The sequence below is a fragment of the Corylus avellana genome, chromosome 8 (genome assembly GCF_965113065.1).
Source record: "Corylus avellana chromosome 8, dhCorAvel1.hap1.2, whole genome shotgun sequence".
Lineage (NCBI taxonomy): Eukaryota > Viridiplantae > Streptophyta > Magnoliopsida > Fagales > Betulaceae > Corylus > Corylus avellana.
In genome coordinates, this window is record NC_142497.1 from 5,451,874 (window position 1) to 5,593,738 (window position 141,865).

Below are 141,865 nucleotides of genomic sequence, written 5' to 3' on the forward strand. Positions count from 1 at the left end.
CACTTGAGTTTATGATCACATCAAACCCTAGAAAACATTAGCAACAACCAAAAAAATAAAATAGGATGTGGAAATGAGTATTCAGTGTCGTGAAAATTAACGTTACTTGGAATATACAATAGTGGTGATTTTGTGGTTTCGAGAAAATCTTCGAAGTGGTTAGGTGTACGTTAGGCATAGGTTCAAATCTTGCAATGTAAATCTTCATGCCTATAAACTACCATGAGTCACAGTGATGTCTTAATGGACTTGTGATTTGAGGGAGTGCCTAATCACTTTGGTTGCAACGATTAAAAAATCTTATAAATACATGTTAACACATTTTTCGGTTCTCAGGGGCCTTTACCGATTGCTACTAATTGAATCTCGCAAAAGAGATAAAAATAAGACAAAGAGTTTGTTAGAGCGAGCCAGTAAGAGATAGCCTAAGTTAGTTATCACCTAGAGATGAATAATGACAAAATATATTGTTTTGATGTTAAATTGCCAAAAAAGATCGACTTTGTGTCAAATAGATTATGGTGCTTGCTTCCTTTGATTTAAGGAGTTGATAGAACGTTAATCATGTTCAAAGTACTACAGCTTGTCAAATCGTTGTGTTCATACTTTAATACTGCAAAATAGGAATTGTAGTTCATTAATAGCATACCTGCTCAAGGTCTAATCAATTAATGGCAAGATCTCAAAAAGAATGCTGACTTGACAAGTTGGATAGCGCGATCAGAATGAACAACTAGATTTGCTCTCAGTTTAATGACAAGTTGACAACTGTGAGCTAGTTGTTGTATTCCCGACTAAGGATTAGGATTTGGAGATAGCGATCATAGGCAGTTGTTCTCGATTGCTAGTGGGCCGGTATGGGCCAAACTTTCTAATTGGAATCTAGGCTTATGAGTGGACGCTCAGTTCCCAACAATACCCATGGTCAGTGAAGGAAGGGGGTGGCTGATATAGGTAAAAATAATAATTTTTAAGGGTATTTTTTTTTTTTTTTTTTTTTTTCATACCGGCTATAGCAAAACAATTTATTAGCCTTTGGCCCCTGCCCATATTAAATCATACCTCTGTCCCTGCCTATGGTTGATTACACCTTATACTCTACCTTGGGATAAAATATATCATCACGTCCAAACAATCGGAAATAAATTGAGAAACTTATTACTAAAGAAGCAAAGTTTTCTTTTAAATTGAGTCAGAACAATTTTTTTTTTCAATTAAATATTTATTTATTTTGCATGTCTGCTCAAGGGGGAGGAGAATTCGAACTAATAACCTTTGCTTCATGAGGTATGGTTCTTAGCCGATTAAGCTACCCTTTAGATACAATTAAGTATATTAAATTGACATATGGTGCTTACTACTAAATAATTAAATTTATTTGATAAGTTTTATTGCTTAATTTTTTCACAATATAGCACCACGTGACACTCATAATTTGTAAATGGGCTGTAACAAAAATTGTGGGCGTCAATATTCAGTCATGGCATGGCATGTTGTGTAAAATACGTTCCAAACAATTTTATTTTTTTTCCTAAAGGTCTGTCAGTTTCCTCACTCGGTACTCTCCGCAGACATTTGCGCTGGTACGCTCGTTCTCTCTCTCTCTGCGCCATGGGGTCTTCATATGAGTTGTTCTGATCCGCAGTCGTATTGAAAATATCAAGAAACCACTTCGTTTCCGACCACATGGGATCAAGATTTTGTGGCTTTATATACTTTAATCGTAATGGAACACTAAAAAATGGGTCTAAGCTATGCCGTTTATCTGTTCGATGAAATGCTCCAATAATCTCTGTGTTTGTTTGTCTATAAAAAAAAAAAAAAAAGAAGTGTGTTTGTGTGTTTCTCTTTGCTTTAATATAGATTTGGTCCTGTGTATAAAATGGGCAACCTTTTTATCTGTTACTTGTTTCAAAATTATTTAGCTAACTTATTAAAATCCTTACTGTGTAGTTGTTGCTTTTTAAAGTTCATTCCTTCCTCTGGTATTTTCTTGAAGTTTCTTATTCTGTGTTTTGTGTCTGATGGTTTCCAGGTTCCATTGCCCCACTTGTAATTTAATTGATCATTGGGTTTTGGTAGTGGAAGGGTGACAAGGCAGCAATCATGGATGGTAAGGGAAACCTAACACTTACTTACCTGATAGTTTTCTCATGTGTTCTTCAGTGAATTAAGTATTGATGTACAGCTAACCACTTCCAAGATACTTTTTGTTTTAATTTTAATTTTTTAATTTTATTTTATTTATTTATTTATTTTTATGGATATTTTGCTCGACAATGGTTTTGGGATTTTATGGAGTTAGAAACTTATTTTCACGAGAAGTGTAGGGAAATAAAAATATATTTTTTAGTACTGGAGTTCCCTAAACTTTCTGTTGCCGTTGTCAAGTTATATTTACATGACGTGTAACAGAATCTGCAAGTTTATTGGAAATCTGTGGACATGCAATCTGTTTGTTCCTTTATCTAATGTGTGAGATTTTAAGTACATTTACCCAATTGATAACTGAAGAAACAGATATATGTGAATGTGTTATAATATAATTCCTGATGTCAGGTCAACTTCTATTTATATAGCATGCGGAGTTTTGGTTTTTTCAAGAATTGTAGTATAAGCTTCTATATTTATAAAATGTCAGCATTATGAGACGTTCAAAGCAGCTGGCTTCAAACCAAAGCCGTACCATTCATGAATATATAACTTGCTAAGTCTTTTTGTAATGCCAGTGCCATATTGGGTTATTAGGAAATTTATAGCCAATGGTGTTAATTTAGCAAATACTTAGTTCTTTTCCACCTCATATCCAATAATATTTGCCTAAAAGTCTTGGCTTTAGGCAATGCTTTGAGGTTTACTCCTCAATCTATTGAGATCTAAATGCCTTGCCTGATTTCTTTTGCATATTAAGAATACCGGTGAGAATGACACAGCTTGTTCATCCTAAAGGAAAAATTGCTTTTGAGCATATAACTAAGTTACTCATGAATTTGTTGTGGTGTTTGTGAGCTTCAGTTGATTCACAACCAACTATGGAGGAGACTATTCTGGTTGGTGACGATCTGATGATGGGGCCACCATCACCTCTCATTCCACCAGAAATTGCCTCTCATGTGCTTGAAGGAGTTGATTTATGTGATGGGATTCTGAGGAATCTATTTTTGTGTAAGTTTTTCATTTTTATTTATTTGGTTGGATTTACTCTTGCTTTGGTAAAACCTATTTTCTGTCATGGTTTTTTATCTTTTATAATTCTAGGACAGAATACCAATCAATAATAATTTTCTACACTGTGATGCAGGCTTGCAAATCAATGACATTGAGCCTTTCTGTCAAGATGAGATTGCTTTGTATCGACAATGCACTGAAAGAAGGGTGAGAATATTGTTATTCTGCTTCTCTTATTTTCCGAGTTCAATGTTTATTGTGTTGATGAATTTTTGGACCTGTAACTCAGTATTCCACAGAACTCTAAACTTTATCAACTATTTAATGTTTGTTGTTTGCAGGATAAGAAAATAAGACAACGACTTCAAGATAGTGAGCGCAAATTGGGTTTATCAATGCCTTTAGATGAAGCAAGGGAGAGAGCTGCTCAACTTGAATCAGAAGTTACATCACTAGATAGGTATTTTTCTAGATGATGGGCTGTTTTTCTTCAAGTGATTATTATCTCGCAAGGTCTTCTTTTTTATTTATTTATTATTATTATTTTTTTTGTTTCTTGTTAATAATGATGTGCAAAGCAAGTAATACTGATTCCAGCAATGGGCAATAGAGATTGGTCCATGCTTGTGTCTCCACCTATGCTAAACTTAGATAACCATCAACCTTTCTGGCATTGAATTTATCTTCATATCTTTCCCATTAATGTAGAGTTCCTTAGCATAGTGTAACCTAAATTAGAAATGAAACTCCATGTCTGCTAAGTATAATGTAGATGCGTGCAAAAGGAAATTTTCAACTATTCATAATAAGGTAGAATAAAATGCAAAGGGCATCTTCAATCCTTGGGCACACCGTTGATATCATACTAGAGTGTAGTCTCTATATACCTCAAACTACAAGAGTTCACCAGTATCAGCTTTTGTGCGCATATTAATAGGGTTATAGCCAGTGATATGGAGTAGTTTAATCACTTACTGCTATTACAGCTACTCCTATGATCATGCTTTAAAAGTCTTCTTCGAAATATACTTCCCCCCCCCCCAAAAAAAAAAAAAAAAAAAATCTAATCACATGTATGAGGGTTTGAGCACCCAAATCCTCGTACCACATATTATTTTGATATAAGCATGATTAGAACTTCTGAGGATTAATATGATTGTGACCAAAAGTTTTACACTGACTGTCAACCCAAAGTATTTACCTTTCTCCAAGCTTTTGACTGGCTTGGTGGAATGATAATGCCCTAAAAGCAACAAGTGGAGTCCCTTGCCAATCTTATTTACCTACCTAAGTTCTGTTCTTCTAATTACATTACCCACCCAGAAACGCCTTTTGGTCAGCCAATGGTATTACTATTCCCTGCATTCTATTGGAATCATATTCCTATACACTTTGCTTTTCATTTCTGGTCATATGCTTCTTGCAGTTATCTTTGAAAGTCATTCTTAGATGCCATTGCTCCTGCGTTTGTAGGCGCTTGATTCTTGCTAGTGGACTCGAAGGCATGGAAGGATTTCGCCAGAGATGGAGCTTGCATGGTCGCCTTACAGATACCAAGTAATTTTTTATCATGCACATCCTTATGTTTTCATAGAGCATGCATGAAAGGCATCTTTTAGCTCTTAATTCTTCTAGGAGATTCGCCATTAATGATTTTAGTGATAGGTCACTTGTTTGATTTCTCCTTACAAATTAAGAGGCGTTTGAGAAATAAGGTATCAAGACTTTTGTTCAAAGGTGGGCTAAAGACAAGGAGAATTGTATGAGATGGGTTAGCCATGGTGCAATGGAAACCAATGGTTGCTCTGATGATGAGTATGAGTAAAGAGATAAAAGGATACTTAAAATAACATAGTGGACTTTGTGAAGAAGGACGTGATAAATGGCAAGTTGATGATTATATGGCTGTAGATGGGATGGAAAGACACATGTAGTTTGCCTCAATTAGTTGATAAATGATTCGCAGGAAAATCCAAGCCCAATTAGTTAGGTTAAGGCTTGTTTGTTTTTAGTTGACTAGTATAGGTTAGGAGTTGATGAATTCGCTTAGGATTTGGCTTATACATCAAATACATTTTTCACCAGAGATCTCTTGTTAAAAAGTAAATGAACAAGATTGCAAAATTGGAGGATAAGGCAACTTATTTTTTTACTAGAAGCAATCTTGTCCATTCATGTTTTAACTGAAAATCTCCGGTGAAAAATTCAATGAATGTAAGCCAAATCCTTTCGCTTAGAGGTGAGAAGTGGTGAAGTACAATGAAAATTCGCGGCAATAGCTTTCTATTTTGTATTAAATCAAGGTTCAAATTTAGGACTTCTGCTATGATACAATGTCAAATTACCAATTATCTCAAAAACTTAAGATGATAAAAAGTGGTGAATTTGATCATTTAGTTAAGAGAAATTATTCATTTCAATATTTTTCCTATCTCATCTTACAAATCAACCATTAGATTTGTAGGCTTATGTGGACTCCACACAAATTCAGTGGTAAACCCTACAAATCTAATGGTTGATTTATTGAATTTGTAGGATGATATGGAAAGAATATGAGAAAAATATTGACATGAATAATTTCTCTTTAGTTAATATTTTAACATTTTGTTCAAGTGATTTCTATAGATTAGTGTAGTGTACCAGATAAATAAATGGTCTGAACACTACACATTCAACTGCTATTCATGCATAGCAATGAGTAGGTCAAGGATTATTTCTCTTGCATTTCTTCTTGAGTTGCAAAAAGGAAATATTTTGCAAAAAAATATTTATCCTGATTGTTTTTCCTATTCTTGATGCACCAGCTGTTTAGTTTTATGTATTTCTGAACTTTTATCTTCATATTGGCTGCAATCATATAGCTGTACTGGATTAAGTGCAGGAGAAGGTTGGAGTCCTTGAAACAGGGAATGGAGAATAGAAAAAAGGATGAGCCTGTTGGAGGTTCGACTGCCAAAAGATGGTCTTTTTGGTGAAGTGTTCAAGAGGCTTTTCTTCGGTATGATTATTGGACATGCTCAGCACAGCCTGGAACAGAAACATACACCAAGCTCTTAGTAAGCTGACTGTGTTCAGAGTTGGAGTTTATTATGTCATAATTAGCCATCTAGGACATTCGAGTTGGACGTGTTTTGGTGCTAAATAATGCATGAATATCGTGAAGTTCTGTTTTATTACTGCAAGTCTGTGAAAGGGTATTGCCTTCAAAAAGCAACAGGTATATATGAATAGCCAGTGTAAATTAGCATATCTTTATGAAGAAAATGGAGATTTCCTTTGTTTCTCTATGTTGAAATTTTCTCACCGAGGTAACGAGAAGCACATTGCCTCTCATTAGCAACCTGTGGATGAACATCAATCTTGTTCCGTTGAATGACAAGACTTAAACATAATAACAGTTATAAAAAAATATTTTCGAGTAAGAATAATTATAAGGCTATTTTTTTCTCTATTAGAACCAGTGCATGGGCTCTACTGAATTTGAACTCTTCAATATTCAGTTATTCACAAGCTGCAACTTCATAGTCAAGGATTGTACACCATGTACACATATTTCATTGATGAATGAATCATTTCAAAGTCATGTACAGCTTTCTGATATCTTACACGATTACACCAAAACACTATACAATTAAATTAACCAGGATCTCCTCTAGCCATCCCTCTCTCCCTCTTCCTCTGGAAACCCAGAAGGAAAAAGTGGGGTTAAACCTAATATTATAATTTTAATCTCTGCCATTTCAGTTATCTTTTGTCACGAATCTAAACGAGCATATAGAAAAGCAAAGGAGAACAGTTATCGAAGTTCTAAAATCCATGAGGTACACTCTTGGAGAAGTTGAAATTTCTGATGAATAGCAATGTTCAAGAAAACCTGCATCTTACTCCGGAACTCACTCAAATCTTCTTTGCACCTAAATGAGCCAGCGCATGCACATTGCTCGGCTAAATGTGCAGCTTTCACCTGTTGGCACCGAAGGCACACCAGATCCTGCAAGTGGTAGAGACGTTCTCTCTGTCGTACGATTTGAAGAAGAGCATTCTGCATGATCTCACCATCATAAGGCTGGCCACATTGTGGCACAGCACAGCGCCACTCCTGAGCCAGTAAAGCTGAGTCACGGCATAAGTCCAGGTCTCTGCAGTCGTTGCAGTAGCTATCCAGAAAAATGATAAATAGTAAGTGAATCGTTTGAACCTCGAAAAGGTTAAATATGATAATTGGATCCGAGGGATTAAAAGAGAATGAAAAGAAAAGAACAAAAAAAGTTTTTAACTGAGTACATTTTGAGTGTACTAAAAAAGATTTTTTGGAACCTTCTAAGAAAACCTCTTACCTGCAAATGACATTTGGTAAGATGAAGGATGGGCAAGGATCATGAAACTCAGCCTCTGGAGCAAACTCTCTCACATGTACATATTTTAACAGATTCTTTCTCATGACCTGTAGAATAGGGGCACAAGAACAAACTATTACTTCACTGACCAAGCAGACCCATATAGGACATTTCTACCAGTTCCACTTTTCAGAAAGAGTTGATCCTCTGAAGATGAAAGTACAGAAGAGTTCAGTTGCAAATGAAATAAAGTTAAGAAGATATTCCGGCAAAATCTGAAGCTTGCATGAGAAAAGAAAATTCCAATAGTTTCAACATCATATGCATGTGTATTGATATATGATTACTGTTTTGTTGTTTGTATATACCAACTAATCAGAAGAGGTTACCGGAATCAGATTCCTCAATTTTTAACATCTAGAGCAGTCTCTCATTCAATTGTCAACTCGCCAGCGAGCATGCAAATTGTTTTTAAAATAATTATTATATGAGGCAGTATGAGGAATTGCATTGACTACATGACAAATGCCTACGTTAGAATTATTTAGTTTCACGACTAGTGGCTGTGACCATTAGTTCATCTGTCTGACATTTTAATTTTTTTTTTTTTTTTAATAAGAAAGGAAATGACATTTTAATTTATATAGATACTTCACGGCAATCCCATCATGAAATAGGCTGTCCATGACCAAACTGATGAAAATATATCAAATTTTACCATTAGAGCTTTTAAGTGATGCAATAGTTGTCAAAATTCCTCGTTGAGTACAACCTTGTCAAAACCAGAATTCCAGACAAGATATTGGGGTCAAATATATAAGACAATTAAAACAGTTTTGATAAAATAAAATAAAAAATTATAAAATCTCCAAATGAGCTAAGTACTAGAAAAAACAAATTCAGTCAAGGATCCAAGGAAAAACCAAATAAGCAGGCATACATGAAAATAAATATGAAAAAAAAAATTAGGTACGGCTTAATACTTTTTCTATAAAGCAATAACTTCTAGAAATTGGAGAGCACTCCAACAGGAAAAATACCAAGATTTAAAAGGGTAAAAGAAATAGAGAACAGATAAACCCACAAATCACTAGATGAACCATCTAATTACTAGGTTTCTTTGCAAATATGAAGATGTCAAGCATACTGCAGAAATGTTCCGTTGCATCAGACTTAGCATGATGCTTTGAGTCGGAAAATGGTTTACAGAATATGGTGCCAAATGAACAAGTATTACCAGAACATCATGTTGAACATTTTGGTCTAGGGCCAGAACAGCACAGACATGCTTAATGAACTCGAGCGCAGCATCCCCTTTGTGGATTTTATCAGTGACTTGTGGGAGCCCGGAAGATATATGCTGGTCATTTTCAGTTCTGTTCATCCCCTTCATATGAAGAATGGTATCGCGAACAATACCCAGAAGTTTGTCTGTGAAGTAAGAGCTGATCTATAGAATGTCAATAAGAAAACAAAAAACAAATTAGTATTTACGCACAATGAGGAATCAAAAAGTCATACAACCTTAGGCTATTAACATTGTCATTCATACCTGCCCTTTAAGATATTCTGTCATATGTGATTCGAAACTCTCAGCAGCTGTAACAGTTACCGATGGGGTGCATGAGTTGCCATCTGGCAAAGAGGTTCTTATTGCAGCTTGCTTTTGTGCATAGCTCCAGGGAATATACATAAACTGAGAGACAATAAAAACAAAATGGTCCTGCAGGAAGCACAGAAGATGATTTAACCACTCAGCATCTGGAAGATGAATCCCCTAAAAGTATAAATTTGTATGATAGTGACATTTAACTAATAGAACTGAAGCATTAGTTTATTAATCTACTAGTTTGGCTTTCATTGGACCGCAAAAACATTACTGAGAAACTTGCCTGAATTTTCTTGGGTAAGTATTCAGCAATATTCCAGCTCGACACAATATCCACTTCAGATTCCTCGTGTATGATATCATCAGCTTTGGCCGGAATTCCACCATAATTATACTATTAAACATTAAAGCAACATGGGTTAATAGGAATAGAGTTCTCTAATGAACATTTATGAACACAAATGATCTTAATAGCCAAAGCACCATAACATCTCCATATATATATATATATATATTTTGAAACTTAAACTATTTTATATATATTTTAAAACTTAAAACTATTTTTTAAAAAATAAAAATAAAACCAGGATGTGAAAATTAAAACTATTTTTTATTTTTATTTTTATTTTTTTGAATTTATTGGAGTATTTTTGTCTTATTGAAAGAAATTTAAAAGACATTTTTGTCCTTTTTTTTGGCCTTAGGGGAACATTATCAATGTTTTGATAGTCTAGGGAGGGCATTGTCGCATTTGAAAGTTTGGGAGAGACATTGTCAATTGAGTGGTGGTTTGAGAGGGGTATATGGACTTTTTCCTTTTTATTAAAATGTTTACACCAACATAAGGATCTTCATATTTAAGTCTAGAAACAGTACTGACCCATCCCCAAACAGATACGGACATCAACACATGACTGTAAATGCTTGTATTTAACTCAGGCTCATGCAACCTTAAGCCTAGCCAATTCTACCAATTTCAAGCCAAGGTAAACAATCCGTCAGTAGTAGCTTTACCAATTTCTGTATCAGTGCCTCAAATGCCTCCTAACATGACTACTTTATGCAAATTATTGATGGTGTTACAAAATTATGAATGTCAAAATATAATGTGAAATCTCCAGTGACATGGACACTTACAGAAGATATTAGAAATACTGAGGTCTAATACTTTAAACTTAGCAAATAAAAAGCCATAAAGATCCTATGTAGTGCAAGCTATGTTACAAGGAAGAGGCAAGTGACCAAACCTGATCCATGAAAAGCAGGGAATGCCAGAAGTTCTGTGGCTCAAGCTCAATCCACTCGAAAAGGTCTCTACAAATCAGCAAAGACAGAATTACAGGATGGAAGACAAGAAATAAAATAAATCTACTTGAAAATTCTTGGTTGACACCAACCTGGTTTGTATTGTTTTAAGCAAGCTATCACAGTAAGCTTTGGCAGCAGAGAGATCAAATTTGCCTGTGTCTATAATAACCTTCGAGAAGTTTGCAAAAACAATTGTGGCACCCAATTTCCGAAACTCTGCCAACAATAGTGCAAACACCTTTACCATCACCTGCAGATATTAAGTACAATCAAAAGAATTCATATATCAGTTGACCAGGCCTGCTTTCAGATATAAATTCTCATATTAAATGAATCACCGCATCCTAAAAGGCACAACAATTATGAGAAGGTTACTTGTCTATGAAATCATTTTTCTTTCTTCTTTTTTTCTCTTTTTCTTCATAAGTAGAAAAGAATTTAAGTCGTTATCAAAATTTCCCATTACTTTCTATAAGAGGAATACAAGACAGTTTGATAAGAGAAGGAAGAAAATTAAGACACAAGAATGAATTAGAGCAACTTCTAGCTCTATTTGCACCCTAGACATGATCCAATAAGTATTTACCTTGTGAAGTATGCGGTGAAGAGCTGGGTCATGAAGTTTTGATTGTGGACTGAAATATAAAAGGGAAATCAGTAAAAATTTGTGCCAAAAACAAGAAGTATGCAAATCAAAATTAAAATTCTGCAACCTGCAGAGCCATCGATATAGATGTTGCAATATTGCATCAGCGTATACATTTCCAAATGTGACTGCATCAGCAAGGCACCTTTGGATCAATTGTTTCAGAACACGGAATGCAGGTGCACATGAGGTATCCTCGTCAATGCCACCCTGTTCATTTAGAACATGTGCTCCAGAATTCATCTCCTGGTCATATCCAAACAAAGCACCACCTTCCATTTCATTCACTTGGTTGCTTTTCAAAAGACCATTTACAGCTAGGTGATGAATCTTTAGCTCCACAGTTATTTTTCTATATGCGCCAGGATATGTAAGGACCGGTTGATGGACTTCATCAGCAAAACAGGTATCTTCTTCATTAATGCCTCCCAGATCGGGAACACCATCATCAGATATCCAAAGTAACTGTTGCTGCTCACGTAATGCTCTTGAAAAGAAGATATCTGCTGTAAAAATGAGCCAGTCAAGTTCAAAATTCCCTACTGGTACATGGGCATATCTTGAGAGAGAGATTCTCTCATTCAACCACAGGGAGGATGCTGCACACCGTTGCATTCCAATTTTTGCAGCCACTTGTTGCCACCCAAGAACCTGATAGTGACTATCACGAGCATTGGAAGGAATGTTCACACATGGGAAATCATCTAGAGCTCGTATGCCTAACTTCATTGATTGAGCATTTGGGCATTCAATAACAGCAATTGTAGGCCCATGATGTTCATGTTTGTGCTCATTTATTGCTCTTTGCAAAATCTTTTCAGCATCCTTGACATAGCCAACATAATCCACCTTGACAATGACACCATTACTGGGAGGAGGTGGTTCAACAGAAACAGCTTGGCAAGCTTCACGGAATTGTTTCTCAAGAAATGATGGTGATAAATCTTTATTTTGATAAGGATTAACCACCAAAACAGATATTGTTCTTGATGCAGGAAAATACCCAATATAGATAGCTCGGCCTTCAGAGATGCTGTGATACAAGTAAAAGAAAGAGATAGATTGTTCCAGATAAGAACATTCTGTTGTAGTTTTCATGTGAAGTTCACTCAGACTCCAGCCATCCTGAACATTTCGTTTCTTAGCTGTTTTGTCCACCTTACATACACAACCAATCTGGAGTATAGCATTAAACTCCAATGGCACCTTTGTCTCATATATCCCCTGATAAAAGGATTGCATTTTAATCAACCCACTTAAGTAGATATTTCAAATGGAAACTGAAATTGGTAGCATATGAGCAACTCCAGCCCCACTTACAAATGAGTTCTGAACTTTTCTATTTTAACCCTTAGAAGTGGAACTTCTTAGAAACTTTATTTCAAGTTACAGGCGCACACACACGTAGTATTTATATACATTCATTACACACACACGCACGCGTGCACACAAACCCACTCATATACACACAAATACACGTCTATATCAAGAGTCACAATTACAATAAGTCAAGCTATATCTATTACATTATGAAGAGAATCCCTTTTTATCTTTTTATGTACTTTACATGTTCTCATTACAAAGAAAATAATACTATAAAAAATAATAAGAATGAAGTTATACGAGTCAAGCCAAGTTTATACAAATTCAGCTTGTTTAATAATGAGCCTAATCTTGTGTTCAAAGGTCGACTCATTTATTAAATGAATTGAGACCGAGTCGAGTCTATTCAAGCTGAGTCTATTCGTGAGCGGCTTTGTTCGTTTACAGCCCTAGTTTCAACCAATAAGTTCACTAGAGGTTCTAATTTCTGTATTCACATTTCATAACTAAGATGGATATTCACAGGATCCTTAGAAACTAGCATTGTGGGGGACAAGAGTAATAAGTCATATAAAATTACATAACATACAGTAACCAAAACTCACTCACAAGTTTAGCACAGTTAGGAAATCTTTTGTAGAAGTTTATCCTTTTTTTGATAAGTAAAGATATATTATCAAGGCGCAAAGGGGCGCAACCCTAGTACACAGGGAGTATACAAGAGAGCGACTAAGAGGAAGAAAAAGAAGAAGAGAACATAGAAAGGAAATCAGGGAAGCTTATCACTAAGGGCGCTAGCCATCCAGCGGTCCAAGTGAAAAGGGTATACAAGAAAAAGTGTAGAAGATCCTCAATATTTCTAGACGAATCCTCGAAACATCTAGCATTTCTCTCGATCCAGATGCACCACATAAGGCACAGAGGAACCATCTTCCACACAACAGCGCTACGGGACTTGCCACCCGCCCACCAGGAAGCATACAAACCCCTGACACTCCCAGGCATCACCCAACACAAACCAAACCGAGAGAATACAGCATTCCACAAGGTACTCGCAACCCCACAATGAAGAAAGAGATGGTCAACTGACTCCCCATCCGATTCGCACATGCAACAACGGTTAATCACAATAATACCTCTCTTCCGAACATTATCCAGGGTTAGAATCTTCCCAAGCGCGGCCGTCCACGCAAAAAAAGCCACTCTCGAAGGAGCCTTGGTACGCCATATGCTCTTCCAAGGGAAAGGGGAATGATCTTTGGAAGCAAGGATTCTGAAATAAGATCTGACCTCAAATTTTCCTTTTCTAGAATCGTTCCACCACATCCTATCCTCCCCTACCCCTCGCATCAAGTGCGAATACAAGAGAGAATAAAAAGAGGCCAAGACCTCCACTTCCCAATCATGAACCCTGCGAATAAAGGAAATATTCCATTGCACAGAGCCATTTAAACACTCCCTATTATCCGCAATAGACGCATCCTTATTGGTGGCAATATTGAAAAGTCCAGGAAAAGCATCCTTGAGAGACCTGTCACCACACCAGATATCCTCCCAAAACCTGATATTGGACCCAGACCCAGGAACCAATCTAATCTGGCAATGAAACGACCTCCACCCCTTGCTAATGTTCTTCCATAACCCCACCCCGTGCGAACCACTAGGCTCCCTGGATCGCCAACCACCCCAAACCTCACCATACTTTGCCACTAGAATCTTCCTCCACCAAGCCTCTTTCTCATGAGCAAATCTCCACAACCATTTTCCCAACAACGCCTTGTTCATCAGACGCAAATTCCGGATCCCTAAGCCTCCCTCTGAGATCGGAGAACAAACCTTGTTCCAACTAATTAGATGGAACTTAAACTCATCATTAATCCCACCCCATAAGAAATCCCGTTGAATTTTCTCCATACGTTTCGCCACAGATGCAGGGATAGGAAATAGAGACAAAAAATATGTGGGAAGATTGGATAAGGTGCTCTTGATGAGAGTAACCCTCCCCCCTTTAGACAGATATAGCCGTTTCCATGGGGCCAGCCTTCTAGCATACTTCTCCAACATGTCCTCCCAACTGGCCTTAACCATAAACGGGGCCCCCAACGGGAGACCCAAATACTTCAAAGGCATAGAAGCTGAGCCGCAACCAAGGATGCCTGCCAAAGTGCCTGTATTGTTCATACTACCAACAGGGACCAACACAGATTTAGCCAGATTCACCTTTAACCCTGAAACAGCTTCAAAACAAACAAGTAATGCACCAATGTTTCTAACTTGATTAGGGTCTGCGCCACAAAAAACCAAAGTGTCATCTGCAAAAAGAAGGTGAGAAACAATAACCCGATCCGACTCTCTTCTTCCCACAGAAAAACCCGAGATGAGACCCCTGCTTATCGAGGCATTGATCATCCTGCTAAACGCCTCCATGACTAGAACAAACAAGAAAGGAGAAAGAGGGTCTCCTTGCCTTACGCCCCGTGAGCTATCAAAGAAACCGGAAGAGGAGCCATTGATCAAAATCGAGAAGCGCACAGTCGAAATGCAATGTTCAACCCACGAACACCATTTCTCTCCAAAACCGCATCTTCTTAATACATAAAGAAGAAACTTCCAATTCATATGATCATAAGCCTTCTCCATATCCAACTTGCACACCAAGCCAGGTTCCCCTGATCTGATTCGGCTGTCCAAGCATTCATTGGCAATAAGAACTGAGTCCAAAATTTGCCTACCTTTAACAAAGGCATTCTGCGGCTTAGAGATGACCCTATCCATCACTTCCTTCAATCTGTTGGCTAAGACCTTTGCAACAATCTTGTATGTCCCTCCCACAAGACTAATCGGACGAAAATCCCTAATATCGGAAGCTCCATTGGTCTTCGGAATAAGGGAGATAAACGTAGCATTGAGACTTTTTTCAAATTTACCTCGCTCATGGAACTCTGCAAAAACCGCCATAATGTCCTCCTTAATCACCCCCCAGCAATCCTGGAAAAACGCCATAGAAAAGCCATCCGGGCCCGGCGCCTTGTCCCTATCCATACCTTTCACCGCCTCCCACACCTCCCTTTCCTCAAAAGGAGCTTCCAACCTAGAGGCCTCTCCAACATTCAACATATCAAAGTCAAGATCATCTAGCCTCGGTCTCCAGCTGAGACTCTCAGAGAAAAGGGACTCATAAAAGTTGGTAATGTGATTGCTAATGACCCCTTGATCTGAAGTTGTGGAGCCCCCCACAGACAGAGACTCAATAGCATTATGTCGTCTGTTTGCATTAGCAATCTGGTGGAAAAATTTCGTACATTTATCACCCTCTTTCAACCAACGAATTCTAGATTTTTGCCTCCAACTAATCTCCTCCTGTAAGAGAAAAGCCTCCAAATCTCTGGCTAACAACCTCTTCCTCTCATTTTCATCCGCCGATAACCCGCTCTCTTCCTCCACCCTATCAAGAGCCTTTATATCTTCCATGCACGCCTTAATGCGCCCTCCCACATTGCCAAATTCCTGGTCATTCCAACTCTTAATGTCCCCCTTAAGAGCTTGCAACTTCTTAGCCAGAATAAAACTCGGAGTGCCATGGAAAATGTAAGACTCCCACCAGCTCCTTACTTTGTCCACAAAACCCTCCACTTTAAGCCACATATTCTCAAACTTGAAGGGTCTCTTACCTCCCAAGAAGCAACTACAATCAAGAATAATGGGTGCGTGGTCCGAACATACCCGAAGCAATCTCTTTTGACGCATACTTGGGTAACGAGCTTCCCATTCCGGAGAGACTAGGAAGCGATCTAGCCTTGACCAGGAGTGGTTATTGGACCAAGTAGATACCCCCCCGACTAACGGGAAATCCATAAGACCTTGCTCTGAAATGAAATCTGCAAAATCTCTCATTGCGGATCGAGAATATACCCCCCCTGACCTTTCACTAGGAAACAGAGTAGCATTGAAATCCCCACCTATACACCAAGGCAAATCCCACCAACTCATAAGACCCACCAACTCCTCCCAAAGGAGACACCTGATGTTGTCTTTGTTGGGACCATAAACCCCCGCAAAGGCCCACATGAACCCATCATCAACGTTTCTGAAAGAGCATGCCGCCACAAATCTGCCCAAAGCAACCTCAACCTTCGTAACTACTCTTCTATCCCACATCACCAAGATGCCGCCCGAAGCCCCTCTAGAAGGAACATGACACCATTCTACATAAGGACACCCCCACAAACTCCTCACAAAATTGTTGGTGACGAAATCCACCTTCGTTTCTTGAAAACACACTATGTCCACCTTCCAATTTCTAAGAAGATTTCTGACCCTCATCCTTTTATCCCTTACATTCAAACCCCTCACATTCCAAGAAAGGATCTTCGGCTTCATTAAAAAGTCCGAACAGCCCTCCCCTTTTTACTATCCCTCAAGGAGCTTCCACTGTGCACCTCATAATTAACGGAGGAGAGAAGGTTATTGAGCTCTCTCTTACCTTTTTTTCCCGTATGTGCTTCCATGGCCTTTCCCGCATCTCCCACATCTCCCACCTCCTCATCAATGAACTCATTATCAGCCATAATACACCCAAAAGTCTCAGCCAATTTCCCAGCTTCTCCATCACAAGAGACACCCACGAGCTTGCTAAAATGAGTAACAAACTCCACTGTAAGAGGCTCCTGATCTTCAACTGACACCAAGGCTAAGGAATCAGGAGCAAACGACTCACCCTGCGAACTATAATCCCTAACTCCTGACCTGACTTCACCCAAAGAGCATAAACTATCTTCACAGACACTGACCATAGCCCCCTGCCTCCTCAAAAGATCATCCGAACCTGGCAAATCCCACTTCTCCAGACCCGGTGGGATCTCCCCCTGCCAATCTAACTGCAACTGTCCAGCACTAAGCCCCTCCCCCATGTTGCCCATCTTGACACTCATCAAATGGCCTGAGCCTCCTCCCTCCCCCTTGTCGAAATTCCCCCCTGCCTTCAGAACTTCTGGCTGCCCCATCATCACTGACTTCTTCAATATCGCAGAAGCACCGGCAGCAGACCCAGAGAATGTCGATAGGATGGAACAGGTCGGAAACTCCCTATGGGCATCTGCCGGAAGAATCGCCAGCTCCTTACCCACTATCGCACGAGCACCGGCAGCGGACCCAGAGGGTGTCGACAGGACAGAACAGATATCCTTTCGAACACCTGCCGGAAAAGTCACCGGCTCCTTACCCGATATCGCGCGATCACCGGCAGCAGGCCCATATGGAAACGACAGGACAGAGCTGGTCGGAAACTCACTTCGAACTCCTACCGGAAGAATCGCCGGCTCCTTACCCAAAATACCCGGGGCTGGGTCGCACACCCGCGTCGACGCCGAGACTTGAGCAACATGGCCGGTCATGGAGGTGAACACCGTAGCCGCAGTCTCCTTCTTCGACCCCTCCACTAGCGGCAGAACCTTCAACGGCGCCTCTGCCGGCGACACAGATAGGATCGGCACCCCTGGTACCTTCATCGGCGCCTCTGCCGGCGACACAGAAAGGACCGGCGCCCCTTGAACCTTCATCGGCGCCCCTGCCGGCGACACAGAAAGGACCGGCGCCCCTGGAACCTTCATCGGCGCCTCTGCCGTCGACACAGAAGGGACCGGCACCCCTGAACTCGTGAAATTCGAGAAAGGACGAAGTCCTTTGTTGGGCTCAAACGCACCCAAGTCCCCCTCCTTACCCGCAACCTTCCTTCTATAATAGCTCAGGGCTTTGTTGGGTCCAGCTCCCACAACAACGGCCTTCTCCTTCAACTGGCCAGTCGGAGGATTGGGATGGGCCTTGGCCTGAATTAACATCTGACCACTCGACTGGACTTGGGCCGCCTGGGTTTTAGGCCCAGATAATCCAAACCCACAACTACAAGAGCAGCGTGCGTCACAACCTTCAAGACAGATCCTGATTTCCTCCTGAATCTTCAACAGTGATCTCTTCAGCTTTTCCTTCTCCCCTGCACACACGCAACCCTGCCCAGACGATCCTGAAGTATGGTCTTCGCAGATTTGCTCCTCGTAACTTGCAGGTTTCTTCTGCTGTACCCCACAGCTCGCACGACTGTTCACCTTGTACCATGTCGCCGGACCCTTCGCCGGAACAGCCTCCTGAACTTCATGACCAGCTTTAACATGGCAGTCATCATGCAAGGATTTCCCAAACGAATTACTGGTCCCAGCTCCTAACAGCCATTTAGGAACTCTAGCAACCGGCTCAGCAAAGGACCCAAACGGCTCCTCTACCTGTTTCGATGACGAGAGCAATACCTCTGAAAAGCTTCTTCTTTGTTTCCCTGTCGCTGCCCTCCTTGCGTCCCCAACAAAAGGTTGAACAAAATCAATGGCAATGCACAGTTCCGACTGAAACTGATCCCAACCCTTCCTATGCCTGCCCTCTGGCACCATGACTCTTCCTCTCCTATCTCTACCATCATACTCCTCTAAAACCAGAAAACTCCCATGCCTATTGAAGCATTTCTGGGCTATGGTACGTGGGAAACTACGACTAGATTCATCCCTAAAGACCCTTGAATCCTCCACCATCTTCAGCTCAGTGAAGATGTTCGCTAGCCAAACCGCATCTCTCCATTCCAGCCGTATCCAATGCGTCTTACCCCTGCATCTCTCTTGTAGCTTCAGCACCGTATCTCCATCCTTTACCATCATCATAAATTCCTTAGACTCCACCGTCCAGGCCCTTGACAACCCCATTGGAACTCAGAACTCAACTTAACATGATCATAAGCCCTTTCAATATCCAATTTGCATAGCACCCTTGGATTCCCAAATCTGATACTGCTATCAAGGCATTCATTAGCAATGATAATGGAGTCTAGAATTTGCCTTACCCTATGAATGCATTCTGAAAGTTTGAAATAATCTTCTCCAAAAAATATTTCAACCTGTTGGCAAGAACTTTGGCAACAATTATATAAACTCCACCCATTAGAAGTTTATCCTATTATGCCTTCCCGAGGTTTCTAAAAATAAAAGCAAAAGAAATTGCATATGATGCCTCTATCACACCTTAAAGAGTTCTTAAGGTCATCTTAAACACAACTAGGCGGAACTTGCTGGACTTCTTGGTGCCTGATTACAGATTGCAACTTGCATAATGGATAATAAAGTCATAAGTGGTACTCATAAGTCTAAAATTTGAGGAAACTTCACTTACACCCCTCAAAGTATAAGCGGTTTTGTAATCATAACCTTGAAGTTTAAAAATTTGCAATGTCGGTATCCCATGTTTCAATCCCTTTTAATTTCACCCATTTTTTGTTAAAATGTCCAAAATGCCCCTTGTTTTTTTTAAAAATGAAACAAGAAAAAGATTTAAAATTCTGGTGACCCACAGCTGGCCGTGGGTCAATACAAGCACTTTTTTTTTCTTTTTTTTTTTTTTTTTGAATTTTCATTTCTTTTTTTTTTTTTTTCTCTTAAAAAATGGGGCATTTTGGGCATTTTAACAAAAAATGTGAAATTGAAAAGAGCTAAAACATAACACCGACATTGAAAATTTTTAAACTTTGAGGTGATGTCAACATAAGTTGTACCTTGTTTTTTCTTTTGCTAGCTCAAGGACAGTGTTAAGTGCTAATAAATTTGAAGTCGCAGCAATACATTATATGTTGAAACAGTAATGTTAGTTTGCCATCTGCAAACAAAACACCCCACATTGCTGTTAATGCACAATCAGAAAACATTAAACCACAAACCATATAGGAGATTTCCTAACATATGTCCATTGATTTGTAGCCAACATGATAATGCAAGTACAATTACCATGAAACAGAAGTTTTAGAAACTTGTGACATTTACAATAGATGACGACTAGTAATATAACAAATCATGCACAGGGTACACAAACAAGAACTATAAGTGATTATTTTATTTTATTTTATTTCATTTCTGAAATGATAAGTATACACGGATTAGGGTATGCTGACCTCAACTTCAGGGTCTGCAAGGAGGGCTGCAAGCTTTTTGCTATATTTTCTAAATTGATCTTCGTTGATGATAACCTATTAAAATTCATCAAAGAGGAAGAAAATTAAACCACAAATACTATGCAAATGAAAAAAAAAAAAAAAAGGTAAAAGGACCATCGTTATAACTTTAAAAGCCATAACACCAGACATACCTCGTACAAGTTATAGCTATGCCTTCCATGAGGAAGAATCTTGTTTACACGCCTTCCCAGAAATTCTTCTGTTACAGGTGCTTTTGAGTTGAGGTAAAATACTCTAGAAACAGTCATAGGAATCTTAAGCATGATTCCTTCTACAGCAACCCAGGCAAAAAATTGGCCATTCTCTGAACTTGGAACTAGCTGTATAATCTGAATGAGAGAAAGATGAGCTTAAGCTTTCAAATACTAATCATTTCATCCAAGTTTCAAGTGTTCAAAATGAACTTAAATCACATTACCTGCCAGTGGCAGCGTGTTAGGGCTACTTCAGGCCTCCTAAAGTATGAACTGACACCAGATCTGCCCTGAGTATCTTTCTGATTTATCCCACTACCCAGCAGTTCAGAAACACCATTACCACAGAGTGGAGTCCGTGAATTGCTCAATCTGTCAAGGTCACAGACATTTAACTAAGTAGTAGATATTAACGCCTTCGGGTAAAATATATCTAAGCTTACATAAGGAGACACCCACATCGCAGAAGGTCGAATAAAGATTAAGGGCCAGTAATGTTTTTCCTATGAAATTTGGATGGTTATAATCACATACAATCTAAGCCACAAATCAGTCATTTGGAAGGCCACCAAAAAGTGGAGAATAGATAAGTTTGACCTTTCAGTTAAATTATTATATGCCAAACGCAAATGGAAATTCTATTTCATTTCATAAATAATTTTATCTAAAACTCTGGTTACTTGAACGCTGTTTATTTGATCTATTGTAAGGAAGAAAACTCAAAATAGAAGATAATCTACTATGCAAATCTCTAAATCTGTATGAACAACATTTTGTACCATATCTCAACCTGTATGGAAATTTTCCAAGACATCAAAATGAGCTTTTATGTGTAGGTAACAAAGAACGTACCTTTGCCTCTTCCTCCTCTCCAAATTATCTTTCCACTTTCTTTTCTTCAGTTCAAGCCATCCCCGATAATCAACATTTCTGTCCATATTTTCAGAAGAGCGAGCATTTTCTTGCAACGGTAGAGACTCTTGAAGCACATTTTCACTATGATCAGTTTGTTGTTGCAGGGAGCCTACTTGGCCGTTTGTCTTGGCCGAATGTTGTCCATTATTAACTTCGTAGGTACGAACAATAGGTCTAGGTCCATTTATAGAACTGCTGCTTTTGTTTCGGAAGTCTTCCAAATCTTCGACAATTTTTTCATTCATCAAACTATTGGTTTCAACAGCATCAATATTCTTTTTTAACAAACCATTCCTGTTCAATGAGCTGAACATATCAACTAATTTGCGTTGTCGAAACTTGTCCTCCTTCTCACGAACCTTTTTATGCAGCCAATCAGGATGGACTACCCTGGGAACAGGATTCACAACCTGAAGAATTGAAATCATCAAACAGAAGGCACACAAAAGAGAAAGGGAGGTAGATAACTTTGATGAATAACAAAGAACCAACAAAACCTTTTGCATTGCTGCAGGAATGGTAATAATTTTCTGAATTGATGAACTAAGCCTCTGCTTGTAATAAGACCAGTCAATAATGGATCGAATGCCAACATCTGATGAAATCTTGCACCATTTCCGGACATAAAACTTCATTATCTCTGCAAGTTTGAAGACGTGCCTGCTTTCTTTAGTAAATAAACAGCAAGAAATGAAATTCAAGAAAACCATGGCAGAACTTTACCAGCATCAGTTTCAAATATTGCAACAGGAACAGCACGCTCACTTACAGGTGTTCCCTACTCACATAACAGAAAAACAATCTTCCAATTAAAATAAACCCACAAAATAAAAGAAAGAAGAAAAAAAGGAGACTTGAAAAATTAAAAATAATTTTATTTTTTGATAAATATGCTGTGTATTAGAATACCAGTAACTGAAATAGCAAAGCGAGATGAAATAAGCACATCAGTAATCCATATCACTGAGAGAATCTACGAGAAGTAACAACATCATCTAATGAGTAGTCCTTCCAAACTTTTTAGGAAATAAGTAATGTATAAAACAAATGGTGTAAGCTAAAGAAAACAACAGATGAGAAAAAATAGTTTATGTTTATGACATAACTATTATAAGACACATGGAATCTCTCCTTAAGAAGTCATAACGAAAAAGAAAGAAAACCTTGAGAGAAAGAACATGTAGCAGAATGGACAATAACTATCAGGTTCAAATTTGTGATATTGGAATCTTGAGGGCATCTTTTTCCTACTTACCAAGAATCTTCCTATGTATCTGCTATCTAATACATCCTCACCTGGTATGGGAAATTAAAGCGACTTTGTTTCTGATGTATCCAGACTTGTATAAGCATGAGAAGCTTAAGAAATTGGCATGTGCAGCATTTAACAAAGCTAACTAACCTAACTCTCACAGGGCAAACTTAAAAGAAGAAGATGATTATGATGATAGCTGAAAGTTTCCATCAAATTAAGTTAAAGTACACTTCAGTGAGAACCAATAGACCATACAAGAGAATGAGATAAAGGATGTATTATCGAGTGATTGATTTACTAGCTTCGATGAAGTAAACTTTTTACATGATGCGTAGAATATGATAGCTCAAGTGAGTGTACCAGTGAAGTTGCAAAATAGCAACTAAAATCAAGCTCAGAATTCCAAATAATTTTTGTTGTGGTCAGAAGCATGAAAGACAATGAGTCAAAAAAGTTGTTGAAAACACTCAGGCAAAGAGAAGTTTGTGGCCCAAATAGTGATGTTTCTGATGTGACAAGGGCAGAAAAGCAATTATGATGGGATAAATCATGTTGGCGTTGCTTCCACAGTTGCTGATGATTCATGAGGCCCTGAAGAGTACAAAATTGCTCTTTCATTATTCCACTTGGAACGATTTTCACAGAAAATCCCATCTCAGTAGTGCAAAATAGATCAGCTACCCATATTGGGTGAAAGTCAACACAAGGCACAGAATGCCAGATCGACTATCATGATACCCTTCTAGAGCTGGTATAACATAGCCCCTGGTATTTTACCTAAACACTCCAGAAAGAAGGAACTGACAAATAACCTTCCCTCATTGTTTTACTGCCAGTGAGGACTGTACATTTATGCACTATCAGGCAACATAATCAATTTTGGGGACAATATAGACACTGTATTGCTATTATATTGACTTCACTACAGCAATAAATTCTGGAAGACTTTATTTGCAATGATACTCATCTAAACAAAACTCTAAATCCAACCAGATAATGTCCGCTACTATAACCTTTTCCCAAGGATATAAACTATTTTTTTAAAACTTTTATTATGTATGGATGCATACTACCCATACTGAAACCTATTCCTGATTGTTCACTTGATTTTGCAGACAATGACCCTATGATATCAGAAGATAAGAAAGTTCATAGGCTAAGTACACACCACATAAAAGGATCCATAATGCATCCATTTCCAGTGCTAAAATCAAGAACATACTTTAGGTTCACATGCAACGACATACTGGCAGCGGAGTCCCTTATCTTTAACCATTGTATCACCAAGAAAATCAGCAAGGCGTCTTGCTGTGGTCACTGCACATGACTTTTGTTCACCATAGTCAACTAAGGACTTGCTCATAGTGCTTGATTCTGATATGTAATCAAGCAGCTCACTGTCCACAACATCCTTTCCTTGATTCTGAGAGAAGAAACAAAAGAAAATAAAGGAAAAAAAAAAACTGAGCAATCCCTGACTGAAACCTGAAATAATCATACAACTTTGAACATCCTCAATTATCAATAAAATAAAAGGAGAGAAAAAAAGGGTTCTACAAGTAACCCCAGAGCTATACTTTAAACGCAGCAACATGTGATACTAAAAAACAATACATCAAATTGTTTGCGTACATCAAGAAGATCAAGCCAGCGGTTTGCGACAGAAGCTACAGCTGAATAGCATTCCTCTAGGGTGGATCCATGGAGAAACTTATCGAAGAGCTCAGCCTGCAAATAAGAAAGTATTTTACATATAGAAGAAGACAATCTGGAAAAAGTTATGTCAAATGGATCTAGAGTGACTACTAAAATGAACATAGAATTGGTTCTTTTTTCTTTTCAGTCTGTAGAAAAAGTTGGCTGCATACAGCATCAACAAAGGTCTCTCATGATAAACCACAGTGAAGGAGAAACAAGCCCCACTCTATAGCAGGTAACAAGTGGGGGCATATTAAAATAAGAGATTACCTGGAAAACTTTGATGAGCTTCAGCTCACCTCTACGCTTGATCTCAAAACCTTTAAGCTCAGCAAGGGTTCCATCATCATTAAAAACAGCATAACGCTTCTTAATTAGGATTCCTTCTTCCTTAGACGCAGGAAGAATCATTGCCTACATGGAAAATTAAGCAGATGACTAACACAAATATAATGAAGAACAAATTCATAGTTAAAATCCATATTCAACATTACCTTGTATGGTCCATCCACTTCAAATTCAATTGAGCATTCACTATGAGTTTTATATATTTTGTTGATAGGATCTGATAGTGTCTGTAAAACAGAGTCATTAGAACTTCAGGAAATGCTGTAGTTAACACAGGCAACCATAGTTATACACAATATATTAAGCATAAACAGAATGGCACAAAATACACCAGGAAGTAAACAATCAAGAAAAAGGTTCCAAGCTGACCTGGTATTGATCATTTGTATTGTTTCTAGCCACATCAACATTAAGCATAACACACGGATATGAGATTGTCAGCTTCTTCTTCAAGTCTCTGAAATATACATTTCCCATAAGGCAGTCAGTGTCTTTAGATATTCAACAACCATAGTCTCAAAAATCAGAATGAAAACTTGTATAATGCCGATAAATTTGGCAACAAGTGGCACAAATAAAATGAATTCAATGTAATTGATGAGGATTTTGACGCCTGCTGTATTTAATAAGTGCAATAACTATGTAAACCATGAAGGGCCAGACCATACTTGGTTTTGAAAGTAAAGTTCTCCGGAAAAGATCCAGGGAGCACACACCAGATACCATCTGTATCTAATTCTAGTGGCTTTCCGATTTTTTCAACCAACAAGCGAGCATTCTGAATTATTTTTGCTCCTGTATATGTCACTACTCCAGCCATTTCCATGGAGTACCATCTTGCACCCCTGGAAGAAAAACATGTAATAGCATCACTTGAAAGATAACACAAACATGGATGCCACTGTAACAGCAGACTGCACGTAATAAAAATTTATAACCAAATGGAAGTCACAAACTCACTTGCGCATGACATATCCATAGAACGAATTAAGTATGCACTTATGAGCAAGTTGTAACGAATCATAAAGCACTACCAAATCCTGCAATAATTATATGAGACTTGTCACTCATCATCACATATTGACTACGTTCCAATCATCCAATAAGCTTAAGCATAATAGCTGTACTTGTGCTTCCTGGATTTTTATAGAATTTCCACTAGCCTTGGCTTCTGACAACTTCCCTTTCCAAACCTTGTTAAGCCCTTTGTATTCATACCTTCTGTCCCGAAAGCTGAACAGGATCAAAAGAAAATATGACCAAGTGGAGAAAAAAAAAAGTCAGGAGTAGAGATGCATACAAAAGATTTATCTTATCTATCAATCTCACATTTATAGAATGCAGCCCTAGTAACAATTCATTTCCAAGGACTTTGTTAGCATTATCCACGCTTGCAGAACAAAGGACTGTCATTCTTGAATATTTAGCATGCATAAGTTATAACATAAAAAAATATTTAACTGCTCACCTACAAACAGTGTCAACATAAAATGGGTTTTCCCGCATGCAGATCCCTGCTTCTCGGAGTTCAGTAACTGGCTTGTCAAGTACCCGTTTATAAGCCTGCAAAAGACAGCAAACTTTAGTCTCTTAGGTATTACTTAAGCAAACATGTCTACTAAGACGTTGAGAAATATACCTTCTGACAGTATTTCTTTAGACGCTCTTTTAGCCTTGACTGTTGGTCTGTCTTTGGTAGGTCAAGAAAAGATTTTGACAACTGACCTTCGGCACGATCAACAAACTCTGACTCAATTTGCTTCTTCAAATGGTAATAGTCACTGAAGTTATTCAAGGTGATGTCCAAACACAATCATCAGTTAGTCTTTAACCGATACATCCATAGAAATATAGGAAGGCTAAAAGAAGAAATAAACACCTTTTCTTTGCCATGAATGTCTCTCCACGCCAAACCCATTCAAGCTTTCGTAGACAAGTTTTGCCTGGACGGTTGAAATCACATGCAGTGCAGACCTCATCTGTAACTATTGATGGTGGCTGAAATAAAACAAGAAGAAACCTGAGTATATATTGATAGCAATGCTATGTCTTCAAGGAGAGGGGGACACGATAACAACAATTGAAGATGCTAATGGACAAAAACAAAAATATACTTTTTTTCATAAACTACGAATATATCAGCTAAGATTGGACAGGAAGAAACTGTAATACAATAATCAGGAGATAACTTTTTGACAAAGAAACAAGATAGTTATAATCAGCCACATTCCTACTGCAACGCAAAGTGATTTGACTGAAATCTAGGAAAAGAAACAGAGCCATTTCCTTTCTAAGGATAGGAAAGTCATTTTATAATGTAAAGTAAAGTGAGCCTGCAATGTCCATAATTGTTGGCAAGGATATCCAGTGAAAAGCATTAGAAGTGGTTGGGATCTGTTTCATGGTCAAAACAATATCCGTTTTGAGCTCACTCTTAATTTGATTAAGTCATTATTCTTGAAATTTGTGTACAATTAGACGACTATTACAGACAGAATCCATTTCAATTTCTTTTTGAGAATTCCTTGAGCTTTTGAACTTAAAATGCAATATTTTAGGAGATTTTCTTGTACTTTTCCTGTTTATTTGAGCTTTCTCCTTTGATTTATTAATTTATTCTGTACTTCATCAAAAAATTTGCAGTGTGGAAATTCTTATGTCATGATGTCATATACCTCATATCAAAGTGAAACACATTGCACACTTGCAATATATTTTATAAGCAGATGGCAAAAGCAAACCAAAAATACACACAAAAAAAAAATAAATAAATAAAAAGACTGCCATCCACAAAAAGTTTAAAGCATTTATAATAGCATACCTGAAGCCTGTTTGTTAAAATAATGTTTGGATACATTGCAGCTACATCAAGATGATAAATAAGGGGGCATTCTTCACGAATAGGTTCATCTCGCAATCTGACAAGCTGCAGAGGGAGGGAATTATCCAAAAACAATTCTTCAAGCATATCTCTTTATTGATTATATGTTAACATCACTTAGGTGAAAAAATATGTGGTAAAGAATAATGTTAAGAAAATATTACAGGAATAGCATGAAGAAATAGGATTTCTAAATTGCACAATAATACATTATTTAAAAGAAATCTGATGAACGTATTTTGGACATGGGGGTAACCCCTATAACCAGAACATATATGCTTGAAATAGCATGACACAGCACCTTTTCCATTATAGCATTCTTCACTTCATCATAATTGGACACTGATTCCAAGTCCAGCTTACCCTCTACTCTTATAGCATATTGCAAATCCCGGTCAAGGTTGTTGATCAGTTGCTGTAATTCAAAATACTCCAGCGTGAATCAAGTACATTCGCAAAGCTTAAATAATAAACTAAATAAGAATTAGGAAATCTTAATTGAGTAGCATTTGATTAGGCACATTAAGAACTATTTCTTTTTTCTTTTAAAAAAAAAAAAAAAAAAGAGTAACAAATTCGGTAAAGCAGCTTCCAGGAAATCTTAAAAAAGGAATGAATCAATCTTGAAGGAAGTTGTTACATTGAAATATCTAGGAAGAAAAAGTATAGCATTACGAGACAAGTGATATCACAAGTTAACAATATTCAACCGGTGTGAACCACACAAAGAATTTTACAGAACATATAGTATGTTTGTACCCATACATCATCATTTGGACCATACACACCCACAAAAGCCCATTCAAAACTATCACTAACACTTCTAAAAGAGCATGCAACCATAACATTCCCCACACAATCCTCGATCTTCTCCCCCACCCGCCTGTCCCACATTAACAATATCCCTCCAGAAGCCCCTCTCGACCCCAAGTATGACCAATCCACATGTTGACAACCCCATAAACTACACACCACATCCTTAGAAATAGACTCCAATTTAGTCTCTTGTAAACAGTATCTGCCTTCCATTCTTTAATAAGATCTCTAATCCTATACCTTTCATCCCTCTCACATTCCATGATACAATTTTATGTTTCACTAGACATACCATGATATAATTTTGTGTGACACTTTTGTCCAAAAAACTGTGTATGATACCTTTACTTCAAATGAGCAGAGAGGTTTATACAGTTTTTTGGACAAAAGAGTCGCACAAAATAGAATAAATTCGCTAGATAGTGAACTATGAATTTTATACAAAGCAAAACAAACAAAAAAGTATGAGTGTCTAGCCAGATGAGATGCTTGTATTAACAGGGATAGTTTACCAGTTTTTATCAATTTTTAGTAAAGACTAGTTTCAATGAAACCGTAATGGCAGACAATGTAGAAATAAAGGATGAGCACTAAATCAAAACGGAAGCATAAGTCATTTTAAAACTACTTAAACTGAATGTCCGCTCAATAACAGCAGTACATGAAATAGAACAAGAAATGCTATACCTCATAGGCAGATGGATCAAGGTTGAAACTAGTAGGAATATCAGATCTAAAAACTCCACTTTCAAGGCATTCCACATGGCCACCTATATATGTCTCACTCTCAAGAAGGTGACTATTGTAAAACTTCTCTGGGTCAGATTGGTGTTTGTTAGGGCAGATAACATTAGCCTTGTATGCCTGTAAAGGTAGCAAAACTACAAGTGAAACTGGGAGAAACTTAATAGCTTAATGGTGGAATAATTTGCCTTACAAAGAAGTTTAAAAGCTTCAGAATGCATGTGCACAAGAACCCACCTGAACCATAAGAAGCATTTCACAAAGGGTCCCACTACCTTTGCGTAAAACCTCATCTGGCGACATGGGTATAATAGTAGCAAGAGAGAAAATGAAGGGATGAACATAGGTCATGTACAAGTAGTAAGTTGCAACAGCATCAGAAACAGAATAGGAGGCCATCATCTGTGATAACATTTCAACAACAGAAAGTAAAAGTATTAGTAATGTTCTCAAGAAGGTAATGTACAAACAAAAAAGGAAAAGAAAGAAAAAGAGGCAAAAATCAAACAGAAGTTTCAACTGAAAATTCTACTAACAGGTAATAACAGGAGATGATGCACAACAAGGGAAAAATATTTTGACAGTGCTGACTGCCAAGAAAAAGAAGTACCATTCCTAGGCACATCAAACCTGAGACCATGACATTAGCACTTGGGTTACAGGTGTCGGATGTGTTGGGAACCAGCAACTTCCATATATATAATATGTCTTTCCATATATGTGTGTGTAGTTAAGAAAGAGCAGATGTGAGCTTTCTTGCATTTGCTGGCTTATAAATCACCATATAGACAGACCTGTCCGGTGCCTCAACCCAAAGTGCAAGAAAGGTATTTAGTAACACGTCAGTGAGGTAGCCCAAACAATAACACCCACTTCAATTCTCGGTGGAAATTATCAGTATCAAACTGGCTAAGATTGGCTTATGCGCCCCCCCCCTCCCCCCCCCCCCCCAAAGAAAAAGAAATCCCAAACAAGGGAAAAAAAATGCAGCAATCATTAAACACGTCTCCAGGACTTCGTATAGTGATCCTTTTATCCTTCGTACACCATGTCAAATCAACAGTGCTACAACAGAAACACTATTTCCAGTCACTCCACCTGAGGTTTTTCTTTCGCAAAGCGAACCATGTCCTCAGGATTCACCTCCAGGGGATCATAACCCAACTTTGCTTTAGTAACAGCCTGACATAAGATCAAGAAAATGCAAACAAATTAGCTTTCTTATCATAGAACAATACATATTAGGAAAGGAAAGAACAAATTTACTTGACACTAAAAATATTGAAACAAGTAATAGATATTCTGTCATAATGACAAGAAGTAATTGATTTGTTCCCACAAGATGAATAGCACCCAGTGATCTAGGATAGGATATGAGAAAACTGTCAGGTATGCAGCTTCAGAAAAAATATGGCATGAAGTTCTTGAGTGCCTCATTTCTATAAAAATGTAATCCTGGTCCTTTAAAGAGACAAAACCCACCAAGAAGAAAGCTCGGTAAATAGTCCTCTCTATTAGCTAAATATGATATTCTTGTGGCAGTATACTGTTTCTTTTTTCAGTTTTGATCAACAGCAATAATCATAGCCAAGACCCCTTCCCAGCCCCACCCTTGTAGAAGCCATTAACAGTGTTGTGACAGCTTTGGCAATTTTACTGAGGTTACCCTACCGTGTATCTAAACATAAAAGCATCCATTCAAAAAATTTGTCCATCATCAATTCTTGTAAACTGAAATTTAATCTTTTAACTAATCCAACATATTGTACCTTTAGGCCTTGGCTTCCTTGAGGGAGATAACTATCACGTTTGACCCAAGCAAAACAATCTAGATGGCAAGCAAATTTAGCACGGCATTCCCCCTGATTCTTGTCACATTGAAATCCTACCTCCTGCAAGCCCAAAAAAGAAAAACAAAAGTCCAGAGGGGAAAAAAAACAATTATTTTTTTTTTGATAAGTAAAAAAAAAAAAAAACAATTATTTTTCATATGTAGCATATGCTTAAACCAAGAACTCCCATTGAGAACTGAAATGAGAATACCTCCTAGATCACATGTATATCAGAACAAGATTAACCTGACTTTCTAGAATAATAGTGTCAAACACATCGAGCCAATGATAGTATCAAGGTCCAAAGAAACATTTAAAAGAATTGAAATGTGTAACTTTCCTCAATTATTTATAATGTAATTTTTCATATGCTGAATTCAAAAAGACAAAACATGAAATTTTCAAGTATAATGCATGCCATCGGAGATACCAACAGAAGGCCAAAAACATACATGTGTAATAGGCGCCGTTGAATGGTGATAAAGCTAAAGATCAGAAAACTAAATATTGTGTAAAGCCACAGTTGAACTCAATAGTGTGCACAGCATTCGTAAAGCTTCAGTAGAATCTAGACAGTTCATGTGACACATGTTACAGGCAAAAACATAGACTCAGCAATTTGGAGTCCAGTTCAAGCCTTTAGCGGTAGAATGAATTCGTAAGTCTTTTACCAGAAGCAGCAAGCATTAGCCAATGGTAGATCAATGATTAGCTATAATAATAGCATTTACAACCATTGATCAAGTTAATAACCTACGAATAAACGAATTTTATAGAGTAACATAGAGAAAGGAAAACTTATGCCTGCAGCTAATGATATTTACATCTTTTCCTTCTCAGTGACTAAAAAGAAGCTCAAATTATTTTCTGATAATGTCATAATTCAACCAACAGAAATAAAAATAAAATAAAATAAAAACGTACTTCACTCATTTTCAACCCATGATAGGCTGCTCTGCTTTCCAAGAATGGCCAGTCAAAAAAATCACCATTGTATGTGACATAAATACCAGGCTTCACCTCTCGCATATGGGCAAACCAATGTCTAAGAAGCTCTACCTGCAAGAATGACCAGATAAATTAACAAAAATTATCTTTGCAAATATGCATGTCTATACGGACAAAGCATGCACACAGACACACAAACACACCATATCCACATGCATGCATGCCTACATACATAAATACATGCATAGATACACAGATATGTGTGTATACAAATACAGGTAAGTGTGTGTGTGGGTGTGCGCGCATATCATTACCTCATTTTCCACATTTGTCACTTTAAAAAATCCTTCAAATTCTGGTTTTGGAGTGTACTCCAAGTCCTCTATATCATCTCCAACACACTGAAGATAAACACAAATGGTGGATATTTATTAATAATTGCCGATGAAGAAACTGAGCCTATCAACAATTACAATGACATCACAACTAGGGGATCAATGGATAGCAGGCAATGACAATAATGAGACTTATGTAGCTGCATAAAAAATGAAAATCATTAAGCCTAATCAATTATCGCAGAAGGAAATCAAGTCTTATAGTACATAAGCTGTACAAATAATTTTTTTTATATATAAGTAATGTCATTATCATTAATTAAGGGCAAAGGGGCGCAACCCTAGTACACATGAAGTATATAAGAGAACCCCTAATATGGAAAAAAAATGAATATAAAATAAATAAATAAGAAGAAGAAGAAGAAGACAGACTCAAAATCTGCAAAACTAGAAACAAGCAACCTATGATAGGCAGATATCTAAGTATAGAATGTGTTGAACATAATCTTCCGGAACTCTGTTACCAAAGTCTCTACACCTTCAAAGCTCCAAACATTCCTCTCTCGCCAAATACACCACATTAAACACAATGGAGCCAACCTCCATACTTCCACAATTATACCACACCCAACATGTCCTTCCCAACTGACCAATAAATCAATCACCCGTATAGGCATAACCCACTGTAGACCAAACAAATTAACAATGGACTCCATAAACCCCTTATTACTTTACAATGAATCAATATGTGATCAATGGACTCCCCACTCTTCTTGCACATGCAACACCACTCAACCACCACAATATTCCTCTTTCTCAAATTATCGAGTGTCAATATTTCCCCTAATGTTGTTGTCAACACAAAAAACAGCACCCGCGAAGGAGCCTTGACTCTCTATATACTCTTCCAAGAAAAAGAGCATCCATTCTGGCTAGTTAACAGTTAATAAAATGACTTCACTTCAAACTTGCTCCCTTTGTACAAATAATAAAAGGAGTAATTCATTCCCAAAAAGAACTCACAACAACCACATACTAGCCGTAATCTTATCTATTATCAATTTGGTTATGCAAATACAAAGGTTCCATAGTGTTTTTGATAAGTATGGAACACAAAAGGAAGTGTTAGAAATATCTAAAATATTTAATGTCATTACTAAGATAGTAAATCATAGATGCTCTCAGGAGACAATCTACGATACTTGTTAACAAACTGAAATGTTAATTTTTCAACACAAAAGGAAGCGATCTGGCTATCATTGACTAGAAACAGCCATACAAGAGCCTTACACAGAATGCTTCGTATACCATCACCTGACCAAATATCAGTAGTAAAACCAGAAAAGAACTTTCTAAGAGTTGAAGTCTACGTAGTTGTAATAACTCTTCTGAATGCATCCCCCACCCACGCCCATCAGCTCTTAAAGATGCATTTATGAGAGACTTTAGCTTTTACCAATATTTTCCAAAACTCAGAATCAAAACCCATATTTTTTATTTATTTTTTGATAAGTAGAATCAAAACCCATATTATACTCTACATTTCAGGCTGATAAATCGCAGTTATCTGAGAACAGAGAACAAGATTAAGTTGAAGCATATAAACCAAAAAATGCATCAAATGCAACTAACTTGTTAAAAAGTTATTATCTTTAAATACTTAAAAATAAATAAATAAATAAATAAAAGTTGTTAAAAAGTTGTGCAACTCTTATGCTACATATGTCACAGACAAAAGGAATCACAAAATATTGTTCTAGAGCGAGTGAAGAAATTACTGAAGAAGCATTAAGCTTAAGCTTGTCATGTGTACCTCCCTGTTAATAATCAAGTACCCTTGCCCATCAACCATGTATGAGATCATCATTATTAAATCGTATTCAGCATCAGGAAATTTCAAAGGAAGCTTTGTGGTCTCAATATCAAATGCACAAACATGCACTTCAGCACGTTGCAAAAGATCTGTCCTCTTCTCAAGCATAAGACCAGTACTGGATACACTAACGTCATACCACTGCCCACTTCGTATATCTAAGTCACATGAAATTCTAAGCATCTCAGAAAGAGAAGGTAAATAAAACATAGATTCTTAATTAATATCAAGCTTTAGTAAATTCAAAACCAATAGAAAGAAATAAGAATCACCCTTGTCAATGGCAAAGCGAACATGGTAGGGAACATCGTACTCGCGGAGATCAACTATACAGTCTATAAAATCTTGAGGTCTTTGCTCTCTGCAAATCAAGCATCAAAGTAGTTTTAGATTAGGAAAGAGATAATACTTGTGATGAGAAGCAAAAGGTCAGCTATAAATGAGAACTGCAGAAAGAAAAACAGTAACCTTTCCACTAAAAGAGAAACTAATATGATTGCATGGAATAATGGCTGGCCCAATGCAAATGGAACCTGAATCTGGAGAATAAAGCCTTACCTTTTTCCTGTTATTATGGATTCATATGCTTCTGCAGCATCAAATTTTGCCTGGTTTCTTTCAACAACATGCAATAGGTCGCTCTTCACATTCATTAATTGTTGAACAGTTTCAAAAGATAGCTTTAAATAAGATTTGCGCAAGCCAGACAAATGGTTTTTCTGTCCAGGAGCATACAAAGATATCAGAATGCATTTGTGGGGAGAAATACATACAAAAAATTTCCACAAGAACAAGTAATGACAACAATATGCTAGGCATGTGATATTTAATCACCAATCATAACAAGACACTATACTAAACAAAGCAGGTCAAAGATACAGATTATAAAAATATCTCCAACAATATAAAATGTCTCCAACAATATATTTAAGCATGGTACAATCTAAACACTTCAGAAATATGATTATCAGAAATATGGTTGTAGAATCGACAACCATACACCCTATGGTGAGAATCCCATACAAGGAAAGATACCAAAATAGAAAGAATACCTGTGCCTTAAGCAATCGCCTCAGTTGCACAACATAAATTTATGAATAGTACAAAGCTGAATGTAGCAACATCCACATTGTGGTTTCTTGACTCCAAAAGTGGCTGGATTAATGTAAACTGCACAGTTTTGCAGTCTAACTAAAACAAAGGGCAGCAACACACCAGTGTATGACAACCGGCTTATTGTGTAAGAACACTACTAGATCCACACCATGCTAATGTCAAGGGACATGTGGCATGGTAAGAGCCCCTTTAGGAAGACATCTCTCTCTTTTTTTTTTTCTTTTTTTTAAAAGGTAATTTCAACCAATTCTACAATAAGAACCTGACTAACAGTCATCATGTGACAGTTCCCCATTCAACATTTAAAGCATCTCAATAGTATTGTCATGAGAGGCACAGTGAAAATCTTTATAAAGAAGGATAACACACAAGGTGATCAATGTAATTTGGTGGGGGCTAGGGGTTTTTCTTCATAAAGAAGGATAACATACAAGGGGATCAACTTTCCTAGTCAAAGTCTAGATTTTTTGCCAACACTCTAGTTTTGCCAAATGAATTTGATGCATATTTCATTGAAGAACAAGAATCATGAGAATTGCAAGATAGCGACCAATTTGTAATTTTTCTTGTTGCCATTTGTAGGCATATGATAGAAATAGCTACTCTGTGCCTGTTAACAACCATCACCATATAATCTTAATTTTCATTGTAAACAAGCCCGATATTGCCACATAGATATTCAATAGTTTTCAAGTTTTCACACTGCATGTGTGATGTTAATGTTGCATATAATTTATGCTGATACATAACTAGGCATATTTCATTATTGCAAGACTTTCTCTCACAATGGTTAATCCAACAAGAACACAGCCAATTTCCTCTTCCCTTAGTCTTAAATGCCGCCAATATCCTTCCCCTTGGTGCTCTCCCCAATTTCCCCATATTGTTAGCTAATTGCATTTACCCGGCAGACTAACCAGATATACCCATTTCCTCAAGTTCTCCTAACTCAAAATGTATAATTTTGAATGAAGCTCTATTTTTTGGCGCCATGACTACACATGCTCCTTATATATAGTTTTGTTCCACAACATTTTTTTTTATATATAATTAATCCAAATATCATTAAAAGCGTAAGGCACCCCATGTGCACAGGAAGTATACAAGAGAAGCCACCTCTAATAAACTAAAGGAAACCAAATAATAAAATTTTTCTCTTAGAGAATTCAAGTAAAAAGGTTTGATGGCTACAGAAACTATATCCAGAAAACTATATACCATTACAAATTTTAAACCCCCACGCCCCTTCAAATAGAAGAAATTAAAACATCAAAGTATTCATTGACAACAAGTCAAACACAATATAAAATTCAATATTAAAATTCATAAATTTTCCAAGCAATACTTCTTTAGAAAATTTTATGCAATCCATGCGATGACACAATCAAGCATTTTGTTCAATTTCATGCAGTAGGTCAACAAGTAATCAAAAGAAATCATGGAATATTACATGCTTTTGGTCCCACTCTGATGTCTAATCCATCATCCTTCCCTAACTTCAAACTTCTGTGGGTTTATTTTCCTCCCCAAGCAACTAATTCTGAAAGGCTTAGCATGACATATGCAGTTCCAAAACTAATTTAACTCATTTCACTTGCATGATGATTATGTTTAAGAATGAAACTAGCTCTAGCTTTGCCCAAAGATGACTGGAGCTCCTAATGGAATCTCTGGATCTCTCTCACCCCCAATTCAAAACTTCTTTGGCAGATGCCAAAATTTGTTGGATAAGCACTTAAAAATGGGTAGAAACTAGATAAGGTATACAGTAAGAATAGAAAGAATACAGTAGAAGTGTAGGAGTTTTCTAGATTGTTAAGGAAACAAGAAATTATTAGGCTAGTGATGCGTAATTGCTTACAAGGTCAAGGTCTTCTTTCTCCATGATTTCAACATCAGCAATTTGCCTTTCATAGCGTCGTCTCAAATATGCTTCAACCTCTACTTCCATTTTTCCCTATAATGTTACAATCATCAATGCAAATGCCATCATAGCAACTACTGAATGATATTAAATCTTCAACAATAATACACATACCTTTGTGGCTGCATAGAAATAAGGTCGGAATTTGTATTTTGATTTGAAAGCAGAACCATCCTACAATCAAGTAAAAACAGTTATATAATCAACCAAGTCAACTAATTATCATTGCAAGAAAACAAGTATCAACTAAGTGGGGTAAGCAACCACAAACCCCTCCCAAAAAGATATATATCTTCGTTTAAAAACTTTACCTGTGAAACAAAATAAAGATCAACACAGCTATAGACTTGCCGGGTGTCTGGATCCTCCCAAGATGACTGCAAAAATACAATAAAGCATCTATAATTGTCTCGCTAAGAAAACTTAGGCATATGAAACAAAATTGAACTTTGTGAATCTCACATTGCAAGACATTATTTCGCGATCAAGTGAGCCCTCAAAATGAACATCTAATTCCAATATAAACTGTAATGGTAGAAGCTAGCGTACGTATTACAAAATTCATTTTCTTACTAAATACAGTATTTATAGGTTAAGTTTATAAAAACATAATTTAGACTTCGTTTCGTGATTAGAGACCTGGGAAAATCAACAATTTCCTCACTTTAAAATAAAGGTCGCTGCAGGTGCTAGAGGAAGTAACTGTAAAAATTGTATAATTCTAAAAACATGCCAAAAGAAAATTCAAATTTTCCATTTCAGCTCTTTTTCTTTCCGCTTCTCATGAAACAAACCGACCATAAAGATGAAAGTAGCTAAAAATATAAACCGAATTAAAACAGATATACATAATTATGCAAACAAAAATAGAAAAACAGAGATACATGGATTTGGGGGAAACGGAAATGCAAATGGGATGAAATCGATTATTGTAAACTTGACTTACGGGCGCGAAAGTGAGCAACCATCCAAGCCGTTTGTCGCCTTCGGAGAAAAGATCGAAGCCCAGCTTCGACTCTAGCTCCTCCTCAGCGTTGCGTATTAGCTTCTGCTTCTTTGAGCTCCGCAGGTCTCGGCGGTCGCGCCATCTACCTTCGCCGCTCATTGCTCGCTACGTCACAGAAGATCCCTCCGAGGGCTGAGAGAGAGAGAGAGAGAGAGAGAGAGAGAGAGCCAATGAGGGAGGGTTTCGAAGCCCTTCTGAAGTTGTGATCCGGAAGGGAGAGGCCGAGGGACTGAGGAGGACTGACAAAGAGCATTTTCCCGCGCTTGTGTTAGGCCACGAGTGGGATCTAATGACATAAATGCCCCTCTCTTCATGGAGAAATTCCGGTTTCACTTGGCTTTTTAGGGTAAACACAAAGATATTAAAAAAATAATAATAATCATTTTTATCCTCCTTGCAAAGCCAAAAACAAAAAATTAAAAATTAAAAAAAAAGGCCAAAAATTTGAACGGACACGATCCTATCATGACAATTAGCTCGAAACCCTAACTAAATATATTCCTCTCCCCTACCACCTTTCACCCTTTCCTTTCATCCAAAGCCGTAGCGCAGCCCCGCAACCTCTCCATACGAATCTCCACCTCAAGTACTCTCTCTCTCTCTCTGTCTCTCTCTCTCTCTCTGTAATACTGATTGGCTGGGATTTCTCTTGCGTGATTGGGCAGAATGAAGGTAGTCGCTGCGTACTTGTTGGCCGTGTTGGGAGGCAACACCTGCCCTTCCGCCGAAGATATTAAGGAGATTCTCGCATCAGGTACCCATTTTAGGTTTACGAGGGATTTTTCGGTTATGTAGACTATCAAAAAATTAGGTGGTTGTTATTTGATTTCGGTTTGATTGAGGACTATTATGATTTTGCTTACAAATCATTTGTTTCCTATAGTTGTACAGACGCAATTCTGATAGAAATGGCATAAGAGGTTCATATATGTACTTGTATGTATGTTTGTATGCGTGTATCTTGATGGTTATGTATTTCGATTATGTGATGGTTATCTGAGTTAATGATTCTTGTTACGCTGACTTTATCTAATCCATATTACGGGGTATGGGTGTATGGGTGTTTTTATATTTGATTCTAGTTTTTGTTTTCCTTTGGGTCGTATTTCTTGGTACTATCATTTGGATGCTCCGAGTCTCATGCAAGTCTGTGGCTTTTCTATTGGAGTTCATCTAGTTCAAATGTATGTTTTTTTTTTTTATCTGAGTTCGAGATAATCTTATATTCATTTGATCGCTATTACATTGATTGTGGTTGTAAGCAATTTTTAGTATATGCTCTCTGTCTTATGCTGTATATTGAAAGATTTAAAAAAAAGCTACATGATTTCGGATTGGTACTTTTCTGAAATACTATTTGGATGATAATAATCTTTATAGTCATGCTAAAAGAAATAGATTTATGGTTGCAGTTGGGGCTGAAGCTGATGACGCAAGGATTGAGTTGCTCTTGTCTGAAGTCGAGGGAAAAGATGTCACGGAGTTGATTGCAGCTGGGAGGGAGAAGTTGGCATCGGTACCTGGTGGTGGTGGCGGTGTTGCTATTGCTGCACCTGTTGCCGGTGCTGGTGCACCTGCAGCTGCTGCAGAGCCAAAGAAAGAGGAGAAAGTTGAAGAGAAAGAGGAGTCTGATGATGTAATGTTTTTGCTTATAAGAACCTAGATTGATTATTTTCTCTATTGCTAGTGTCAAATCACATTGTTATGTCCTTTCCATTCTCCCTTTTCTTTCATTTTAGTCTTTGCAATTTAGACAGGTTTGTTTGTGTTGCTAACTTACAAATTTCTTTTGCTGCAGGATATGGGTTTCAGCCTCTTTGACTAAGAGATTTGGCCTGCTGGTTTGTTTGTATAGTCTATAGAGGCTCTCCTATTTTCAGCTAGTGCTTTTAGTAAATGTTACAAGATTTTGAATCTGAAGTTGGATGTGGTTTTAGATGTTGATGGGTTATGAATCTTTTGTTTGGATAAGAGAGAGATGTCAGACATTTAAGTTATAATTGTTAAAGTCTTGATTTCTACAAGACAAATTTAGTTATGATTATTAAATTTTGGATATCACTCATCTATGGTTATATTGATTTCAATATCTTGCCATCGTTCAACTTCCATAGAAGTTATTATAGTTATACATTCTGCCACAACACGCCCACTGTTTTGAATTGAGTTTTTACTCATCTCATTGAATCGGTTGTCACATGTGTCTGGTTTCAATCTCGAATATGCAACTTTTTAATTAGAAGTGCTTTGTGGATGTGCATGTAGTTGGTTGGTTTTTGAGAAATCAATGGACTCGAGTTCATATGACTTTGGGTGTGGATTATTGAGTTCATGTCTTTGGATATAATAGTTCTCATATGCTTTCCAATTAGGGGTGCCTCTGCATAGTCTGCAACAAAACATGGAAAGACAGTTTTTTGTCAGCATGTTTTAGCTAGTGTTGGGCTGTGTATCATGTATGGTTTATTTTATCATTACAAATATAGGAATGCCATATACCATACTACTATCCTTACCCTAGCTAATGCGGTTGTGATGTGATATATAGCATTGCTCTTGTTTATTTGAAGTTGACATGTTGATGTCTTTCCTTTTTGTATGGGTCTTATAATCTAAGTAATCATCTTTAGTAGGACGGTAGATTAGGCTCCTCATCACATTGGAGGATTTCATTCGAATTCACAATGATGCTCTCTATATGATACTAGTGTACTGATGCCTATAATTGAAAGCCTTATATGTTAGTGGAATTGGACAACCAATGATATAACCAATGAAATAAGAGTTATATACTCAACTCTTATTTCATTTTTATTTCACTGGGCTGTCCATTTGCTTTTAGATCAATTTTTATTAAAAATTAAAATTAAAAATTGAAAAAAAAAAAAAAAAAAAAAAAATTCATGGGTGCGGTTACATCATCCCAGTAAGATAAGGAGTCAAGTTGAGAAATGTATTTTTTTTATGTTTCATTCATCCTTAACGAAAAAAATAAAAAATAAAATAAAATAAAATAATGATAAATGGAGCATGACAACCCAACGAAGATTTAGGTGAGAATTAAGCAAACAAAGTGTACTAGGAAAATATTGTTGTCCTTTCGGTTAATTATATTTTGACCTTTTAAAATTCTCATTTCACTTTTACAATATTAGGATTCTTAAGTTTCTTTATTTTGTGCACCATATATTATATATATATAGGAAGGATTGTTAATATTGTATTGCCTTCTCCCAAATGAAGGGTTACTAATATTGTATTGCCTTCTCCGTTTCTAATATATGAAAGTTTACATGTATTTTAATGAAACATCCTTCCTAAAATGTTAAAAATGAGAGTTCAGTTTTTTTTTTAAGGAAAAAATAAATCAGTTTTTTTTAACTCTTTTGAAATTATAAAAAAAAAAAAAAAAAAAAAAAAAAAAAAAAGTACAATTTATATAATTTGCCGATTGATTGTTAAATTTTTAAAAAGTACAAGAGCAAGGGCCCAACTGGGTTCTCAAACTAATGACCTCATAATCTTCAATGAAATACTCTGCCACTAAGCTATGGACCCCTTGAGAATTAAAAATAATAAAGTGAAAATATAATAGAAAATAAGTGCTGTCCTTTTGCTCAAATTATATTTTGACTTTTATATATATATATATTTATATATTCAAAGTGAAAATTACATGAAAATAAAGAACAAAGGAGATAGTGCTATCCCAAGAGATGTTGTGAATGGATTAAATAAATAACTCAACCTATCAAAGTAATTGAGACCGCCAAAAAAGGCAATTAGTATAAACAAAATTCCGTAAACTGAACAATTTATGAAACAACAATGGACAGGAATAGCATGTCCATCTCGAGACTTTTCAACCCTACTTGTATCCCCAATAAAGGGAACACAGACACTCGAAATACCCTTCAACGAAACTCTTACTCGATAACAAACACGACCAACAATAGTCAGTTTGAGGGAGGCAACACTACCCAAAAAAATATAAAAAGAGGCGATATCACCACTGACATAGATTAAAACATACACATCAAGGGAGACAAAAAGTCACAAAGGACAACAAAAGCAACAAAATATAGGGAAAACATAAAAACAACACAAAAAAAAAAAAAAAAACATCAACTTCAACAAAGGGTGAGGCAGAGGATGGTCGAGATGCACGGGGAGGCATTTGGTAGCATCCCCTATGTCACATGATAGCGCGTGAAATACATGTGCAGCAGTGCATGGTGGCGAAAACGCCGAAAAGGGGAAGGGAAAATACCACACAAGGCAGAGAGGAAGAGGAGAGTAGGGAAAAAGCAAAGCCCATCCCTCCTTCCCCAAAAAGCATCGCACAACGCAGTGGGAAAACTTCAAAGGTGGTGGTGGTTTTTAAAAAATATTCAGAGCTTCTCTCATAAAGATAATCTTTTCTGCAATTTTGAAATTCTTTTTACTTTTTTCTATATTTTGACTGCTTAAATTCTAATGTTTATTTTATTTTACAATATTGAAGGATTTTTAAGTTTCTTTTATTTTGTGCCAAAAAAAAAAAAAAAAACAGAAGTTTGTGAATTGAAGCATAGTTATTCTTATTGATAATTACATAGACCTTTATTAATTACAGAGAATAAAATATAAATGTTGTATTAGCTTCTTCTTTCCAAATATATGAAAGTTTAAATGTATTTTAATGAAATATTATTCCTCAACTGTTAAAATGAGAGTATATATATATATATATTCTTTAAGAAAACTTATATCTAGATATATTGTGAGATGAAAAAGGTAATATATTATGTGAGGTTTTATAAAAAAAAAAAACTAATATGCTAATTTTTGCTTAACAAAAATAAGGATCCAGCTTCCGTCCAGTTAACTAATTAACAGAACATCTCCTGTATCTCGATCGATAGTCAAGATTCAATCGATCAAGATTTATGCACGCAAAACAAACGGCCTTTGTTTTCCAAAAGCGTGCAAAATTAAATCACAATCCACCATAAACGCACTCGCATCGAACAACCAATCAACTCCAACAGTCGACACGAGTCCAACATTGGGTGATCAACTGATGCTCCCAATTAACGGTATTGCACGTTGTGACCATCATTCATACATGGTTGCATTGATTACTGCAAACCATTAATTATAAGATAATTAACACTTAAAACAAACATAAACCATAGGGTCAAGCCCATAAGTTCAAAACACACATAAACCATAGGGTGAAGCCCATAAGTTAAAACACACATAAACCATAGGGTCAAGCCCATAAGCCCACTGAAATACTCTCAGATGGACGCCTTGTTCACTCATTGTGAACTTATTTTACTTAACACCTTAACAGAACATAAAACAGATACTCTTCCATCTTCAGTAGATGCTTCCTGATGGAATGCATTGCACCATGCTACCCTCATTTGTGAGGATTGTCCTCTCCATCTGTAAAAGAGTAGGAATAGCAAAATCACCCAAGAAAATTAAGCGTTTACTATTGAAGTTTGTGGGGAAATCTAGAATACAGATAGTAAAAACACCGATTCTAAACCAAATCGTCGAAAATGTATCGTTTTTAATCTGTGTTTTCAAATCGTAGGCAATGATGCGTATTTTTAAAACCACACGATTTTAAAGGCTAAATTAGGTTTTTACCAAATAATTGACTACGTTTTCAAAAATTGCACGTTTTGAAATCGCAAACCCAAACAGACTCGTATATATGAGATATTAACTTGACATGTATACATTATGTACTAAACCCAATAGATCAAAGTTCAAAATAAGTATACCTGAGAAATCACATTGAGCTTCTCGCGCAGTGTGCTGAATTCACGTTTGACCTTCTCCAAGGCTTGGAGGCACCTAAAAGCATGAGAGTTGCCTTAAAAGAGGATTGCAAACAAAGGAAATTCCTAGCCAGATTGATTAAGATGAATGAAAGCACTTTCTATGTGTAGTGCAACAATGATTTTTATAATTTAGTTAAGTTCAAAAGAACTAAAGAAGAGCCGGTTCTTTATAACACGATGGCAAATGACTGAAGATTAAGAGTCGATTCCTTATAACATGAGGGCAAAATTGTGATTCATTTTTTGTTTGGACAAATTTAATTACTCTCATACTATAAGAAACCGACTCTTCTCCAATTCTTTTGAAATGGAGAGGATGCTAGTTCAAGGGCAAGCATAAAATGCTCTCATAATCTTATTTAGTGCACACAAAGGTGTACTCACTGATTGAATAAACCTAGGAATCCAGCAACCAAGTACAAGGCATTAAATCATCAAAACTACACTCACACACACACACACACACACACACACACACACACATATATATATATATATATATATATATAACTATTTTCATATGATGAGGTTAAAAATTGATGGCAATGAAAGAATGTGAGTTTCTTACTCCTCCTTCTTGTTGTCCTGGGTAGCTTGTCGAAGCTCACGACAGGCAATGGCCATGCGAGAACCACCAAGGCTTTAATGATAATCCCAAGACAAGTATATAAGAATTAGATTCAATCAATTTAAATTAACTACTTAATTGGCCAGTAATATAAATGGGATAAAAAGAGTGATTAAGTAATATTTGCAATTATATATATGTAATGCATCATGATTAATGATGATAATCTACATTAATAATTATTTAGTGGAACTTGTAAGTCGTAACTAGCTACTAATTAACAATTCTTGTCTTAGCATATATATCCAATTTGTCAGAAAGTCCACATAACCTCCTCAAACTACCACTCAATTGACAATGTCCCCCCCAAACTTTCAATTGTGACAATGTTCCCCACCAAACTACAAAAAATTGTCAATGTTTCCCCCAATGACGAAATTACCCTTAAAAAAAAAAAAAAAAAAACTTTTAGAAAAAACCTAAAACTAACAAAAAAAAAAAAAGGGCCAATTTTTTTTTACATCAATTTTATAAGAAAAAAATTAAAAAAATTTCGATTTTTTTTTTATATAAAAATTGAATTTTTTTTTAATTTATTTTTGTTTTATAATTTTATTTAAATAAAAATTTACGTTTAAAAAAAATAAAATTTTCGTTTAATAAAATGAAATTTTTTGTTTTTTAAAACTAAATAAAAAAATAGTTTTTTTTTTTTAGATAAAAATTTCCATTTTAAAAAAATTAAAATTAAAATTTTTGTTTAAAATTTTTTTTTTAATATTATTTTTAAATTAAATTTTTTTGTTTTTAAAAATTTTTTTTTTTTTTTTTTGAATTTATAGGGGTATTTTTGTCTTATTGCGAAATCTATAAGGACATTTTTGTCTTATTGCTAGTCTTAGGGGGGACATTGACAATGTTTTGGTAGTTTGGAGGAGACATTATCATAATTGAAAGTTTGGAGGGGACATTGTCAATTGGGTGGTAGTTTGAGGGGGTTATATGGACTTTACCCTTAATTTTACTTCCAAGTTGTAATTTATTCTATCATAAATGATTTACTTTAGGAAGAGAGAGAGAGAAACTATATTGAACGTTTTATTGTTTTGGGAAAATTATAATTAAACTTCCTGAAGTATAACTACATCTTCATTTATGCTTCAAAACTTTAAAAGGTAAGATTTATTTTTTTTGACATGTCCGCACAAGAGTGTGGTGGAGGATTCAAACTAGTGACATCTGCTTCATAAGGCGTGGTCTCAGCTGATTGATCTATCTCTTGGGGACAAAAGGTAAGATTTTGATGACAAGATGAAGGCCAAAACAATGTTGGTTAAGGTGGTAAGAGGTGACACAATTTGTTATGATTCAAAAAGATAAGAAAGACCAAGATCCACTAAAGTTTTTTAGGGTATTTTACATGTTTATTTTCAAATTAAATGGATTGGGGTTATTAAATGTATACTTAATTTCCTTTTTGTTTTTTCTAAGTAAGTAGCATAAGAAGCCACTTAAAACAAGCTATGTTAATTGATGTGAAATGGGTGTAATGAATAACCTTATTCTTACTTATTTTGGATATATATCAAATGCCAGGCTATCGTATATCGGTATATGCATGCTGAATCGAAAAACCGTCAAAGATGATTAATTATTCCCTCTTTTTGGAGATGAGCTAGGTATGTATTTTAAATTAGAAAAAGGTTAATTAACCCATGATTGGATCCCAATGTTTGGGGGATGTAATATATATGCTAGATTAGAAAAAGCTTCGTTAACGGTCGGGGATCACTACATGCATTTCAAATAAATGTCGGTTTAATAGACTGAATTAGAAAAATATTTTTCGATCCGGTTTGGAAAACTATGTCCAATACTTAATTAATGATCTCTAGCATCTTAATTAATGTTTGTGGAAATTTCCATATGGAGTTGATCTGCTAGATAATTGCTTCCAAACAAGAGACAATTGATAAAACTAGTCATCAGGAAAATAATCAAGAAGATCACCTCGAGCTACCTCCCCTTAGCTGGTGAACTAAACCAATCGTCTTGACATAGTCCACAACGGGCTCATCCCTAGATTTTAGATCAAATAAACCGAATTTCTTTAGATATATAAAATAAAAAAGGGCATGAAAAATTAGGAGACTAGGAAAAGAAAAATTTACAGAAATTTGGTGACTTCTGCTATGACATTTTCAGCATCACGGCAGAAGATGGAGACGATTTCCAAAACGAAGTAAGGATTGTATTCATTTTGCAAGCCCTTCACATGTTCGAAATGCTCGTCCAATATACCCTGCAAGTGATCACATGCATGCATGCACGGTGATCATCAAATACTCTCTAATATTAATTAACAAGATAATTAGCGGATTTAATTAATTAGCTTAATATATATATATATATAGCTTCTTCTTTTGTCTTGCATGTGTTTTAGGCTCTAATTAAGCTACCAAAGAGATCAATAATCAACCAAATTAAGGAAATTTAACTGGTCAATTTCCAAGTTAATTATATAGTGAATTAATCAAAACAAATCCCACAATCTAATATATATATCCTACAAATTAATTAGAAGCTTCAAAGAAAAAAGAAAACATCAAAAATTAATGGAGGCATGCATGTAAAGAAAGCATGATCACCTGGTCATGCATGGCCTTGATGAAGTTGTTGAGCTGTGCTCTGAGATCAGTCCCCGCCATTTTCTTGCTCTGAGAGAGAGAGAAAAAATGGAAAAAGGTAGCAAAGGAAAAGAGAGAAGTTATCTCTTAATTGTGAGTTGAAAGCCTTCAGTCTCCATGTTATTATATAGAAATAAATCGAACACTTGTCGGAGTGAGAGAAAGGGAAATTAAGAGGATAATGTTGAATCAGGTCTCAGGTGGCAGTGTTAACGTTGTCATCTTCATCGTTGTCATGTTTCCAAACTGGCGGTTTCGTCCTGCTTTGGCAGCTAGAGCTGCACTTCCCATACGTGGAAATACTGCAGTTACGAAGACAGCTCTGAGGGAGAATATTCTGTTCAAATATGATGCCATAATTCATTTCTTGGAGGCTCGTGTATTTACAATGAAATAAATACCACATATTCAAATAATTAATTACTACAAACTCATTTAAAATAATAATAATAATAATATAAAGACTCTTTGATAATGCCTTTTAGAACGGTTTTTTTGTTTTTTGTTTTTATTATGATGTGATGTAAAGGTGAAAATAGTTTTAAATACTTTGTAAGTGATTGTTTTTTTGTTGAGTTGTTTGTTAATACTTTTGTTTTTTACTGAAAAACAAAAATAAGTCCTAAAAAGCATTAGCATCAATTGATATGTATTCTATATATGTAGAACGTCGGGATAATTAATTATATAATAGCTCTAAATGGACTCCGTCGAGAGAGTAAAGAGAAAATGATCGATATAAGTTATTCAATAATGTTTAAAGAAATGAAACACTTTAATATGATGTTTAGCTGCCAAGGATCAGATCCGCTCTAATTGGGAGCCTCCTATTTTCCTTTTATTTTTAAATGGGAGCATGCCACGTATAAAAAAAAAAAAAAAATCCAATAGCTAAAAAAAGGATGTAAATACGGTTGGCGGCGCCCATAAGTGGATAACCACCCGACCGTTACCTTAAGGTACCGTAAACTTTATTCTGCTGTGTTTATATTTCTAACAAATGACACGTAACTCATCTCTTAAATTGGAAGCCATAAGCACTCTAAAAATGTTACAACATTAAACATCTTTGACTAAGTTAAAGCAAGCTAACATTGTCTATATATACTTGTTTTCTCATACGATCCCATTAAGATAGTTTGTTAAAAGTACATCAGTACAAGAATTTAGGCTTTTAATGACAGCAAAAAGTCGCCACTAATAACTTTTAGTGACTACTGGTCGTTGCTAATAGATCATCGTAGTTGCTTTGTCGAGAACCTTAGATGTCGTCACAGATGGTGCAAAGACCCACCAACGTGTCATTGTTAATGTTACATTATCATCAATGGCTAAGTCACTAAGGGATCGTCACTGATAATTACCTATCACTGATGACACACTATGTAGTTATCACTGACGACACATTAAAAAACAAAAAACAGCCCTAAAATGCATTAAAAAAGGAGCCTGTAGAAACCGTTGCGTGTAGTATCAATTGGTGTATTCTATATTTGTAATACATTGGGATAATTATATAATAGCTCTAAATGGACTTCGTGAAGAGTAAAGACAAAATGATATAAGTTATTCAATTATGTTTAAAGAAAGAAAACACTTTAATACGATGTCTAAGCTGCTGATGATTGGCTCAGCTCTACTTGGGAGCCTCATGTTTTCCTTACATTTTTAAATAGGAGCATGCCACGTATAAAGAAAAAAAAAATAATAAATAATCCAATAGCTTAAAAAGGATGTAATTATGGTTGGTAGCGCCCATCAATGGGCAACCACCTAGCCGTTACCTTAAAGTACCGTAAATTTTATTCTGCTGTGTTTATATTTCTAACAAATGGCACGTAAGTTGTTCCTAAGAGATAGTTCAATCGGCTAGAGACCACGCCTCATGAAACATAGGTTACTAGTTCGAATCTCTCCTCCCCCCTCTTGTGTAGACATGTCCAAAAAAAAAATGACACATAAGTCGTCTCTTGAATTGGAAGCCATAAGCATTCGAAAAATGTTACAACATTAAATATCTTTGACTTAGTTAAAGCAAGCTAACATTGTCTATATATACTTGTTTTCACAAATACATCAATCATGTTAAGATAGATTGTTAAAAGTGTATAAGTACAAGAATTTTTAGTTTTTGGTGATGATGAAAAGTTATCGCTAATAACTTTTAGTGACCACGTGTCGTTGCTAATAGATCGTCACAGTTGCTTCGTCGAGAACCTTAGATGTCGTCACAGATAGCACAAAGACCTACCAACGTGTCATTGTTGATGTTACATTATCATCAATGGCTAAGTCACTAAGGGATCGTCACTGATAATTACTTATCATTGACGACACACTATATAGTTATCACTAACGACACACTAAAAAACAAAAAACAGCCCTAAAAGGCATTAACAAAGGAGCCCGTAGAAACCATTGGTGTATAGTATCAATTGGTGTATTCTATATTTATAATACATTGGGATAATTATATAATGGCTCTAAATGGACTCCGTGAAAGAGTAAAGAGAAAATGATATAAGTTATTCAATTATGTTTAAAGAAAGGAAACACTTTAATATGATGTCTAAGCTGCTGAGGATTGGCTCCGCTCTATTTGGGAGCCTCCTGTTTTCCTTACATTTTTAAATGGGAGCATGCAACGTATAAAGAAAAAAAAAATCCAATAGCTTAAAATGGATGTAATTATGGTCGGCAACGCCCATCAATGGGCAACCACCTAGCCGTTACCTTAAGGTACCGTAAATTTTGTTCCGCTGTGTTTATATTTCTAACAAATGATACATAAGCCGTCTCTTAAATTGGAAGCCATAAGCATCCTAAAAATGTTACAACATTAAATGTATTTGACTTAGTTAAAGCAACCTAACATTGTTTATATATACTTGTTTTCTCAAATACGAGCTTGTTAAGATAGTTTGTTAAAAGTGTATCAGTACAAGAATTTAAGTTTTTGGTGATGACGAAAAGTCATTGCTAATAACTTTTAGTGACCACATGTCGTTGCTAATAGATTGTTACAGTTGCTTCATCGAGAAAGGTTACCAATGACGACTTTAGTGTCATCACCGATAATCTTAGATGACTAAATATCGTTGCTAATAACTCATTATCAGTAATGACAATTTATTATTACCAACAACTTTATGTTGTCACTGATAATGAGCTATCAACGACGACCATGGGTCGTCGTTAATAGAGACACTATATGCATCACCTCTCATCCTCCCAATCTTAGTGGTGTAGTCCCCACAACTCAAAAACTAATTCTCATACACCAAATGTTGCCGATACCTCTCTACATAAGATAGCCTGATAGGGGAATTGGGAGGGTAATGTATATAATAGCATTACTCTCGTTAATAACTTTTGTACTTTTTTTTTTTAATATAAATTTTGGATTTTTTAATTAGTAGAAACTGTTGCAATAAGAACCATAGCTCGACACTATTCGATCTTGGCAACATCCATCATACTATATCATATCAAACAAGTTAAAAACAAATTCATAAAAATAAATAAGAAACACAAATACACATTGACGCAAATTACACATCTAGACCGCGTAATCCTAGTGCGGCTTGTCGGTGTAGAATCTCTTGTCAAACAAACTATAAATAAGCTTCTATCAACTTACCAAATCTATAAATAAGGCATGTTTGGTTAAAAGTTAGGCGGGCTCTGAGTCATCTACCCCTCTCACCACCCTTTGGCTCCACTGATTGTGGTAAGAATGAAACAAAAACCAAAACACATATACCCCATATATATAATTTACTGCTCTTTCCACATCCAATTTGCAATTGTCCACATTAATTTTGAAACCATTTCACATGGGAGCAAGACCCTCTAATTAGTCTGTATTTTTGTTTTGTTTTATTTTGTTTTGTTTTTTTCTTTTTTGTTTTTGTTTTTGTTTTTTCTTTTTTTTTCACTTTTTAAGGGAACAAAAATACTCCTACAATATAATTAACCGAATCCTCTCCGGTTCATTCCTAGTCTTGCTTCTTTCCATCGGTCTCTCCTTTCTTTCGTTTTTAAAGTTCGTGTTTATTGCAAGGAGAGAGAGAGAGAGTTGATGAATCCTCATAGTTTAAAAAAAAAGAAGGAACAATTGTTGCTTTGCAACGTTTATACGATTTAACGTCCAAAGATAAAATTACTCAACTAATAACACGTACAATAATCAAATGAGTAAATGATATGCAGATATCAAAAATGAAGTCTTTATCGCATACAAAACTTCCCTCACGATTTCAGAAAGGATTAAGACGAACATTGCAGCCACAAAAACTATTGGTACCCCACATCTAATGAGAACTAGGTTGATGAAAACGTTTTCAGCTATGACTACAAATCAACAGTGTTAATCTTCTTATACTCCTTTCATATTCAAGCACATACCTGGCAAAGCAACAAAATCTACGGTTACCCATAAATGCAATTGCAGGTGATTGCTAACATATTATCCAGTCCCCCATAGACTAGAAAATCTGGGCAGTAGGATCCCTTCCTTTTTTTTTTTGGGTGCATAAATATTTCTAAAATAGCAGCGAATTTTCCTTGCAAAATACATTGGGGAGGTCTTCCTCCTTGAGGACATTGACATCATCAATGGACAATCTTCTCATTATTCATTCAATCCTCCTCCAGTTTTAGCTCCGACCTTCCTGTATTTTATCTTTCTTCTTTATTTTAATTAATGTTGTTCCCCAATGAACATAGAACCTCAAATATAATCCCAAGTGAACAGTGGGTCACTGCCTTAATAAGATAGACAAAGCCTTTACCTGACATTAATCTTTTGCGGCAAAGGTTCACCAGTTACTCGGAAAGGACCACAGACCATATCCTGATAGATCAACCCTTTGAAGGGAAATCTTTAAGATTTGGGAACAGTCACATTTAGAATTTTCACATCTTGATATGGCTTGTCACCCTTATCTGTCTTCACTTTCTCTATAGCCTGTCAACAATATGAAACGGTGTCAACAAATGCACACATAATACATAACAATAGATCATGTATATGCATACATGTGAGGTGTCCTTATGCCTGTCATGTGGTATTATTCAAAGAAAGGATGATTGACCCAGAGAACTTTCACAAAGAATTTTGGACAATTCCCAAATCAAACCGCACAGAATCACTCTACAGTTTTGTTTTGGTATGGAAAGTTATCCAATAAATGGTCCAAAGTTAAGAAATGTAGGCAGCAAGAGGAACCAATATCATGCCATGTATAACATATAACAATCATGTTTTGTGCAAAAAACAAAAAGAAAACAAAAAAAAGTTTTGTGCATCATGGAAAATTTATTTTGTGCCTTTGTGTTTCTGTACATGAATGAGTTAGAAGATACACTACACTATAACAATAATGGCCACACACAGGAACTCAACTATACCTGTACAACATCCATTCCCTTCATAACTCTAGCAAAAACTGTATGCTTGTTGTCCAGCCAAGGAGTAGCCACTGTGGTGATAAAGAACTGAGATCCATTAGTGTTTGGCCCCGCATTTGCCATTGACACTGTGAAAGGCCTGTCATGTCGTAAACTGCAAAAATGCAAATGATTCATCTTAGGTAACTTCTATTTAACACACAAATAACTAACTAAATAACAGTGTTCATTTGCAGAAGCAAAAGGAGGTGCAGCTTGTAATGCAGTTCTGATCAAAGAAACCAAGGATTGCATGTTAAGGTTCCAGTTGCATCCTTAACTATTGCCACTCATACAGTATAGTCGCAAAACCAATTTTATCTCCTAAAACATCTATGCCTTGTTTCACAACGCATTTTGGGATGTTTTTCTTTTTAGGAAAAAAGTGAAAGCATTAACAAACAACTCCAAATATAAAACGCTCACAAAATACTCAAAACTACTCACCTTTGTGTCACACTTTTTCAACCAATAAGCAAAAAGTACCCTCTAAAAAGTTATATCAAACAAAACCCTAAACTCTTTGACAGTCCATGGAACATGTTTGCATATGTTGCTACACATTGAGTGGAGCTTTCAACCACACCCCCACGGCAGTGACCCACCGAAAAGAATAAAGGCCTAAAGGAGGGCAAAGCAAGGTCTTTTCTCTAAATAAAATTTTAACAATGTTAATAAATGAAATCTCTGCAAAACATGAGTTGGGGATGGCAAATGTTGCCATTGTAACAATCCAGAGAAAGTATCAATTACATCTGTGCTATCGCTCCCAGATGACAAGTCAAGTTGCAATTGAAACTTCCTAGAATTGCTAATAAAACAAGTTGACCTAATAAAGAAGCAATGCAGAACTTAACACTCATGAGCATCTTTATAGCCCACTCACATGATGAGGGCAATTCATCTTCCTAATGTGGGACTAACTTTATGGGGTATCACAATCATCCCCACTCAAATCCCTAACACCCTTGTCGGGATCCATGTCATATAGTGCCTCATCGCCACATTTGTAATGACCCATAAAAAAAGCTAGCCACATCTGTATTACCACTCCAAAAGAAATAGTCAAATTCCAATTGGACCTCCCTAGAATCGTATATAATGTCTTATCTCACCTAATAAGGAAATACTGTGAGACTTAACACCCATAAGCATCTTTATAATCCACTGACTTAATGCAGGCAATTCATCTTCCGAATATGAAACTAACTTTCTAGAGTGTCACAACCACAGATCCAAAACTCACATTTTCAATGGCCTGAAAAAAAAAAAAAAAAAAAAAAAAAAAAAAAAAAAATTGTAGTATTGACACAGAGCAACACCAAGAACTAGTACATATAAGTGGTTTAGCTCAAAGTTAGTACATATAAGTGGGTTTAGCTCAAAGTCTCTGTTGGCAACGGCAAGAAAGATATTTCAACAAGAGTGGAAAAAATCACAGAAATGGCACCTAATGTTCAGACCCTGACAGTTATACAGAAGATGGGCTCTCTTTATAGTAAATTGTCTCATTTGTCCACCTATTATTTTGAAATATCGACACAATGGTCATGGTTAAAAGCTTCTCCAAAATATCAAATTCAAGTATAGAGCATAAAAGACTATTGAACCAGAAATGTATCACAATCTAGGGTCATGCTAAATTCTAGTCAAAAACAAAAATGACAAACCTTTTGTGAAACTCATCCTCAAACTCCCTTCCCCAAATAGATTGCCCGCCAGTGCCATCTCCCAGAGGATCTCCTGTCTGTATCATAAAGCCTTTGATGACCCGGTGAAAAATGAGATTATCATAGTAGCCATTCCGGCAGTGTGTCGTAAAGTTCTCCACAGTTTTAGGACATTCTTCCGGGTACAATCTCATGTGAATATCACCCATTGTGGTATGCATAATCTGGGGAAGCAGGAAATGGAACAGAAAGAAACATGAGAAAACATATCACACAAAGGAGACCAATCATGCAGATGAGGTAAAATGATGCACAAAGCCTTTCCACCATGGCATGGAAAGAAGAAATTCTAGTTCCATCCATCTTAAAATAGCTTACTTCAGAGGCAGATGGTAGGATCAAATACAAACCGAACCACAAATTTATCCATCTGATTTCAGTTTGCAAGATGTCAACACCATAATTGAAATAATAGGAGACTAGGATGGATGTAATACAAGATCTGGTGAAGAGAACTGACACCCAACAACCGTCCCATCATCTAGTATTACCGAAAAGATTCTATACAACTTGTCTATAAAACCCATAAACAATGTCTAAACTAACAGCGAATTTGATAGGGAAAAGTGAAAAAGACGGGAGGGTGTTAGAGCCTTCCAAGTTAGCTTAAAAGACAACTGTTTCGGCTCTAAAAACATGACATTTTTTTACCCTGCTTCATAATAGGGAAAAGTGAAAAAGACGGGAGGTGTTAGAGCCTTCCATGTTAGCTTAAAAGAGAACTTTTTCAGCTCTAAAAACAGGACATTTTTGGACCCTGCTTCATAAAAAAGAAATTGTAGATATAGGCCATTTCAGGAATCACTAAACTCAATTTTGCATTGTCAAATATGCATGCCATTTGACAACTCAAATGATCTGATAAACAACTGACTTGTAGAAAACTTCACGGTTTCCAACTACACAAAATGTTGAGGGAAAAATGCTTCCCTTTCTATCAAATGCAGTCAAAGAAAAAAGCCCCAGAACTTAACAATTCTGTTATTCGGTTCAGTCAATGAGTAAGGAGAAAGAAGAGTGAAATTCAAAGTGGATAATACTAGCTGTTGTGAAGACTACAAGCAAATGCTTATTCGATTGAGCATTTCAGCACAAGTCCTTCCCAATAAAACCCTAAATTTATTTCTTAAGAATGGAAAGAATTTTAGGTAACATATTTCTGTTGCTTTGAGTTTACAATATATATATATACACATGTTCCCCCAAAAAACAATTTAAAAAATATAAATCATAATAAAGTGCTTCATACTTTCCATTCTTTTTTTTCCCTGCAACTCTGAAGTGAACAAAATTGTTTCTGAGAATAAAAGAATCGAGTCCACTCTTCCCCTCCCTCTCTCTTTTGTTTTTTTAGTTTTTCTTTGCTTCTCACTTTTTGTAACAGGACAATGTATTGGAAAGAAAAGAATTTTCCATATGCACATGTACAAAAGTGAACAACAAGGCTTCTTTAAAATTTTGCAAGTAACAGTTTTAATCTAGTTTGAAGGAAAATAAAGAAAGAAAACTCACCACATTGTCAGGAAGGGATGTTGTGACAGATTTCCCAATATCTGACGCAGCTAGAAGTTCATCAGGAGGAGGCTTTTCATTAAACACGTCTCTTCCCTTAGTTGCATCTTCAGGCTCCTCTGGTTCTCTTCGACTATCAGGATCATACCAGAAGTCAGAATTTAGACTAAACGGAAACATAGTTCCCCCAAACTTCACAATGCAATACAACTAAATGAAATGGCATTCTCAATGCATTCAGGAAATCTATCCTACCAAAGCACACTTCCCAAGGTCAAAGCATCCTCCAATCTCCTACTCAAAGTGATATAACTACACCCCTTCCAGACGATTCTAAACTTAAAAACCATATAAATTCATGACCTTTTCACTTAACATTAGTCAAAGGCCCTAAAATTACTACACAATTTCGTGATTATCTCTAAGAAACTGTAAAAGATTGTACACCACCAATAATTGGAATTTTACCAGTTCGTACATTCAAGAAAAATAAATAAATTCGGTCAAGTTTTGCATAAGCAGCGAAGAAGTGCAAAATCTTGTACCTGAATAGATATATTCTGTGCTTCTTGAAAGCGCAACATAGAAGAGTTGGATCCGTCAAAGGCTCTTTGCTCTCATTGGCATTTGCTGCAGCTGCAGGAATTTTTCTAACTTTTTTACTGCTTCGATCACCTTGATATAATGCAATTCTCAAGAATCTATCATTGTTCTCCACCTTTCCAAGAATTCGAGCAACTTTGTTGGTGTGCAAATTTACTACCTATCAGTACAACAGAAAAAGGGGAAAAAAAAAAGGCAGGGGGGGGAGGAGGGAGAGAGAGAGAGAGAGAGAGAGAGAGAGATGCATTAATGCATTAAAATATGATAATATGACAAAAATACACATTTTCTTGAAGTGAAAATGCATGAAAATAGCAGTTATAATGTCAATTTACTATACAATTCAATTACATAACAATATCTTACTTTTATCCCAAGGAGGGTGGCATATATAAGAAAATTAGAGCTTTCATCAAAAACTGCATTTGGTTGTGGTGCGCTTTCTGTTTTCTCTATTTCCTTCTCAATGGCCATTCTTCGCCCAAAGTCAATAGCTTCCAGCCTGTATAAGGGAGCATCACTTCTCTGAAGATCTTGGGCCACCTAAACGAGAAAAGAGATATGTTCATAAGAAAAGCATTTGAAACAATTATAACCTACATGAAACTCCAATAAAAATTTATATTACCTCAAGAGATTCATCATAAACGCGTCTGAGTTTACCTGTTCTGAACCAAAACACACGTATCCTACGATCGGGTGATGTAATCGTAAATTGCTTACCATCTGGGCTCACCTAAAGGTTGATACAAAAAGTCTACTGGTGAATTTTATAAATAAAAGCAATCAAAGAGAAGAAATAAGAAGATTAAGCATTCACAAATGGGATTCAAATTCATTGGCAGACCAAAGATCCTATAAAAAAAAAAGATGCTATAAGATAAGATAGAGACATATATACATATAGTACCTCAATAGAAGAAACAGATGTTTTGCATTTCGCAATTTCAAAGAGATCGGTATCACTTTTCAATCTAAAGTTCACCCTGCAGGCACCATAAAGTAGAAGCTCAGTCAAACATCCAAGGCACCGGACAAAATTAACTATGTATCAATGTAACATTCTATACAATCATTCCAAAATTAGATTGCAGTTGCCAGTAGTCCATTTGAGCCATATAAGGAAGAAAGTTGTTCAAGAAACATAGAAGTGAATAAAGTAAAATTGTTAAACAAGCTTAATCCTAATTCCTAAAGCACCTCTAGCTGTCACAAGTTCATAATAAACAGACAATAAGTAGAACGTCTAGTAACAGCTAGATTGAGATTGTCTGATAAACTAAGACTACCACAATAGATTTATCATCATTGTCATTATCAAACTGCCCCAATCCTCCAACTGTGAGCACTTTGATCCACAATTCAGAGTTATTTCTGATTTTTAAGGGGAAAATATCCCAGTAGGAACTATAAAAATTGAGAGGCTAGGCCAAACATGAGCCACATCTTATCACATACCATGATGCATAAATCGCACTTTATCATGGATACAGCAAAGCAAGAAAAAGGAGATATAACTCTTTAGCTTCTAAAACAAATCATTAACACTAGCAAGGTCCTAGGAAGTGGGGCTGTAAACGGGTTGGGTTCACTGTCGATTTGTCAGCTTTATGTTCAAATCAGATTACATATGCTACAATATCAACGGATCCTTAAAAAATGCATCTGATTATGTCCAAATAAAAGTTCAAAAATCTGAATTTGATTCAAATCCAAATGTATAATAATACACACAACCTGGAGTAGTCGATTTGACTTATATTTTGTTAGAAACTATAAATCATTCATAAAAGATTATACAACGAAAAAATACATCAGTCATAACTGATTTTTTTTGGATATGAATTTTAATCAGAATGAATCTACCAGAGTTCAACACAACATTGATAGAACTTTAACAAAAATAAAATATCTAACTTTAATAACTGACTTTAAAAAATATATCTAACTTTAATAACTGACTTCAATTTTAACTGTTGGATCTTACCAGTACGATAATTGAAAAAAATCTTAAACAGGTTGGTGATCATGATCCAATCCATTGATAGCCATAACAGGAAGGATGAAATCCCCTATTAACAACAAAGAAACATGTGCATAATCTAAGTAAAACCCCGTCTTCTGAATGATTTAACATTACTAACAAAAATATAAGTCAAATCGACTACTCCATTGAGTATATATTTTTTTGCTTTTGCATTTGCATCAAATTCAGATATGTGAGCTTTTATTTGGGCACAATCATATGCATATTTTAAGAATTCATTGATGTTCTGGATATGTAATCTGATTTTAGTACAGATCTGCAAAACATTGCAGAGAACCGAATCAATATATAGCCCTACTTCCCGGGACCTAGCTAGTGTTCATGACTTTCATTAGAAGCTAAATAATTATTTATCCTTTTTTCTTGCTTTAATGCCATTATTGTAACATGCAATATATGCATTGCAACATGTGATAACATGTGGCTCATGTTTGGCCTAGCCTCTCAATTTTGTCATGATTCAGCCCATTCAAAACCATACCAGGAAACATGACATCCCCTTTAACACCAAAGAAACAAGCACAGAATCTCAGCAAACCCCAGTTTACTTGTCATTTAAAAAAACCCAATTTAATAAGGAACGCTTGATAAAAGTTGAAGACCCTACATGTAACAACCGGTGCGTACCCCACATAGAGTGAATGATTTATAAAAACACTCATGGGTGCTAAGTCCTACAATGCTTACTTACTAGCAGAAACTAGGCTTTATAAGTGATTTTAAGGAAGTTCTAAATTGATTGGTCTTTTTACAGTGATAGCGCAGATATAGCTAGCGCTTTCCTTGGGTCGTTACACTACAGTTATTTAAAATATCTTCTAAATTAATTAAAGTCCTACTAAATCCAAAATTTATCCTAAGAGCTTATAATCTAGAATACCGTCCAACTCTATTTGATCACATAAATAATTGCACACCATAGGATCTGTGAGGGAATGAACCCCAACCAAAATTCATATGGTAATATGCTAAAAAATACATGATATGCTCCCATGCTTATGCTTAGAACATCTAGAAAAGAAAAGGGAGAAAGGGTGGGGGGGGAAGAGAGAGAATAAAAATTAAAAAAAAAAAAATAGACAAGCATGATTTCTCTTTGAATCTGAACATGCTGCCTATAAAGATATAACTTATAGGCAATAAATGTTTATTAACTTTCATGACAAAAAATGCTGCCTCTCTCCCCACTCCCCACTTTAAAATGAGAAAAGCCAAACGTTTAGGCATCACCGAAATGTTGAATTACAAGTATGTAATGTATTCATAGTTAACACACAACTAACTTTTAGATTCTCACACTATCTAGCCAATAGCCACTAAAAACAGTTGCTTGACCTCACATGTGGCTGTTTTACCTGTTTGGATACTGGTGTTGATTTTCTACTACTTATTAAGTTCTGAATATGAGTATGGTGCTTCTATGCCATTGACAGTTACTTTATTCTTGCAAATTAGTAAGATTTATAAATCTAAAAACCACCTTAACCTCCAACACACCCCAACTGTTCACCAAGAGCCAAGGCCCACTGGCACTATTGGCAAGTCTTTTTCCCTAATCTTTTTCTTTTATTTATTTTTACTTTTTGGGTGTTATAATGTTTTAATCGTTGGTTTTCATAAGTCAAGTGTGTAATTAGCTGTTTTTTATAGTTATTCTATAGTTTAGGCTAGTGTACTGCTTTTTTGTACTTAATTGCATTACCTCCAATGTATACCAACTACAAATGCATGTCCATTTTTATTCAATGTTCCTTATAAGTCCAAAAATTATTTCATAGAATCAGTTTGAGAGACTTGAGTACTTAATCATTAGTTTCATATTTGGCCACTTATTTTCCTCAGTTGTTAGGTCTGTGCTTTGCATGCAACAATAGCAACACCACAATGCCCTTTTGTGATCCAAACCAAGCTAAGCAACAGAGTTGAGTGCTGCACATCATTATCATTTTTTAAAAATATGTTTTCCATATATTATTGGACTTCCTTACATGTGTTGCATGATATGGATCTAAGTAAATGAATATAATTTGAAAGAAAAATGTTACATTGTTTCATATTAGTAAACAAACAACATCAATAAAATAATTTTTTTAAAATTAAAAAAAAAAAAAAGAAGAGCATATACTCATTCTCTGGGAACTCAAATGTAACAGGGCTCCAATACTCGATGATTCCCTTTGCATCTGCAGATATCACAGCATCAGATAGATGATTGTACTTCATAACTTTTACTGGTGCCACATGTATCTGGAGAGGAAATAGAAACGAAAGAAATAAGGGGCTTGGCAAAAATAACGAACATGTATAGTTATAGAAAAGAACAAGAAAAAAAGAAGAAGATAATCTAAAAGGTTTTGAAAAGTGTGCTACTTTCAAGGTTTGCTAAGACACCTCTTTGGAAATGATAGATTCATTTGAACCAGCTCGTGCGTCATATATGTGCACAAATGTGGAGTTTCGATCACTAATGGCAAGTCTAGCTTTGACATCCCCTTGTTTGTAGACCCATTCAACAGCACCAGGAACAAACTGTAGGCCAATCATGACCATCATATCATAGTTGACCACATCATATATCTTCGCAGATCGATCATTTGAAATTGTACAACAGAGCAGCCCATCAATACTAACCTGCATAGGTGAAACGAGTTATGCTCGATGACAGCACTAACAATCAAGAATTCCACAAGTAGTTAATTAAACAGAAAATCATGAACAATCAAAGAAGCAAAATGGTACATTGCTCTACTGGAGTGAACAACATATAGATACACTAAAATGATTCATTCGAATCGACATGAGAGTCCAACTACATTGGATTGCATTGCCGGAATCCAAATTGTATATTTGAAAGAGGTCAATGAAAAGCATGCATCTGCATAATCCAGCAAAAATGCTTTAAGTGAATGCCTCCATTGAATATGAGCTGAATCAGTGCAAGGAGCTTGGAGGGTGTCAGGCGAATTATAGAACTGGACCAACTGTGATAGTATAATAAATTTTAAACATTTTTTGTTTCTTAATTTTCTAACAGTACTTAAATGTGCTACATTTGCATGAAAAACTGGTGAATATTAGCATAAAAAAAAAAATAAAAAATAAAAATAAAAAAAAAAACCAAACGCAATTAAACCAGTTCAAGGTTGAATCAGTCTTTATTTTACGATTGTTTAGCAGCTAGATTGAACTAGTTTTGTAGTTGTCCAAAACACCACCAAAGATTATCATTAAAAAAAATCACTAGCAAACCATTATGCAAGCATTTTTCACGTTGAAAAACAAATACAGCTCATAATCCACATTCCAAATCGAGACGAACAATGTTTAAGGTACTGACAGTCATGTTGAAGGGCATGTGTGCCAGGACTATGCCTGTACATAAATGACTCGGATTTTCAAATTGCAACTAGCACTTATTGTGGTTGTTTTGACACATCCATACGCCTTGCACCTTTTATCAGGAAGGTAAAAGTTGCACATGAAATTTTGTACAACATTTAACAATAGTAGCTAATCTGTGATGACACGGACTCCAAAGTAAACTACTTAACTAAATGCTTGTTTCATAGCTTTGAATTAAGAGTTAATCCAACCAGAATAATCAATGTGCTGGCCCTACTAGCCGCTAACTCCACCAAAAACATAATCACACACACACACACACACACATATATATATATGCATAGAAAGAAACTATTGAAAAACAGAAGCACATATGATTCATGCATATCCATAACTAACATGAAATAAATTGAGAATCAAAGGAATGATCAATTCACAAATAACATTCTGAATGCATAGACCTGCAGTCATATAATAAGGAGGAATAACTCACAGCTAAACCTTCAATTGGACCAAGGTGGGACCTAAAATGCTTTGCAAACTCGATACCAATGGCCTTTTTCTTCCAAAACTTCAAATGCCCTGGTAAGAGAGGGAGGGGGGAGGAACAAAGAAAAGGTAAGCAAAAAGGCAATCACACTGTCAAGTTGCACTAATTCCGTACTCCTATTCCATTAGATAAAATTATGACGATAATAACCCTAGATAGCATGGCTATATTGGATGACAAAGTTACATCATTGACATGCATTGATATTTCACTAAACTGCTCTTTTCTTTTCTTTTTTTCATAAGTGATGTTCCACTAAACTGCTAAAATCATATAATATAAAGGAAAAGAAAAATAAGGGAAATTACCACAACAATCATTCACAAAGTGATTGATACTCAACTCATATAAGCAAATTGGATTTTATCATATTCCAAGATGAAACTACTGAGCATTATACCTATACAGAACTATTCACCTCAAACTAGAAATAGCTCAATTATGATGTATGGTTATAGTTTTTCTTCATTTCATTTTTTCACAATGACATAACTTGGGCCGGAACTTGGGCCCCCATCGGCAAAGCCAACACCAACACCCGAACCCACACCCAAAACTCCAACCCACGATTTTACCTTCCACTAAGGGTGGGTTTAACTTTGGGACAGATTTGGGGTCTAACCAGGGGCTCACACGGGCCTTTACCCTTTAACCTCGCATCCTTCAACTGGCCCATCAACTTGGATTCTAAAGCATCAGTAGCACCTTGCCTTTTGAGCTGGGCTTCAGGACCATAGTGACGACCCCCATTGGACTAACCCCATGCTCTGACCTAGAGGGATCCGGGCCCGAATCCAAACGATCAATAATATGATCCAACTCGCCTCTCAAACATTCCAGCTGGCTTCACACATCACGGAGGTCACAGCTCACCTCTTTGACACCCCTTGAGCCTCTCACACCCTCAGCACCACAGACTTTAAGATAGTCCCCCTCAGTGTAAAATCTAGAATATGCTTACGTATGACATCCCCGATCGTTAGCAACTTGTACATCCAATGCAGAAGTGACATGGTTGGGAGGCAAACTCCGACAAGAGGAGGAGCTTGTCGAACTCTTCCCCAGCCCAACCAGCACCCCCTTGTATGAACTCTTAAGAGCCGCTTCACCCGACGCACCCATCACAATCACTGGTGTTTGCACCATCATTCTATGCGCCAGGTACTCATGGAGAGCTTCCCCGGCTTGCACAGCTCTATTTCCACCATCGTGGAGAGACTGGAAAAAATCTAGAAACTTCCGCAATTCTTGAGCAAAGCCCTACCATCCCCTACCACCTTTGCCTTCTGGGATTACCACCAAGCCTCTCTATCCCCCTCCTCCATACTCCATGACTACCAAGAAACAACCAAATTTGATTGCACAATATTGAAAGATGAAAGCTTTGCTCCCCACCCTAGAGAACTTCACGAACTCTTTCGCACCCTCTGCTGGAAACAGAGACTCCATGATGTTCAACAGCCAGCTCACTATAACTTTGCTGAGAAAGATTAAACGAACAGGGCCCCTATCTCTCTCAAAAACCCGCAGAATCAAAACATCAACCTCAAACATAAACTCAGAGGACTTAACTTCAATGCAGAACCAACTCGAATATCCCATCTAAAAGTGCCAAAATGATAAGCTAGGAAGAAGACGATGATCAGGGAACCAACAAACAGAATAGAACCGCCAGGACGCATCTACACTTGCCGATGAGGAAGGAAGAGAGAAGACTGCAACCTATCCACTACATTTCGAAAGATTATAGGCTGTAACAACTTGTCTCACTCAATACTCATCTCATTGTTATCTCTCCCTCTCCATATATATACATATTCAAAAAAATCTGAATAGGAGGTAGGGTTAACGAAAAATCCGCTTCTCCTACATTTTTTCTAAAGTTCTCTCCCTTTCTTAACCCTAACATGAACAGTTCAGAAAAGTAGTTCCTTTTGAACTCCATGAAGTCAATTGACTTGGTAAAAAAGAAAGAAAAGGGTGATAATGAGTGATGATGACAATGCCATATGACAGCCACTTAGAAAACTCTTCTCACTTCTTTTCTTTTTTTCTTTTTTTTTTTTTTTTTGCAGATTCATGACTTTCAACCAATTATTCTTATAAACTGTGCAGTTTCAAAATAAATAGGTATTTCAAGTTAGGGGATGCAAAATATGAAACATCTAAAAACTCTGATGTTCCTGGCTTACTAATTATGGCACAACTCCTCATTTTCAACAAGTTGGTTTCATAATAACCACAACCAGTTGACTACGCATTAACTATATACAAATATATCTCCTACCATAATTCGAACATGAAGAAATATCCATTAATGTATTTCCAAAATACCGTAAGAACACTTATAGCTATGAAGCAAACAAATTTTTGGAATAAGTTACAGAACACGTGATGTGGCCCTCAAAATATAGATACTTAAGACCACAGTTTTGGATGAGGAATCAGTCCAGTTGAATGTTAGGAACTTATAACATGTAAATGTATACGATATTTGATATCTTTGGTTTTACCATCAACGCTTCCAGTGATGAAAAAATCTGCTGGAGAGACAGCAACATGCGTAACCACGTCGCGGTGCATATAACTTTTCTCGTACCTGAAAAACCAAGGCTCAAGGATAAGACATTCTCAATAATACCCACAACCTGTTCGGCCATTATTAAGCACAAACTTAGCATTCTCAAGCACTTGTAATGAACCCAACATTTTCAAACTAATGAAAAAGTAACAATTAATTATACAAATTCTAAAACTTCATTCACAGCAATGACCCAAAAAAAAAAAGACAACTAAAAGCAGAGAATTAGAGCCAACGCTCAGAAATGGATCCAGAACAACGAAAATGCAGCAAAAAAAAAAAAAAAACCCCAATCCAAAAAAGAAACGACAGAAAATAAAGCCTGTCCCTAATTCTCTAGCATAAACCCTAAACCCTAAGCAGATAATTCGAAAACAACAAACCATAAACCTTAAAGACCACGGAAATGTAGAAGCATACATGTTAGCGGAGGGAAGCGCATCGAGGTAGGCCTGCTCGAACTGGAGCGGGCGCTTAGGGCGAGCTCGCGGGGCGGGCCCCGGTCCGACGACGAGCTCGTTCTCGGTCTCTGCTGGCGCCGAGGCTGCGGCGCCGTTTTGAGGTTCCTCCATTCTCTTCGCTGGGTTTGAAGAGTAATTGGCGGTTTGGAAGTGAAAGTCAAGGATTTTGATTTCAAGTCTGAAGCTTGCGCTGCCCTGAAATTTTTGAAGTTTACCTCAACCTTGCGCAGTACTGAGAAACCCTCAAATTACCCGATTGCCACCTCGTCCAAGCTTTCAAATTGTTCGGAAGATAATTAAACCGTCGTCGTTTTTGCCTCTCCAAATTCCACTATTACGCGCCTCTAAAATATGAAACTAGAAATGATCCTAATTCGTAAAACATGAGCTACATGCACTAGATATTATCTACTCGTATCCGCTATATGCAACTATTTATTATTCATTATCCGTTATCCGCACATGCGGATGAGGATGCAATTAGCAAAATTCACTATCCGCATATACGAATGTAGATAGTGGTTTTAGGGTATGTAGTTGAGGGGCAATTTGTATTTGCATGTCGGATTTGTCTTATATCATCAATCATTATTTCCTCAATCCTAAACCATTAATTTTATATTGAGTTTGAAAGTAGTGTGATCATTCATTACAAGGTAACTACTATATAAATAATGAGTAATGTTATATACAAAACTCTTATTTATCTCTTATTTCCCTAAAAGTGACTTGGCTTTTAAATTTATGATTGGATTTGCGGATGTATTACTCATAAATAATGACATGTTTTTAAAGGATAAGTTAATAGATTCAATGTGTATTGCAAAACCGAAGGGGTTTTTTTTTTTTGTCTTTCTTTCTTACGAATAATTCAAACCTTGCAATATGATTTGGTTATCAATGTCTTCAAAATGATTCTCATGTGATCAACAAAAATCTTGGATGCAGATTTTCACCAAATGAGTTGGGAAAGATAAGTAATCATTTAGGCTGTCCTGTTAAATCGAGAAGCACATATACTTTGATGTTGTGAAGAAAATCATGAAATAACAACATAAATCAGATTTTTCAATTAATTTTTTCTTAATGATTGTTGAGGTGGCAAGCTTTACATACGAAGAAGACAACTGCTGAGAAGTCATATGAACAGTTTATTATTGAGATAATTGAAATTTGAATGAATATTTACTTTCCAAGTCTCTGATGTTGCTTAATAAGTCCAAGGGCCAACGCAAATAATCGCTGCAAAGTTTCAAGTAAAAATAGCGTTTGATAAGTACTGTTGATGACAGTTTTTCTATGAATGATGTGGCATGAAATTTGAGGAGTCAACGGTCTGCAAAATAACAAAATAGGATAAAAGCTGACGGGGCGTGCCGGTGGAGGATAGCTCCAATACCTAAGTCAGTGTTTGTTTTGAGATAGGAAGAGCATATGTGCAATCAGAGCTTGAGAGAGAATTGTGATTACCAAATAATAAATTGGAGTTTCGCTTTATAGGCATCAGGTAGCGGTTGTCACTCTGTAATTCTCAGCCCCACGTTCCCGAGGATCCACTGTGCGATGTTGGCAAAGTGGATTGTGGGTTGTGGGTTACTCCATGATCCTGAGATGTATTTGAACTTGTCATTTGATCATGAGATGTATCTTGAATATCTTGAATCTTTAAATCTTGAATGGTCTTCTTATCCGAGAGTTGTATATCTCTAATACGCCCCTTCAAGCTAAACGGTATAAAGATAACATTGAGCTTGTCCCTGAGAGTGCTAAACCGTGAGGATGACCACAGTTTTGTGAAGATATCTGTCAATTGATCTTTGGCGAAGATAAAATTGATAGAGATTAATTTTTTTGCTATCATATCTCTAACAAAATGAAAATCTATCTCAACATGTTTGGTCCTGGCATGAAATATTGGATTTGAAGATAAGTACCTAACTCTAATGTTATCACACCACAGGGTTGGTGGTTGATTGAATTTTATGCCAATTTAAGCAAATGGACGTGATCCAAGAGATTTCTGCAGTAGTGTTCGCAAGGGCTTTATACTCAGCTTCTATGCTTGACCGAGCTATTGTGGGTTGTTTCTTACAGCTCCACGATATAAGATTACTACTAAAAAAAACACAATATCCACTGGTTGATCTTCAGTCATCATGACTACCAGCCCAATCAACATCTGAAGAAGCTTGAATTTTATGCCAATTTATGAGCAAAGGGACGTGATCCAAGAGATTTCTGCAGTAGTGTTCGCAAGGGCTTTATACTCAGCTTCTGTGCTTGACCGAGCTATTGTGGGTTGTTTCTTACAGCTCCACGATATAAGATTACTACTAAGAAAAACACAATATCCACTGGTTGATCTTCAGTCATCATGACTACCAGCCCAATCAACATCTGAAAAAGCTTGAATGTGATTAACAAATGACTTTTGAAACTAAAGTCTAAACTGAATGGTCTGTTTGATATGTTTGAGAAGCCTTTTTACAAATTGCCAGTGGAGTACTGTCAGTTTGTGTAAAAATTGAGACAAATTATTTACACAAAATGAAATATCAGGACGAGTGATGCATAAGTATTGAAGTGCCCCAACTGTACTTCTATAGAAAGTAGGATCATAAAAAATTTCTCTCTCAAATGCTGAAAGGTGAGTAGTAGAAGCCATAGGACAGTTCATAAGCTTGGCCTCTATCATTTTTGTACGTTTCAAAATATCCATGATATACCTTTGTTGAGATAAAATAACTCCCTTAGAGTAAGGTAACACTTCAATACCCAAACAAAAATTAAAGGCTCCCAACTCCTTTACAGCAAAGTCATAATGCAGAGCAGTCAATAATTCACGAATGGCAGCATGATTTGAACATGTAATCAGAATACCATCTACATAAATCAGAACTAGCATAGTGTATGTAGATGTGTGATTTACGAAAAGTGAGCTATCTGACCGAGAGCTAAAAAAGCCTAATTCAAAAAGCTTGTTGCTCAACTTAGAAAAGCAAACATGAGGGGCCTGTTTCAATCCATACAGAGCCTTTTTAAGTTTGCAAATATGAGATGGAAATTGAGGATGAGCAAAGCCTAGGGGCAGTGTCATGTAAACTTTCTCAGACAAATTTCCATGAAGAAAAGCGTTTTGAATGTCAATCTGATGAATAGGCCAACCTTCAGATATACCTAAAGATCTAGGCATACCGTTGTTGGCTTGATAACAGGACTGTAAGTTTCACCATAATCAACACCTTCTTGTTAATGAAAGCCTTTTGCAACGAGCCGGGCTTTATATCGATCAATAGAACCATTAGCTTTTCTCTTCAATCGAAATACCCATTTACACCCAATTACATTCTTTGCTGAAGATGAGGGAACCAAAGTCCAGGTTTGGTTGTGGAGTAGAGCATCAAATTCCACATTCATGACTTTTCTCGAGAGAGGGTTTTTCATTTCTGAGGAGTAGCAAGTGGGCTTTGGTTCTTGAGGGATTGTGGTAGCGATCAAGGCATGAGGTAGGGGATAACGAACTGTACTGTAGGTGAGAGTTTTGGGTTTTGTGATATTATTCTTGGCTCGAGTAGTCATAAAATGAGTAGGTAGAACTGTGTTGGTTGAGGACTCTGGTTGGCTTTGTGTGATGCTGGAGGTTGAAGAAGGTAAAGATAAGATGGGTAAAGGTGGGACAGCTGTATGTGGTTGATTGGCTGGAGCAATTGCTGGTTGAGAAGAATTCTGTGAAGGAGTTGACGCTTGGGTTGGACAGTGTGGGATCAGGCTGTGTGAAATTGGGCTTTGTGGGACTACGACTTCTTGAATTGCTGAAGGAGATGCTGCCGTGGAGGGATCTGCTGGGGACCCAATATTCACAGGTGAGATGATAGGAATGGACAAGGGAACATGCAAAATAGAATTATCTTGTGCTGGAATTTGAGTGGAATTGAATGAGCATGGAAATGTGGTTTCATCAAAACGAACAACATGTGAAATATATAATTGGTGAGAATTAAGATTTAGGCATTTATTGCCTTTGTGTTGAGGACTATAGCTTAGAAAAAGACATTGAGTTGCCCTGGGTTTGTCACGCCCCCAATTAAGTAGAATAGGGGAACGCGAACTTAAAAGGGAAAACATAATAATTAAGGAATATAAATATCAGATATCATTACATTAATACTAAACCAAGGAAAGATAGGAAGTCAAAAGTTATATAGAACTAGTGTTTAATATGAACATTAACAAGATCTTGTTTACATACGAGCTGGGAATCCAAAAAAAATAAACATTTCAAGTCATGTTAGGAGGCATAATCAAAAGCGACTACTATAGGGAGGTTATAGCCTCCCCATGCGTCAAATGTTCTCCTATATATACATAACAAAAATTGTGCAGTCTACAAAAAAAAAAAAACAAAAGTCCTCACAACAATGGCTTGATCCTTGCAACCCATTGGAATCTCAAGCTCTAAAACTTCTACGGCTCCGCAAAGCAGTAGATACATGTGTCCCAAGCATAAGGCCATATAATCGGGTCCTCAAGAATAAGGACACCTACGGGAAGACTCATTCTCAATACTATTATGTATAACGGTATCTGAAAAATTTAAAGGGAAAAGGGGTGAGTTCGACAACTCAGTAAGTAGCTACAAAACTAAGATGCTATAAAATATGCTATTCAGATTTTATGTTATAATCTTAGTTATGCATAAATAATAAAATAATTGACAATTAATACAAGAATAGCAAGTAACTTATAAGATGTACAAGAACTTCATTTTACTTTTCTTTCAAAACTACTGTTTTTACCCTTTTAACTCGACACCATAAATTTACCGTAAGCGGCGCACGTTGGCTTGTCCAGAAAGACCTATATGCTCATCTTGTCGTCACAGGGGAGAGCTACCAGATTAGGAACTTCCCTAGGTGAAGGCTACCTGGCCGATAGCACACACCTTCTCGTAACCGTCTTTCGGTATGCTTGCCATGCTACCCTATGCGGTACCGATCGTCATTATAATCGTGTCTCGAGTTAAACATTTATAACCATGAATGCACATATAACATTTCATATGATTTGTAAGCTCATTTGTAACTGTATGCTATACCATGAACTTTGAGAGCTCTTTTCATTCATAATTGCAGTCATGCATAATTCATGAAGTAAGGTAACTGTAACATGTAAAATTCTTAAACAATGATATGTGATTGAATAAAACTTGACATTAAAATATGAAAGGAAGTGCAATTAAAAATTATGTAAGTGAATTCTTCATAAAATCTCCAACATTTTTTCAAAAGATTTATAAAATTTGTTGGGGTTTTTAGTGTTGTGTCCCCTTACTTGGCTTTGACGTTGGGTTGAGTCGAGTCGTCATTTCACCTAAATAAATTGCAAAGATGAACTTAGCGGAATATTCTGAAATTTTTGTCTAAAATTTAAATAAATATACCCTTAAGATTTAATCTTATAAGGTACACAAATTAAAATTAGATTGATCTTATGATAAGTTATTATGTGGTGTAACACTATAAAAGACTACGTGTCTGTTAAAGGTGTTATAGTCTTCATCATTTATTTATTTATTATTTATTTATAATATATAATGAATCATGGCTTGTGATAATAAAACAAAACTTTTAAATTTGCATGTGATAAAACAGTTGTTAAAATAATATAAAAGAATGCAAATGACAATTCACTTGACTTGCCTTCACCACGTACGACACCATCATGAATTTTTATTTTTATTATTTTATTATTTATTATTTATTATTTTTTTTATTTAACTGAATATTGACTTGACTTTGATCATTCTATTTGCAAAATATTCCCAAAGTAATTTGATCTGACAGTGTAGTCAAATAAGATTTAAAATAGTACAAAATTGAATCACCTAACAAAACACCACTACAACTGAAACTGAAACTCTGATTCAATCATTCAAGTGAACACTCATAAATTGAATAATAATCCCCCAAAACTAGAGCTTTGCCTTCCAACAGAAACCTAGCAAATACAACCCCAACAACACAGAAAATGATAACAAAACATTAAACACCTTTTCAGTTAAGAATCTGCGATAACCCACTAAGGAAACACCCAACAGGAACATAAACTTACATCAAACAGAGAAACTTCAAAATAACCAAAGATCCAATTAATTCCAAAACCCCAAAATCACAATTCCAGCCCATAGAGATTCAACCAAGAAAATAATAAATAAATAACAGAATATCTAATGGGTAAGAGAGACGATTTCTACCTTGAAAAGCTTATTAGATATTACGGTGTTAAGGCTGTCATGGAAGAAGAAAGAAAATAAAAAAAAAGAAACAAAGACAAAATGACGGTGAGACTTTCGATCGAGAGAAAAGCGTGTAGAAGAAAGGAAAAGAAAAGAAAAGAAAAGAAAAAGAATAAAAACACTACTGATATATATTGAAGAGAAAAGAAGGACATTACCAACTAGAAAGATACTTGAAAGAACTATTTTTCTGTGCTATGCTTCAGAGTGTGAGGAGAAGGAAGAAGTTCTGGGTTTTTTATAGGCAACTAGGAGGAGAGAAGATAGCAACGTGTAGTCTAGTAAGAGGACAAGTGGCTGCCTAGGTGTCAACTGCTAAAACAACCGCTTATGCATGCAACACAACTGTCCAAGAGAGAGAGGAGAGCACACGTTGATTTGCCCCTTTTCTAGGGGCTATGCTGGTTTTTTTTAAAAAAAAATTAAATTAAATTCCCACATTAAGTTGGGGAAAAAGAAAAAAATTATTTCCTCCTATATTCTAGGAGACTTACTAGATATCTAAAAAAATCTCACCTAAAATCCTAGTGGATATTTCTATATATATAAAAATACGCACTCCAATAAATAATCTCATGGATTTACATATAATTTATTTAATAGATAAATAATATTAATATTACTTATAAAAGCATTAATATATACAAAGATGTATTATAATTCTATTTTACATTTAGGAAAAAATTCACTTTACCCCCTGAAGTTTCAGGGGTTTTTCAATTTGAACTCCAAAGTTTAAAAATTGGCAATGTACCCCCCCAATGTTTCAAAAAATTTCAATTTAAACATTCCGTTACTAATTTCCGTTAAATTGGACAGAAATTTTTTAAAAAAAGCCTGAGGGTAATTATGTAATTTTAGAGATTTCCGTCCAATTTGACGGAAATTAGTAACGGAAGGTTTAAATTGAAAATTTTTTAAACATTATGGGGGTACATTGCCAATTTTTAAACTTTGAGGTTCAAATTGAAAAACCCCTGAAACTTCAAGGAGTGAAGTGGATTTTTTCCTTAAATTTATAAAATCTACAGGATGTCACAGGGTTGGAGTTTGTGTGAGTTATAACGATGTAAATTTGGCCAACATGCACAGCCAAACGTACGAAGAAATTTATAATCAGGGAGACGTTTGAACAATATTTCAAATGGAGATTTATTTTTGAGCAATGGAGTATGCATTCGATTTATTAAATAACATGCAGTGGAAAAAGCATCATCCTAAAAATATGATGGCATGTAAGCATTGGATAGAAGTGCAAGACCAGTTTCAACTATGTGACGATGCTTCCACTCAATAGCACCATTTTGTTCGTGCGTATGTAGGCAAGATATGCGATGAGAAATTCCATTTGACATAAGTAGTTTGTTTAAATGGCGATATTCACCTCCCCAATCAAATTGAATATATTTTATTTTGGATTCAAAGAAATATTCAACATAAAGTTTGAATTTAATAAAAACATTGGTGACATCACCTTTACAAGAAATGGGATACAACGAAGTGTATTTACTAAATGCATCGAGAAATGAAACATAATATTTAGAACCATTTTTTGAACAAATATGGGAAGGACCCCATACATCCATATAAATGAGTTCTAAATGATTTCTTGTTTGAAAGTAAGATGATGTAAAAGGGAGTTGCTTGCTTTTGGAATTGAGATAAGCATGACATATCTCTGGAATTTTATTTGACATAAGTGGAAGACAAAATGAAGAAAGGACTTGAGAACAATCTTGAAAGTAGGATGACCTAAACGTGCGTGCCAGTGAGAGATGGAAGTACGCTCACCAATGAGAGCTAACGATGGCACTTTATTTGCGGAAGGGAAAAATTGGTAGAGACCATGATTATTCAGGCCTTGAAGCAGCACCTTCCCTGAACAGCGATCATTCAACAGAAAATAATGGGGATGAAATTCAAAAAAAGTATTAGTATCCTTGGTAAATTTATGAATAAATATCAGGTTTTTGGTAATGTGGGGAACATGTAAAACATCTAACAAATCACAATTTAGAGATGGAGATAGAAGACAGATGTTTCCAATATGATGAATGGAAAGCCCTTTATCATTGCCTATGCGATCTGGTCGGTTCCAGTGTACTCCTTAACTTTGAGATTGAGATTAGACAGATTTGAAGTTAAATGATGCGTAGCTCTAGAGTCAGGGTACCATATGGGATTAGGCTGCAGATTGCTTGGCATTGTGAGATATGCTTGATGGGAGGGCTTAGAATAACAAGTATAATTGTTATCAAATCTTGAATAGCAATCCAGTGCAATATGACAAAATTCTTGCAAACCTAACAAATGGAACAGCTTGAGGATGAGCCATGTGAGAACCACGACCATGATAGCCTGAAGTGCGTCCTCGTCCACAAGAGAAACATGAGAAAGTGTTGGAAGACGAATGACGTCCAGTGGATTGGTTTGAGTGAGATCCACGTGGGTTATGACCTCGACGATATGAGGGACTGCGTGAAGCAGTATGTGCACCAGCAACAGAGAGATCAATTGCTGTGAGGTTTTATTCTAGTCTTTGTTCATGAGCTAGCAAGTGACCATAGAGGTCATCTATGGATAGAGGTTCAACCCGTGTATGAACGAAGGTAACAAGTGGATCATAGTCTGATCTAAGTCCTGCAAGGAGAAAGGATACCATCTCTGTATTAGCCAGTGGTTTAGATACGGCAGCTAGTGTGTCAGCCAGAAGTTGGAACTTCTGATAGTAATCAGCAATAGAATCATTTCCTTTCTTGAGAGTGGTCAATTTGTAGTGAATTTGAAAAGTTCGAGCCTTCGAGTGAGACTGAAATAAGGTCTCGAGTGTTTGCCAAACAGCACGAGATGTGCCACACCGTGTGACATAAGAGAGCATATGTTCTGATGATGAAAAAGTGAGGGCTCCAAGAATCAACCGGCCTTACATGTATCAGTTTAGATAGGCAGGATTTGAGATATGGTTTCAATACCATCTTTTGTCGAGGACAGTGTCTTTGGTGGAGCACAAATGGTGCCATCAACATAGTCGAATACGTTTCCTCCTTTAAGTTGAGGAACGATTTGTGTGAGCCAATAGCTGTAGTTGTCACGGGATAATTTGAGAGGATTAAAGTGAGTGAAGGTAACAAGTGGTGGGGTTGAAGAAGCCATCATAAAAAAATAATAATAATAATAAATAAATAAATAAATAAATAAAATAAAAAAATAAAAAATTGCAAAAAGAAGAAAGGATATGGACGTGAGTCAAAAAAGGTCTGATACCATATAAAGTCTTTGAATTTATGTTTGTTGCCTTACCTTCAACTTGTATATATATAAGTTGAACAGTTTACAAGATAAGATATCTAAATACAATTGAAATATTTGAATGTAAATTATCTACAATGTTATCTTGTATTTGAACTTGTCATTTGATAATGAGATATATATTGAATATCTTGAATCTTTGAATCTTGAATGGTCTTTTTGTCCAAGAATTGTATATCTCTAATAATCTCGATCCCAATAGTTGTGTGTATGCATTTTTGTGAAGTTGAATATGAAACCGTATGGTGCATATTGAGGACTCTCCTTTGGATTGGAACCCCTGAAGTTAGGCTGTCCGAATTTCATTGAACTGAGCAACCTAAGGAAGGGGACTATGGGGTCCACTTACCTTGGGCAGGTTTGCCTGACACCTTAGGCTAACTATGGCCTGCAACCTCTGCTCAAAAATTCAGGCAATTTAATTTCAGGAAATTCACATACCTCTCATTTCCCTTTCTGTGAACTACTTTGATGTACTGTTATATTTTCTCTTTTCTTTTTTCTTTTAGTAAGATTGTGACAAGTGTTTAAACTTATAAATATTTTGGAGATCTTTATGCATGTATGTTTGAACTAAATTCCAAGGATGAAGGAAAATCTTTCTAAAGGTTATGAATTGCAAAGGACTTCTTTTTCTCAAGGAAAATCTTTCTAAGGACCATGAATCTCTTAAAAAAAAAAAGTGCGATATTTTAGTGCAAACAAAGGAAATATCAGCCACAAACCCGAAGTACCCAAATCTCACCGCAATACCAAACATGCTTTTAGACTAAGAAAGAGAGCATATGAGCAAGGCAAATCCCTTGAGATTTGCTTGCAGGTAAACTCTAGTACCACCAGCTTTATGAAATGAAGTTGAGCTTATCTCTTTTCGGGCAATTGTATTTGTCACTTGAATATGAAAAATAAAAATAAAAAATTTAAAATGATCTTTTTCACATATCATAATGCAAGACCTGTTGGAACAATATATATATATATATATATATATATATATATATGGTGTAAATTTAAACGCATACCACACTATATTTGTCAATGCATCCCATACAAAAAATTTCTATGTTCGATAAGAAGGTCATTACGAATTTCTCTGATGCAGTAGCTCAAGGCAATGTTAAATTGTGTATATAACATAGCTCAAAGCTACTTCCCCCCCTATGGTATTAACTACTTACTGGTAAGGGCTTTGATTGCAGGCAAAACATGTTCACTTGGATGTGCAGAGGATAGCCGTCATGGGGTCTTGGGCTATTCGGCTTGTTAGAGAGGAAGCCTGTGCGGAAATAGTACAGCGATTGAGGCTTTCTTTTATTAATGGTCCCACTCCAATTGGTGTAGTGGCCTGTAAGGGATTAATTGATCTTGGAATGTGGCATGGGCCTCAGGAGGTTGAGGGGGCATTGGGTGGGGACTTCACATCAAAAGACCTAGATACTAGGCAGGCTTTTTAGTCCTGTAAACGTTTCTGATATACATGAATGAGAATATTTTAGCCTTTTTCAAGCTTTTCAGAATTATTTTATTCCCATTATGCGGTTATCACTTTTAGGTAACCACATTCGTCCACATTCGTATCGTGTGATTATTAACCTTCTTATATTACATAATAGGCTTTTGGGCCTATTTTAATCATTTTGGCCTATAATGGGTTCATCCGTTCATATAATGGGAAGGAAAACCTTCAAAATAATAATAATAATATTAATAGGAAGGAAAGGCATGTCAACAAACAAAGATGAAGCGTTCCAACTTGTCTACATTATGATGAGTAGATATCGCATAACACACCACTTAAGCAAGGCAATGGGAGTTTTTAATGGACAAGTCAATCGGTTAAGAACTATGTCTCATGAAGCAAAAATCACTAGTTCGAATTTCCCATTTTCATTCTCTTGTGCAAATATATATATATATATATATATATATATAAGGAGAATAATATAAATAAATATAAACTTAAATTTGGATGATATTATTAAGGAAGAGTACAAGCATCATGTGAGTCGTCACCGAAAAGAAAACAAGACTTGGTCTCACAAAACCCCTCTTGCTCCAGCCCCACATTCCTCCCTCGCAGAAAACACGTCACGTGGGGTGGGCATGCTCTTCACAAGCAAACACGCACCAGCCCATTCGCTCCGTCCCCGCGATGGGTGAACACCCAAATAACTCGGCGCCACCACCCTCCCCCGTCAATATCACTGTTTTTAATTTTCGGGATCCAATGTTCCCGACACAGCCATTGACCAATTAAGCTGCACTACCAATTTTCTTTCAATAAATAAAAAAAAACAAAACAAAAAACAAAGGCCACTAAAAAACATACAACCAGGAACCCGGGCTGTCGCTGTTACGATCAAGTGAGATACCAAAAATATTCCGATCAATTTTTTCTGCTACGTACCCATCAATTTCTTGCCGTTGAGGGTAGGTTTTCAATCTCTCTCTATGCGATGGCAACTCCTTTCTTTTCTTTTACCTTCACAATAATTCGTCCCATTTTTCACTTCCAAGTAAAATTGCCGATGCACATGGTAAAAAGTGGGTCAAATTATGGCAAGTGGACCATATTATGCTTCTTACCATCTTTAGCACCATATTGCCCACTTGAAATTTCCTTTTTTTATTGAAAATCTTTTTTTTTTTTTTTTTTTTTTTGAGGGGGGCTCATTAATAATACTCCATAGGGGTCTCAGGACAACTTTCATCTGATACAACTTCTTTACTAAATGGTGGGGGGGTAAAAGGTGGAGGCGTACATCTTAACAATGCCCAGTTGACCCCTTGGAAAAACGGGTGGTGCTTGATGGCTGAGGCACCCATTGTGCACCCTAGTCGCCTGGCTGGGTCTTTCACTAATAGTTGTGATATGAGGTCCTTGGCCGTAGCTGGCACGGTTGGCTCTTTTGGGAACTCGAGGGCTCGAGCCACGATATTTGCTAGGGTTAGCTCGTTGTCCACTCCCCTAAAGGGTGTGACCCCATAAAATAGTTCAAACATAAATACTCCTAGTGTCCACCAATCCACTGCACTCCCGTGCCCCTCGCCGGACACGATCTCTGGCGCCAAATACTCGTGGGTCCCAACGAAGGACATGGACCGGACATCAATGGGCTCGGCCACAAACTCCGGCCCGCCTCGTTGGCCCAGCTTCTTCTTGCGCTTGCGTCTTGGGTGGAAGCATGATACGGCAGGTACTATACAATTGGGAATAATGCATGAAGATGAGGTGAAAGGAGGTGGATCCACCGAGCAGTCCCTTTGTGGGGCCGGGGTGGGTGGTTTCTGATCAGAAATTAACTGAGCCGTCGATGTAGAGCTGTCACATTTTAACGAGAGGTCAAAGTCAGTGAGCATGATGTGACCGTCCGATCGAACGAGCACATTCTCAGGCTTGAGATCACGGTATACAATCCCCATCATGTGAAGGTATTCAAGAGCCACCACCACCTCCGAAGCGTAGAACCTGGAGACACCAATAGATTAAGAGCATTATTAACCGACCAACTAATTATATAATTAAGTCAACATGATTGATTAAGACCACCCAGAAATTGTAGCGGGGTCCAATTGCTTTAGAAAGGATATGATTACCCCCCATGTTTGATGAAATTGCAATAATGCCAATATGCATGATTTCGTTGAGATATCATTGTCCTTCCAAAATCATTGGTCTTTGCATGATATATGCAAATTAGGTTTGTGATTAATTGACGTGTAGATAATGGAATAAGTGGACAAGGGGAGGGAACCTTCAGACACCCAGTTATCCCATAATGTTTAGTTCAACTGTTACTGTCCCCCTACCCCCCCCCCAAAAAAAAAGAAAAATCTTTCTCCTTAAAATAATACGAAAATAATCTTTTGGCCTCGTTTGCTAACATTTTTTCGTTTCTACCATAATAATACAAACATTAACAAACAACTTTAAACACAAAACACTCACCCAATCTCAAAATTACTTTTACTTTTATGTCATAAAAAAAAACGTTATCAAACACGTCCGTTTTGCTCAAAATAAACCATATTATAGCAATTAAGATTTAAAGAGAGAAAAAAAAAAAAAAACTATATGATACATCAAGTTCTAGCATGGGCCAGATAGGACTAACATGACAAGATTGATGAAACAGATTTGTTGCACTCTTTTGTTATGATGCTGTTGTCTACTTTCCATATCTGTTCAAATTCACATCATTATCACTATCTCTTGCAACACACTGTTGCATACTTTCCAAATGCGTTCAAACGGTTGAAAATCACATAATCATAATCATCATCATCAAAATCCATACATACATACACCAAAAATCAGTCCATGATCGACATAGATTCTAAAGGATAAACAGGACAAGACAAAACAATAAAAAAAAACAGGACTAAAATAAATTATGAAGGTAATGGATTCTAGACGTCGCGAAAAGGCAAAGAGAGATATTTAAAAATATTTCGATGCCAATTATGCAAATCAACAAGGGAACAGAACGCAATAAAATAAATATAAAGAGGCCAATATGTGAGATAATATTGGGAAAAGAATCCCAGAAATCCCGTGAAAGGCAACAGATATACAGGAATTACGGATTTCCTGGACACCCCTCATTGCCATGAAAATTGTTTAGATGCCCCCCAATGCTCCTTAAAGAGCAACAACTTGTATTATGAATGACTAATAGAAGGCTCAACCATATTAATAAATAATAATAATATGGCATTTACCATGTTAGCACCAACGTTGGTGTCCGAGTGGTTGACCTTCCATAATTAAATTAGTACGGACTAGGAAAGACAACAGAAGTGGCATTAATGCAATTAATACCGTAATACAAGCCCTGTTATTACCGGATTGCACTATTACCGATGAACTCTAGTACGCGTTGAATACGATTGGCTGGAAGGGTCAACCAACGGATTCGCGACTCTCGAGCTTACCTAGGCTTTCACGTAGCCGAGCGCTACACTCTAAGCATCGAAGAGCCAAGTGATCCCCTGTGGGACTCACACACGGTAATCCAGCTTCACCCGACCAACCGGTGGGCCCGATTATGAGACGCACCGGTTCTGCCAGGTGTTGTCCCCACAGGCGATCTATCATTTCGTCGTCGTCGCTGAGACGGGAAGGAGCGCGCGTACAGTGTACACACAAACAGCGCTCTCGAATTTTAAAAGAAAGGAAAAGCGAAAGATTATGATGTGCTTTAGCAACGTGCGCACCTGACGGCAGATTCGGGGAAGCGTTTGGAGGGCTGGCGTTGGCGGAGCACGTGGAGGTCACCGCCGGGGCAGAACTCGGTCAGGAGGCAGAGCCACCGGGGCGAGTCGATGCTGGCGTAAAGAGTGGGCAAGAACGGGTGGTCCAACATTTCGAGAATTTCTCTCTCGGTCTTTGCCCGGCCTTCCTTGCTCCGGCTAGCCAGCTCCTTCTTGTCCATCACCTTGGCGGCGAAGAGGCAGCCGTCGAAGGACTTCAGCTGGGCGAGGTAGACGGAGCCGATGTCGCCGGAGCCGAGGCGGACAGCGAACCGGAGGTCCGGGAGGCCGAGCTGGCGGGCCGGAGACTCGGACCGGATCCGGTGGATGGCGGACCAGCATGGGTCGGAGGAAGGCGCGTGGGGCTTGGTGGAGGCGAGCGGGCCGGAGGAGGCCGCGAGGGTGGCCTCGGAGCCGGAGCTGGTACTGCGGTTGATGTCAGCTGTGGTGGCTGTGGTGGTGGTGGTGGCGGTGGAGGTGAAACTCAGGCTCTGGAGGTCGTCGGCTAAGTCGTCTAGCCACGGCTCCATTTTGCACGGAGATAGAGAGGGAGTGAGAGAAGAGTGTGCGTGTGTCTGTGTGTCCATTGGCAGAAAAGAAAGGAAGTAAAAGGGGGAGGTTTTGAAGGGTGGGAGTGGGACAGTTGTTTATATGGGTGTTGGGCCGAAAAGGTTGTTTTGGGCCATGTGGAAGTTCACCTTTGCCGGGAATTTGGGCAAAGGGTGGCCTGGTTTATGTAAACACTCGTTTAGTCGTTTTTATATGGGAGAATAAATATCCATTCACGCACATGTATGCTAAACACAAACAACCAATTTTTTTTTGAGTATATCCATGCATACAAGCCTATTGGATAATATTAAAGCTATAAATGCTTAAAAACACCATTGATGTAAACACATTTATTTTCTATTGTTTCTGGTTAATATATGTTAGAATATTAATTAAATAATTAAATTCATAATTTTTTATTTGTTTGCTCTATAACTTATCTTTAATTTCAATTAAATATTCTATTTATTAGGTCTTACTTGTTAAGGAAATATAGCATTAAATTAAATGATTAAATTTATCATTTTCTATCAACTTAGCTTTTGTTATAACTTGTAATTTAACAATAGATAATATTTTAATACGAGAGTTGTATTCCCACAATACTACATGTGATCGCCCAACACACCCAGATTTTGAGTGAAATATCTCACTCTTAAATATATGGAAGTGACCTACACTCCTCTCAAATGATTGAGAGTCAATGCTATAAGAGATCGTGAATTCAAGTTATTTCTATTGACAAAAGTTATATATAGTATAACTACTCACATGTGAGTTGTCATATTAAGCATGCAATTAATTTAAACTAGCTTAGAACCCGCGCTATGCATGTGATTATTTATTATAATTTGATTTTAAAACTTAAAACACATCTTCATTGTATTTTTTATTATAGGTCAAAAAAGTTGTGTAAACAAATCTATCATGCCTATTTCAATAAAAAAATAAAAATAAAAATACAAAAGGTTATTCAATAGTATATTGTTGAACATAGTGACACCATTACACATAAGTTTGCATGAATACATAAATCACATAAAAATATACTATCATAAGAACCATATATAATTTTAGTTTTAATCCATATAAATTAAAACATATTAAAAAATTTCAATATGTGTAATTTAAAACCAGCTGGAATTGGTTAAAACATAAGACCCTTAAATTATAAGACACATAAAACATATTAAAATATTTATTCTCATAGGAGTAGTTTTATTTCTTTCATTAAAGTAAGAGATAAAAAATCGTAGAAGGAATACTAGAATACAAAAAAACATAATGAACGACAAAGTCAATTACATTTACAAAAGAACAATAAGAAATTTGAATGAAAAATAATATATAAATTGGAACAGAAAATAAGGAAAGAGTAACCCTAAACCCTATAACAATATATTGAGAATGGTAGTAAAACTGAGAGTAACCCTAAACCCAATAGGTTTTTGTGCAATACCTATTATGTTTCAATACAAATAAAACTCATAAAATTTTGGACATTCAAAAAATAATACAAAGCAAAATAAATTTTTTTATTTATTTATTTTTTTATGGATACAAAAATAAAAAAAAATCTTTCACTCAATATTTAATGCAATCAAATAAATCATTTCAATCTTCCCTTCATCTAAAAAATAAATTAAAACAACCTAAATCCGTTCCATATGTGTAGTTGAAAATGAAAAGCATAAAAATAAAAAATAAAAAAAAATCAAGAAAACATGAATTTTGATTATCAAAGTATTGAAATAAAATTAGCATAAAATAATTTTAATATTTTTGGTGTAATACCTATTATATTTTAATACAAATAAAACTCATAATTCTGAACATGCAAAAAAAAAAAAAAAAAAAAAAAAAAAGCTGAACATAAAATTTCACAAAACAAAATGGAAACATATTCATCTGTATCTAATCTCTAATTTTAAACGGTGTTTGGTACAAAAAAAAATTCTCAAGAAACAAACTAAAGATCATCAATTCACAATTGCTAAAAATTTATACATAAAAGCACAAAGATATATTAATCTAGAATATCTCATACCTTAAACCATAGTTTGGAGTCACATATATTTGCATGAAACTGATCAAATAAATTTTGTGCAACCATCAACTTCTATAGGAAAGAGTTTTGAAACGTTGTTGCCGTAGAAGGAGAGACGTGGGAGAGATTGATGTGATTTAGGGTGAGAGAGATAAACGTGAGTTAATAAAAAAAAAGGTCAAAAAGAATTAATTAAGGAAAAATCGTACACTCAATTCATTAAAAAAAAAAATATAGAAAAAAGAAAAACCCTTTCAATATTTACACGGTTCAATTATTAAAAATTATGAGTAAAAAAATTTAAAATTTAAACAAAATATTGTTGGTGTGAAAAAAAAAGGTTATAATTTCATTTATATTATTTGTTTCCTTATTTAATTCGGACATTGATAATACTTAATTTATTGAATAATTTATGTATGGAAAACTCTTGAAATATAATCAACACAATTAATTATGCTAATTAATGACCGGAGGTAAAAATAAAAATAAAACGGTTCAGATATTAAAAACATGGACACGTGTCACAATTCTAAGCACTCTTAGATATTAAAAAATATGGACACGTGTCGCAATTTTAAGCACTCTCTACGTCAAAACTCGGCTTATATATATATATATATATATATATGATAAGAAGTAATGAAAAATAGCAAACTATTAAAAGAAAAGGACTATGGTTTTGGAATCCACCTCCTACATGATAATCTAGAAATCAATCTTATTATCATTATTGAAAACCTTAAATAAAAAAACTAAAGCATATTCTCCTTTCCTCAAAAGTTTAAGACCAAATAATCTATTGTATTTGTTCAAAACAAACGCAAGAGATTCAAGCATACCCAGAATTCAATCAATTCAGAGGATCCTCAATTATGAGAAAAAACATGATTAAACTCATATTCAGAATTCTATGTTTTATTAAGTGATGTGAAGCAAGAGAAATTTAATTAAAATAAACTTTAGGTTTAAGGTTAATTAAAACTTCTAATTAGGGGAAACACCAAGATTGGCCCATTAGAGCCTTCCTCCAACTAGTTCAAGACCAATAGGTCCAAAAACTCTAACTCGAGCTTACTACACTATTAACTAGCTTGGGCTCACTTAGCACTAGCAAAGTCAATATGGATTAATTAAGAACATATTAAAACATCTTTATGAAATTTAACTAAATCAGAACATGATGCATGATTATTTAAAAAACTTGATGCTACATGATCCCAAAACATGCCCATATTGATGCAAATCGATTTCTATCATTAAAACTCACATTTTAAAGACCTTATGATTGATTTATAGGTCTTTGGAATTTCTGTTCAAAATTCTAAATCATCTCGATCTTAAAATCAATTTTTGAAAACTATTTTTGAAGATGTAAGGATCTACATAACAACTGTTAAAGTAATGGTTATTTCTTCATATTAACTTAAGCTTTTGGGATAACTGGTAATTTAACATGGTATCAGAGCCAAAGGTTAGAGGATCAAACCTTAACTCCATCAAATCATCTCATTTAAATTAAATATTTCACATGTCGGGCATCACCTATTAAAATGGAGTTTAAGCCCATACGTGAAGAGGGGGTCTTAAAGTAATAGTTAAGTGATTAAATTTATCTCTTCCTATCAATTTAAATTTTTGGGATAACTAGTAATTTAATAGCAACTATATATAATATATGCAATATAGAAATTAAGAGCATGAACTAGTAGAAACGTGTGAGATTTAATCTCTACCGTGGCCGATACTATATGTGAGTTTGAAAACTATTTTCATGCATCTTAAACAACAAATCAATGCACTCGTAGTCTCGTACACTTAGGTGATGATCAAGAACGTAAAGTTACGATTTTTATAAAACTACTCCTAGTTTATGCATGCTTTTTGGGTAGTTTATCATAAAATTGATTTGGATGATTGAAAACATGATAAAATAAGTAGCATGGATATGTTTCTAAGATGTTTATATGCATGAAAACAATACAAAAAAAATGTTGGTTCATGCAACCTACATCATATCTCTATATCAATTCATACAAACTTTCATGCCGAGACTTTGTCGGACCAGAGACTTGCCAAGACCTTAAATCGTAATCGAACCACTATCCAGACTTCACCAGGATCCAACTAGGAACCCGGCCACGAAGACCCAAACAAGAATCGGTCGAGACTTGACTTGGACACCACCCGGCAAGAATTAAGAAAACCAAAGACATACACCTCCCTAACACTCGGTCATGGCCTACATGAATGGCTAATTAAACAAGAAAAAAAAAAGTCGCTATTTGTCAAATTTCGTTCGACAGTATCCCAAAATGTTGCTATCAACTTTTTGAGATGCCACTATCACCTGTGCTTAAAAAAGTCGATAGTATTTTGTCAGTGTTTCTTTGAGCTTTGGCATGGCGTTTTTTGTATATAAAACGGACTTAGAACACAGATAAAAACTATAGGCTAATTGTCAAAATTAAAGACCGAAAGACTAAATAGAAATCACTAGAAAAACCTATGGACTAATATTAATTCCTCCCCCACCCTCCCAAAAAAAAAAAAAAAAAAAACAGCTTTTTGCAAACTAAACCTAAAATGTGCAATAAACGGCCATATATTGGACAGTCCAACAACACTTTTGTCATAAAAACCAATCATGCATCATGTATATCCATTTTCTAAGGAAAAGTATACATCAAACTAACACTCAATTTTGTAACTTAGGAAAAACTACACATATTTAAAGTTAGAACCACTATATATCGTTCATGGTTGATCACACCTAACAAGTGCACTAACCCAACCATAATAGAGATGGATCCAAAATGCATCCCGATCGAGTCCATGTCAAATAAACAAAATTGATTCTGCTGCTTCGCTTTAATCTTACACTTTTCTATTCAACTCCACCTTAACATGCATGGAACTACCTGCTTGGTCTGCTCCTACATCACTGTCTTCACCATTAAAGACACAAACAAAGGACACAACCCATCTGCGTCATCACCTTCTCCAACACTGTATATATGTGTTGTTGATCTTTTACATAAAAGTTGTATTTCTATATATATTTGTAGTCTTTTACAGTACTATATATTAAGCTATAAATGAAAACTGAAGGGCAAGTGGCACGTAGCAAAAAAGTTGTAAAGGAGTTAATAGAGTAAATATATGTCAACTTTTCTTCATCAATCATCATCATTGATCATATTGATGAGTATTTTGTCATTTCTCTATCTTCTTAAGTGAAAAAAAAAAAAAAAAAAAGAAGAAGAAAAAAGTAGATCCTTTGAGCCTGAGGGCTCAGAGACATTATGGTTTTTTTTTTTGTTTTTTGTTTGTTTGTTTTTTTTTTTATAAAGAAAAAAAACAAAAATGCCATCATAACATGAGTGTTTTTTTTGCATTGCTTTGTTGACCTATATATCTCTTTTGTTGAATCATGAATGACATCTCTAATTCCATAAATATGAGAATTAATGATGGGTGACGTCGAGGGTTGGTGTTCTTTCTTTTAGATGCATTAGAAATATTGTTACTGTGCACACTTGATGAACAATATAGAATTGAAAAGAGAGAGAGTCAAGATACAAATTTAACGTGGTTTAGCAATGTGCCTATATCCATAGAGATGCGGCTGTATTTTTCTCTTAATGATTCAGGGTTATATCATAACCTAAACTCTACTTGTACGGATGTATTAATGAAATCTCAAAAATACCCCCGCTTTGTAAACGTTGAGATACTTGGACTTCCACTGGTGTTAATATGGGCCACCAATTCCAACAAGAAAAATTATATAACAAATAAAAGATCAAAATACAGATTCATCCCCTCCATCTTCATGATCATTCAATTTGGTCTAAAAAAGAAGAAGAAAAGAAGATGAAAAAGAGAGAGAGGGAAGGGAAAAGTCCAAGGAAAAACGAATCCTCCGCCATGAATAAAGTGAATTATTCAGAAATATACATATATAAAAGCAGGACTTTTGAAGAAATGAGAAAGACGAAGAGCGTACTTGATATCTTGTCATCTGGTATACAAGTGAGACTCTTCAGCAAGTGCATTTATCAGCGTGTTGTCCTTTTGATTCCTTGCCTGCGAATGCTTCGTCAAAAGCTTGTTTAGCCAAATGAAATATAGCTTGATTATCTTCAAGGGAAATGTAGCTTGATTATCTTCTGATTATGCAGAAGATATACACAGAAATTGAGAGCAAGGCTGTTTGGTTGATACAAAGTAGCTAGGGATGATATTACGTGTTTACATGATAAATTTTGATCGTTTAGGATTAATTTGACCTCTTTAATTAAACGGATTAGGTTTTTCGATCCTAATTCACTAATTTTGTGATGAGTTCGTGTATAAAATTGCTTACCTATGGCTTTTTTTTTTTTTTTTTTTTTTTTTTTTTTAATATGCTTACCTGTGGCTTATCAACTAGAAACGTTGCCTAAGATTAACTATAAGTCTATACCCTTATGCTGCGTGTCGAGTTCGAGTCGTGTCGAAGCATGAATGTAAAATTATATATGTTAATTCCGATCAAACTTATTTAACAAAACGTGTCAAAACCTTTAGTAACAATCCGCTAATTTTGTATTATGTTTGTGTTAAAATCACAAATTATGTCAAAAATTATAAACTATACCATGGATGGAATAAAAGAGCAGTGTGTCATTTTGAGATTTTGGAGAGAAGATGGCTAAAATTTTCATAATTTTATCTTAAAGTTAGTTTGAAAAATCAATAAGATCTTAATCTGAATTATTTGACATTGTTTTGAGCATCAAGGGGCCATGTCACATGTGCAAGACGGTGTTGTGTTAACTTTTCTTTCCTTTATTTTCGTCTCATCCTGTTTAAGATTTTTTATTTTTTATTTTTTTTATTTTACCAAAATGATGTCAGTGCTTACTGAGGTGACAGGGACAATTCTAACACTGAGGTGAAAGGAGGACTGCGTCAGGTGAAATATGAAAAAGGTTCAAATTTTAACCCCCCAAACCTACACGTGTGAGATGGTTATATTTTCAAACTTTAAATCGATATTTTACCCTTTCCAACTACTATACCCTATACGAAATTTAGGCTATATATATGTACACATAAAATCAAATTCTTGCTTTTTATGTTATAATTTTTTTTTTTTTTGAATCATATGATATTTCAAGAAATAATCACAAATTAAAATGGTCATATGAAATCTCAGGAAAATAGTAGCTCTTCTTAGATTTTCATCTTGTTTCAAATAAATTCATCTGGCAACCTACAGTCCAATTAATTAAACAGTATGCAGCAACAAAGTAATCAATTCATGACACATGACACATATTCTTGGTACATGACGTGTTGAACAAAAGCTACGTTGAATTAGTTGATTGGTCTGATGTGTAGCACATCATTAATTAGTTGGACGATAAGTTAACAAAGAAATCTTTTTTTTTTTTTTTTGACATGTCTGCACAAAAGGGAGGAGGGAGATTTGAATTGGTGACCTTCGCTTCATTAAGTGTGGTCTCAGCCGATTGAGCTACCTTTTGATCTATTTGAAACTAGAAGAAAATCTAAGAACTTAATTGCAGAAATTGTATGAAAAGCTTAAAAGTAAATTTGACTTTTTTCTCCTTATATTTTACTCTTTCTAATTAGCTATTAGTTATAATTAAGGGTTAAATACTATTCCAGTAGATGTGGTTTGTACCAAAATCAAATAGCTATCTAGGTTTTCAAAAATATCACAAATAGTATCTGTAGTAAGTCAATAAACATACTTGGTACTTATGTCAAGATTCCGTTAAATTTTTTAACGGAACACCACGTCACTCTTATACATGGGCGCCACATGGCATGGTACTTGGATTTTTGGGTGCCACGTCATATTATATATTTTTTAAAAAAAATCCAAAAAAATAAAATAAAAGAAAAAATATGCTGGGGTGGGGTGGTTCGGCAGTCCAAATCCTCAAAATTTGGGGGGGCCGGCCACCCCCTTGGGCCAAACCCTCAAAATCTTTAGGCCATGGGGGTGGCCGAACCACCCCTAGGCCAAACGGGGTGGCCGACCACCCCAGCGTTTTTTTTTTTGTTGGATTTTTTTTTTAAAATAAAAAATAAAATATGATGTGGCACCCAAAAATTCAAGTCCCACGCCACATGGCATCCACATGTAAGGATGATGTGACGTTTCGTCAAAAAACTTAACGGACTCTTGACAGAGGTACTAAGTGGGTTTATTATCTTATCATAGGTATCATTTGCGATATTTTTAAAAACCTTGGTAACTATTTGATTTTGGTGTAAACCACAAATACTGGAATAGTATTTAACCCTATAATTAATATAAATGATTGAAACTTAACTTTCATTTGGCTCTTCTGAATTTCTCTTTTCTTTCTTAAACTCATTCTATCCAATTCCACAAAGTCTTCAAGAAAGATCACTATCTTATGTTAAAACTTACTTTAGATCATGGATTTAAAAGTTCTCTTTAAATTTTCATGGTATTTGTAGTCTCTTTAATAATTGGATAATCCCTCTTTACCCAATTTTTTTTTTTTTTTTGGCAATGAATTAAGCATCAAATTGCATAAATGTTTCTATTTTTATTTTTATTTTTTTAATTTTTTTACAAGTGCTAATTTCCACTGTCATATTGTCAAGTTATATGACAATCATATAACAGTCTAATAAATAACCTTATTCGTTAATTTTTTCTTACTTTTATCTCCAGGTTTAATGAGAAGGTAGATGGGACAACCATTGTCACTCTCCAAAGAAGTTTCTGCACATTCAAACTCCATAATTTATCCTGACTAACTCATCCTCCTTCAAAGATGGGATATAATATCAGCTCCATTTTATCTCTATGATGATGGTTTAAGACAGTAAAGCATTTTTACCTAGAGAGTAAAAGGAAGAAAAATTTGGACCTACATTATTTTGCTAGCTTTAAAGTTGTGTATTTGATTATTTTGCTGTAGTGTTACCATTATTACATGATAATCAAGGCACCCCTTTTGCTTTCTATAAGAATTATAACACCACTTATCAAAAAAAAAAAAAAAAGAATTATAACACCAAGTTCGATGTGCTTGATATTCTAACAAGTGGCATTAATAACAAAGACAATATGCTATTTTCTCGTGTGCTTTTAACCTTTTTCTTCACATGTTGCCCACTTTTGTTTTCTAACTTTTTAACAATAAGACGTAACAAATCTTCTAGGCAATGGTTCTAGTGGTCCCCTAATTAAGCACTATTGATATTTGTTATTTTTAACAAATTTTACAATAATTATTAATGTCGTATTTGAATTTGTATGTCTATCACCTTCACAATGGAAAATTGAATTGCACATATTGGAGCTATAGATTTATTCTTTTATTATTAATTTTTTTTTAAAAAAATAAATGTATCGTATAAGATTAATTTTAAAATGAGTAATGTTACATATTACATAGTTATCTCACTCAGTTGATATAACAGTGTCATTAGCTCTGATTTTTTTGTTGGGGTAACTTCACTGAAGATTCTTGAACTTCAACTCGATTTGACAAACCCGCCCTCCTAAACTTCAGAATATCTCAATTTAGTCCCCTGAACTTTCAATTGCGCTCAATTTGAACTATTCCGTCAAATTTAGCCATTAGAAATACCAAAAAAGACAAAAATATCCCTGATTTTTTTTTTTTAATAAAAAAAGGTTTTGGAATTAAGGGTAAAGTTAGAATTTTATAAAAATGTAAGGGATATAAACGTCATTTAACGTTTAAAATCTAACGGAGAGGTTTAAATTTATTGTAATTGAAAGTTCAAGGGACTAAATTAAGAGATTTTGAAGTTTGGAAGAGGGTTTGTCAAATGGGGTGAAAGTTCAAGAGTCTAAGTGAAGTTCTTTTTTTTTTTTTTTTTTTTTAATAACTAATTGATATTGCTAAATCAGTCCAATAAAGTAGGTTTAGGATAAATGTGTAATATGTAGAATTTTTCTTTTAAAAGTACTTTGTTTAATTTATATATTATTTTCACACATTCCTATGTTTACTTTTTTTGTTGTTGTGGTTGGTATGAGAGGAGACTCCACTAATGTAGCACAAATTAAGGAATTGAAACAACGGATGCATGGGATAATCCACCTATTTCTATAAACCATATAGTTTTTAGCAAAAAATCCAAGTATTATCCAACCCTAAGAAAAACTTTGTTTTCTCTCAGGAATGTCTCTTTATAAAGTTTATAGTCACCCTAAGCCTAAGGTATGTTCTTTTCTCAAGAAATATTTTTCAATATTTCAATTTCTTTTATCCTGGTATGTTTGGACCGACGTTAAAACAGTAGCTTCCACTTATGTGATAACTTCCGACTATTACTGTGACTATCGTTTAGTTCATTTTCAATAAGTATCTATATTACTATAAATTTACCCTTCATTTGGTTTTGATTAATGGAGGGTGTGATGAATAGAATTATTCTTTAATTTTTTTTATCCCTAAAACCCTTAGGAAATTATGAAACTATATATGGACAAGGAAGAGAAGAATTCTTCTTGAAAATAAATTATGTTGTACGTATTATTTTTAGGTCATCCTGTAAATAAATTATACATTTTGATATTTTTCATAAAATATAATGTGGGATTTTATTGAATAAATAATTAATGCAGAAGTTAAAAGATTAATTGAAAGCCGAGCGTTTTTGTTTTATTAATAGCACTAACACTTCAAAAAACATGGTCCATTAGGCTTCTATAGTGTAAATCACATGCCTAAACAGAAGGATTAGACCCATAATGGGAAGTTATTGTTGGCCTATTCTGAAGATCATTGATAACAGACAAAGCATGTTCTTTACAACTATTATGATTATGCTCCTTTTTTTCTTTTTTTTTGAAAAAAGTGAACATCTTTCGTATTTTTCGAATTCAGGAGATGAGGGATTTAATTCAGGAGGAAAATTATGGAGTGGTCTTCGTGGGAAGTTAGGTGAGCTTTTCACTCAACGATGACATTATTTGATTCTTAGTGTTTAATTGTATTGGAAGTTTTACTTGGTCAACAATGGTGATGATCGATTAACCTTCCTTAAAAGTGGGAGTTTGTGGTGGTTTTCCTTTGTTGTATTGTTGTTGTGTTATTCCTCCTCCTTTTTCTTTTTTTTTTCATTAACTAAATTGAAAAAGAAGAAGAGAAGGCATCGATCAGGGTATTGAGTTTGAACTTTGACTCTATTAATTCATTTTCATTTAATTAAAAATATTTTACGTGTTGGGTTTCATCTATTAAGAAGATGTTAGCCCACACGTGAAGGAGAATGTTATAATAATGATTAAATTTACATATTCATATAAGCTTAAATTTTTTAAATAAGTGGTGATTTAACACTAAAAATGAGCTTTATCTCTCAAGGTCACAATAAGGAGAGGTTTTAAGGTTTTCTTTTTTCTTTTTGGGGGGGGTGGGGGGCGGGGCGGAGGGTGCTACTATTGACACAACATATTAGCTTTTTGTTTTTTATTTAAAAAAAAGAAAGAGAGTAAGAACAAAAAGAAAAGAAAAAAATTCCACTGCGGAGAAATGCAACCTTTAAGACAAATCCATTTAGAAAATGTATGAGATACTACAACTTTTATTACAATTTCTTTACAACCTGACATGAAAGTCTATATTTTATGAAAATGAATATCTCCATGGAAGTCCACATTTTAGTGGGTGGCATGTGAGTGCCACGTGAACAAGCACAATGGTTTGTAAATGTGGTTAGTACCGTGTGGCTGTTGATTTTAGTGAGTGAATAGCAAGTGCCACGTGTACTGTTATCCAATTTGTAAGAACTTATAATATAAGTTATAATACCACTAACATTACTAACCCTATTTTATATGAGTAATGCTATATATAACACTATTATCTCATTATAATGACGTGACATTGTCAATTTATTATTAAATTAGCCATAGTTAAGAGTAAAAAAATAATAATTGTAAATCAACAATGCCACGTTAGTATAATGAGATGATGGTAGTATAATGAGATGATGGTAAAATAATAATATGAAATATATATTAGTCATTTTATGTATGAGGGTTGGATCACATGGCATTTTCAAGAATAATGTTCAACTAATAAGGCTGCAAATATTACCACGGACAACCATTGACCCTATTAAAACTTTACTAATTGAAAAAGATAACACCCAGGGGCTACCTCCTATGAGTCCTATGCTTCACTTTTGGGCATCGCATTGAGTGCATGTTTCCTACGTCCACGATTCAAAAGTTCTCTCAGTAAATCAAATTTCTAAATGGAACAATTTGCATCTTCTTTTTAAATAAAAGTAGGGAATTGTCAAAGTTAACTCTCCAAAGCTGGAAAGTTCAAATTGCAAATGTTTTCTTTATAGGGATGGTTTAGGAAACTAAAAACATTTTATATTTGAATTTTTAAATGAGATTGATTTTGAAATATTACAAAATAGAAATAAAGGATTTTCTTGGAGATGGACAAAGTTCTATTTTTTTTTTTTTGGAAATTATACTTTGTCCACTCCTAGGTGAGAGGGGAGGAGGGAAATCCTCCCCCCTCCGTCATTTCTCTTACATTCTCTTCTTTCCTCTTTTGCTTAGATTTGCTGTCCAACTTTGTTCCAGCATGTTACGTTCTACGCACCGCCATCCCACCGGATTTGATGGGATTTTTAAATCTATTTTCTTCAAAATCAAATTTGGCTTTCTCCGTCAGTTCCGTCTATTCACACTATCGCTCACCGTGCTCGTCAGCCTCCCCTTCTTTCCAACCGCCAGCCTTTATGCATCATTCCGCCGGCGTGTCAACGATGTCATTACTAGGAGTGTGGTGTTTTTTACATTTTTTTTATTTTTTTATTATGTATTTTCGTTTTTCCTTATGAATAAGACAAGTCTGCTGTTGCTCTAGCTGCAACAGGTCTTAGATTTGTTGTTTTCTTAAGTTTTGCTTAAGAATAACGTAATGGTTTCCAGTATATCTTTTGTTTTCTTTTGATTCTTTTATGGGAACAAACTATTGATTGCCAACGGAGGAGTTATCAAGTTTATGGAATAATTGTCATTGATGAAAGCGACAATGACTAGTACTGTAGATTTATATACTAATTGTAATGATGGCATATCTCAGGTGTTTTTTTGTAATAACCCAAGAAGCTATTGGGTATGTCATAGATAGTGTTGGAGCTGTAGAGTTTTCAACTCGTATCTTTGGCATTGTATGATGGAGTATTTTGCTCCAGATTGATTTTATATCAATGATGAGAACTCGCTTGTTTAAAAAAATAAAAAGTATGAGACTATATGTTTTTCTTAATCTATTCATTAAGTGTACGGGTAATTCTACATACTACGTACACTTTCATTTCATTGGACTAATGTGACAGTACTCATCAGCCCTGTTGGGGGTGGCTTAGTCACCCCGTTTGGCCTGAGGTGGTTTCAACCACCCAGACTAGCCGACCTGAGGTTGGGGGTTCGTCCACCCCATAAGGCCAATTCAAAAATAAAAAAAATAAAAAAATGTAGAGTATATTGTCATTTTTTTCACAAAGCACATGAACAATTCATGCATGTTTAACCGCAAACTTGATAGACAACAAGGAAATGAAACGAAATGAAACTCAACCGGATAAAACTTTCATTTCTAAACTACACATTGGTAAACTGAAATGGTCATATTACAACTAGGTTAAATGTAATTTTTACATTTTCTTCTTGATGTGGACGTGTAAACTAATTGAATATAATCACAATGAGGTCTATATAGAGTTTAGGTTGTTATGGAGTTAAGACAATTTTTAACCAATGATTGGTAATTATAAGTGAAAAGAAGTGAAATCAAGATTAGACACAAATTACTATGACAAGGATTTGGATTTGATGCTGATTTTTTTTAACGGTTTAGATTTAATATTAAAATTTTTATAAAAATGAGAAAGAGTGTGAAATTAAATTTGGATCATTGAAACTATATAACACAATATTTTTTTTTATGACACTTAAGCTAAATCCCTATGACTATGAGAATTTTTTTTTTTTTTAAGTCAACTTATTATGTTTTGTAACCAAAAAAGAGAAAGCAAATCCCTATGACTATGAGAGTTTTAAGTCAAATCCATATGACTATGAGAGTTTTTTGTTATCTTGGTCTTCGAGTTAAGGATGAAGTTGTTAACCTGGCCTTCGGGTTGAGGATAAAGTAGATCAGTGTGAGAGGCTTATCTCCCACAGTCGGTTTTTTAGTTTTTTTTTAGTTTGTTTTTATTTTTGTTTTTGTATTTAGGCTACTCATGTTATAGATCTAGTTTGCACGAAACATATTTGCTCCTTAAATGTATTTATATATAGGTAAACGAAAGATTGAAGTCAATTTTATGACTTTGTAACTGTCATACCTTTTGGTTATGATTTTTCAGAACTTTATGCTTTGTGTTGTATGAACTTAATGCTCGTGAAATCTCATAAATGAAAATTCCGCTTTTTTCTTAAAAAAGAAAAAGAAAAAGAGAAAACAAAGTGTAGAAAACAAACGGAAGTAATGCTAAATACTATAATCACATTTCAATGAATCGTCCGTCAATTTTTAAATTATGAGAGGGGGATGGAGGTACAGTGTATTTAGTATTACTCAACAGATAACGCCCAATTTCAAATTGTTGTGAATATGTATATTATTAAGGAAGGCAATCAACATCAACATGGAAACCAATAAACTAAGCAAGGAAATGACAGAAATCACAGGGACAATTCATCGAGTACCTACCATGCATGTCGGACAAGGTTGATAGCTTCCATATCTAACTTTGCTATTCCATACTTGGCTTCCGTCGTGTAAACACCATAAAAATATTTGGAATCTCATTAAATGGAATTTCACTGTCAATTCTACAATTGAAAAATAATCAGATTTTTTTAAAATAAATAAGACACGAAATGTGAATGAACAATATTTAAGATTATCACATACGTACGTACGTTACATGAGTTATAAATTTACAATCAATGAATCCTGAAAAAAATAGTTATACCATATTATGGCTAAACCAAACAGGGCCTTACTAATTTAAATAAATAATAATTTTTCACAGGGATACTTGATGATGTGTACGAAATCCGCCTAGAGCAGCATTTTGTATGGGCCCCGCTTATAGTCTACGGCGACTCCATTTCTTTGTCCAAATCACCGGCAAAAAACTAAAAATAATTAAATAATAAATAAAAAAAGAAAAAAAGAGAAAACTCTTTCCGCCATTTAGGAGAGAAGGAAGGAAGGGGAGAGGAAAGGAACAGTACGCAGAGCTGTAGTTGCAGCAGTGAAGTCTCTGATATTTCTCGTGATTTGCATTTCAACCTTTTTCCCTCTCTCTCTCTCTCTCTCTCTCTCTCTCTCCTCATTCACTTCCCTCAACCTCTAACCAAACCCACCTTCCTCCTCACCAAAAGCCCAAAAAGCGACTCTCGTTCTCTCTCTCTCTCTCTCTCTCTATCTCGCACTGTCTCTGTCTGTGTCTCTGTGGGTTGGAGAAACGGAACCCTAGGTTTTTTGGCTTGAAGCCGCGCCTCTCTCTCCGTTCAAAAAGGGGGCGTCTTTTTGGTGTTCTTTGTAGCGGGGTTAGCGATCAGTCTCGGTGTTTAGCGGGACCACTCTGATCTTCTTCCAGGTCTGCTTTACTTTTTCTCTGTGCCTTCAAAAGTCTCTGTTTTGTTGTTCTTCTTGTTGTTTTTCTTTTTTGAAATCTCTTTAATTCGATTCTGATGGATACTAAGAGTTTATTTTTTGAGGTGGCATTTGCGTATGATCATATGATTTTTCTTTCTTATTTTTTTTTTTTCAAGAACTTTTCTCACTTTTTATGTATTTTTTTCTTTTTCAGCTTTAATTGTTAGTGTAATTTTTTTTTCTTCTTCTTTGCATTCTTCATAATTTTCTGGAATAATTTTCTTAGAAATGTTTGTAATTGCTATCTTGTGGTGTAAAGAGCGGATTTTTATTTAGTGTTAAAAAATACAAAAAGGATTAAGTGGATCCATTATCATTTAGCTGATCCTGAATTATGGTTTGGCTTGTGAAATTTTCTCCCTTTTTTTGGGCGAATTGTTTGCTGAAAAAGATCTATACGAAACTCCCTAGTTTGTGAACGGCCAGTATCAACCACACTTTGTGCGTTGAAAGCTAGAGGCAAGAACACAGATGCTTGAGCCGGTGATTCTCAATTTGTGATATCGAACTTAACACATTAAATTTTTCTTAAATTTTTGAGCTTGTGTGAAAAGAGGATTTTGAGAATTGTTATGGTTTTGCCCATGCTCCTTGGATCAAATGGCATCTCTTCCCCATACTGAAATAAGGGCTAGAGGGTAGGGTTGCAGTTTCGATCCTACACTGTTTCATAATTTGTGTTTGCCTATAGAAAAGATTGTTATGATTTTATGATAGCTTCTGCACTTAAAAAAAAAAAAGAAAAAAAAGAAAGAAGATTTCACATTTTTTTTCATGTTTTCCAAAGTTTCGCGCTGGAAGATTTTGTAAATGAAAATCAAAATTGAGTCTTTAGCCCTTTGGTTATATATAGATTTTTTAGCCCTTTTTGGAAGGCGAAGTATGTACGTGTGTGTTAACGTTAAGATATAATTTTAAGGCATGTACTTATCTGAGATGTTTCAATCATGACAGATTTGGATGCTTCATTTTTAGCGAAGAGACTTTAACGACCCATTTGAATCTGCAAATCACTATGATTGAAGGAAGATTCAGAGTATATGTGGCTTGTTTTCTAGTTTCTGTGTTCGTCCATATGCGTAATTCTTCTCTAGAATTGGGTTAGATTTCATTTGCAAAGCTGTATCTATCTTTTGTGGAATTTTGGATGAATCCAGCAAAGATGGAAACACTGCCCAGTACTAGTGAAATTGTTGAATCAACAGAAGAATCAGATTCTCAATCAAAAAAGAATGAGGAAAAAGGAAAGCGCTGTATGCCAGACTCAGGAAATAAGTATTCTATAGAGGATGATATTAATCGCCTTTTCCAGGCAATTGACATCCGAACTAAAGCTAGAAGATCAGGTCAGTTGCATGAAATTGGTAGAGACCCTTTGAGAAAGAGTGCTCAGAAAAGGCCAATGAGAGTCAGTTCATCTCATGCAACGGGAATTGGAATATCTGAGCCTGTGAGTTTGAAGCAAGCCTTAAGAGGACTGTGCATCTCGCAGGCATCAGAGATGGCTGCCATGAAACGATTATCTAAGCCAGCCAGTTCGCCAGGGCTGTCGGAAGCGGGAACTATCAAAAGGTTGTATAGGGCAGTGGTTGTTGAGGCAAATGGATCTGGCACTCCATCCAGAGCAGGTAAGGGGAATTTGATGGAAATCTCTCTTGTACCAGAAGAAAGCACATCAAAATTTTCTGTTATGATGCCTGAATCCATGCAAGTTCCTGAAGCAGAGTTATCAAACGCAAGGGCTCATCCTTCTATTCCGTTGGCTGATAAAATGATCCCAGAGGCAATGATGACCAGATTAGCATCACAGGGTCAGATTGTTCCTTTGCAGACAGAGGTTGGGAGTGAAATTTTGAAGGCAGAGGTTGGAAAACTGAAAGCTGCAGATTCTTCAATCTCTCATGGTAGCCAGAATGTTCAGGAGGTGGATGCAGCTGCTCCCACCTTGATAGAAGTTCCTAGCAAAACTCCAATGCCAGATGAGGGACAGAAAGGCAAGTTGCATTCTCTGAGTTCCATAGCTAGCTTCAGCAGTGCTAGTAAGATTAGCAAATGGACTAGTAATAGTCCAAATTTAATGAAGCCAGTCTTCGGGAACAAGACCTCTGTTAAGAAGAAAATAAAACAGGATTCAAATTCTGCCTCAAGCAGTTCCAATCCATGTAATGAAAAACTTGATGATGATTCGGTTCCTAGTACGAGTAATTTGGACAACCAGACACAAACTTGTACTATAGAGCATGATAGGAAACATAATGAAAAAGCTTCTCCAGCATCCAGCAGTACAAATCTTAGCATGGAAGTCAATTCAAGTACTCTGGACACGGGATCAAGCAAACCAGGTTTTGGTTTAAATTGCACCAACAGAAGTAAATCTCTAGTGACAAAAGCTGATGACAGATCAAGGTCTAGAGAAAAGGGGGAGTTCTCTCAGAGCTCAAAAAGTAGCATTGGTGAGTACAGCAGTAGCACAACCAATAGTGAGGAGAGCAATGTGTGTGGGTCTAGTCGTAGTGGCAAAAGGCCTCACATGTCAAAAGACTTGAGATGGGAAGCCATCCATTGTGTTCAGAAACAGCAAGGAAGCTTGAGTTTGAGGCACTTCAAGCTGCTCAGAAGGCTTGGCTGTGGGGACATTGGAACTGTTTATCTTGCTGAGCTAACTGGTACAAACTGCCTTTTTGCTCTGAAGGTGATGGATAATGAGTTTTTGGTAAGCAGGAAAAAAATGCCCAGGGCCCAAACTGAAAAAGAGATACTGCAAATGCTGGATCATCCTTTTCTTCCTACGCTGTATGCCCATTTTGCAACAGATAAGCTGTCATGCTTGGTTATGGAGTATTGTCCAGGTGGAGATTTGCATGTGCTGCGGCAGAAGCAACCAAGCAGGAGTTTCTCTGAACTAGCAGCCAGGTAGTGTTTCTTATTAAGGTTCAGGTTTGAAAATTTGTGCATGCATTTTTTGCTTAATAATGTTATGAACTTGATATTGACCTGTGCGTAAATAATATTGTCCTGTGATACATCTTCAATAGTTTATTTATGAGTGATGTGGTCATTTTCTCTCTCTTAAATTCATTTTCCCAATGTTTTATCCAGTATACCACTTTGATGCTATATGTGTTTATGCACACACATTTAGGTTCGAGTTACACCTGATTGATTTTAACAAAAGTTACTCCCCTTAATAACTTTTCATTACAATAATATTTTGTTAAATCCACCATTGGATCAAATGGTTTTCTCATAACCATCATACTTTGTAAATATCAAGGTGACAGGACATAGAAAACCATCTTATCCACAAAGTATTCAAAATATAGGTCTTTTGCACTCTTTGCAGAGTTTTTTGTATTCTTATCCAAACAAATAAATTTATGATTTTAATAATAAAGGGAAATAAGGTCATAATCCTTGTGTTTTTTTTTTTTTTTGTGGTCATTTTGACTTTAAGACTCCAGTTTTCAATTTGATAGATTCAAGACCTGAGTTTGAGCCCATTTTAAATTTGAGACTTTTATCTATCTTTCCGTCAAATAGATAACAGAAATTGTTGTGAAAATACAATTATGTCCCTCAAATATGTATGTGTATATATATCATTTTTTTTTAAAAAAAGCCGGCGGTGGCTAGCGGGTGGCTCCAGGAATTACCTTAAGTCTATGCTGACATTTAATTTCAGGGCACTCAGCCTGTGCTTACTAGGTAAAAGTTTGATTCCCATCAACTTACATATGACACTGATTCCTAGGTTTCCCTTAATACGAAGTATAGATTGGATGCATGTCTTGTTAATTGGAGTTGGAATGAGGTGTCTGGCTAAGTGGTAAGGATTGATCCTGTGTCAACTGAGTGCTAGTTGTTTATTTTTGATTGTTATCTTCTCTTGGTGAAAAATGTGCTGGACTCTTCATGATAGCCATAGATTACGTGAAGGAGAGAAATTAACTACATGCCAGTAATAAAAGATTAAGGGAATTTGCTACATCATCTGTCATCCACAACATAATTGTTCGTTGGTCTTTCAAATCTGCTTTAGAATAATTCAAGCCAACGGCATTGCAGGTTTTATGTTGCTGAAGTCCTCCTCGCATTGGAGTATTTACACATGCTTGGAGTTGTGTATAGAGACTTGAAACCAGAAAATATCCTGGTCCGAGAAGATGGTCACATAATGCTTTCAGATTTTGACTTGTCGCTCAGATGTTCTGTCAATCCAATGGTACTTAAATCGTCTTCTCCAGTTGTGGAGCCCGAAAAAAAGATGTCTAGTCCATGTACCGAATCAAGCTGCATTGACCCTTTCTGCCTCCAACCTTCCTGGCAAGTACCATGCTTCACTCCTAGACTTATAACTGCTGCAGCAAAAGCTCGGAAGATAAAAGCTGATCTAGCCGCCCAGGTGAGCCCATTGCCACAGCTTGTCGTGGAGCCAACAAGCGCCCGATCAAACTCCTTTGTTGGAACCCATGAATACCTTGCTCCTGAGATCATCAAAGGTGAGGGTCATGGGAATGCTGTCGATTGGTGGACGTTTGGAATATTTCTTTTCGAGCTGTTGTATGGAAAGACACCCTTCAAGGGTTTAGGAAATGAGGAAACGTTATCTAATGTAGTGTCAAGAAGCCTCAAGTTCCCAAATAGCCATATTGTTAGTTTTCACGCAAGAGATTTGATCAGAGGGCTGCTAGTAAAGGATCCTGAAAATCGGTTAGGATCTGTGAAAGGAGCTGCAGAGATCAAGCAGCACCCTTTCTTTGAAGGCCTTAATTGGGCTCTGATACGATGTGCGGTACCACCAGAACTGCCGAAGCCCTCCGACGTTGAAACTGCACAGAAAAAGGAGGGCACCAAGTGTACTGAGCTGGAGGCTACAGGAGGAGAGTATGTGGAGTTTGAGCTTTTCTAGTTAGAAAAAAAAAAAAAGGTTTCTTTTCCAAAACTTTTTTCATCCTTGTTGCAACTGATAATACAGCTTATAATGTAAATGTAATTCAATAGTAATGGCGGCAAATTATAGGGTTTTATATATATCAACACTGAATCAGTAGCTGAGAGAGAGTCCAAACGGGGGAATTTAGGGGAGCATTTTTCTTGTTTGTTTCCTTTTCCTCACTCTGGCCTTGTTCATACGTTTTCTGTTTTTGGCAGAATTAACATTTGAATCCCAGGTTTTGTGCCGGTTAAGCATTTCTGGAGTCATGAACGTTTGCTCTTTATTATAAATCATATGTAAATTCTGCTCAAATTCTGTTCCCATTGCCCATGCATCCGTGATAGAATTAGAAAACATTTTTTCTTTCTTGTTAGTCCAAATATCATGCCCTGGAGACCAACATCAGAAATAGGCAAAGGATATGTAGGGGAAGAAGATGGCCTGGATTTTATATTGAAGGTATAAGACAGAATTTCAAGCATAATTAAATTAATTATGTTTTTTTCTCAGTAGCACAATTATATTTTTTCATTTTCCTCTTTAAAAAAAGAAAAAGAAAAAGAATGTCTTTGGGAAGTTGCCTTACCCTCCCTCTGCCCCCCTTGCAGGGATGGAGGGGTGAACCTCTATGCCACTCTCTTCGGTTTTTTATTTGCTTTTTTTTTTTCTTTTTCTTTTTCTTTTTGTATTTTTTTTTTAGTAATGCTATTTAATAAAATGTTTATTGATTGCTATATAAATTGATGATGTGGTAGTAAAAATCAATTATTAAATTATTACTTGAAAAAGAAAAAATTGATTGATTTTTACTATTACGTTACTCAGTTGTAGTTGTAGTTGTAATGCAGTAGTATAATAGTCCACTAAATAGTATTACGTGCGAAACATGACTCAGGGTTTACATGAAAAGAACTTCCGTTAAATTGTTGAAGGTGTATATTATAGAGCCAAAAGATAGAATCATAGAAGGTAATTTCCCTACCCTATATGGCTAATCAGCAGGATGTTACCTGAATACAAATAACCCGAAACGCACCCGACCCAAACCAATACCAATCTGGCCCATGAGAAGCCCCATCTCCAACAAAACATGAGTTTTCAAACTCTGAATCCAATGAAATTCACACAAATCCTCCACACTCACAGGAGGGATGAGGGCTCTGCAAAGTAGACATTCAACTCCTCTAAATTTAGGACGGTTTTGCTCCTCCCATCCACGCCCTGTAAAAACCCCATTTCTTGTTCGCCTTTTCCCACCAACCCAATACCCATCTCTTCAAAACTCAATTCCCCACAAACCCAATTCCTCATTTTCATTTGGCTCTTCGATAATAGCATCAATGGCTTCTTCCACAACGCCACCCACAGGCGCAGAGGCAGAGACCAAACCTTTCTCTGTGCTCTTTGTGTGCTTGGGCAACATCTGCAGAAGCCCAGCCGCTGAAGGAGTCTTCAGAGACTTGGTCAAGAAAAGGGATTTGGATTCCAAACTCAACATTGATTCTGCTGGCACCATTAACTACCATGAGGTGGGTATCATTCGATTATAACCCTTGTTTGGTCACCGAGAGAACAGAGGGAAGGAAAAGGAAATGGAGATAGTAGTGAGGAATTGAGAGTTGATATTTGCTCTTTTCGTTAGTTTTTAAATGTTTTCCCTTTCATGAAAGGGAAATCAAGCGGACCCAAGAATGAGAGCGGCCTCTAAAAGGCGTGGGGTTGAGATAACATCTATATCGAGGCCCATCCGGCCCTCTGATTTTAGAGATTTCGATGTCATTCTTGCAATGGACAGGCAAAACAGAGGTAGGATAATCTTAGGCATTGCGTTTAAGAACCAAGATTTTGATTTTCCCCCCCTTGAATATTTGATAATTCCGGCGTATTCTATTTGCTGCGTGCGCAAGCATATACACATTGTATATTTTTAATTTTTTATGCAATAATTTGTTTATTTTGTGGTTGTTGATGCTGGCTGTAGAGGATATATTGGAGGCTTTTAATAGGTGGAAATTTAGAGATACCCTCCCTGCTGATGCACACAAAAAGGTTAGTGTAAGATTGTTATCTGGGTCTGCTGTGGTTTGGATCGTGTGGTCTCATTAGGGTATGGATGATTCAGGTGAAGTTAATGTGCTCCTATTGTAAGAAACATGATGAAACTGAAGTCCCGGATCCTTACTATGGTGGTCCGCAAGGTTTTGAGAAGGTAATATAATGATTAGTTCATCTAGTTTGTTGTCATATACAAAGATGGAAAATATATGACTGTCTTCTTTGTGGATGTTTTGGAGTTCGAAATAGTTACATGCAGTAAGGTCGGAATATATGCTCCAAATGGTCATAATATTGTTGCATTTATGAGATTTTCAACTAAAGAATTATATGCAGTGTATTATGACAGGGTAATGGTCATGAAATTGTTGCCTTCATGAAAACTTTAATGGAATTTCAAAGAATTGAGATGTGATGACTTTGTAATGTAGGTATGATGTCAAATATCTGCAAGCATTCAAACTGTTTGAAGGTTTTAATCTAAACTTCAGTTAGGAAGTTATTGTATGGTTCTTGCTGTATGATCTAGATGGGTCATTTAAAAGACAAGTATGGTATTGAGGTTTGGCTTGACAAATTATGTTGTGTCATCTGGTCAGCTTCTGTAGCTGCTTTGCATTCATTTTTTCCCCTTAAATCACCCATGTCAACTTTTTTGAAATAGATTATTACTATTTGTTTTTGCGTACTCAGCATTTTGTACTTTAAAACTGGGATATTTTATATTAAATACTTGTCTTTAAAGAATTTCAGTACTGCTATACTATTAAATGGTCTCCAGCAGAAGATTTCTGAGTTATATACTGCAGACCCTTCCCCAACTTTCTGATTTTAAACTAGTAATAATGGCAAGAATTTCAGTACTTCTAATTTATAGTTGGCTTATGCAACGTCATTTTATGGCAGGTTTTAGATTTACTTGAAGATGCTTGTGAATCATTGTTGGATAGCATCTTGGCAGAAAACAAACACATTCTGGATTCTTAGCAACTGGTTGAAAGCCAGATGATCTTCTCCTGCAGAAGATAGATGAGAGAACTGTATTCTTCACTGTATAATCCTCTTCTATTAGTATGTAAAGTATTTACATCTGGCCTCAACGTGGATTTTTTTTTTCCCATCCAAAAATTGGCTTATGGTACTTCTTGAACTTTTTCTGTGGAATTGGATTTGTGGTGTCACTGTGTTGAGCTGGATAATTTGACCTAACAAAATGAATAAATGAAAAGATATAGTGTCCCCAAGGGATAGTTGAATTGGCTGGGGACAATTCCTTATGAAACAGAGATTACTAGTTCGAATCTCTTTTCTTTTTTTTCCTCTCTTGTGCAGACATGTTAAAAGACAAAACAAAAAAAAGAAAAAAAAGAAATAGTTATTATTGCATCTGAGGCAGCAATAAGGGATTCGGGCAAAGACCTTGCTTATGGCCTATCCAAGCATAGGAGGTGCAAAAGTCAACAAGCATTTCATGCTTGAGTGAAACCCAAGTGTCTGGACGAAAAATTTAAACATGGCACAAGAGTCTTCCTTAAATCAAGTTCTACATGGCACTTGCGTTAGAGCTCTCTTCTCCATAGACATGGACATAACACCAAAAGACTTCCCCAAAAGACATGATGAGCACCTGTTAAGGAGTGTATAGAGTCGTCTTTCCAGCCTTGAAACGGCAGTATGCGAAAAGCAAGTGTTCTCCAATTCATATTCTTGGGAGAACAGCAGTCAGAAAATCATAAATTTAGCGAAAAAAACAATGTCTAAAAAAATCAACAGCATGTAAATTATCAAACCCAAACAGGAAGGACATACCGCTTATTATTATTTCTAACAACACAAACATCCTTTTACAGACTGTTGGTTGCGACAAGAATAAAAAAGACTAGCTTCAGATATAAAGCAAAACCTTTCTTCCTCGAAAGAAAACCATTTCACAGTAACTTGTATAGGATAAAAATACGGGATACACTTTTTATTTTTTTCTTGGCCAAATTAAAACGGAGGCTTTATCTCATTTGTTTCCTTCCTACCTCTCTGCTTCAAAATTTAAACTCAGATTATGAAGCTCCGTCTCTTTTGACCCCGTTTCCTCCTTGGGTTGCCACTGATCATGGAAGAAAAAGCATTTGCAAGCTCTGAATCCTCTTCGTTTATAAGGATGTTGGCCGCACTTGGGTTGGCAAGGAGGAGCTTTGCCACAAGATATCCTGCAATTGACCACGTTTGATACAGCCGTGCCTGTTTTCCGATAAATCTTCCTCGCTTGGTGTCATAATATTCAGGCCACTTATCTCCGGAAATGTGTCTCTCAGCAATCTCAACAGCCTTCAAGGCGATTTCTGGTCGATCCATCTTTATACATGCCACTGTGAGCTGAAAACCAAGCCCGCACCATGTTAATTTAATTTTTTTGATAAGCACATCATCCTCAAAAAAAAAAAAAAAAAAAAAAAAAAATACACATCATGTTAATTTCATAAAACATCTTTCCAGTCATTGTGCTGTATGCTATAACAAGAAAATCGAAAACTTTGCAGGTCCTGCTTCCCGGATCTACTGCAACATACTAAGCATGTTTTAGTGGTGAAACACAAAGAACAATTGCCTAACATAGAACAAAGAACAATTACCTAACATGTATACTCCCGGTGTACTTTGGGGCGCCTTTACGCTTTTAATAAGATTGGTTATTACTTATCAAAAAAAAAAAAAACAAAAAAAACAATTGCCTAACATAGAACAATGAACAATTGCCTAACATATCAGATAAAATGAAAACACCAAATACCTACAAAAAACCATATGGAAGAAACTCCAACACATGCAGGCAACATACTAGTTAGCCTGAGTTCAACACACAGACATCTTATATTGCCTAAAAGCGGAGTTCAGGTTTTACATGAAATACCAAATTGGGCCAGTTTTTTTTTTTTTTCTTTTGAACATAAATTGGGCCAATTATACACACCCCATGTGTTGTTCTATTGTGATTCTAAATATCCCTTGTCTGGTTTTTTAAATTAATTAATTCTCGTGCCTTGTCTTGCCTTACCAACTACCACCTGCCTCAGCTTTAGGGTCTGATGGTACAATTGACTAGGCAAGTCCTCAAGGACACCTAGGATAAAAGTGTTCCACACTTTCAGTAATGTTAAGCGGTTTGCATACATAAAGTATCACAGACCCATAACTACTTTGATATCTGTCACTGGCAAGAATTTGCCAAAACATAATCACACATTTTGAACTAGGTACATACATGAAGCAAAGATTATTAGGCCCTTAAACTGTAGCCTTCTGCCCCCCATTATGTAAAACTATTAATCTACAGCATCCATTAATTGGCATCGATTCTGTAAATATATGGAGCATTATAGTTGTAAGGGAATAAAGGCTCTTCCTATTTGGTTTTAAAGATAAGTTTTTAGACAAAGATATGCATATTCAATTCAATAATGAACCCTACAGGATGTCTAATTAAGAGGGATAAAAAGAAAAATGGCTCTTAACATGGCCGAAACAAAAGGACAAACAGGCCTCTTCAAATTCTTTACAACTAAAGACTAAGAATTGTGGAGCATATAGGTACCACAATGACCTCTTGTACTTGAGATGAATTTAACTTTGACCTCTTCGAAATGTCCTAATATAAATATTGATAAGAAAAGAGGGGAATCTTGAGATTATATCCATTGAGCTCAGACTTGCTTTCTTCAAGCGTGCATAAACCCACAAGAATGCAGGGGATGGAGTGCCACAGGAGGGAAGCATACCAAGATGGCATAGATATCAAGGACATTCATGTTCAATGCAGTGGCACACACTTGCTAGGAGTAAGCAAATTACATGGTACCGGCTTGAGCACATCAACAAAACTCTTCTTTTGTAGAAACATTGAATTTAAACACGTATTAATTGGCAAATTATTAACTTATTGTGGCACTCTGACATAGTGGTAAGACCTAAAATAAAACAAAAAAAATACCAAACTAACCTGCCAGAGCAATGTTGGCCAAGAACCTCCATTGTGGTAAGACCAAGGACTGCAACAAATAACAAAGTTAAAGGGAGGAGTTAAAAGTTAGGAATAGGAACTTAATAAAAATCAATGTAAACGCATTACGTGTTCTTGGGATCACTGCCTGTGATAAGTCGCCATTCCTGGCCTTCAAGAGCAGGATAACATATTTTGAGTGGCATATCTGCAACTAATTGAGCCCATTTTGTTTCTATAAGGTCCAATATTGCATGTGACTGATCTGGCGTCGCAAGACTGCTTACAATAGACCATAAATTTCCAAGAGAAAACATACGGAAGTCCATGTGAGCTGGCTGCAGATTTCCAATCAAATAGCCTCCTTTACTGGGCATAAATTCCACCAGCCAGGAAGGGATCTGATCTGGGTATATGTTGAACTTATTAACAGCATCAAATGAGTATTCCTCTGTCTGGTAACGGTAGATCTCATTGAGCTTTCTCATATCAATCCAGTAATATTCCCTAATGTGGAAAGACAATGCAACTAGACGATTATTAAGTGCTCGTATAAGGTCGGCTGATGCATCCTCAGGAGCAAGCATCTCACGTGCACAAAGTAATGCTGAATAAAAGAGCGCCTGCAAGGACATGCATCATTGTGTACAAAGTTATGTCATTCATCTTTTCTCTTACACAGGAAGAATGCTCATCAACAATCAACATGCACCAGAAGCTTTAGCTTTTGCAAACAAAATAACAGATTGCCTATAAAGAGTCTTAACTCAAATCTCAGTCCCATGTAATGGTTCTTATGTTCTCTTGTAGTCATTGCAGAATTTTTAACTTGAATTCTAGCATTGCAAAATAACATGTGCAACCTTTATGCTTCATAGTTAACATATATGCCACATGTCAGCTTTATCAGCTTCTAAAGAAACCAGCATGTTTATCTCATAAAATCCATAAGCAACAGGTCTTTCTATTCTTCTAGAATGGGCCCTAAATTAAGAAAATAACAATAATAATAAGAAAAACTAAAATAAATAAATAACTAAACAATGATACTTGTATCAAAGTAGTATTTAAAGTTATTAAAGAAAACCTGAATTTCCAAAGGATGTCCATGAATTCCCATGCGACGATCTATCATGCAAGAGCCATCAGTGACCAATAAAGTAGGAAACATATCAAAACCATCAGCAAGACACAACTTTAAAATCATTTTTATCCCAGTTTGCACATCAACTCTCTCTTGCACTGATAAATCTCCAGAACATTTTCCATATGCTCGTAACAATATAATCCACCACAATCCTGAGTAAAGTTATATTATTAACAAATCAAAAATCATAAAGCCACACATATTTTCAAAGAGAAATTCTTAGCCAAAAATGTTATTTCTCACCAGAATCAACTGGTGCCACACGGCCAATTGCTGCTTCACCAAAGTCGGGATCCAATACATCTTCAGTTGCAGAATCATCACCATCTAGGGGAACTGTGCGCACCTTGAAACTGGCAGGCATCAGTCCTTGACCAGGACTATGGCAATCCATGGTTTTCTCCCAACTCTGTCAAGAGGAGTGTTAATCGCTCGTCTAGATTAGGAAGAAAAAAAAACATACAACTCAAAGACAACATCTGCAACAAGTAAGATTCTTGTGCTAAGACTTACAAAAAATAAAAGATTCTTGTGCTAAGGGGAGTTTTCCAAACAAAGAACCTATTAAGCATGAAGTTGACCAGATTATTTTTTAATGTGGCCCCCAAGAAAGCAAGACATTTGGTATGTACTCCTTGAGCAATTTTCCCTACGTAAAATGTTCAGAAATAGTTCATTTACCATAGTTTAAATCAGATAACCAATTAGTGCTTCCCTAAGATTACATTTATAGAAAAATAAAATAGAAGAAGGGATTTCTAGTTCAGAACTGGCTTAAGCATGTGTTAGTTGTGATAATAGAAAACAACTCCTAGGCCAAAATCCAAAATTTGCTTTAAACCCCCCCCCCCCAAAAAAAAAAAAAAGAAATAAGAATACATCACATGAAAGAGAATCTTCCCTTCAGTAAGCATAAGGAGATTGATCAAATAATTAATCAAGAGAAATCATATTACCTGCAACTGAAGGGTGTACAGAATGAAATTTCGTACAATGTCATACTCTCCCTTTAAAAGGAAAGCTATCCCAGAAGGTATGAAATCTCTAATAAAGACCTGATCATAGTTCAGAATACTAGAGCTGCTTGGGTCATTAGCAGCGATGGTTCCAATTGGATTATTACAATAATAAACAATGGAGTCCCTCAGCAAGTTCCATGCTTCATCCTCAATCAGATTTACCCTACCTGCAAGCATCGTATCTTTGATTGTTCCGGCTGCAGCCGACTTGCCATTTGTAGTAAGACCTCCCTTTTCATGTTTCAATTGTTCACCTATCCCAAATTCTTCAGTACTTAGTTCACTGCTCGTTCCATTGACAGGCACTGATGGTATACTTTCTTCCCTCCCCATGACCCAGGTCTCATTATGATCCTCTGCAGTCACCCCACTCACACTTTCAGCCTGTTGGCATTTGCAACCGATAGATTCCACTCTACTAACATCAGTCTTCCCACGAAAAACACCACCTCTACACTGTAATGCATAGACCCGCCTGCAACTCTTTAACACTCGCATGGAGACTGGAAATTTTTCCCTTGTATTATTGACATTGGCTTTAATTGCATGAACCGAGTTAAAATTGTTGGTACTTTTATCAGAATGATGAAGGCCAGGTAACAAAGACCCAGATAGAACTTGTAGAATTGCTTCTGACGTAGCCATTGCCAAAAAAGAAAAAAACACTAATTTTCAAATCTACACCTCTGCGAACTACCTCTTGATTTGGTTAAAGGCACCTATGCAAAACAAAATAGGCTCAAACCATCAACATATAATTCCGTAAAAAAAGCTAGAACACATAAATTTGATAGAAAATAGTCCACACAACGAAACTTGAAATGAACTCTCATATAGAAAATCATCATGATTAAGTAACACCAAGATTTTATTATTTAATAATAAAAATTCAAGCCAACGCAGGCTACAGGAACCAAAATATGTTTCTGTTCCTGTATTCTTGTTTGGTTGCTGAGAAAACACGAAGGGTGAAAGAAAGAAAGAAAGAAAGAAAGAAACCAAAACAATATTTGCCTCAGTTTTCTCACCAACCAAACAGAAAGTACCAATTCCCGTTTCTTCATTCATCATCTTCAGTAAAAGACAAAAAAGAAGAAGACAAAAGGGAAATCTCAAACACTGAGAATTGAATTCCAGTAGAAAAAAGAGAAGAACAAACAACGTTGCACCAGGCATGTGGGGGGGAAACTTGGGAGAGGGTGCCCATCATCATTCATCCATGATACATGTGCATGGGATATCAGAGTAGTGGAGGGTTTGCTTACCTATTTCTCATTCATTCAGTTAACCATCTTCGCTTGCCATTTGTCTCCGCCTGATTTTCTTCGGAGCTTGGGGTTTTAATGGGATTGCTCGCTACTCGGCAGGAACCAAGGATGAGACCCAGTCACTCACGCCAAATCGTCACAGTTTTGGCAACCCAGAAGATCAGACAGGATAAAGATTCACTTAATAACATTATCAAGCAATGTAAAATATTTTCTTATACAATTTATTTATCTAAATAAATTTCAGATAAGTTGAAAAAAAAAAAAAAAAACACAATAATTGGATGTTGTAATCGGTATAGAGTAATATACTTGGTACCATCTTTTTATCATCTTAAAGCTGATGTGACTTTTAAAATCACCATTAAATTTTAGATAAATTATACTTGAATTTTGATCCAATAGTGATTTTAAAAGCCACATCAGCTTTAAGAAAATTACCTAACATTACTCATCGGTACGTATATCATTTATTTGCTTTTTAAATTTTAGTTAATATTTACAACTTTTTGAGTACAAACAATAATGATTTAATTCTTAAGAGGTAACTCAATCGGTTAGGAGTCTAAAACCACCCCTAATGAAGCAAATGACACTAGTTTAACACCGAGGAGTCATGATTTTTTTTTCTTTTTTCACAATTAAGATGTCACTTTTAACCAATTTTTATTTTCTTTCTTTTCTGAACAATGATTAATACAAGAGTTGAACCGTATTATGATAATAACAATTGAGATAATTATAAGATAAAAATGTAATTCTTAAAGTTACTTGTTATATTTGTTTGAAGATAAAGTGCATTTATACTTAATGAGTTTTCTTCATTTAAATTCAACGGTTTTAAATGTCAGTTTTTCCTTGTTAATGAAGCTGTAAAAGATGTTAATTACTTGGAAAAAGGACTAGCAAATGTACCTACCTAATCAAATTGCTATTCGATTTCTCTTAATTTTGGTAAATTGCAGTGTTTTTCTACAGCAGTCATATTTGTTACATCAGATCAGGTGAATTCGCTTGGGCGCTACACATAATTGGGAGTCTAATTACATCTTCCTTTCTAAATTGAAAAGTTACTCTTCCCACAAAACATATGTAGTGCTCAGGTCACAACAACTTATACGTCGTCCATATTCTGATCATTATCATGGTCTCCTTCATAATATTCATCGTCGCGCTGAATGTGCTTGTCTTGGGCTTGCTCTGAAAATGGCCAAAATTTTAATGGAATCAACAAATGCACAACAGCTGAGAAAGAAATTCAAGTGGCAAAAATTGTGTTAGGGTTCTTGGATGCATATGAGTTTTCATTTTACTTACGATCCATGCGCTCATCGGGGTCTCGCTCGTCTTCATCGAAATCAGGAACATAAAAGTCGGGTGGAACCTGCAAAAGACAAACCAATGTATGATCACTTTCGTAAACTTTTAAATGGGAAAAATCATCAGAAGCTAAACTTAATTGTAGCTATCAAAGGCCATCCAAGAGAATGGCATAGCAAGTAAATAAAAGTGTAACCAAATCGTACAACAAATTTCACTTTCTAGAAATAAAGCGGGTTCGGCAACATTTGTATTCAACCCACCTCTTGCATTTGTACACCAGGAGCATGTTGGATGCTGCGAAGATTTTCGAAGACCTGCATTTTGATTGTGCTAAGGTACGATTTGCTGTTTAAGTTCTCCTGCTCAAGCAATGGGGAGGAAAAATATAGAAGAAAGAATGAGAGAGAGAGCTTCAATGCTGATAATCTCTGTAGCACAATGAAAACTAAGTTTTTAAAAGTGTTCATAGATATGATCAATCTGCCATGTAAAACCAATCAGTTTACATGTCCCAAAACCAGCTAATTACCATAACAATAATTGGTTTGGCAATGAAATTGATGCATGAATGAAGTAAAATGCACTAGTAACAGAAGATTTCTTAGAAATTACATACTATGTGCCCATTTGGAATCCTCAACGAGTATTCTGGACCAAAATATTTGATATACTCATTTTCTGGGATCTCTGCAAGAAAGAAAAAATTGATAAATGAAACATGAAACAAAAAGAATCAGAATACTAGTTATAGCAAGGTTAGAGCATTAACACCCGGCTCTTTAAACTTAGCTAATTTATCTAATAAAAAGTCACTTTTTCTATTTTAGCTACCTACTTTTCAAATACACTCTCCATCCCACTCTCTAAAACTCTCTCTATTTTTATTAAAATAATATATATATATTTTAAATTTTTATCTCATGTTTCTCTCTCCTCCATATCTCTCTCGCCACTCTCTCTCCTCCAAATATCTCTCTCGCATCTCTTGCGTCTCTCTTGCTGCCATCATGAAGCTGCGCAACAACTGTTGGTTCCATGGCTCGTTGTCCAAATCTCGCTCGGATCCCAGGGCTCGCTGTCTAGATCTCGCCTGTCGGTGAAGCTTGCTGTCCCACCGTGGTTGTCACCACCGTGTTGTTCTCGTCCTTCACTCAGTCTATCATGTTGCAAAGGAGAGAGAAAGTGGGAAAATAGAGAGATGGAGAACAGGAAAGAGAAAGAGAAAGAGGAAAAAAAAAATGAATAAAAATTTTGAGAGGAGAGAGAATGAGTAGTTTTTTTTTGCCTCTTACAAATGCTTGCAAAAACCCTCTCCAAATTGGAAAACCGGATTTAAGGAGATTTTTGGTGATTTTTGCTACAGAGCTAGCTAAATTAGCTAAAAAGTTAATTTGTTAAGTGGGATGTGAATGTGCTAACCATCATAATAGGTGGTTTCTCCCTATAAAATAGGAAATATATTCTTAATAGGCAGTCAACAGAAAGCAGATGGCATAAGCAAAAGCTGGAGTTATGCCCAAGAAATATGAAAATACAGGATGATTATTTTACATATAGGACAGACATAACTGGTTACAGCTTGCATACATAGGGCCAACACTGCATAAACTACTAAAAATGCCACATGGAAAAACTAATTTTCTGGTTACAAATGTTTTGAAAATAGTAAATACATACATATCATATCATATCTCCCCACCATCCTTTTTTTTTCTTTTCATTTTTAGTGTGAAAACTGAAGAAAGTTTTAAAAAAGGGCCAGGCTTTAATAAAAAGAAAAAAATCTCCAACTTCAAAAGGTAACTACACACAATAGGATATATCAACCAAAACAATGCCAAACATTGTAATTAAATTAAATTCTTACACTAAATCAAACACAATCTCTTGAATATGTTGCATGTCTTTCACCCCTCGATTAGTTTTAGTGATTTTCTTTTTTGTTTTGCCCATGTTAATTAGGTGGTTCCTTTCGTATATTCTCTGTGTACTTAGCAACACATTACGCTTTTAATGAGATTGACACGTTATAAAAAAAAAATCTTCCACCCCTTCTCATAGTAAACAAGAAAAAATGTAAATAGAATTCAACATCTCATGTTGGCATTCTAAAAGCGACATATCATTTGATGATTTGGACATTGATTTCTGGATCTGAGGTAATGTAACCAGAAAAGATCAATTGCACTTACCATGATAAGAATTAGTAATAATAAAAATAAAAGATATCCAAAACGTCATGGCATATCTGCAAATTAAATATTAAAAAGAAGGAGCATCTAATTAGCATACCATTGGGAAGTTCTGTATCCAGAAGAACTCCAGTTTCCACAGCCCAACATCGAGCAACGTTCTCTTTTGTATATCCCCCACCTCCAGTTACCTGCACAAGAGGTTACTCTCTGTATGTCTGATATATGATACTAATGAACTATAAGTTTTGGTCAAAATAAAAAAAACATACCAGTAAAGGCAAATTAAACTTCTTCACAAACCTAACACATTCAGCATGCCCTGTAAGAAGCATCAGAATGTCACCAAAAAGTAAATTTTGCAATCAAAGCTGAGCCACTGCAACTAATTCAAGACCAATTTAAAATTGACAGTTTTTTTTTTTTTTGGGTGGGGGGTGGGGGTGGTATAAGCATAACAGGTGAGGAGAAAAAAAAATAATAATTACAAGGAGTATGCACCATCAATGGAGAGATTGAAGCAGCCTAAGCGGTCCCCAGCTAGTGAATCTGCCCCACATTGGAGAACTATTGCACCTGGTACATATGTTTCAACAACCTTGGAAATAATCTACAACATGGAAATTTGCAACCAAAAGTTTATACTTGGCATGATCAAGCCACAAAAAAAGATATCAATCTCGAATTATTTGCTTATTGCCAGAACTTACACTCTTAAAAAGTCTGGTGAAGCTGGAATCATCTATTCCATCCTTGAGCGGGACATTTATGGCATAAAACTTCCCTTCCCTTTCTCCTATTTCCTTCAGTACAAAACAGTAGCAATAAACATCACTCATAATTCAACTACATACCATTCTTGTGTTCCAAAAGTCCTATGCTAATACAAATTTAAATAATAAACAGGACAGAGTAGGAATAAGACCAGTGAGCATGCAAAAGATCTTTGAAGGTCAAGCGCTCCCTGGGAATGGTTTGTGTACTAACTATACTTTTTTTACATTAGCTAATTCTAAGGCTTTGATATGTTCTTACAACTGTAATGATGGGCAAAGCAGAGGGTAACTAATTTGGTCACTTGACAGGCACTGCTCAGATGGTTCTGGAAATTTATGGCCAAAGTGTGGGTGTAAATGCCCATTTGAGAGTAATAGGTGATGTTCTAGGTGGAACAAAACTAGTGTGCTAATTCAATGTTCTTTTAGACTTGGTTGCATATGTGCATAATATCTATCACTCAATAAAAAGTACTTGTTCGCGCAAAATCCTGTTTTAAGTTCAACTAGGAATTCAGTTTCTTCATGATATTCGATTACATTATTGCTGACACTTCCATGATATATGGAATATATACATTATGATTACTGTGCTCAGATTCTATAACAGTTGACACTGAAAGCTTACAAAACAACTTCTGTAATTGTTTTGACCAAAAACAGATGAATAAACAACTCTAGATTGAGTAGCCACATACATGATTTATCAGGATGCCTGAAATGCAGGTGGGTGTGTGTAGAGCAAACAGCCGAGTTAAGGGTAGGAATTGCTTGGAAATAACTGGCTCGATGCATTCAATACAAAGAAATCCTAACAGCATTAACCCATGCAGATCTGAAATTTGAAAGTTGTCTTCGCCTATAGAAGACTATCCAAAAAGAAAGCAATAAAGCCTTAAAAAATCACCTTAACATCACCAGTTCCTGGAAAAAACATGTCCCCATACTTGTGAAAACTAACAGTCATCACCCTGCCATGTCCAATTTCACAGATTTAGTCGAGTATAAAGAAAGCATGATAACTTTACCAAAGAATATACAAGTTGATCAACTGGACATATAGAAATCATATATCCTTAATAATTTATAGAATCTTTTAACTAATAGCAAAAGAGAAAGACAGCATAAAGTAAATTTCTTATGGTTTAACACAAGAAAACCAGTGTGATTGAAGGTCAGCACTCTCGAATTTTTATTTATTTATTTATTATTTTTTTTTTCTTTTTGATAAGTAAAAGAAGTTCAATAAATGTGCAAGGGCCGCAACTATAGTACACAAGAATACGAGAGAAAAACATCCAGCAAATCAAGAACGAGAAAACAGAAAATAAAAATCTACAAAGCTAGAGATATTGAGAAGGGTATTATCATAGATCCACTCAAAGAGGGATTTAAGAAAAAAAAACTGAATCTCCAAACTTGTTTCCTTGCAATCATCGAAGCTACAAATGTTCCTTTTTCTCCAAATGCACCACATTAACTATTTAAATATTGATCAGAATCAAGAGTGCTAATAGGACTCTTGATTCTAAGAAACATTTAAATCATTAATAAAGGCCAATTCTTTGATTGCAAGACAAAAGAATATACAGTTTACATGTGAAAAAGAGTTTCATTAACATAATTTTTAGCCCAGTGTAGAGCTAAAAATTCCCCTTTGGGAGTTCAGATGTAGGATGACAATAACTTGGAGATGGCCAAGTGCAGAAAACGAAGGTGTCACCATATAAAAATAAAAAATAGAAAGGGTGTTCTCAAAATCTTCGAGGGTTGTGGGGCCCTCAAATGTCCTACTACCCCCCACCAATTTGGGCCCAAATTCGCCAGCAAGTTGCTTGTTTCAGGCTGCAGTATAATTCGCCAAGTACTTTGAGCTATCTCGTACTAACATAACAGTATCTATGATGGTGTCTTCTTGCCTTTTGTGGTGTTCTTTAGAAGAAAAGAAATGATATAAGTTTTAAGGACCGCAAGAGGACATTGGAGGAGCTTAAGTCCTTTTTTCTTTTGTACTCTTTATATTTGGACAGCTGCGTTTGTAACTCCTTTCATGCTTAGTTTTCATGATTACCTTGTTTTTTTTCCTCCTTCTAACTAAGTGTTTCTCTTGTATACCTTCTATGTATATGAGTAAAAACATCATAGATACAACAGTTTACACTTATCACTTTTCTAGCAAAGTAACACTTAGACCCTATCAGCATATATTAACACATTTGAAACATATATCACTGCATCAAGAAATTTGAAGAAGCCTAATCATATAGTATCATTAGCAGTAAGCTATAATATGTAAACTGATCATTTCACTAAAAATTCAAAGTTCCCAATGGCCTTCTTGTAATACCTTCCCTTATCCAAATTCTTTATATAATCAGATGGTTATTTTACCTGTCTGTGAAATAAAAGGCTTCTTCTACACCATCGCCATGATGCACGTCTATATCAATATACAAAACACGGGCATGATGTTTTAGAAGCTCCAAGATTCCCAAAACCAAATCATTGATGTAACAAAAGCCAGATGCCTCGCACTTCTTGGCATGGTGTAACCCACCAGCCCAGTTGATAGCAATGTCACAAAGTTGATTGTTCAATCTGCGTGCAGCATCTGCTAGCAAATGTCAATCACTATATAAGGTTGAAATAGGAAAGAACCCAATTTTTAAGATCAAAATTCCAGTACTGAAATTACCATTAATTACCTATCGTTCCACCAGCATAAATTTGACAAAACTCAAACAAATTTTCAAAGACAGGGCAATCTTCTCCAAGATTATCTGGTTTAGAAAGTAATAAAAAGAAAAAAAGAAAAAAAAAAAGAAGGGAATCAGCAAAATGCATGGTTTATCAAACCAAAGAAAGTTAAATTAAAAGAGAATCTTGGACAATGACATATTCAAATTAGAGTCAAATTATTTACATCTATTGCACAACCCATAGGGTTATAACATTAACTCCACAATCATAATCAATTAGTACTAATAATTCAAAACAAGTTCATTGCATACTAACATGTTATGGTTCACTGGCAAGAGGATGGACAAACACACTCTTAAACAATGACTTGTAAAACTATGTATACCATTAATCTATGAAGTGTGTCAAAATACCACTCACGCTCACAACTGCATTTTTCAAAACAATATCGAACCATTCAGTTGAACCAGTTGGTGTTTGTCTTGATATTTTCATCATACCGGTTATGCGATACAACTGGTGAGCACTGATTTAAGTTGTGGGTTTTTAGGAATCATCAATAATGCTGAGTGACTGAACTGCATATCTTAAAAATTATAGCTTCTTGTTGTAGTTATTTGGACTTGGAACCTCAAGTTTGAATGACAAAAGGCAATACTGCTAAAATACCAGAGCTTTTGAGAAAAAGATATATATATTTTTTTAGTACTACATTATTTCTACACATATTTTATAATTACAAATATTATGTAAGAAACACTTATAACATTAAAAAATCAACAATTCAACTGGTGAGCTAACCATTAAATCGGTTGTATGGAGAACCAAACCTTCTACAAATTGATTCTTGGTATGAGTCTGATGACTATTTTCAAATCCAAACCTTCACAGGTATTAAGACCTCAACACAAAATGATTAACCACATCAATCTTTTCAAGGGGCAAAACACTACAATCAATTTTTCTATAAAAGATCTGAAACATACACTCACTACTTTTCCAACATTCATTGTAAACAATAAAAAAAACAAAAAAAGATTATTGACACATCAAATGCTTATAAATAGCAAATTTACAAAAAATAGGTCATACATTTTGCCAATTCATTTGAGAACAAGTGTTGACTGTTGGGTGTGATCCGGTGTAAAAAGTCAACATAATCGGCTGAATGGAACTGAGCAAGTTCAACAGGATACGCTTTGTGAGGCCGCTGCATTATACAACACAAACAAACCAAAACATCAATAGTTTACAGAATATTTACAGAATCAACCACTCCAATCTGCACAATAGAAAGAAAAGTATCAAATACAAAGAACCCATTTATTAAATAAAGAGATTCCATGTTCAGTAACTAACATAAATTTCCATCTTCTGATGAAGCTCATAGGAGAGGACAAGATGGTGGGTCATACAAAGCCGGTGTGGTTTCATTGGATGGTTCGGCCCAAAATAAACACTACCCACATCCCCTGCAATAGCCATTTTCACATAAGTAACTTTCTATCAACTGTATTAGTTTCATTGAAATATAAGCAGAGTATCTACCATAATTGTAAAAAAATAAAATAAAAAAAATAATAATTATGCAAATTAATTAAAAATATATAACTTTGAAATCGATTTATTGTGCATAACACGCCCTAGCCAGGTTCCTACCAAAACCAATCAAAAGAATCCATTAGGCTTAAATTGTTCTTCCTTTGTGTTTTCGAAGTATCCAAAACCACGAAAAACTAGCTTCAATTCATGAAAACCTTATAAATAAACAATTTCATGCACTCGTAAAATTTTATCATCCTCATATGATTATGATTCATGGTAGCAACAACATTTACTTTCAAAGCTACCAGTTCAGTCCCAGGGTATCATGCCCTTGTTCACACACAAAATTATTAGCCAAATAGCGAAATAGTTACATGATAGACCCAAGAGGCATGGCTTTAGAAAGGAAAGTTGAATTAAAATAAAGGTTGGTAAGAAACTAAAAGGGAAAGAAGAAAGAATGAAGCTGAATAAAAGGCACGAGTCTAGAATAAAGAAGGAAGCTGGCATATTGCTCTTCCATCATAGCAGATGCTGGACATGCAGCTATAACAAGCATAAACACAATTCAAGATAGAAATGATTCAATGAAGTATTTTATAACACAAAATGTGCATTTCAAAAAGTATATCTATCAAACTTCATAAATATGTGCCAAAATTGATATATCAGTAAGGTAACATGCACTAGTACAAAAAGTAAACAAAGAATATATATATAAAAAAATAAAAAATAAAAAACTATCTAAAATTGTAGCCTACGCTTTTTTAGAGAACTAAATCATCAAGTATCGAATCAGAATTGAAGTTTTCAAACAATTTTTCTTTTGATGTAGACAACTAAATTATTTGCAAGAAATTCATCACTTGTTTCAACAACTTTTATAGTTGAAAATGCTCGTTCGGTAGTCGTTGTAGACACTCGAAGAGTGAAAACAAGACAAATCAATCCATCAATAAATTCAAGAGTTCGTTTTAAACTCTACTGTGATATATACAAGGGTGGAGAGGGGGCGATTGATGGGTAGAATTGTAGAAACTTTTTTGCTCCCACGAATCCATGCAATATTTCCCCCATCTAACTTAAGTGACTCAATAAATTTGTTATATAACTTTATATTTTTTCAAGCTTTTTTTTTTTTTTTTGGGGGGGGGGGGGGGGGGGGGGGGGGGGGGGCGGGCGGGGGGCATGGTCCCCTTGGTCTCCATGTGGTTCCACATTGATGGCAACCCATAAGGATTAGACTGAGCGGATGGAGAGCAACATGCAGGAAATACACGAAAATATTCAAAGCATGCAAGACAACATCCATCATCTTGCTGCCAACAAGACGTGTATGCAAAGTATGGAAGACAACTTGCGCAACATCATGGAGATGCTGTCAAAACCCCATGAACAATGATTCCCAACTCCTGAGAAGACCCCAATCAACCAGGAGTAAGCAATCGTGGCTTGCGAGGAAGGCATCTACTTGCATGGCTTCACCCGCCATGTCAAGATGAACTTTCCACATCATGTGGGATATGACCCCATAGTTTGGCTCAACCATGTGTAACAATTCTTCAACTACCAAGGGACACCAAATGATCAGAAGGTCCTCCTAGCGTCCCTCCACCTCAAAGTGGAGGCAAATCCATTGAGGCAATGGCTACAAAAGATGTACCAGGAGGAGGGCACTGCAGTTACTTGGGCATTGTTTAAAAAAGAGATCCTCACGCAGTTTGCAACGAGGCTTTGATGCATATTTGCTAAAATGGTACATTGCGTGAATACCAAATGGAGTTTGAGCGTATAGAGTGCCCGGATGACCACAAAAGGCCCTGATCGGATCATTTGAGGGGGGGTTTGAAGGATAACATTGTGTCTGAGGTTTGATGCTCAAACCCCACACTCTCGCAATATCATTGACTTGGCCCATTTGAGAGGCAAAAAGCTATGTCGGTAGCGACGTTATCTGTACTCTGACTTCAACTGAATACCTTTGCACCCTGCTGCTTCAAGTGTTGCATCTAAATAGCTCAGTGTGCAACGCTTCACGTGGGATGAAATGCAACAGAAGCACAAGAAAGGCCTATGCTTTTACTGCACCAATTGGTTCGTTCCTGGCCACAAATGCAAGCCATCCCAAGTGTTTTCCATCGAGGTGCTGCAGCAAGGAACCAAGGAGGGTGACATTGCAAAAGAAATCACCACAGATGAGAAAGGCAGAATGATAGTTTTGGTTCAATGGAAAATGCTACCAATTTCCTTATTTAGACCTCGAGGACAAGGTTCATGGGGTAAATGATAGACCCAAGAGGCACGACTCTATAAAGGAAAGCTGAATCCAAAATAAAGGTTAGCAAGAAAAAAAAAATTAAAAATTAAAAAAAATTAAAAAAATAAGGAATAGAGAAGGAAGCTCAATACAAGGCATGACTCAAGAATAAAGAACTAAAAGAAGGAAGCTGCCATATTGCCCTTTCCATCATAGTAGACGCTGGACGTGCAGCGTAGAGTTACTCAAGAAAAGGCATGAAATTTGAGTAACTGTCTGAGGTCCCTCTCCGCCCCGAAGTGGAGAATATATTTTAACTAAAAAAATTCAGTTATTGTTCCATCATTACATCAGGCCCAGCTGCATCGTAATTAACTCTTTTTTTTTTTTTTTCTGGTTTAACATTTTCTTCGCACCAATACAGACTATGAGATCGTATATACAGGCACACACAGACCGGGCCAGGTCGCATACAGCAAGGGCTTCGGTTTCTATAAACTATATACTAAGATCTTTACGCAAGAAAAATTCTATAATATACAGATACACACACATATATATAGAGAGGTAAACAAAGATTCTAAATTCAGCTTTGAATTATTCTCTAAGAGAGATTAGTACGTACCGTCGTAAAAGTAGGAGATCCTGTCCTTGGAGCGCATTTTGGCGAGAAGCAGAGTCGGGGAAGAGCGAGGAGGAAAGAAAATGGCTATACAGCTTTCTCCATTATCAATTCTCGAGAGACAGAGAGTCTATACAGCTTAGATTTCGCTCCGGTAGAATTATGGGGGCGTCGCCGTTATACAACCATTTGGGGGTTTATAGTTAGGAATTCCCATTATCCAGTATCTGAATTTCTATGTAACAGAAATGCAATATACCTTTTATTCCATAATTATTCCAAAAGTTTTAACTAGCTCTTAAATATATATATATTTTTAATAATAACTAATTCAAGAGTTAATTGAAATAAAAATATGATTTATACTTATTCTTCTTCCTAATTGTATTTTGCTTCTTCTAGACAGGTGGAATCCACACTTCATTTGCCTTGGAAAGTTTAAAAGATTAAAGATTATATATATATATATATATATATATATATGTTTCTCTCACGTGATTTTTAGAATATCACCGATTGCAAATGACCCGTGTCACACGATAATTGATGTTCATATGAATTTTGTGAACTTTTGAAATGGTGGGGACAATTTTTTTTGTTATTGTTTTTCTTATGAGAAATGATATAGCCCCTATTTCGGGCCAAGTTAAGGCCAACTTTTTTTATTATTATTAATTTAAAAAATAACAAAATAAAAAATTTAAAAAATTTCTGAAGTAATAATTTTTATTTTGGTTATTCTTTTATTTGGTATTTTTTTTAAATAAAAATTGTATTTTTATTCATAATAATAACTAATTTTTTTTAAAAAAATGATCATTATTATGAAGAAAAATACAGTTTTTTTTTTTATAAAAAAAACACCAAATAAGAGAATGACTAAAATAAAAATGATTGCTTCAGAAACTTTTTAAATTTTAAATTTTGTTAATTTTTAAATTAAAAAATAAAGAAAAAGTTTTTGAAGTAAAATACAGTTTTTATTTTTTTAAAAATACACAAAAAAAGAACAACCAAAATAAAAATTATTGCTTCAAATTTTTTTTTTTTTTTATTTTGTTATTTTTTAATTTAAAAAAATAAGGCAAAAATTAACCATAAGTTGAGCAAAATAATTGGGCCTTTAACATTTTCCTTTTCTTATATCTTTAAAACTCAAAAAGTTTTTTTTATCAAAACTTTAAAATACATAAACAAAAAATTGCATTTATCCCTTGTCTTAGAGCCCAAGCCCAAACCATAGAAGCGTTCTAAACATGCCCAACATATACTCAATCATGTCGACGACGTGGCAAGTCATTAGCGTACGCATTGGAACCCACTGTAGGGAAATCACCGGAGGGGACCCAAATCCATTTTCCCCAATACATATTCAATCCCCACTCATTCGCGTCTTCGACAACCTTCTTTATCGCCAGCAGTCGGCTCCGAAACGTTGAACTTCTCACGCACCTCCAAATCCGCCAATCTCAGGTAAGCTCGTCGAGTTCATTTTCCAACTACTTATCCAAGATTAGGATGTCTCCGACCGGTTTTTGATGCTTTAGATCTAGGGTTTTGATACTTGTGCTTTGGTCGCGGTTGTCTTTTTTTTTTTTTTTTTTTTTTTTTTTCTGATTTGGTTTGCAATGTTCTTGTTTTTATTGGCGTGATTGGATCTAGCTCTGTTGAATGCAATTTAGCTATGGTTTGTTCTGGGTCTTTAGCTTTTGTGGTTATTCTTATTACCTTTTGCTTTGATTGCAATGGTTTATAAGTTTGTGGTAGGAGTGTGACCCGTTTTATAGCCTAGAGTAGAGCTTGTTTATGCGTAGATGAATCAGAATTGAGTTAAATGAGTCGGTAACTGGTGGAGCGCATGATTTTCGATGATTGTACATGCAGAGTTTTTATTTGCCTGAGGGCCTGTTTGGTGGGGGTTTCTCGGGTCTTCTTTAGGGGCTGCTTCAGGTTTTAGAAAGCAGGTATGAGGATTTTTGCTTCTGTGAGTGGCTTGGGCTTTTCTAGGCAGATTTTGCTTCGCTGCAGTGTTCAAGGTTGCATTTGAAGTTTTGATAATGTAGGAGAGAGTGAGGGATTAACGGAAAGAATATCTGGATATTGTCCAATAAGAAATGGGGTTTTTGATTATTTTTTTTTTTTTAGAAGTAATGAATTTTGTTAAAAAGCTCAAAGGCGCAACCCAAATATACAGGAAGTATTCAAGAAAAACACCTAAGCAGAAGGAGATTGGTTTTATTGTTTTGATCCTATGGCTTAATTTGATCCTTAAGCCATAGGATCAAATTACTGCAGTAGCTTTTTTTTGTTGTTGCTTGAAGTGGCTCATACATATCTTGAATTTGCTTCATTTTGGCTGAAGGATTGTTGTAGGACAGTTAAATAGAGAATCATGTGTTACTTACCAAAAAAAAAAAAAAAAAATAGAGAACCCTGTGTTGTAGCAACTAATGTTCCATAAACCACGAAAGTATTGGGTACTATTTGAGCTGATTGGGAAGAGGATTTATGGTTTCATTATTGAAGCATGAATTTGGATTAGTTGCATTCAAATGCCCTTGATGGGCTTATTGTAGATATCACTAGACCTATTTCTGTTGTGGCTTTTGAAATAGTCTCTAATACTCTTCCACTAAATCTGTACTTAATCTGGCTTTGAATACTGCCTCGTTTTATGTTCTTATAATGAGAAGTTTACTGGATTTGAATGCTACCTTGTTTTATGCTCTTATAATGAGAAGTTTACAATACAAGCCACTTATCAAATAGAACTCTCACAATGAACACAAGATTCCAAGAGGGGGGTTGTTTGAGGTTATATCTTTCTATAATGCCCTTATCACCCATAAATGCATGCATAGATTGGTGTTGCATGTGTAAGAAGAATGGGGAATATGTAGATCACCTTCTACTTCACTGCGAGGTTGCTAGGCCCTATGGAATTCTATCTTCAGTCTTGTTGGATTAGAGTTGATTATGCCTCAACGGGTGGTGGATCTCTATGCAAGTTGGAGATGGCCATTTGGTAGTTTTCAAAGTGCAGCAGCGTGGACGATGATTCTGCCATGCTTAATGAGGTGTATATGGAGAGAAAGAAATGATTGAAGCTTTGAAGATTGCGGGATGACAGTATTGGAGCTAAAGGCCTTCTTCTTCAAAACTCTTTTCCTATGGACAGTTGCCTTTGACTGTTTACATATTACTAATTTTCACGATTTGCTTGATCTTTTGTCCTTTTCTCATTATGTGTTTCTCTTATATATTTCTTATGTACATGTGTAGCGCCTTTTCACAATAAAAAAAAAATGAACACAAGATTTCTCAGGAGAATTTTTATGGTGATAGATGTTTCACAAATTTTGTACCAAAATATATATAGGATTAGGTTATGACAAGCCAGTTCATTGTTCTCTAAGAATGTGGAGGAACATAACTGATGACTTGTTCAGCTAAGCTTCAATGGAGTAATCTTGGTGAATGTTGGAGGAGAGAACTTCCATGAGATATTGTTGTATGTTTGTGTGAAGTCGTCCTGTCAATCTTCTGAGCTTGATTAAGTATGGAAGTGATGTGCTGGGATTGGACCTGAAGTTCCATTTTTTATAGAGTTGTACTCGTTTGCAGCAATATTTCCATATAACATGGGCAAACAAGATTCTTGGTGGAAATAGCTTGAGCCAACATTTCCATATAGCATTGGCAAACAGGAACAGGATAATTTGGGGATGACGATTGGACATGAAAAATTGGACTCTTGGTTTACCAGTGATGTATTAGAGGGAGACAACGACTACTTATTTTCAGCAATGACAGGTTAACTATGGAGATTGTGAGGCTTGAAGAGTGCTGTCGACTAATGTGGTCAGAAGTGGAAAGTTACTGGATATCTTTTTTTTTTTTTTTTTTTTTTTTTTTTTTTTTTAAATAGCTTTATTCCAAATAAGTCTTATAGAACATTTATGATGGAATTACTGGTTTAGTGGATATGTTTCATGTTGGCTGCGTTTTAGAGTGGAAAAGATCTAATTTAAGCCAATTAGTTTGTTCACTTCGCACCATGTGAGCTGCTGGTACAGTAAGTACAACAATGCCAAATATGGAAATTCTTGGAAGGAGTGGTATACGAACCTCATTAAAAGAAAAATAGGTAACAATATTCCATTGTTCTTGGTTCTTGGATATTCACCAGTCCTGTTTGTGTATTTTATAGTGCTTTCTGCTGTGATCGTTCTTTTCATCATTTTATGAAATGTGATTTCAGTTAAAATTGTATCCTTTTCTTTGTCACTAAAGAACACAGAACATAAATGAATTGTGCATATGCACTTTGCCTTTTTTTAGGGCAAGGGTATCCAAAGTTTCGAGAACTTTGTAAATATAATATATGATATAATGAAATTGATCAGAAGATTTTAATTCCATCATGCAGGATGACAGAAGTCACAGAACAACCATTTCGACCACGGGAGAAGCTTCTTGAGAAGCAAAAATATTTCCAAAACATCCACAAACACACATACCTCAAAGGACGATTTGATAAGCTAACCTCTGTTGCCATTCCAGCTGCTTTGGCGGCTACTTCATTATTTCTTATTGTGAGTTCTGTTATACTGCTTTATAAATAAAATTAGGCTTGATCCTATTTGCATTGCTAGCGCTAATCTTTAATATATGTTATGCATTCACCAGGGACGAGGGATCTATAATATGTCACATGGCATTGGAAAGAAAGAATGAGGCAGCTCAGATTTCATTGTTTTTAAGTTCTGGTTTGGAGTAATGTTTTCCTGAAGTATCTTGTTACTACTCCCTCTAATAAATGCTAGTTGCAGACTTGTTACTACCAATGGAAATTGGAAATTGGAAATTGATCATTATTGGGTTTTTTATCTTTTTGTTTTTTATATTGCATATTGCGTGATAATCTCAGGCTCCTACTTCCTGTTTGAAGCCACTTTTCTTTCTTCTCTATTTTTAGCGCGCCACTTGTGGTCCGGCTTAATTGTATGCTTTTCTCCAGATTTGATGGACATAATCTTAGTTTCTTGCCTGAACCTGGGGGGAAAAAAACTTTGCATCTTTTTATATGTATGTACTTTTAATTTTCCTATACATTTTTAATACAGCATGCAATTTTCACTTGTATTTTTTTTAATGCATGTGAAAAGGGCAAATAATTTTTTCAACTTAATTTAGAGGAAAATTCCACTCTTAAAAAAAAGTGGCATGACTAAAATCTTTTGAGTAAAATATCTTAAAAATACAGGAGTTTATTATCACTACTAAGTTGATTTTTTCAATATATTTTACTAAGTAAATTTCTTTAAATCTCAATTAAATGGTTGACATTTTGTCATATCAGGAAACTTCGCTTGCTCCCCTTAGACCTTTACAATGTTGTTACTAAACTATTAAAAGTTGTAATATGGGTAGTCGATGTCATTAGGTTTTTTTATTTTATTAATTCAAGTGACTAAAAAGTGAAATGTTTTTTATACCCTTATAACATTTATAAAAATGCAAATATTCTCTCAATTAAAAAATTACCGCTCATTTAGTTTTGAAGTTGGTCTTTTTTTTAAAAAAAACAAAAAAACAAAAATTAAACTCAAATTTCTCTCTAACTTGGGTATAATTCTTGAGAGTAGGGCACGTCGTTTTAGTTGTTGTTAATTCAATCTAAGGCACTTGATGGGTGGCAATCTGGCTTACCTAAGCTGCCTAATTTAGTTAAAGAAAATTTTTAGAACTGAAGAATAGTACTTCGATCTTCAACTACAAACAAGAAGAAAAGAGTAAAGGAAATACAATGTCCTGAAGAATATCAGTTCTTGTAACCTTTAATCTTTTTAAGTAAGTTGTAGCCTTTTAATTTTTGTTACAAATAATGTAGAGATCTTTTGGTAAGTACATACATCAAGGCTAATTAGGTATAATTGAAGAAAGGTGATGATCAATGTATATGGGATAATAATTATTCAACAATGCCCAAGATTTTCATTAGGTTTATAAACTGAAGAAATGTGTTGATACAATATATCCTTAATATAAAATAAAAGTTATTCAATTCAATGACATTTAACTGTAGGTGGAAGAATGCCCAAGATATCAATTAGGTTTTTTAATTGAAGAAATATGTTGATGCAGATTATCCTTACATAAATAAGAGTTAATTCAATTCAATGGCATTTAGCTGTAGGTGGAAGATGTCAATTAGGTTTTTTAATTGAAGCATGCGATTTTTCCTCTTTGCCTGAGCCTAGCTTTTGCAGCCGTAGTATCTAAACTCTTTGTAGTTGTCAATGCATGAAAAAAACTTATTATGGTAACTTAAATCAATGGCACTTTAACCTGTGACAGAAATTGAACATGAATGAAGTCTACAGCCGGCTTGACTAATTCATACTCTTACTGTCCAATTCTTTATTAATAGTCAAATTAATCTTGTACCAAGCCAGTGTTTCCAAAGGTTGTCTTCATCGCTTCCTAATTCCAACTCCCAAGCTATTTGGCGGCCCAGTCCTCTGGAATTTAGGGGGCTAGAGTTGAGGTAAAACATCCTGAACATGCACTTTGCATTATGCAGGCTAATTATCTATGTATGCCAACAATGGCAAAGTAAAAGCTGTGTGTGAAAAGTAATAAAATTAATGCCTAAATCTAGCGTGATTGGGAATATCTTCAATATGGTTGGGGCAAAAACTGTGAGTTTTTTGCCCACCTAAATGAATGACTAATCAGCTTGGAGCGAAAAAATAAAATGAGAACAAAACACTTGATTATTTCTTCACACAGCTCCTTCAGCCACCCTGCCTTTGCTTGCCACCACCGCCCACTGCACCTCTCTTTCTCTCTCTGTTAGCCTTGTGGGGGTGACCGGTGAGCCACCCTAGGCCATGGGGTGGTGCGGGCCAGGGGTAGCTGGCTGGCCATCCCCAGCAAGATCTGGGGTGGCGCGGGCCACCCCATGGCCTAGGGGTGGCTTGCCGGCTACCCACGGCCCATGGGGTGGCTCGCGCCACCCCCACGGGGCCAGCAGAGAGAGAGATGGAGGCGGCGGGGCAATGGCGTATGGCATGGGAGGATCCGAGCGGCGGCAAGCTAAGGCAAGCGGTGGCTCAGATGTAGGATGATTAATCTTGTGTTTTGCAAACATATATGTTTGTTGCAATTTTTTTTAAAATTGTTGAGGTGTCAAATAGTACTGAGTGGATGGATTTTCTGCCATGACCGTACAGAAGCACCACTCAGTGTGATTTGGTGTTGGTTGGCCTTAGGAGACTTTTTGAATCTGAAATATGCAAAACCTTGCTTGTCTTCTAACTTCTCTTGATAATTTTCTGCAAAAATCCAAGCCATTGGTATGAATCGCCAACACAAAATATGGACAAAAGATTCTGTTGACAATTTGATCATTTCAGTTCCAAGGTTCTGCAAGTTGGGAGTATAGTCATAGTTTGGACATCCAATAAGGAGAATGGCAGCTTTGTATGAAAAATATGGATATGGGTTACATGTTGTAGTTTAAGCAACGGTCAAAATTAAAATTAAGGCCTTGTTTGGCTTGGTACGTTTTTTGTTTTGTTTTCAAATTCATATTTTTTGATTTTGTAAATAGATTTGGTACAAATTCACAAACTCAAAATTTTGCCCAATGTTATAAAAATCACGTTTTATAAAAATTTTGCCAAACAACACATCTGCATCGATTTCTTAAAAAATCTAAAACAAAAATTTATCAAAATCTCTCTTCATTTTCGCTCTCCTATTAAATGTTTCTAAAAGTAATGCAACTTTGAGATTCAATCTTGACTGTTACTTAAACTACAGAATACATGCTGTTATTTTATATCATATTTTGATACTCCGAATAAAGAAGTAGATGTGGATTGATGCAAAAGGCTTTTAAGTTTGAATTTTGTCTCTATCATTGACCTCTCGTTTGAATTATATATATTAAGTCTTACTTATTATTGAAGTAACAAGTGGATTCTTTTCATGGTTAGGCTTCACCCCACTAGTCACAGCAATTGCCTATGCTCGTTGCTATGTTAGACTTTTATGGAATTCCAACAATTTAATAAGGACTGGTTCTTGTGTTGAGTAATCCAATAATTAGTTAGAGTAATGTTATAAGTCTTCCTAGAATTTTCTTAAAGTTATCCAAAAAGTGATGTGGCTTTTAAAATCACCAATAGATCAAAAGTTAATAAATTACATCTCAAATTCAACGGTAATTTTAAAAGCCACATCACATTTTGAATTCTATAAAGACTTATGACATTAGTCAATTAGGTATTTTCAACATTCTTATTTCACAATGTTTTTGTATATATGACCTTTTTTTAAAAAAAATTTAATATATATATATATATATATATATATATTTTTGAATAAAATTCACTTCTTCATTAATCAAAATCAAGTTGAAGCAATTTACTTCGCTTGAACAATATCACAAATACAATCGGGTATGTCATTCCTTCAAATTCGATCTGACACTTTTAATAGCTAACTTTGCTAATAGATGAGTTACAACATTTATATTCCGGCATAGATGATTAGGTTTTCAATTGGATAAAAAGTTCAAAATCAATTTTACATACTCAATTAGTTGACCATACCTATTTCCATTCTACTCCTTATTTTATAACACGATGATGATTGTTTGTACGTTTCCTTTGCATAATTGGGCAGCATGGACCATAACTATTGCCTCAACAGCGGTCGGATCTAAGCATCCCCTGTGGATTTGCTTGTCTTCAAATTAATTATACTTTATTCATTATTCACGTGCCCATTGAAGAAAAACTGACACTAATCATTTATGAATTGCTGACTTCTGTGTTTTGTCCCATAGTCCGTGCATTGCACTTGCACTGGCCACGTCTAGTAAAATTTACAATAAACCCTGTTCATCGATCATTAATTAATCATTATCAACTATTCAACTGACACTATTTGATTGGTGACGGTTGAATAAATCATTGTTCAACCATCACCAATTAATGACGATTGAATAGTAAATACCGTTTAATTTACTGTTCAACCACATTATTTTAAATAGGGTTGGTTGAACATTAAAATGACCTTTTTTAATGATTTTTTTTTTTTTTAAAAAAACATCATAAATCGAACCGTCATTAAATGTAGATATTTTTTGTAATGACTTAAGTGTGTGTGTTTTTTATCCTAATCAAATATGGGAAAAGATTAGAAGAAAAAAAATATATCAAAAAATGTATGAGTTTTTCAATAATAAACTCAAAACGGAAAAACCGACTTAAAAAATAAAATAAAAAATAAAAAATAAACACAAAGCGGTTACATAAGCAAAACTACTTAAAATAATTCTTGGTTCAGTTGAGTGATTATAAACATATCAAGTGAATAATCAGGTGGAGCTGGGACCCACAAATTAATTGGATTGGCTCCGCTGGTCAACCTTTCTATCGTGGGAATCTGATGCTCTTCACCACAATGATTGGACGGTGTGAAACCCACGAAGTCGCTATTTTTCTTTGCCTGGATTCTGGAACGCGTTGAAAGTATACTTATTTAGCTCTTTATTGCTGAGCAACTCCTCAAAAGTCAAAAGTCATGCAAAACAGTTGCATGGATTGCGTTCCCTTTCCTAGTCAAATTTTGTATTCACACATGCAAATTTAGACGTACGGATGATTGGGATTTTATTCTTCTTTTTAATTTCAAATATCTCTCATTACCAAGGGGTGGGCACGGTTGGGACGGAACAGGTATTGGCCTTTTTTTCACCTGTCCTGCACCTTGTGGGTTTTGAAAATTCCAATCTGTCACTCACAAAAAATTACAATACCCTCGCGGGTTTGGGTATTGCGGGACGGGTTGAATAGGCACGGGTTTTGTGGGGCGGGTTAGGTAAGAATCCAAAGCATCAAAATTTTCTCTTTTACACTCTCAATGATTTTCTCAAGAAGCAAACAGATCGAGGGAAAGAAATAGAAAAGTAAAGTGTCTCTCATTAATGCTCTATGAATTGCTTGTACTCTAAAGTAAAGTGTCTCATTAATACTCTATGAATAGCTCCTACTCGGCTACTCTTGTAGGAGTCTAGGACCAGTTTCCGTAATCCACACGCTTCTCAGAAAGTAGAGCATTAAGAAAAAGCAAAAAAAGAAAATGGTGAGAGGTCCTAGTTTTTTATTAGGATCCCTTTAATCATTTTTTTTTTTGTTTTAAAAAAAAGTTATTTAATTACAAAATTTAGACCATTTTCAAGTATCGAACGTCTTTAAAAAAGTTACGTAATAAACATACGACATGTTATAGTTAAAAATTGAGTATATTTTTATAAGATTTTTATTTTTTATGTTGTAGAAAAGCTTTGAGTAAAAGACTGTCTTTCAATTTTCTAAGCATTTTAGAAATAAAATTTTTTTGGGTGGTCTTAATAACATGTCATCTTTTTAGCAGGTGATATATTTCAAACTGTTTGAAATTGTAGGAATCTTAATCCGTATTTTTCGCTCTAGAATAATACTCTAGATAAATGTTATTTTTTCATTTCTCATATATTTCCTACCTCTCATCTATATATATATATATATATATATACAGAAAATAGCAAATTTGAGAAGGAGATAAATGAAAAATGGAAAAGTGAAGTGTCTCATTAATACTCTCTGAGTTGCTTGTCGTCTTGTAGGAGTCCCACTTTCACCGACAAGAGAAAAATAAATGAAATCTCCGCTCCCCAACATCCCCACACCCCCCCCCCCCCCCTCCCCCCCCCAAAAAAAAATCCTATAAATAAGAAAGAAAGAAAATATTACAGTCGGAAAGGAATTATGAAAAACCAAGCTATAGAAACGTCTCTCTCTCTCTCTTTTTCTTTTTCCACGTTTTCTCACACACCAAACGCGCAAATTCTCAAAAGCGTGGAAATATTGAAAACTTTATAATCTCTACGCTTCATCAAAAGCTTCATAATTTGTGTATAGTTAGCATTTCATTGAATATTCTTTCCAGAACTCCAAGAGTTGTTCACGATCATTTTGCTAAGCTGGGTGACAAAAGTTTTCAGCATATAGTGAGGATTTTAAAAAAAAACTTGAGGTTTTGGTGACGGGTGGAGGAGTAAAAAATGGCGGCGGCATTGGCCGGAGAGGACTTGGCGAGGCAGACGAGTAGTAGGAGTTGGCGGTCGGCAAGTGTGAGAGAGATGTGGAATGAACCGGACGTGTTTCAGAGGAGCAGCCGGCGGCAGGCGGCGGACGATGAGGAGGAGCTGAAGTGGGCGGCGATAGAGAGGCTGCCTACGTATGATAGGCTGAGGACAGGGATGCTAAGACAGGTGATGAGCAATGGGAGGGTGGTGCATGGTGAGATTGATGTCACAAAGCTTGGCACTCAAGAAAAGAAGCAGTTGATGGAGAGCATTCTCAAATTTGTTGAAGAGGATAATGAGAAGTTCCTCAGGAGGCTCAGGGCCAGAACTGATAGGTTGGTTTCTATATATGATCTTTTATTTAGTAGACTGTTGTCGACCGTCGTGTGATTATGGTGTGACAGTGAAAATCGGCATTTGGATGATTCTTTTTACAAGCTTTTCACGTCGTGCCATTCTAATTGTACGACAGTATACTAAATAGCATTACTCGTATATGTATATATGTTTGTATGGTTTCTTCTTTGTTTGAGTGCTGGGAAAATGGAGAACATCAAAAAAGGATTAGATGTTGAATCTAGTGGTTTTTGGTTTTGAAAAAAAGAATAAGGTCAACTCTGGTAAGGCAAAAGTTGTAGCAGGCAAATCGACTGGCGTTTGGTTCTCACTTCTTTTCTTTATCCATTAATTATTCTCTGCAATTGAATAATAGGTGTTGAAGAACAACTCAAGTCAAAGCATTAGTAAGGGAGAAATATTTCTTCTCTGCAAATGATTTTCTGCTTTGTTCAGTCTTTCTACATCCATTAGTACCTAAGAAAACATAAAAATCCACTTGGTTTTGCCTAATACAACCATTTGGTATTGTTGAGGTGAAATTAGGCCATTTCTTGGGGAACATAGGACTTAGAATTCTTTGGCTTCTGTTTTTCCTTTTGTTTTTGTTCTGTGTCGACAGAAGCAAAAGTTAATGATTTATCCTTCCAATCTAAAATATTATTGACTATTAAATTTGTTGGAAACAGGGTAGGAATAGAGATTCCTAAAATTGAAGTTAGATTCCAGAAATTATCGGTTGAGGGAGACGCGTATGTTGGGACCAGAGCACTTCCAACTCTGCTTAATTCCACCTTGAATGCAGTAGAGGTAATAATTTCTCTCTTGTTCTACCATTCTGCTGGTAACTTTCAATATTTTCTTCATCAAGTTATAATTTAGAATGTGAGCAGGGAGTTCTTGGAACCATTGGACTCTCTCCATCAAAGAAAAGAGTTGTCAAGATACTCCAAGATGTGAGTGGCATAGTCAGACCATCAAGGTATGTTCATGAATTCTGTAGGTGCTGCAGTGCTAGTGTCTTTTGCTGCAATCTCATATTTATTATATATGCTAAAACCCCATAAGAAATTACATTGTTAATACTATTTAAGTTCAGTTGCTAATGTTATTATTATTATTATTGATTTATCCTTTTTCAGGATGACATTGCTTCTAGGGCCTCCTGGGTCAGGGAAAACAACATTGCTGCAAGGACTTGCTGGGAAACTGGCTGATGATTTAAGGGTTTGTCCTTCTCTCCCCCTACATATTATGTTTCTACTAACACACATAGCCAAGTAGTTTTTGTTAGAATATATGATTAGAATCAGATTTAATTGTATTCAAATCATTCTGATTACATATCATCCACATCTTTTAGATAATCAGATTTGATTGATTTGATATTATGTCCACCTATTATATTTGTATCATCTTCACCTACCCCAATTCTCTTATAAATAGGAGTAATTTGTAACATAAATCAATCGAGTAATAAAAGTAAAAATGTAGCCCTATTGGACTATTTTCTAGTGGTGGACGAATGTGTCTAACACCGATCCACCTGTAAATCTTTTGTTTTTGTTTTCTTTATTTCCTTATTTCTTCAGTTTTGACATGTATTCAATGAACAGGTAACTGGGAAAGTCACCTACTGTGGTCATGAATTCAATGAATTTGTACCTGAAAGAACCAGTGCTTACATTAGCCAGCATGATCTCCATTATGGTGAGATGACTGTTCGTGAGACATTAGATTTCTCCGGACGTTGTCTAGGAGTTGGTACCAGGTATGAAATGCTGTCAGAGTTGTCTAAACGGGAGAAAGAAGGGGGAATTAAACCAGACCCGGAGATTGATGCCTTCATGAAAGCTACAGCTATGGCCGGACAGGAGACAAGTTTGACCACAGATTATGTTCTCAGGGTTCGTCACTTAGCTTGTTGGTTCATTTTTTTATTTTTCTTGTATGCTATATAACTCATGGGTTTCCAATGCAGATACTTGGATTGGATATCTGTGCTGATATCATGGTGGGAGATGACATGAGAAGGGGTATTTCTGGTGGACAGAAGAAGCGTGTAACTACTGGTATGTGTTAATAACAGACAAATTTTTTGAGGGATCTTCATATAGGAAGAGTTTCCTGCATAATACTGTAAATCACTTGTCTGAAAAACTTAAGCTGAGCAGAAATGTTAACATGACTTCAGTTCTAATACTATATTAAATAACTACTTGTCCCAAAAGTTGAAGTAGTTAGAAACAATGTTAGGACATTTGTTCTGATACGATGTTAACTCAATACTTATCTCAAAAGCTTAAGCTGATAGGAAACGGGAAACACAAAGTTGCTTGTTTCACACTATGAAATTTGATATGTGTGATAAATAATTTCTATAATTGTCTTAGATGTTGAGAATTAATTTTCGAGTTAATATGTGTAAGAAATCCGTTCTGTCTATTTGATTTACGTTATTTTGTAATCTTCTTACACTAGCTGTTAATGTGGATTAATTGAAAATAGAAGACAGAAAATTATTTGTGAATTTTAAGCTGGAAGTGTTTGTATTGAATGCAGGAGAAATGTTGGCTGGACCAGCAAAAGCATTATTCATGGATGAAATATCAACGGGGCTGGACAGCTCCACTACGTTTCAAATTGTCAAGTTCATGAAGCAGATGGTTCATATCATCGATATCACCATGGTCATCTCTCTCTTGCAGCCTGCGCCTGAGACCTTTGATCTTTTCGATGACATCATTCTTCTTTCCAATGGCCAGATTGTCTACCAGGGTCCGCGTGAGAATGTTCTTGAGTTCTTTGAATATACAGGCTTCAAATGTCCAGAGAGGAAAGGTGTTGCAGACTTTCTGCAGGAAGTAACTTCCAAGAAGGACCAGGAACAATACTGGTTCAAAAGGAACCAACCTTATAGATATATCTCGGTATCTGAGTTTGTAAGGGCCTTTAACTCCTTTCACATTGGCCAACAACTCTCTGAAGATTTGAGAATTCCTTATGATAAATCCAGTGCCCATCCTGCTGCTTTGGTGAGAGAAAAGTATGGGATCTCCAACATGGAACTCTTCAAGGCTTGCTTCTCTAGGGAATGGCTACTGATGAAGCGCAGCTCATTCATATATATATTCAAAACTACTCAGATAACAATCATGGCTACGATCGCATTGACTGTGTTCTTAAGAACAGAAATGAAATCTGGTCAAATAGAAGATGGAGCAAAATTTTGGGGAGCACTATTTTTCAGTCTCATTAATGTCATGTTTAATGGGATGGCAGAACTTGCAATGACAATTTTCAGGCTTCCTGTGTTCTTCAAACAGAGAGATTTCTTATTCTACCCTGCATGGGCTTTTGCAGTGCCCATTTGGCTGCTTCGAATTCCAATTTCACTGATGGAATCTGGTATTTGGATCATTCTTACATATTACACCATTGGGTTTGCACCCGGGGCTAGTAGGTAAGTACTAAATATTTGTTCTCTTAGTGTTAGCTTTTGGGAAAATTTCACTTACCCCTAAATGTTTTAGCACTTTTGCAATCATACTCTCTTTAAAAAGGTGCAATGTTGAGTTCTCGTGTTTTAAAAGTTTGCAATGTCACCATCCTGTTAGGATTTTCTGTTAAATCCTAATAAAGGATACCAAAATCTCCAAAATACCCTATTAAAAAATGCAGACTTACAATCATAGAGCATTTTTTTTTTTTTTTTTTTTTTTTTTAATTAAGGGTGAATTTTTATTTTTATTAGTTTGGTAGGAGTATAAGGGACATTTCACCTATTTACCGTCTGATTTAATCTTAAACCCTAACAGTAGGGGTAGCATTGCAAACTTTTAAAACATGAGAACCTGATATTGCAACTTTTTAAACCGGGAATGATCGCAAAAGTGCCTAAACATTAGGAGTAAGTGAAGTTTTGCATTAGCTTTTTTATGCTTAATGAACGTTGGAGTATGATAGTTTGACAAATGAAAGGTTCTTCTGTTGACATATGTCCTATATGTTTAGGTTCTTCAAACAGTTCTTGGCTTTCTTTGGCATACATCAGATGGCACTCAGCCTCTTTCGATTCATTGCAGCCGTTGGAAGAACACAGGTTGTTGCAAATACACTTGGTACCTTTACACTACTAATGGTGTTTGTGCTTGGAGGTTTCATTGTTTCCAAAGGTTAGAATTCTTCTCTGTTCACTGTCAAGAGTATTTTGTCATCAAAGTAATTTGTTGCCTATACCCATCTAATACCAGGATTGTTGTGAATCTTGAGAAGATTACATTGAAAAATTTCTATATAATTTCATATGTTCTAAGATATTAAATTCTAAACTTGGCACACAGATGACATTGAGTCGTGGATGATATGGGGCTACTACATTTCTCCCATGATGTATGGACAAAATGCAATTTCTATTAATGAGTTTCTTGATGACAGATGGAGCACTGTAAGTTCTTCTGAAGGATAGAAAAAATCTTTATGATTTGCAGTGAATTTTATCATCTCAATTGAATTCTCTCCACACTTGTTAAATTCAAATCTGCACTCAATGATATATGCTTAGTATCTTTGTTATTTCTTTTGTACAGCCTGTGCTCAACTCTAGTCAACCAACAGTTGGAAAGACCCTTCTCAAGGGAAGAGGCTTGTTTACTGAAGCATATTGGTATTGGATTTGTATAGCAGCACTCTTTGGGTTTTCTCTTCTTTTCAATTTTCTTTTCATTGCAGCCCTGACATTCTTGAAGCGTAAGTGAATACTTTGCACTTGTTATATTGGTTTTTCATATGGCAATGACATTGAGATCAGTGTGCTGACCTTTTGTTGTTTCCTTTCAACTCAATGTCAGCTCTCGGAGATACCAAAGCTGTGATTCTGGATGATGAGTCCGAAAGCAAGCCTAAGCGACAATTGGAATCCAATTTAGAAGGTTTGTTACACTATACTTCTATTTTTTTATGTATCATAACTTGGATGTTTGCACTATTCTTGAAGTTCCATTTGACATAAATGCTATGGATTATCTATCAAATTCAAAGGTAATAAGAACCAAAGTGTAACACCACACCCTATTAATACACAATATTGTCCACTTTTGGCTCCCCCAAATCAGACTTTTCAAGAGATCACCTATTCTGGTACTACTCTCGCTTAAGCTCGCTTAACTACAGAGTTTTGATGGGATCATGACCATCACGACTTTAAAACATGTTGTCATGAAGGGTGTAAATATACATATATAAGCACATCCGCATCTCTATACCCAGGCGATGTGGGACGCTACACAAAGTCTTCACCAACCACATCATGTCTCTTCACCACTGTTGGGGCATCGAGGATGATATTAGCAAGAAAAGCATTATGTGATAATTATGGACCGTTCATCACCACTTGCACCATTCTTCATCCATGTGATCCTGCTGTAGTAGTAATTTTACTGCATATGCCTTTACATCTAGGATGCTAGCGCCACCATCACATTATTTTGCTAGTCTAATAATAACAACCATTACAGGTATTGATATGCAAGTAAGAAATGCTCAAGGAACTGCCAGCTCTGTTCAAACTAAACGAGGAATGGTTTTGCCTTTCCAACCCCTTTCACTTGCTTTCAACCATGTGAATTACTATGTTGATATGCCAGCAGTAAGTCACTTCTTTAGCAGGAATATATATATTGAAGTGTTTTTCTTCATATTTAAAGAACAGAAATAATACAAAAAATAAACAATTCTTTGATGTTTCTTAAGAAAAACTGTCTTCTTTTCAGGAAATGAAGAGCCAGGGGGTTGATGAGACCCGACTGCAGCTGCTGCGAGATGTTAGTGGAGCTTTCCAACCTGGTATATTGACAGCATTAGTTGGTGTCAGTGGTGCTGGAAAGACTACCTTAATGGATGTCTTAGCAGGAAGAAAGACTGGTGGATATATTGAAGGAAGTAATAGCATCTCTGGTTACCCAAAGAACCAAGCCACATTTGCTAGGGTCAGCGGTTATTGTGAACAAAATGACATCCATTCCCCGTATGTTACTGTCTATGAATCTCTGGTATACTCTGCTTGGCTGCGTCTTGCTTCGGATGTAAAGAAAGGAACACGAAAGGCATGTTTGTCAAACTGATTATCATATTACTCTATAGTTTGTTTTGAATATGAGAAACTGAATCAGATGGACAATAAAGTTGATAGGTGATTTTCTTGATTCTTATAGATGTTTGTCGATGAAGTTATGGAGTTGGTTGAGCTTAACTCATTGAGGAATGCTCTAGTTGGACTTCCAGGGATTGATGGTCTTTCAACTGAGCAGAGAAAGAGGGTCACCATTGCCGTGGAGTTGGTTGCTAACCCCTCCATCATCTTTATGGATGAGCCTACATCAGGCCTTGATGCTAGAGCTGCTGCTATAGTCATGCGTACTGTAAGAAACACAGTGGATACAGGACGAACTGTTGTTTGCACAATTCACCAACCGAGCATGGACATATTTGAATCATTTGATGAGGTATGGTTTATTTAGCTTGTTCAATCCATTATATGTTCTTGTATGCTGTTACATCATTTCATGTGTTCATATTGTCCTATGATTGCAGCTCTTCTTGATGAAAAGGGGAGGACAAGCAATTTATGCCGGACCTCTTGGTCTCCATTCTCACAAACTTGTTGAATACTTTGAGGTGAGTTCCCACTTTTCTTGCATGCTTGATTCCAGTTGTTCTTTCTGTATAGTCAAGAAATCTTTTGACACCAAATTCCATAAAACACTTAGCTGAACTTCTTTCCAACATGTTTTTGTGGAAGCTTCCAGCAGTCTATTGTCATACTATTGCTAGTTCTAGTTGCATTATCAATGTTGGATCCCTTTAATGAGAAACTCCTTTTCTTGAATTAGATTGTTCAATTCAGACTATTCTTGACAATTTTTAAGGATTATGAAGCTTGTTCTCCAAATTTTCTAAGCACAAGTTTGACTAATATTAAGAATTTTTTCCAGGCTATCCCAGGGGTTCCCAAGATCAAAGAAGGATACAATCCTGCTACCTGGATGTTAGAGGTCAGTTCTACTGCAGTTGAGGCTCAACTTGACATTGATTTTGCAGAAGTTTATGCCAACTCTGACCTTTACCGGTGAGTAATATGAGGATTTTGTTTGTTTTATTCTCTCTTCTATAGCCAACCTGTCTGCATCTGTACTGATTTGTTACTGAATTTTTCTTTTCAAATCTTCAGGAGAAATCAGGAACTTATCAAGGAGCTAAGCACTCCCCAACCAGGTTCCCAGGATCTTTACTTCCCCACACAGTACTCTCAAAGCTTTATAACTCAGTGCAAGGCTTGTTTCTGGAAGCAGCATTGGTCATACTGGAGAAACTCACAGTACAATGCAATTCGATTTTTCATGACGATTGTTATTGGTATTCTTTTTGGTGTCATCTTCTGGAGCAAAGGAGACAAGATGTAAGTCTAAAATTTTTCGTACTAAATTTCATTTCCTTTTGTTTCTATGAGTTTATGTCCCGACTAAATTCACTTTTAAGAGTATGTTTTCTGTTTTGGGAATCAACATAGTAACAATTATTAAATAACTGCTTATCCCAAAAGCTTAAACTTATAAAAATGGATGTATTTGATCATTTAATTAATATTCTAACAAAATATCGTACTTCTTGTTT

General features: G+C 35.8%; 12 protein-coding genes across 15 annotated transcripts in view; 6 read left to right on the forward strand and 6 right to left on the reverse strand.

The window, feature by feature from the left end:
* The first annotated feature begins 1,461 nt into the window (after positions 1-1,461).
* On the forward strand, positions 1,462-6,450 carry LOC132164109 (uncharacterized). Of its 3 annotated transcripts, none has more exons than XM_059574531.2 (7): positions 1,462-1,583; positions 2,036-2,113; positions 3,016-3,165; positions 3,302-3,375; positions 3,510-3,628; positions 4,642-4,725; positions 6,030-6,154. In XM_059574531.2, exons 2-7 carry the CDS (start codon positions 2,107-2,109, stop codon positions 6,067-6,069), a joined length of 474 nt encoding a protein of 157 aa, XP_059430514.1. In that variant the 5' UTR covers positions 1,462-1,583; positions 2,036-2,106; the 3' UTR covers positions 6,070-6,154. The 3 variants fall into 3 exon arrangements, with proteins under 3 accessions (XP_059430514.1, XP_059430515.1, XP_059430513.1); XM_059574532.2 differs by having other exon boundaries at positions 1,463-1,583; positions 6,045-6,154; XM_059574530.2 differs by having other exon boundaries at positions 1,468-1,583; positions 6,050-6,450.
* Positions 6,451-6,693: 243 nt separating this feature from the next.
* On the reverse strand, positions 6,694-38,533 carry LOC132163250 (DNA polymerase epsilon catalytic subunit A). Its single transcript, XM_059573460.2, has 41 exons — positions 38,258-38,533; positions 37,623-37,688; positions 37,426-37,485; positions 37,249-37,344; positions 34,830-34,990; positions 34,544-34,632; positions 34,212-34,429; positions 32,378-32,464; positions 32,040-32,174; positions 31,053-31,175; positions 30,382-30,465; positions 29,521-29,685; positions 29,227-29,403; positions 28,025-28,138; positions 27,664-27,768; positions 26,722-26,840; positions 26,482-26,623; positions 26,311-26,405; positions 25,970-26,075; positions 25,803-25,882; positions 25,511-25,687; positions 25,212-25,299; positions 24,989-25,069; positions 24,765-24,908; positions 24,429-24,524; positions 24,019-24,219; positions 22,265-22,319; positions 22,039-22,181; positions 21,479-21,951; positions 20,851-20,998; positions 20,564-20,761; positions 20,370-20,444; positions 11,136-12,292; positions 11,009-11,057; positions 10,512-10,672; positions 10,362-10,428; positions 9,398-9,508; positions 9,058-9,228; positions 8,743-8,955; positions 7,506-7,612; positions 6,694-7,325 (listed from the first exon to the last, which is right to left on the reverse strand). The coding sequence occupies exons 1-41, from the start codon at positions 38,414-38,416 to the stop codon at positions 6,965-6,967; spliced, it is 6,657 nt and encodes a 2,218-aa protein (XP_059429443.2). The 5' UTR covers positions 38,417-38,533; the 3' UTR covers positions 6,694-6,964.
* Positions 38,534-38,796: 263 nt separating this feature from the next.
* On the forward strand, positions 38,797-40,375 carry LOC132164694 (large ribosomal subunit protein P2A). The gene is made up of 4 exons (XM_059575244.2): positions 38,797-38,903; positions 38,983-39,071; positions 39,730-39,953; positions 40,116-40,375. The coding sequence occupies exons 2-4, from the start codon at positions 38,984-38,986 to the stop codon at positions 40,140-40,142; spliced, it is 339 nt and encodes a 112-aa protein (XP_059431227.1). The 5' UTR covers positions 38,797-38,903; position 38,983; the 3' UTR covers positions 40,143-40,375.
* A 3,042-nt stretch (positions 40,376-43,417) lies between these two features.
* On the reverse strand, positions 43,418-47,495 carry LOC132164699 (histidine-containing phosphotransfer protein 2). The gene is made up of 6 exons (XM_059575250.2): positions 47,374-47,495; positions 46,897-47,027; positions 46,736-46,804; positions 44,726-44,797; positions 44,098-44,170; positions 43,418-43,750 (listed from the first exon to the last, which is right to left on the reverse strand). Exons 1-6 carry the CDS (start codon positions 47,431-47,433, stop codon positions 43,682-43,684), a joined length of 474 nt encoding a protein of 157 aa, XP_059431233.2. The 5' UTR covers positions 47,434-47,495; the 3' UTR covers positions 43,418-43,681.
* Positions 47,496-51,598: 4,103 nt separating this feature from the next.
* On the reverse strand, positions 51,599-65,951 carry CYP71 (cyclophilin71). Its single transcript, XM_059575105.2, has 13 exons — positions 65,649-65,951; positions 65,161-65,246; positions 62,591-62,679; positions 61,147-61,386; positions 60,881-61,002; positions 57,619-57,694; positions 57,337-57,444; positions 57,075-57,251; positions 56,651-56,868; positions 56,106-56,238; positions 54,534-54,757; positions 52,825-52,978; positions 51,599-52,381 (listed from the first exon to the last, which is right to left on the reverse strand). The coding sequence occupies exons 1-13, from the start codon at positions 65,798-65,800 to the stop codon at positions 52,298-52,300; spliced, it is 1,863 nt and encodes a 620-aa protein (XP_059431088.1). The 5' UTR covers positions 65,801-65,951; the 3' UTR covers positions 51,599-52,297.
* Positions 65,952-77,275: 11,324 nt separating this feature from the next.
* Positions 77,276-81,283, reverse strand: LOC132163612 (Protein kinase superfamily protein). The gene is made up of 2 exons (XM_059573964.2): positions 80,511-81,283; positions 77,276-78,762 (listed from the first exon to the last, which is right to left on the reverse strand). Exons 1-2 carry the CDS (start codon positions 81,131-81,133, stop codon positions 77,967-77,969), a joined length of 1,419 nt encoding a protein of 472 aa, XP_059429947.1. The 5' UTR covers positions 81,134-81,283; the 3' UTR covers positions 77,276-77,966.
* Positions 81,284-96,390: 15,107 nt separating this feature from the next.
* LOC132164749 (serine/threonine-protein kinase D6PKL1) lies at positions 96,391-102,083 on the forward strand. Its single transcript, XM_059575304.2, has 3 exons — positions 96,391-96,822; positions 97,836-99,794; positions 100,947-102,083. Exons 2-3 carry the CDS (start codon positions 98,029-98,031, stop codon positions 101,788-101,790), a joined length of 2,610 nt encoding a protein of 869 aa, XP_059431287.1. The 5' UTR covers positions 96,391-96,822; positions 97,836-98,028; the 3' UTR covers positions 101,791-102,083.
* Positions 102,084-102,600: 517 nt separating this feature from the next.
* Positions 102,601-105,118, forward strand: LOC132164750 (protein-tyrosine phosphatase). The gene is made up of 5 exons (XM_059575305.2): positions 102,601-103,346; positions 103,488-103,623; positions 103,799-103,866; positions 103,940-104,026; positions 104,779-105,118. The coding sequence occupies exons 1-5, from the start codon at positions 102,969-102,971 to the stop codon at positions 104,857-104,859; spliced, it is 750 nt and encodes a 249-aa protein (XP_059431288.1). The 5' UTR covers positions 102,601-102,968; the 3' UTR covers positions 104,860-105,118.
* Positions 105,119-105,649: 531 nt separating this feature from the next.
* Positions 105,650-111,468, reverse strand: LOC132163496 (alkaline/neutral invertase E, chloroplastic). The gene is made up of 7 exons (XM_059573805.2): positions 111,295-111,468; positions 109,967-110,748; positions 109,254-109,419; positions 108,951-109,162; positions 107,993-108,486; positions 107,864-107,912; positions 105,650-106,242 (listed from the first exon to the last, which is right to left on the reverse strand). Exons 2-7 carry the CDS (start codon positions 110,672-110,674, stop codon positions 105,922-105,924), a joined length of 1,950 nt encoding a protein of 649 aa, XP_059429788.1. The 5' UTR covers positions 110,675-110,748; positions 111,295-111,468; the 3' UTR covers positions 105,650-105,921.
* A 739-nt stretch (positions 111,469-112,207) lies between these two features.
* HDA9 (histone deacetylase 9) lies at positions 112,208-122,957 on the reverse strand. 2 transcript variants are annotated; one of them, XM_059574481.2, is made up of 14 exons: positions 122,716-122,957; positions 119,648-119,760; positions 119,381-119,498; positions 118,294-118,368; positions 117,980-118,199; positions 116,496-116,559; positions 115,523-115,615; positions 115,314-115,422; positions 115,085-115,134; positions 114,913-115,003; positions 113,237-113,307; positions 112,881-112,979; positions 112,615-112,681; positions 112,208-112,497 (listed from the first exon to the last, which is right to left on the reverse strand). In XM_059574481.2, exons 1-14 carry the CDS (start codon positions 122,750-122,752, stop codon positions 112,412-112,414), a joined length of 1,293 nt encoding a protein of 430 aa, XP_059430464.1. In that variant the 5' UTR covers positions 122,753-122,957; the 3' UTR covers positions 112,208-112,411. The 2 variants fall into 2 exon arrangements, with proteins under 2 accessions (XP_059430464.1, XP_059430465.1); XM_059574482.2 differs by lacking the exon at positions 122,716-122,957 and having other exon boundaries at positions 119,381-119,570; positions 119,648-119,736.
* A 1,099-nt stretch (positions 122,958-124,056) lies between these two features.
* LOC148584012 (uncharacterized) lies at positions 124,057-127,599 on the forward strand. The gene is made up of 3 exons (XM_088518845.1): positions 124,057-124,185; positions 127,142-127,307; positions 127,402-127,599. The coding sequence occupies exons 2-3, from the start codon at positions 127,143-127,145 to the stop codon at positions 127,447-127,449; spliced, it is 213 nt and encodes a 70-aa protein (XP_088374971.1). The 5' UTR covers positions 124,057-124,185; position 127,142; the 3' UTR covers positions 127,450-127,599.
* A 5,957-nt stretch (positions 127,600-133,556) lies between these two features.
* The window catches only part of LOC132163448 (pleiotropic drug resistance protein 2), a 9,435-nt gene continuing 1,126 nt past the window's right edge, over positions 133,557-141,865 (forward strand). The window contains exons 1-17 of the mRNA XM_059573745.2: positions 133,557-134,193; positions 134,884-135,004; positions 135,088-135,176; positions 135,337-135,421; positions 135,811-136,101; positions 136,176-136,266; positions 136,757-137,657; positions 138,209-138,369; positions 138,538-138,641; positions 138,784-138,943; positions 139,045-139,125; positions 139,711-139,841; positions 139,966-140,298; positions 140,407-140,697; positions 140,786-140,869; positions 141,187-141,320; positions 141,423-141,650. Coding sequence (XP_059429728.2) covers positions 133,835-134,193; positions 134,884-135,004; positions 135,088-135,176; positions 135,337-135,421; positions 135,811-136,101; positions 136,176-136,266; positions 136,757-137,657; positions 138,209-138,369; positions 138,538-138,641; positions 138,784-138,943; positions 139,045-139,125; positions 139,711-139,841; positions 139,966-140,298; positions 140,407-140,697; positions 140,786-140,869; positions 141,187-141,320; positions 141,423-141,650 — 3,644 coding nt within the window. The 5' untranslated portion in view covers positions 133,557-133,834. The remainder of the gene's footprint in view (positions 134,194-134,883; positions 135,005-135,087; positions 135,177-135,336; positions 135,422-135,810; positions 136,102-136,175; positions 136,267-136,756; positions 137,658-138,208; positions 138,370-138,537; positions 138,642-138,783; positions 138,944-139,044; positions 139,126-139,710; positions 139,842-139,965; positions 140,299-140,406; positions 140,698-140,785; positions 140,870-141,186; positions 141,321-141,422; positions 141,651-141,865) is intronic.

What these genes read in the sequence shown, in the direction of transcription:
- LOC132164109 (XM_059574530.2), top strand. An exon ending in TCTGAGGAATCTATTTTTGT is followed by an intron (nt 3,166 to 3,301) that starts GTAAGTTTTTCA and finishes ACTGTGATGCAG; the next exon opens with GCTTGCAAATCAATGACATT. An exon ending in GAAGTTACATCACTAGATAG is followed by an intron (nt 3,629 to 4,641) that starts GTATTTTTCTAG and finishes CTGCGTTTGTAG; the next exon opens with GCGCTTGATTCTTGCTAGTG.
- LOC132163250 (XM_059573460.2), bottom strand. Translation starts at nt 38,416, where the DNA reads ATGAGCGGCGAAGGTAGATGGCGCGACCGCCGAGACCTGCGGAGCTCA. An exon ending in AAATGCTTCTTATGGTTCAG is followed by an intron (nt 29,404 to 29,520) that starts GTGGGTTCTTGT and finishes CTACCTTTACAG; the next exon opens with GCATACAAGGCTAATGTTAT. An exon ending in TCGTTGCATGTGAACCTAAA is followed by an intron (nt 22,320 to 24,018) that starts GTATGTTCTTGA and finishes TTATGTGAGTAG; the next exon opens with GGAACACCTGTAAGTGAGCG.
- LOC132164694 (XM_059575244.2), top strand. Translation starts at nt 38,984, where the DNA reads ATGAAGGTAGTCGCTGCGTACTTGTTGGCCGTGTTGGGAGGCAACACC. An exon ending in TAAGGAGATTCTCGCATCAG is followed by an intron (nt 39,072 to 39,729) that starts GTACCCATTTTA and finishes TTATGGTTGCAG; the next exon opens with TTGGGGCTGAAGCTGATGAC. An exon ending in AGAAAGAGGAGTCTGATGAT is followed by an intron (nt 39,954 to 40,115) that starts GTAATGTTTTTG and finishes CTTTTGCTGCAG; the next exon opens with GATATGGGTTTCAGCCTCTT.
- LOC132164699 (XM_059575250.2), bottom strand. Translation starts at nt 47,433, where the DNA reads ATGGCGGGGACTGATCTCAGAGCACAGCTCAACAACTTCATCAAGGCC. An exon ending in TCAAGGCCATGCATGACCAG is followed by an intron (nt 47,028 to 47,373) that starts GTGATCATGCTT and finishes GATCACTTGCAG; the next exon opens with GGTATATTGGACGAGCATTT. An exon ending in CAGGACAACAAGAAGGAGGA is followed by an intron (nt 44,171 to 44,725) that starts GTAAGAAACTCA and finishes TCATGCTTTTAG; the next exon opens with GTGCCTCCAAGCCTTGGAGA.
- CYP71 (XM_059575105.2), bottom strand. Translation starts at nt 65,800, where the DNA reads ATGGAGGAACCTCAAAACGGCGCCGCAGCCTCGGCGCCAGCAGAGACC. An exon ending in CATCTGTTTCTTCTATTGAG is followed by an intron (nt 57,445 to 57,618) that starts GTACTATATGTA and finishes ATCAACCTTTAG; the next exon opens with GTGAGCCCAGATGGTAAGCA. An exon ending in GAGGATGAGTTTCACAAAAG is followed by an intron (nt 52,979 to 54,533) that starts GTTTGTCATTTT and finishes GCATTTTTGCAG; the next exon opens with TTTACGACATGACAGGCCTT.
- LOC132163612 (XM_059573964.2), bottom strand. Translation starts at nt 81,133, where the DNA reads ATGGACACACAGACACACGCACACTCTTCTCTCACTCCCTCTCTATCT. An exon ending in TTCCCCGAATCTGCCGTCAG is followed by an intron (nt 78,763 to 80,510) that starts GTGCGCACGTTG and finishes TGGTGTCTCCAG; the next exon opens with GTTCTACGCTTCGGAGGTGG.
- LOC132164749 (XM_059575304.2), top strand. Translation starts at nt 98,029, where the DNA reads ATGAATCCAGCAAAGATGGAAACACTGCCCAGTACTAGTGAAATTGTT. An exon ending in TTCTCTGAACTAGCAGCCAG is followed by an intron (nt 99,795 to 100,946) that starts GTAGTGTTTCTT and finishes ACGGCATTGCAG; the next exon opens with GTTTTATGTTGCTGAAGTCC.
- LOC132164750 (XM_059575305.2), top strand. Translation starts at nt 102,969, where the DNA reads ATGAGGGCTCTGCAAAGTAGACATTCAACTCCTCTAAATTTAGGACGG. An exon ending in GCACCATTAACTACCATGAG is followed by an intron (nt 103,347 to 103,487) that starts GTGGGTATCATT and finishes CTTTCATGAAAG; the next exon opens with GGAAATCAAGCGGACCCAAG. An exon ending in CTGCTGATGCACACAAAAAG is followed by an intron (nt 103,867 to 103,939) that starts GTTAGTGTAAGA and finishes TGGATGATTCAG; the next exon opens with GTGAAGTTAATGTGCTCCTA.
- LOC132163496 (XM_059573805.2), bottom strand. Translation starts at nt 110,674, where the DNA reads ATGGCTACGTCAGAAGCAATTCTACAAGTTCTATCTGGGTCTTTGTTA. An exon ending in GACATCCTTTGGAAATTCAG is followed by an intron (nt 108,487 to 108,950) that starts GTTTTCTTTAAT and finishes ATGTCCTTGCAG; the next exon opens with GCGCTCTTTTATTCAGCATT. An exon ending in GGCAGTGATCCCAAGAACAC is followed by an intron (nt 107,913 to 107,992) that starts GTAATGCGTTTA and finishes TATTTGTTGCAG; the next exon opens with TCCTTGGTCTTACCACAATG.
- HDA9 (XM_059574481.2), bottom strand. Translation starts at nt 122,752, where the DNA reads ATGCGCTCCAAGGACAGGATCTCCTACTTTTACGACG. An exon ending in GCCTTTTATTTCACAGACAG is followed by an intron (nt 116,560 to 117,979) that starts GTAAAATAACCA and finishes TGGACATGGCAG; the next exon opens with GGTGATGACTGTTAGTTTTC. An exon ending in CCCCGATGAGCGCATGGATC is followed by an intron (nt 112,498 to 112,614) that starts GTAAGTAAAATG and finishes GGCCATTTTCAG; the next exon opens with AGCAAGCCCAAGACAAGCAC.
- LOC148584012 (XM_088518845.1), top strand. Translation starts at nt 127,143, where the DNA reads ATGACAGAAGTCACAGAACAACCATTTCGACCACGGGAGAAGCTTCTT. An exon ending in CTACTTCATTATTTCTTATT is followed by an intron (nt 127,308 to 127,401) that starts GTGAGTTCTGTT and finishes TGCATTCACCAG; the next exon opens with GGACGAGGGATCTATAATAT.